The sequence below is a fragment of the Lepidochelys olivacea genome, assembly GCF_965140295.1.
Source record: "Lepidochelys olivacea isolate rLepOli2 genome assembly, chromosome: 1".
In the NCBI taxonomy this organism is placed as follows: domain Eukaryota; kingdom Metazoa; phylum Chordata; order Testudines; family Cheloniidae; genus Lepidochelys; species Lepidochelys olivacea.
Window position 1 is genome coordinate 39777872 of NC_140411.1, and position 125631 is coordinate 39903502.

General features: G+C 43.0%; 1 protein-coding gene across 5 annotated transcripts; it reads left to right on the top strand.

The window, feature by feature from the left end:
• Window positions 1–49081: 49081 nt before the first annotated feature.
• ZC3H12C (zinc finger CCCH-type containing 12C) lies at window positions 49082–118894 on the top strand. 5 transcript variants are annotated; one of them, XM_084621752.1, is made up of 7 exons: window positions 49082–49398; window positions 49984–50115; window positions 75323–76086; window positions 91225–91364; window positions 94520–94754; window positions 97598–97704; window positions 100420–102294. In XM_084621752.1, the coding sequence occupies exons 3-7, from the start codon at window positions 75395–75397 to the stop codon at window positions 101817–101819; spliced, it is 2574 nt and encodes an 857-aa protein (XP_084477878.1). In that variant the 5' UTR covers window positions 49082–49398; window positions 49984–50115; window positions 75323–75394; the 3' UTR covers window positions 101820–102294. The 5 variants fall into 5 exon arrangements, with proteins under 5 accessions (XP_084477878.1, XP_084477879.1, XP_084477880.1 ...); XM_084621753.1 differs by having other exon boundaries at window positions 49082–49310; XM_084621754.1 differs by lacking the exons at window positions 49082–49398; window positions 49984–50115 and adding exons at window positions 68310–68388; window positions 118095–118894 and having other exon boundaries at window positions 100420–101665.
• The last annotated feature ends 6737 nt before the right edge of the window (window positions 118895–125631 follow it).

Consider the following 125631-nt stretch of genomic DNA (forward strand, 5'->3'; position numbering starts at 1 on the left):
GCCCACACTTTCCTTGGCTTTCTTCTTGTTCCAACATACCTGAAGAAACCCTTCTTGTTACTCTTGACATCTCTCGCTAGCTGCAGCTCCAGGTGTGATTTGGCCCTCCTGATTTCATTGCTACATGCCCGAGCAACATTTTTATACTCTTCCCTGGTCATATGTCCAACCTTCCACTTCTTGTAAGCTTCTTTTTTATGTTTAAGATCCACTAGGATTTCACCGTTAAGCCAAGCTGGTCGCCTGCCATATTTACTATTCTTTCGACACATCGGGATGGTTTGTCCCTGTAACCTCAACAGGGATTCCTTGAAATACAGCCACCTCTCCTGGACTCCTTTCCCCTTCATGTTAGTCCCCTAGGGGATCCTACCCATCTGTTCCCTGATGGAGTCGAAGTCTGCTTTCCTGAAGTCCAGGGTCCATATCCTGCTGCTTACCTTTCTTCCCTGTGTCAGGATCCTGAACTCAACCAACTCACGGTCACTGCCTCCCAGATTCCCATCCACTTTTGCTTCCCCTACTAATTCTTCCCGGTTTGTGAGCAGCAGGTCAAGAAAAGCTCTCCCCCTAGTTGGCTCCTCTAGCACTTGCACCAGGAAATTGTCCCCTACGCTCTCCAAAAACTTCCTGGATTGTCTATGCACAGCTGTATTGCTCTCCCAGCAGATATCAGGAAGATTAAAGTCACCCATGAGAACCAGGGCGTGCGATCTAGTAGCTTCTGCGAGCTGCCGGAAGAAAGCCTCATCTACCTCATCCCCCTGGTCCGGTGGTCTATAGCAGACTCCCATCACTACATCGCTCTTGTTGCTCACACTTCTAAACTTAATCCAGAAGCTGCACTTGACGGCGGAAGGAAAAGATGTGACGGAGGGTGGGGTCTTTGCAGCGCAACGGGAGAGGGCTGATAACAGAAACAGGTTTCCCCAGGGTGGAAAGGGTGGGTAACAGGGCAGCATTGGGGAGAAAAGGAGGGACAGAGGTCAGGACCAGGCGGACGCCCAGGTCCTCTAGCGGCTCCAGGGGGACAAACACCCCCCCCCACCGCCAGGCCCCTCTCCACTGCCTCCTGGGTGGCAGCCTCCGATGCTAAAAAGAAGACAACCTTCCCATACATTTTGGAGGCCTCCACGATGGCTGAGGGCCCCACCACCCTCACAAACACCCGCATGTAGGTCTCCACGTGGTGCGAGGCAGGCACCAGGAGGCATCGGACACAGTGCTTCCTTGTCATGGTGGGGAAGGGGCCCCGGCCGCTGTTGATGGTGGCGGAGGCGGTGAGAGGGAGAAATGACAAGGCGGCAGGTGGGGGGCTGCCGCCGCCTGGGCATACGTCCTGGGGGGTGAGGGAGGGACACCCACACAGCTGATGAAGGGGGCAGTGGGGAGGGACTCCGTGGTCAGTGGCGGGGCCGCAGCAGTGAGGGTGGCCCCTGCCACAGAGGGCCTGGTGATTTTAGTGGGGCCCTTCCCCTTCTTCTTGCCCTAGCCTTTCCCGCCACCTGGGGGGGCTCCCCTAGAGACTGGGGAGGCGGTGGGCATGGCAGCGGCGGAGGTCACCCCGGTGCCCTCCATTGCCGATGCCCCAGCGGGGGTGGTGGCAGGTGGTTAACAGGAGTTGGGGTCAGGTAAAAAGGGACAGGCTGTGGGATGGGAAGTTCGGGGGGGGAGCACATGAACCACCGTACGCTTGTCATAGAATCATAGAATCATAGAATATCAGGGTTGGAAGGGACCCCAGAAGGTCATCTAGTCCAACCCCCTGCTCGCAGGACCAATTCCCAGTTAAATCATCCCAGCCAGGGCTTTGTCAAGCCTGACCTTAAAAACCTCTAAGGAAGGAGATTCTACCACCTCCCTAGGTAACGCATTCCAGTGTTTCACCACCCTCTTAGTGAAAAAGCTTTTCCTAATATCCAATCTAAACCTCCCCCACTGCAACTTGAGACCATTACTCCTCGTTCTGTCATCTGCTACCATTGAGAACAGTCTAGAGCCATCCTCTTTGGAACCCCCATTCAGGTAGTTGAAAGCAGCTATCAAATCCCCCCTCATTCTTCTCTTCTGCAGGCTAAACAATCCCAGCTCCCTCAGCCTCTCCTCATAACTCATGTGTTCCAGTCCCCTAATCATTTTTGTTGCCCTTCGCTGGACTCTCTCCAATTTATCCACATCCTTCTTGAAATGTGGGGCCCAAAACTGGACACAGTACTCCAGATGAGGCCTCACCAATGTCGAATAGAGGGGAACGATCACGTCCCTCGATCTGCTCGCTATGCCCCTACTTATACATCCCAAAATGCCATTGGCCTTCTTGGCAACAAGGGCACACTGCTGACTCATATCCAGCTTCTCGTCCACTGTCACTCCTAGGTCCTTTTCCGCAGAACTGCTGCCTAGCCATTCGGTCCCTAGTCTGTAGCTGTGCATTGGGTTCTTCCGTCCTAAGTGCAGGACCCTGCACTTATCCTTATTGAACCTCATCAGATTTCTTTTGGCCCAATCCTCCAATTTGTCTAGGTCCTTCTGTATCCTATCCCTCCCCTCCAGCGTATCTACCACTCCTCCCAGTTTAGTATCATCCGCAAATTTGCTGAGAGTGCAATCCACACCATCCTCCAGATCATTTATGAAGATATTGAACAAAACCGGCCCCAGGACCGACCCCTGGGGCACTCCACTTGACACCGGCTGCCAACTAGACATGGAGCCATTGATCACTACCCGTTGAGCCCGACAATCTAGCCAGCTTTCTACCCACCTTATAGTGCATTCATCCAGCCCATACTTCCTTAACTTGCTGACAAGAATACTGTGGGAGACGGTGTCAAAAGCTTTGCTAAAGTCAAGAAACAATACATCCACTGCTTTCCCTTCATCCACAGAACCAGTAATCTCATCATAAAAGGCGATTAGATTAGTCAGGCATGACCTTCCCTTGGTGAATGCATGCTGGCTGTTCCTGATCACTTTCCTCTCATGCAAGTGCTTCAGGATTGATTCTTTGAGGACCTGCTCCATGATTTTTCCAGGGACTGAGGTGAGGCTGACTGGCCTGTAGTTCCCAGGATCCTCCTTCTTCTCTTTTTTAAAGATTGGCACTACATTAGCCTTTTTCCAGTCATCCGGGACTTCCCCAGTTCGCCACGCGTTTTCAAAGATAATGGCCAATGGCTCTGCAATCACAGCCGCCAATTCCTTCAGCACTCTCGGATGCAACTCGTCCGGCCCCATGGACTTGTGCATGTCCAGCTTTTCTAAATAGTCCCTAACCACCTCTATCTCCACAGAGGGCTGGCCATCTCTTCCCCATTTTGTGATGCCCAGCGCAGCAGTCTGGGAGCTGACCTTGTTAGTGAAAACAGAGGCAAAAAAAGCATTGAGTACATTAGCTTTTTCCACATCCTCTGTCACTAGGTTGCCTCCCTCATTCAGTAAGGGGCCCACACATTCCTTGGCTTTCTTCTTGTTGCCAACATACCTGAAGAAACCCTTCTTGTTACTCTTGACATCTCTGGCTAGCTGCAGCTCCAGGTGCGATTTGGCCCTCCTGATATCATTCCTACATGCCCGAGCAATATTTTTATACTCTTCCCTGGTCATATGTCCAACCTTCCACTTCTTGTAAGCTTCTTTTTTATGTTTAAAATCCGCTAGGATTTCACCATTAAGCCAAGCTGGTCGCCTGCCATATTTACTATTCTTTCGACTCATCGGGATGGTTTGTCCCTGTAACCTCAACAGGGATTCCTTGAAATACAGCCAGCTCTCCTGGACTCCTTTCCCCTTCAAGTTAGTCCCCCAGGGGATCCTGGCCATCCGTTCCCTGAGGGAGTTGAAGAGAGTCCAGAGAGCCCTGTTTGGTTGTCTGGTGCTTCTGGCCCACACGGTGGAATCAGGGTGAGCAGCTAAGTCCAGAGGCAGATGTTAAACAGCCAGCAATGACGGTGGAGGAGGCAGTTGTGAAGATGGTAGCGTGGGGGTTGGGAGGACACAGATCGATCGGGGGGCAGCTCCGTGCCACACCCCCTTGTCCCTACAAAGAGTCACGACACAGTCAAGGCCTCCCCCCACACGAGAGCACAGTTCGAAAGTTACTCAGTCTTGGGCCCCCTCCATGGCGATTTGTAAGTTCCCCGGGTGGTGTTCCTCTGGTAGATGGCTGTTTCTCTGTCTGTTCCGGGTTTTCTTTTTTGCATTCCAGAAATGCCGGAGCAAGTGATAAGAGTCCTCTCGACTGGAGACGGGTCCGCAGACAAACAGCAAGCGGCTGGGTGTGGGGGCTGGGTCCTTCCACTCCCCCTCTCTGGGGAAGCGGGCCGGCAGGCCCCCCCTCTCTCGGGGGGGGGGTTTCAGCTGGAGCGGCAGCAACGTCCGAGGGCAGGCGGGGGGGGCTAACAGCCGGCCGGCAGCTGGCCAGCACTCTAGCAACATCGGAGAAAGAAAAAAAACAACAAAAGAAAAATAAAGGGGGGAGAGCATCTGGCCTGGTCATGGGGGAAGCTGAAAGCAGGGGTAAAAAGCAAGGAAAGCCCAGGCCAGAGGACAGCAGCAGGAGAGCAGGCTAAGTAGGTCCCTTTTCCCTGGGTAAGGTAACAGGGAAGGTTTTTTTTTTTTAAACAGAAAGAAAGTTTATTGGTAACGCTTGGTTACCAATAAACGCTAATTGGTAGCGTCCAGGCAGAAGGGGTGTCCTCAGAAGTCTCGGAGGGGAGGGTCTCCCGTGGAGGGGGGACCCCGCCCTCCAATGCCAGTCCGTCTTCCCCTCCCAACACCGGCGGATGGATCTTGCTCGCGGCCGTGGCGGGAGGCTCGATAGCAGTGCCTCCTTTCCTGGTCTTCCGGAGGGCTTCCGCGTCGGGTGGATGCAGCGGAGCTCGAGCCTTCCGCTTGCCTCGCTTCCCCTGGACTAGGGTCCAGCCCTCCATAGCAACATCTGGGGGCTGGTTAGCAGGGGTCGTGTCGGGGGGCGGAGGCGATGGTTTAGAGGTTCAGGGAGGTAGCGGTGGGGCAACATGAGGGGCGGGGGCTTCTCCTTGGGGAGGGCCCTCTCTTATACCCGATGATATCCTTGCCACACCCTCCTCCATGGGCTCTATTGGGTTGGTACTAGCAAGGGTGGAAACCCCTTGCTCGCCCGGGCATTGTAGGGAAGGTATCTCTTGGGCCCGGACGGGAGCAGCGATGGGTCGAGTAGGAGGATGGTTGGTTTCAGGTACTGGGCAGCCAGGGGCATCGGCATCGATGGGGCCGATGTCCTGCCGGGTCTCGGGGGTTTCGGGTGCCCCTCCCCCCCAGGCCAAAGGGCAGTCTCTGCGGACATGCCCCGCTGAACGGCAGAGGTAGCACCGGGCCTCTCCGGTAGAATAAAAGACCCGATAGCGGGCTCCCTCGTAGGGGACTAGAAAGGACCCCTCGAGCGCCTCTCCGTCACGCGCCCCTGCCGGTGGTAGAAGCTACACTTGCCGGCGGAACGAAAAAATGTGATGGAGGGTGGGGTCCTTGCAGCCCAACGGGAGAGGGCTGATGACAGAAACAAGTTTCCCCAGGGTGGAAAGAGCGGGTAACAGGGCAGCATTGGGTAAGAAGGGAGGAACGGAGGTAAGGACAAGGCGAACGCCCAGGTCTTCTAACGGTTCTAGGGACAAACACCCCCCTCACCGTCAGGCCCCTCTCCACCGCCTCCTGGGCGGCATCCTCCGAGGCTAAGAAGAAAACGACCTTCCCATACATCTTGGAGGCCGCCACAATAGCCGTGGGTCCTACCACCTTCACCAACGCCTGCACGTATGTCTCCACGTGGGGCGAGGCAGGCACCAGGAGGCAACGGACGCCGTGCTTCCTGGTCAAGGCGGGGAAAGGGCCTCGGCCGCTAGTGATGGTGGCGGAGGCGGGGGGGGGCGAGATGACGAGGCGGCAGGCATGGGGGAGCCCGCTGCTGCCCGGGCATATGTTCTGGGGGCCGGGGGAGGGACAATCGCAGAGCTGGTGGAAGGAAACGCTGGGAGGGGCGCCACGGTTGATGACGAGGCCGCAGTGGTGGGGGCAGCCCCTGCCATGGAGGGCTCAGTGGTTTTAGCAGGGCCCTTTCCTTTCCACCCGCCCTGGCCCTTCCGGCGAACTGGGGGGGGGTTCCTAGAATCTGGGGGGGTGGTGGGTGCAGCAGCAGCAGCAGCAGCAATCACCCTGGTGCCTCCTGCTACCGGTGCCCCAGCAGGGGGGGTGGCAAATATCTTAACAATAGTGGTGGGGGGGGACCTTGGGGGTCGGGCAGGGGTGGTGGTGGGGAAGGGACAACTAATTTTATTAAAGCAGTCTCGCCCCTCTCGTTCCCCGCCATTGTGAGCAGGGAGAGACAGGGAGACACCGGAAGGAGGAGGGGGGATGGGAAAAAACGGAATAGCCCCTCCTTCCACTGGCTGCGGACGGGAAGGGGAAAAATGCCGAGGGGGGTGGGACTGGGAAGAGGGGGGGAAACAAAATTGGGGTCCAGTAATAGGGGCAAATTGCGGGATAAGCAATCCGGGGGGGGTGCAGACCCACACACGTTTGTCCAAAGAGTCTCGGTTGGTCGGCTGTTAGGTCCGGTCCGGAAGGCAAAGTTCAAAGCGAACAGCTGGATCCGAAGGGAGATGGCAGGTTGCCAGCAGGGACAGATGGCGGGGGGGCCGTGACAGTTGTAATAACGATGGGGGGGTAGGGGCACCGATGGATCGGGGGTGGGGGTCTCCACGCCACAGCCCCTGTGCCGCCGCAAACGCAAGTAATCACAGTCAAACTCCCCCCCACAAGAGTATAATTCAGAAAGTTACTCAATCTTACGGCCCTTGTCACGATGATTTATATTATTTCTTCTGTCTGCTGAAATCTTCTTCTCCGGCTGTGTTGGCTGTGTTCCAAGGCCTCCGGCATGTTAAGAATGTTGTAAGGTCCGAGCTGCTGGCAAAACGGCTGGGTCTGGGGGTTTCCACTCCCCCCTCCGGACAGCAAAATCGGCAATCTTCCCCCCCCTCCTCCGGGGGCTCAGCTGAGGCAAATAGCTGTGCCTGAAAGCAGGCGTGGGGGGGATGGCTGGCGAAGGACGTAAACGGAAAAAAAACCACAAAAAATGAAAAGAAAACAAAAAAAGCGTCTGGCCCAGTCGTGGGGGGACTAAGGCAGGTGCAAAAAGTAAGAAAAATCCGGGCCACGGGGGCTTTAGGAAAGAATAGAAAGCAGATAGCTGAGGAGCAAGCAAAAGACGTTCCGTTTCCCAACAGGGAAGGTTCCAGAACAATCAGGAACCTTCTGGAGACAATTAAGACAGGCTGATTAGAACACCTGCAGCCAATCAAGAAGCTGCTAGAATCAATTAAGGAAGGCTAATCAGGGCACCTGGGTTTTAGAAAGGACATCACTTCAGTTTGTGGTCTGCGTGTGAGGAGCTGAGAGCAAGAGGCACTAGGAGCTGAGGGTGAGAACACGGACTGCTGGAGGACTGAGGTGTACAAGCATTATCAGACACCAGGAGGAAGGTCCCATGGTGAGGATAAAGAAGGTGTTGGGAGGAGGCCACGGGGAAGTAGCCCAGGGAGTTGTAGCTGTCACACAGCTGTTCCAGGAGGCACTCTAGACAGCTGCATTCCACAGGGCCCTGGGCTGGAAACTGGAGTAGAGGGTGGGCCCGGGTTCCCCCCAAATCCTCCCAACTCCTGGTCAGACACGGGAGGAGTCAACCTGGACTGTGAATTCAAAAAAACGGCCAAGCTGAGGGCTGCTGTGAAGCTCCAAGGCGAGCAAATCCACCAATAAGCGCAAGACCCACCAAGGTAGAGCAGGAACTATATCACACTTGTTTATACTGTTCTATATACTATACACTGAAATGTAAGTACAATATTAATATTCCAATTGATTTTATAATTATATGGTAAAAATGAGAACATAAGCAATTGTTCAGTAATAGTGTACTGTGATACTTTTGTGTATTTATGTCTGATTTTGTAAGCAAATAGTTTTTAAGTGAGGTGAAATTTGGGGATATGCAGGACAAATTAGTCTCCTGAAAGGAGTATAGTAGTGTGGAAAGGTTGAGAGCCACGGACCCAGATCTTAGATACAGCCATGAATAGCCATGACACATGCACAGGGTGGGGGACTGTGTTTGTGGCGAGAGAGAGAGAGAGAGAGAGAGAGAGAGAACTGGCTGCCAGAAGTCAGGTTACAGCAGCTGGGGGAACCCAGCTCCATCCTGAATTGCTGTCTGCTGCAGAGGACCCAAGACTGCATTTGGGCTTGTGGCAGGGCCTGCTTGCTCCTGCCTCTGCTCAAGTCCACAAACTACTTAGAGATCTTTTGGCTAATAAAACACCCAGTGCAGTTTATTTACAATGATAGTTTATACGCTGATACTTCATACAGGGCTGGATTTAGGGGCAGGCAACCCAGGCAATGGCCTGGGGTGCTGGGTTTGGGGTACCGTTTTTGTTGCTAGTGACAAAAGAGAAAAATTGAATGTTTGAAGTAAAATGTTTCAGGTATTCCGTAAGTGTATTCATTTTTCACTGACCTCCTAGAATGTTCTGGACCTTTGTAGAATCTCATGGAACCTTCCAGACTTTGAGAACTACATTTTCCTTGAACCTCCTAGAAAGTTGTCAGCTATACCCTTGCAGCCGGGTATCACCAGTTTGTCAGTGTGATATAAGAACAAAGTGAGAGCCCAGCTGCAATATTGTGAACCTCGTTTTATTGTGTAATTGTGAAAGTGTACTTGTGTTTTTAAGACTTGAAGAGTGCAAATAGTGACTAATAAAGGACATATTTAATCAGATGCCAGAGATATCTATCAAACAGGGAACAGCCTGGGCTTCCCAGCAAAGGGTACCACACTCTTTCTTCAAGCTCCAACTCCAGCAATGAGCTATGTCCTGTTAAAAGATTCTGGAGGGCCACCCTCTTTATTTTTACTTGGCTGTTGACTTTTGAAGGAGTGAGTGTTTAATTATTTTTGTGCAACTGATTGGTTACTCATTTATTTTATATCCTTTGTTCTTTTGTCTGTTCCCTTTCCTTTAATTTACCCCTATTTTTATTCCAGGGAAAGTGTTATTTATCCTTATCTGTTGGTCCAAGATTCCCTGTAACTACAATCTGTAAGATTTTAGAGGTCATAGCTGTTGTCTATTAGTGTCTCCATCTAATGACCAGGTGAATAAAATGAGTGAAAAGAACTCAGGGCTCATTGGTCCTAAGATGGGCTACTAAGCCCTGAGAAATGAGTGCTTCTACCACACTTGAGGACCATGCACAGGGAGGTGGCTATACAAATCTTCTCAGGCATAGACCTCAAAGTGCTTTACAAGGGCGGTAAGTACCAGTAGTCCCAGTCTACCACTGGTGAAACTAAGGCACAGAGAGATGAAGTAACTTCCAAGACTGTCCAGAATGCCAGTTGTAGAGCTAGTAATAAGCCATCGGTCTCCTGAGTCCTAGCCCAGTGCCTTATTCAGTAGCCAAATGTCTCCCTAAGAAAAAAAGTTTCCCTAAGCAAGGAAGCTTAACTAGATAAATACAAGAAATGTAATTCTGTGAACGTCACCAACAATTTCAATTGCATCCAGAAGTGAAGAAGCAGCCAGTGCCTAAATAGACCTCAGCATAGGTGTTATATTCAAGCCAGGCAGCACCACACAGGAAGTGGAGAGCTGTTTTCCATTAGCTGGAGCTTCTAGATGGCTTTCAAGGATAATCTTAAATTGAGAACATTAGCCTGTGGATGATGCCTTAGAGAGGAATTGCTGCAGCCAGTTACAGAGGAAAGGTACCCTACACATGGATACTATCCAGGGTGCTAGGAATTCTGTTGTTGGACTCCAGCCTGCATAATACAGCATAGACTCTTCCCCCTTCATGGGGTTCCAGAGCTCAGGCTTCAGCCTGAGTCTGAATGTCTACACAGCAATTTTACAGCCCCTCAACCTGAGCCCGGCAAGGCCAAGTCAGCTGATCTAGCCCCGCTGTGGGTGTTTACTTGCTGTGTAGATGTACTCTCAAGTATTTAAAAGCAGAAATAATCTATTTTCCTTTCCCATCTGTCAGAGAAATGGCTTGATTCAGGTATAGGGTTTTTAATTTAGGGGTGTGTGTGAACTCCAGTGAAGGTTCTGTCTCCCACATGTGAGCCTCCTCAGTTGTTTGACCCCTACATTGTTCCAGTGGAATGTAGCTGCCGTGATAGGTCATGGTCACCAAGGGAAACATGGTATCTCAAGTAATTAAGGCCAATCCCATTAATTGGTCGTCGCCCCCGTCCTGTCCCCCCGGGGTGCCACCTGGAACTGGGGTACCACTGAGCCCCCCTGATCCACCAGCCTGAGCTCCCTTTACACTGTACTGCTGTGACAAGCTGCCCAGCCCACATACAGGTAGGGACCCTCCCAACAGCAGTTATATCTAGACTCTGTGATCAGCTCTGCATGGGAAGACTCCAGCTCATGAACTTCTCAACTACTCAGGCACGTACCCTGCTCTGGAGAGTAAACACAAAATTATACCATCTTGCACTGCACAGGGAACTGTACAGTGTAAGCTCATGAAATTTACCCCCTCCCTTAATGTGGAGAGGAATATACGACAGCTTTCTGCCCCAAGTTATGACTCCCACACACTGGTTTTAAACAAAGCAAAACCAAGTTTATTAACTTCAGAAGATAGATTTTACGTGATTATAAGGGATAGCAAACAGATCAAAGCAGATTACCTAGCAAATAAACCAAAGTGCAATCTAAGCTTAACATACTAAAGAGATTAGATATTAATAGCAGATCCTCATCCTAAGTGATGATTCAAGCCGGCTGCAGATTATTAAGGGGCAAGATGCACTGACTTACAGCTTAAAAATCCCAGGTGTTGCATTCGCAGGCTAAAAATCCCTTTAGCCTGTGTCCAGCACTTCCCCCAGTTCAGTCTTTGTTCCTCAGGTGTTTCCAGGAATCTTCTTGGGTGGGGGAGTCAGTGAAGAAGCATGATGATGTAACTCCCCTGCCTTATATAGCTTTTGCATATGGTGGAAACCCTTTGTTTCAAAGCTTAGTTCCCACACCAGCCAGTGGAAAAACACTGACATCCCAAGATGGAGTCCAGCATCAGGTGACCTGGTCACATGTCCCTGTAGTGTCACAGCTGCCATTACTTGGAGGCTGTCTGTAGTGTCCTCAGAAAGGCACCTGAGGTGGGAAATAAGCTTCTTCTAAGTCCTATTGTTCTCCCTAATGGTTCATTAACTTGAATGGGCCCTTCCCAGCCAGCCATCTAGACTGAGAGGCTTCTGTCTAGTGGGTGTTCCCCATGTGTAAACACATTTGTAATACAGATACATAGTCAATATTTCTAACTTCAAATACAAAAATGATACATGCATACAAATAGGATAATCATATTCAGTAAATCATAACCTTTTCAATGATATCTCACGTGACCTATCTTGCATAAAATACATCATAAGAACCGGGTCAAGCCAAGGGTCCATCTAGCCCAGCATCCTGTCTTCCGACAGTTGTTACTGCCAGGTGCCCCAAAGGGAATGAACAGAACAGGTAATCATCAAGTGATCCAGTCCCTGTCGCTCAGTCCCAGCTTCCGGCAAACAGAGGCTAGGAACACCATCCCAGCCCATCCTGGCTAATAGCCATTGATGTATCTGTCCTCCATTAATTGATCTAGTTCTTTTTTGATAATTATGCCATAATCATATCATAATAATATCTCCATGAAGAATATGGGGTGCAGTGTCACATCCATAAAGGGCTTTGACTATCAAGATAGAGTCCTTGAACTGGCCACTGTATTCAATGAGAAGCCATACAGAGAGCAGAACAATGTACTGAAGCAGACAAGGGGGTGGTACTTTGTACAAGCTAGCATTTTTAGCTGATTGAGACAATTAATTGTGTCAATCAATCCTGCAGACCTCAAATGCATGGATCACCATGGCCAGGTTTGTGTATGAAGGATAGGGTTCACCTTTCTGTCCAGTCACGTATGGAGGCATGTAGTTTTTGGCAACTATGACTATTTGGGCATTCAGTACCTTCCAGGTGACCAAAAGAATCTCAAGGCTGCAGACCAAGAACAACGTTTTGGACTGCAGGGTACCATTTATAATTCTTCTTCCTCCCACTCAGTCCAGTAAACAAAGGGGGGGAAACATTAGTTGTGATATGGCTGGCCTATTTATCTTTACCTCTTTAGGTCCTTTTGGTTTTGCCTGAACTGTTCATGCAATAACTTTCCAATTGGAAGAGAGATGTTGATCAGTACATTTTTAGATATCTGTGACACTTAAATGGCCTCCCCATTAGCATAGTATCTGAGCACCCTAGTGTTTTCTTAATGTATTTAGCCTCACAACAACCTTGTAAGGAACATTCTATTATACCCATTTTACAGATGGGTAACTGAGGCACAGAAACTAAGGCCCAGATCCAGGAGTTTTAGTGGGAACTGAGCAACTAACTCCCTTAGCCACTTTTGAAAATGCCACCCCACATCCTTAGCTGGTGTAACTTGGCAAAGTTCTATTGACTTCAGAGTGACACCAAGTTACATCCAATAAAGATCTGACCCTAAGTCTTTAGTCAAAAAGCAACATGTGCAAGAGTTCCTTCAATAGTCACTGGCTGACAGTTATCGTAACTATTTTCTGCAATGAGCACAGGTGCTGTAATAACAAACATGACCTTAGTTGGTTTGCCAGTTACTGTAAACACAATAGGAGAAGTATGAAATGCCTTTGGTTTTAGATTGCTGCAAAACCCATTAGCAGTTGCATTTGAAGAGAACAGGGATCCTCCTATAACCACTAGCACATAACCTCTGTGATGAATCATATTTCCTTTTAAATGTTAGACCCTATTTTTGAAAGCTTTCCTTAAACAGAAGAATACATCAGCATTTAACAAAGCCCTTGCACAATTTCACTGAGGAGAAAATAATCTCTCTGATCAGAAAACATTTTGATAATCTATTCAACAAGCAAAAGGGGAAAAACTGGCAGGATACAAATGCATTTAAATGTGAGTGTGTGTGTATGCACACACCCCTCCAATGCTTCTGATGAATCAAGAGCAATATATAGCATGTCATGCTGTCTTAGTCATTTATCAGAGTGGTAGCCACGTTAGTCTGTATCAACAAAAACAACAAGGAGTCTTTATGGCACCTTAGAGACTAACAAAAGTATTTGGGCATAAGCTTTCATGGAGAACCCACTTCATCAGATGCATGGAGTGGAAAAAATACAGGAGCAGGTATAAATACATGAAAGGATGGGGGTTGCCTTACCAAGTGTGAGGTCAGTCTAACAAGATAAATCAATTAACAGCAGGATACCAAGGGAGGAAAAATAACTTTTGAAGTGGTAATGAGAGTGGCCCATTACAGACAGTTGACAAGAAGGTGTGAGTAACGGTAGGGAGAAATTAGTACTGGGCAAATTAGCTTTAGGTTTTTTAATGACCCAACCACTCCCAGTCTTTATTCAGGCCTAATCTGATGGTATCTAGTTTGCAAATTAATTCCAGTTCTGCAGCTTCATGTTGGAGTCTATTTTTGAAGTTTTTTTGTTGAAGAATTGCCACTTTTAGGTCTGTTACTGAATGACCAGAGAGATTGAAGTGTTCTCCGTCTGGTTTTTGAATGTTATGATTCCTGATGTCAGATTTGTGTCCATTTATTCTTTTGTGTGGAGACTGTCCAGTTTGGCCAATGTACATGGCAGAGAGGCATTGCTGGCACATGATGGCATATATCACATTGGTAGATGTGCAGGTGAAAGAGCCCCTGATGGTGTGGCTGATGTGGTTAGGTCCTATGATGGTGTCCCTTGAATAGATATGTGGACAGAGTTGGCACCGTGGTTTGTTGCAGGGTTTGGTTCCTGGGTTGGTGTTTTTGTTGTGTGGTGTGTAGTTGCTGGTGAGTATTTGCTTCAGGTTGCGGGGCTGTCTATAAGCAAGGACTGACCTGTTTCCCAAGGTCTGTGAGAGTGAGGGATCGTCCTTCAGGATAGATTGTAGATCCTTGATGATGTTCAGGATAGGTTTTAGTTGTGGGCTGTAGGTGATGGCTAGTGGTGTTCTGTTACTTTCTTTGTTGGGTCTGTCTTGTAGTGGGTATGTACATTGCCATGTACTTTGCCAAACTGGACCGTCTCTATGCAAAAGAATGAATGGATACAAATCTGACATCAGGAATCATAACATTAAAAAACCAGTAGAAGAACACTTCAATCTCTCTAGTCACTCAATAACAGACCTAAAATTGGCAATTCTTCAACAAAAAAAACTTCAAAGATAGACTCCAACGTGAAGCTGCAGAACTGGAATTAATTTGCAAACTGGATACCATCAGATTAGCCCTTAATCTTAACTTGAATGACTGACCTAATGTCTAGGGTCAACAAGATGGCCCTCCTGAGCTGGGCTGCCAGCTCAACAGCCAAAGTCAATGGGGTCGCCATCCCAGTCGGGGCTGTGTGGCCTAAAGGCCAGAGTCCGTAAAGCTGCCCTCTTGGTCAGGGCTGCGGGGATCTAATGGTCAAGGTCCATATAGCTGCACCCTCTGTCAAAGTTAGATGGCCTACTGGCCAGAGTCAATAGGGTTGGAGGGGTGGGCCGCCGCCTCGTGGTGGGTGGCAGCCCTGCTAGGGGGACCCCGGCCCTCCCTACTCCACTGGGTCCCAACCCACGGCCCTGGCAATGGCAGGGTTGCCCACCACAGCTCTGCAGAGATCCTGTTGAAACTGATCTCTGGTTCTACAATCGATTCCCCATTAAGTTACCCTGGGTCACTTCCTTTCCATTCCTCCACAGCTTGCCATCTAGGGGTTCCCACAGTCTCTCCTTCATCTGTGGCATCAGGAACCTGGGGGTCATGTGTCGTCACTGGCTGGCTGGCCTCCACATCCTGAAGTGCTGATGGTCCTTCCGCAGGAGCCTGCGGTGCACCTCTGTTCCTTCCAGTAGTCAGCCCAGCCTTTTATATCCTGGTTCCAGCTGGAGCATGCCCACCAAAGCCTAGGATGCATGGCCTCCTCGGCCCACAGGATAGGATTAACCCCAGCTGAACCAGTGCAGGGCTGGGTACACTCCGTCACAGTACAGTAATAAAAATGTGCTAATAGGGTGACATTTCCCACTGCGTGGAGGGCTAATATAATGCCACTGCACCTCCTAAATCCAACTTGTGCAGAGAGCCTCCAAACAGAACTCAAGGATGTCATTCACCCATACTGAAGTGTCAAAAACAAAATCTGTAGTTCAGTTTTGGACACCTGGAGCCAGACTAGGGCTTTATGCCATGCTCCATATTGTTCTTTACACCAACCCTCTCTTTGTCCAGCCCACATGAGGGCTCTGCACAACAGCAAACCCTGCTCACAGACCCAGTCCATGAAGTGGGGCCAACGTACCAGAGAACAATGGAGCAAAAAAATGCATCCCTTTGCATCCTAATGAGGCACTTTCTCCCACAGTGCTCCTCCTGGGCCTAGGTGCAAAATGCACATTATCCCCCAGAATTCCTTCAGTGCCCCTGGGAGCACTGGTGTAGCAGCGCAAACACTTTGAAAGGGTGTTTCATTCCCCGAGTGACAGGCCGGGACTCAACTTGTTTACAGTTCCAAAAAGGTATACAACAGACCTGCTTTTTTCATGGCATTTGACAATCTAAACAACCATTCCTCCACTCAGGTCATCCCATGGCCCAATCCACTAATTCACCTAGTCCAAACAGGAGAAACTGTCCAAGGAAACAAAGCAGACATAAGAAACCAGATTCCAGATATCTAATATCTATACACTGTACAGGAATATTTCCTAGGCACAGACCAGAAGGAGACAATACAAACTAAAATTGAAGCTGATTATCTGCCATCAACAATCAATCCACAAGCTCATGAGTGCTGAAGCACCTGCAAAAGGGAAGTGGCAACTGCATTCATTTTCTAAAACAACAAAGCCAAAGAGGTGCCTCAGGGAAGACAACTTCATTCAACTGTATTCATCTGACAGTAGAAACCAGAGCCAAAGATAACAGGTTTTATGCTCATTTATGGACCACCAAGGGTAAAAGAGTCATAAAGGAGCTCACTGATACCATGTCAGCAGTGGTGGCAAAATACCCCAGCCTTGTTGATATGCATGTTGTAATCTTCCAGGATGACAAGACCGCAATGCACAAACTGGAAAACTCATCTCCTCATTTGCTTCCCTAGGACTTTCATAAGTCATCCCTGGTTCAACCCATACAGACAGTCACCCCGATTGTCGGCCGAGATATCAGTATCGAGGACATCACAAACCAGACACTGTCTTAATAAGGCAGTGGTCGGAGACCTTCGAACTCCCATGCAACAAGAAAGGCCCATGATTCTGATTTGATCATGAAGACTGATGGACTCCAACAAATGCCAAAGCATGTTGAAGGAAAACAAAACCACCCACAGGATGAGGAATCAAAGACTTGATGAATCACCATTGTGCACTAGCCTCAACCATTGTCACATTGGCCCCCAGCGGACCCCTTCCTCCCTGTCACCCACACAGATCTCCTTGGTTTTCTGACACTCTGTACCAGAGGAAGAGAGGAGGCAGAAATCTGAGCACTGACGGAGGAAAACAAAGGCTGATACAAAGAGAATTAAACATAACTAATTCCTCCACGCCTATGCTGTATTACTGATCAAGGGAACCTTCCTTTCAGCCTCCACTGAAGTTGCCAAATCCCACCCAAAAGAGCTACCCAGGGTAGTAAACTGCTTCATCAGTGCTGAGTGCCTACAACCTTCATCAGAACCAAGCAGTGCAGAGAATTATCATCCTACTTCGCTGAAAAGTTCAAACATTAAGGAAGCCTTCTCAAACAACACAGATCCACCCTCACCCGCCATCCAATAGCCTTCCTGCATTCACTCATCTAGGAGTTTGGACATGCTAAAGCAGAGGTTCTCAAACTGGGGCATGGGGGGAAGGTTGCAAAATGTATTCTCGGAGGATGTGAGCAGAGTGGCTATATATGTAGGCAGAGTGGCTGTATATGTAATTGTGTGGCAGGAGGGGGGAAAAGGGACTACAGGCACTAAGAAGGGGGGCATAAAGTTTGAGAGCCACTGCCCTAAAGGAGTCCTGACACAAGACTTGTGAATCTCACCCATGCCATTTCTGGCTCATGAAAGAGGGTCATGAACAATTGGTGCCACCTCTGACTGAAACAGCCAACCTGTCATTGAGAGAAGAAATCTTCCCTTCCTCCTTCAAACACACAATAGTCCCATCAACACTAGCTAACTACCACCAAGTGTCAAACCTCCCATTCCTGAGCAATATCAAAGAGAAACTAGCCAAATGCCAACTTCTATCTCATCTAATTGAAACCAATATCCTAGACCTTGCACAGTGTGATACACTGAACTGCAAATGCATTAGTGGAACTGAAGGATGACCTCCTGCTATCAATGGATAGAAGACAGACATCCAATTCTCATCCTCCTGCCCTTGTATTCAGCATTCAACACTGTTGACCATAAGGTAGAGCTGTCTTGCCTGAGAGAGAGAGAGAGCAGGGGTCCAGGGTAATGCACTGAAATGGTCCGAGTCCTTCCTGGAGGGATGCAGCAAATCAGTAGTGATGGGAAACTGCACCTCTGCCCCTAGACCAGAGGTGGGCAAACTACGGCCCGTGGGCCACATCCAGCCTGTGGGACCATTCTGCCCGGCCCCTGAGCTCCTGGCCCGGAAGGCTAGCCCCCTGCCCCTCCCCTGCTGTCCCCTCTCCCCCGCAGCACACCGGCACAATGCTCTGGGCAGCGGGGCTGCGAGCTCCTGGGGCGGCGCAGCTGCAGAGCCCGGCCTGACCCGGTGCTGCACGGTGCGTGGCTGCCTCTCCTGGTGCAGCTGCGCCGTCAGCCACCGGTGCTCCAGGCAGCACGGTAAGGGGGCAGGGAGGGGGTTGGATAGAGGGCAGGGCAGGGGCTGGGGGTGTGGATACGGGTCGGGGCGGTCAGAGAGCAGGGAGCAGGGGGTTTGAATGGGGGCAGGGGTTCCGGGGGCGGTCAGGGAGAAGGGGTGGTTGGATGGGGTAGGGGTCCCATGAGGGCAGTCAGGAAGGAGAGGGGGGGTTGGATGGGGTGGCAGGGCAGTTAGGGGTGGGGGGTCGGGGGTGGTCGGGGACAGAGAGCGGGGAGGTGGATGAGGCAGGGGTCCCGGGGGGGGCCGTAATGAAAAGGGGGGTGGATGAGGCAGGGGTCCCGGGGGGGCCGTCAGGGGGCGAGAAGCGGGGGGAGGGGGGTCAGATGAGGGCGGGGGCTGGGCCATGCCTGGCTGTTTGGGGCGGCACAGCCTCCCCTAACCGGCCCTCCATACAATTTCTGAAACACAGTGCTGCCCTCAGGCCAAAAAGTTTGCCTGCCCCTGCCCTAGACCTTCACTTGAGGGAGTCCAACAAGGATAATTTCTCTCTTCTAGTCCTTTTCAAAATCTACTTGCAACTGCTAGGTAAACTGGTGAGATGACATGGACTCAAGAGCAGGCAATATACAGATGACACACAGCTCAACTTGCCTGGGATTGGTGAGTATCCGAGTGTGTGTTTGCTGGGAGGGCGGTGTGAAAGCCTGAGCGAGTGCCTGATTGGCTGGTAGCCTGCAGGGGGCGGGCATTGGGGCTGTCTGTTTGTTTGTTTCAGGGAAGCCTGGCTGTTTAAAAATAGCCAGAGCTTCGTGAACCACCTGAGCGGCGGCGAACCAGCAGAGCAGCACACAGCAGGAGTTTGCCTGGGAGTTCACCTGGGGTGAGCCCAGTGAGGCGTACATCTTGCCAACTTCTCTGAGGAAGCTCATAGTAGGAAGGTGATATGGAAGGGGGGGTTCAGCTGTTGTGACCTGCACTGGATGTGCCATGTTTGTCTTTCTTCCACAGGACAGAAGCAACTTTGTCTGTACAAAGTGCAAGCTGGTCTCCATATTGGAAGAGAAGATTGAAGGTCTGGAGCAACAGATAACAACCCTGCGTTGCATACGAGAATCTGAGGATTTTCTGGACAAAAGTCAGGATATGCTTCTATGAGCACAAAGCTCTAAAGATTTAGAGCAGGTTGGACAGCGGAGCCAAGAGGCCAGTGAAGAAGCTTGGCAACATGTGACCTCCAGAAGAAGAAAGGGGAATGTCCGGGTTCCAGCAATGCAGACACAGGTAACTAACCGCTTTCATGTTCTCTCCACAGGTATCATTGCGGAGAGTGGACCAGATGATACGTCCAGGGGGAGAAAGCAGAAGGAGACTCCGCTGGTTGGAAGGCATGAGATGCACTGTCCTGAGATTGGGGGTTCCACGACCACCCCTCCCAAGAGAAGGAGGCGGGTGGTGGTGGTCGGGGACTCTCTCCTCCGGGGGACTGAGTCATCTATCTGCTGCCCTGACCGGGAAAACTGAGAAGTCTGCTGCTTGCCAGGGGCTAAGATTCGCGATGTGACGGAGAGACTGCCGAGACTCATCAAGCCCTCGGATCGCTACCCCTTCCTGCTTCTCCACGTGGGCACCAATGATACTGCCAAGAATGACCTTGAGCAGATCACTGCAGACTACGTGGCTCTGGGAAGAAGGATAAAGGAGTTTGAGGTGCAAGTGGTGTTCTCGTCCATCCTCCCCGTGGAAGGAAAAGGCCTGGGTAGGGGCCGTCGAATCGTGGAAGTCAACGAATGGCTACACAGGTGGTGTCGGAGAGAAGGCTTTGGATTCTTTGACCATGGAATGGTGTTCCATGAAGGAGGAGTGCTAGGCAGAGACGGGCTCCACCTTACAAAGAGAGGGAAGAGCATCTTTGCGAGCAGGCTGGCTAACCTAGTGAGGAGGGCTTTAAACTAGGTTCACCGGGGGAAGGAGACAAAAGCCCTGAGGTAAGTGGGAAAGCGGGATACCGGGAGGAAGCACAAGCAGGAACATCTGTGAGGGGAGGGCTCCTGCCTCATACTGAGAATGAGGGACAATCAGCAGGTTATCTCAAGTGCTTATATACGAATGCACAAAGCCTTGGAAACAAGCAGGGAGAACTGGAGGTCCTGGTGATGTCAAGGAATTATGACGTGATTGGAATAACAGAGACTTGGTGGGATAACTCACATGACTGGAGTACTGTCGTGAATGGTTATAAACTGTTCAGGAAGGACAGGCAGGGCAGAAAAGGTGGGGGAGTAGCAGTGTATGTAAGGGAGCAGTATGACTGCTCAGAGCTCCGGTACGAAACTGCAGAAAAACCTGAGTGTCTCTGGATTAAGTTTAGAAGTGTGAGCAACAAGAGTGATGTAGTGGTGGGAGTCTGCTATAGACCACCAGACCAGGGGGATGAGGTGGATGAGGCTTTCTTCCGGCAACTCGCAGAAGCTACTAGATCACACACCCTGGTTCTCATGGGTGACTTTAATCTTCCTGATATCTGCTGGGAGAGCAATACAGCGGTGCATAGACAATCCAGGAAGTTTTTGGAAAGCGTAGGGGACAATTTCCTGGTGCAAGTGCTAGAGGAGCCAACTGGGGGGGAGCTTTTCTTGACCTGCTGCTCACAAACCGGGAAGAATTAGTGAGGGAAGCAAAAGTGGATGGGAATCTGGGAGGCAGTGACCATGAGTTGGTTGAGTTCAGGATCCTGACACAGGGAAGAAAGGTAAGCAGCAGGATACGGACCCTGGACTTCAGGAAAGCAGACTTCGACTCCATCAGGGAACAGATGGGTAGGATCCCCTGGGGGACTAACATGAAGGGGAAAGAAGTCCAGGAGAGCTGGCTGTATTTCAAGGAAACCCTGTTGAGGTTACAGGGACAAACCATCCCGATGAGTCGAAAGAATAGTAAATATGGCAGGCGACCAGCTTGGCTTAACGGTGAAATCCTAGCAGATCTTAAACATAAAAAAGAAGCTTACAAGAAGTGGAAGGTTGGACATATGACCAGGGAAGAGTATAAAAATATTTGCTCGGGCATATAGGAATGAAATCAGGAGGGCCAAATCGCACCTGGAGCTGCAGCTAGCAAGAGATGTCAAGAGTAACAAGAAGGGTTTCTTCAGGTATGTTGGCAACAAGAAGAAAGCCAAGGAAAGTGTGGGCCCCTTAATGAATGAGGGAGGCAACCTAGTGACAAAGGATGTGGAAAAAGCTAATGTACTCAATGCTTTTTTTGCCTCTGTCTTCACGAAAAAGGTCAGCTCCCAGACTGCTGCACTGGGCATCACAGCATGGGGAGTAGATGGCCAGCCCTCTGTGGAGAAAGAGGTGATTAGGGACTATTTAGAAAAGCTGGATGTGCACAAGTCCACAGGGCCGGACGAGTTGCATCCGAGAGTGCTCAAGGAATTGGCGGCTGTGATTGCAGAGCCATTGGCCATTATCTTTGAAAACTCATGGCGAACGGGGGAAGTCCCGGATGACTGGAAAAAGGCTAATGTAGTGCCAATCTTTAAAAAAGGGAAGAAGGAGGATCCTGGGAACTACAGGCCAGTCAGCCTCACCTCAGTCCCTGGAAAAATCATGGAGCAGGTCCTCAAAGAATCAATCCTGAAGCACGTACATGAGAGGAAAGTGATCAGGAACAGTCAGCATGGATTCACCAAGGGAAGGTCATGCCTGACTAATCTAATCACCTTCTATGATGAGATTACTGGTTCTGTGGATGAAGGGAAAGCAGTGGATGTATTGTTTCTTGACTTTAGCAAAGCTTTTGACACCGTCTCCCACAGTATTCTTGTCAGCAAGTTAAAGAAGTATGGGCTGGATGAATGCACTATAAGGTGGGTAGAAAGTTGGCTAGATTGTCGGGCTCAACGGGTAGTGATCAATGGCTCCATGTCTAGTTGGCAGCCGGTGTCAAGTGGAGTGCCCCAGGAGTCGGTCCTGGGGCCGGTTTTGTTCAATATCTTCATAAATGATCTGGAGGATGGTGTGGATTGCACTCTCAGCAAATTTGCGGATGATACTAAACTGGGAGGAGTGGTAGATACGCTGGAGGGCAGGGATAGGATACAGAGGGACCTAGACAAATTGGAGGATTGTGCCAAAAGAAATCTGATGAGGTTCAATAAGGATAAGTGCAGTGTCCTGCACTTAGGACGGAAGAACCCAATGCACCGCTACAGACTAGGGACCGAATGGCTAGGCAGCAGTTCTGCGGAAAAGGACCTAGGGGTGACAGTGGACGAGAAGCTGGATATGAGTCAGCAGTGTGCCCTTGTTGCCAAGAAGGCCAATGGCATTTTGGGATGTATAAGTAGGGGCATAGCGAGCAGATCGAGGGATGTGACCGTCCCCCTCTATTCGGCATTGGTGAGGCCTTATCTGGAGTACTGTGTCCAGTTTTGGGCCCCACACTACAAGAAGGATGTGGATAAATTGGAGAGAGTCCAGCGAAGGGCAACAAAAATGATTAGGGGTCTGGAACACATGACTTATGAGGAGAGGCTGAGGGAACTGGGATTGTTTAGTCTGCAGAAGAGAAGAAGAGAATGAGGGGGGATTTGATAGCTGCTTTCAACTACCTGAGAGGTGGTTCCAGAGAGGATGGTTCTAGACTATTCTCAGTGGTGGAAGAGGACAGGACAAGGAGTAATGGTCTCAAGTTGCAGTGGGGGAGGTTTAGGTTGGATATTAGGAAAAACTTTTTCACTAGGAGGGTGGTGAAACACTAGAATGCGTTACCTAGGGAGGTGGTAGAATCTCCTTCCTTTGAAGTTTTTAAGGTCAGGCTTGACAAAGCCCTGGCTGGGATGATTTAATTGGGGATTGGTCCTGCTTTGAGCAGGGGGTTGGACTAGATGACCTCCTGAGGTCCCTTCCAACCCTGATATTCTATGATTCTATGATTCAACTTATCCTTCACCATGTGACCACACCAGTACCACCAAGATGGACCAATGCTTGGAGGGACCCAGGGCTGAACATGAAGCCTGAGCTCCAGCCCCATCTGGGACAATGGAGCTTGGGCTGCAGCCTCCTCTCGCCCCACCTGGGGTGGCAGGGCTTGGCCTGTGGCCCTCTTCCCCCCCACCCAGAGCGGCAGGGCTCGGGCTCTGACCCCCGACCCCAGGGTAGTAACTTTATTGTAAGAAGGGGGGTTGCGGTGCAAAGAAGTTTGAGAACCCCTGGACTAGATGATCGCAATGGTCCTTGCTGGGCTTGAAATCTATGAATTTCACTTCTGACACAATGGAATTCCACCTCCCTCTCCTTCGCAGTCTCTTCATCTGAGCTTCACTCCATCACTACCTTTCCTCCCCAACCTATCCTCCTCATCCCCTTTCCCTTCCTAAGTAAACCCACCCCACTAAAAAAAGGAACATGATGTTTGCCACCATCACATTGTTAACTTTGCTTTTGTGTTATACCTCTTCTGCTACCCTGTGCAATATTGTCTCATTGTTTCCTAGTACTCCCCCATCTGTCTTTATCCATCTGTTGTTGCTTGTCTTATTCTTAGACTGAAAACTCTTTGGGACAGGGACTGCCTTTTTGTTCTGTGTTTGTACAACAGCTAGCACAATGGGATCTTGGTCCCAGTCCATGACTGGGACTCCTACACACTATTATAATATAAACAAATAACAATAACGCTTATCTGTGCAAAAGACAGCTTTCTTGGAGGCCAGCCCAAGACTGTGGAATCAAGCGGAGTGCCCCCAGGGCCGGTCTTGTTAAATATTTTCATTAATGATCTGGAAGATGGAATGATTGCACCCTCAGAAAGTTTGCAGATGACACTAAACTGGAAGAAGTGGTAGATACGCTGGAGGCTAGGGATAGACAGAGAGACCTAGACAAATTAGAGGATTGAGCCAAAAGAAATCTGATGAGGTTCAACAAGGACAAGTGCAGTTAGGACAGAAGAATCCCATGCACCGTTACAGACTAGGGACCGAATGGCTTGGCAGCAGTTCTGCAGAAAAGGACCTAGGGGTTACAGTGGATGAGAAGCTGGATATGAGTCAACAGTGTGCCCTTGTTGTCAAGAAGGCTAACGGCATTTTGGGCTGTATAAGTAGGAGTATTGCCAGCAAATCGAGGGACGTGATCATTCCCCTCTATTCAGCATTGGTGAGGCCTCATCTGGAGTACTGTGTCCAGTTTTGGGTCCCACACTACAAGAAGGATGTGGAAAAATTGGAAAGAGTCCAGCGGAGGGCAACAAAAATGATTAGGGAACTGGAACACATGACTTATGAGGAGAGGCTGAGGGAACTGGGATTGTTTAGTCTGCAGAAGAGAAGAATGAGGGGGGGATTTGATAGCTGCTTTCAACTACCTGAAAGGGGGTTCCAAAGAGGATGGATCTAGACTGTTCTCAGTGGTAGCAGATGACCGAACAAGGAGTAATGGTCTCAAGTTGCAGTGGGGGAGGTTTAGGTTGGATATTAGGAAAAACTTTTTCACTAGAAGGGTGGTGAAACACTGGAATGGTTTACCTAGGGAGGTGGTGGAATCTCCTTCCTTAGATATTTTCAAGGTCAGGCTTGACAAAGCCCTGGCTGGGATGATTTAGTTGGGGATTGGTCCTGCTTTGAGCTGGGGGTTGGACTAGATGACCTCCTGAGGTCCCTTCGAACCCTGATATTCTATGATTGTAACTCGTATAGTAGCAAAGTACTCACGACCTGCCACTCTAAGTGCAAGGCCTTGTGTAAAAATATATAGGAAAGTGGGTTTATTATTTTCAAAATTCTAAAACAAAAAACACTCCACTGCACGCACTTCACCCCTAGGGAAAGGATGAGAGAACAAACATCCATGAGAGATGTTAGTCAGGTTTCTTAATGCATAACTAGAAGTCATTCACATACTACAGCAGTGAGCACAGGACAAGAACTTCTATAGCAAGGGTCAGCAACCTGCGGCACGCATGTCAAAGGGAGCATATGAGCCGATTTTTACGGGCACGCTGCTGCCAGCCGGGATCCCAGCCATCGCCCCCACTCAGCCCACTGCCGGCCTGGGTGAACGGAACCCTGGGCCAGCAGCGGGCTGAGCGGGGCTGGCAGCCGGAACCCCAGACTGGCGGTGGGCTGAGCCACTCAGCCCACTGCCAGTCTGGGGTTCTGTCCACTGGTCTAGTGGATTAAATTTCTCCCTGTAGGAATGTGCACCAGGACTGGCAGCCGCGAAGAGTACGCCGTAAGTAGCACATTCCTATGGAGAGAAATTTAAAACACTACACTGGGGTAGGGAAGGCTGTGCCTCCCCAAACAGCCAGCCCACTTCCCGCCCCCGACTGCCCCCCTCATAACTCCTGACCCATCCAACGCCCCCCCTTCTCCTGCTCCTTGTCCTCTGACCACTCCCTCCTGGGACCCCCTGCCCTGACTGCCCTCCTCAGAACCCTCCACCCATCCAACCCCCTCTGCTCCTTGTCTCCTGACTGCCCCCTCCCGGGATCTCCCACCCCTATCCAAGCCCCCCTGCTCCCTGTCCCCTGACTGCCTCGACCCCATCCACACTCCCGACAGGTCTCCCGGGACTCCCACGCCTATCCAACCACCCCTGTTCCCTGTCCCCTTACCATGCCGCTCAGCGCACCAGGACTGGCCGCCATCAGTAGTACACCGTAAGTAGCACATTCCTGTGGGGAGCAATTTAATACCCTCCACTGGCCCTGTTCAGCCTGCTTCTGGTCTGGAGTTCTCAAAATATGTTCTCTCACCCCGTATCAAAATTTACACTAGAATTCGCTTAAAACTTGAAAACTTAAACTTTGTTTGTATATTACAGTAATCATTAAAAATGTATAATATTAATAAATACATCGATTTGATGAAACAAAGTAGTTGTACTTATGTGCCTGTGCTTAATTTGTGTTTTCCATGATTTACCTTCTAAAAAAATCTTGCATGCTCACACCCCCAGAAAGGGCATCTTGCACCCCCAGGGGGTGCGTGCACCCCAGGTGAAGAACCACTGCACTAAACTGATAAGATCTGCATTTTAATTGAATTTTAAATGAAGCTTCTTAAACATTTTTAAAACCTTGTTCACTTTACGTACAACAATAGTTTAGTTACATAATACAGACTTATAGAGAGAGACCTTCTAAACACTACAATGTATTAAAACGTATGACTGGCAGACAAAACCTTAAATTAGAGTGACTAAATGAAGCCTCGGCACACCACTTCTGCAAGGCTGCCGACCCCTGTTCTACAGACTAGAATATGGAACGTGAGTGTAGGCATAGCCGTTGGGACAGTCCACTGGGAAGGGAGGAGAAAGAGCAGAACTCCCGTGCTGGTACAGGGGCACAGGGCCTCCTGAGGAGCCCAGGGGTTAGTGGCGAGTGAAGGCAGATCCAGAGCTCATTCCACTGGGCGGGAAGAGAAGAGGCAGGGGGCAAACCCTCGACCCAAAAGAACAATATGGAAAAAACTTCACAAGCAGAACTTTATATCATTTACTAACCTTCCTGTGAGTTCCATTATATAAAGGGGACAATCCAGCCCTGTGTTGTTATTATTTCTCATTCCCCCAGAATTCATTTGGCACATCACAAAAAGATGATATGACATGGTCCCTGCCTCAGAGAGCTTAAATCTAGATTCAGACAGGAAGGTTATAAACACCAAAAACTGGGGGAGGGGAGGGGGGGGGGACAAGGGTTACAACAATAAGGTTGCTTAGTAAGGCATGCTGTTCAAAATTTGTCTTCCCCTCCACCCCAAGGGCATTACTAAGTATAATGTGTCATTAATAATTTACTTCCTTTTCTGGAATGTAGTGGGGGTTGTGGGTGGTACCCAGTAATACCTACATTTTACGATCTGTAGATTTATTTCATGGGTGGTTAGTGAGCAACTCATTGAGCCACATAGTCCTTTGAAGTAGTGGATATGCTTGCTAGTTAGACAGTGTTTTAGAGCCCATCTAAGGTGTGTTGATCTTAGGGCAGCAGTATAGTGGCAGTGGAGGACTCAGCACCGCCCAGGATAAAACTTTTAACAAGAGTTCATTTTAATTGGAACAGTTGCCACAGGGAGTGATGCAGGTTGGCCTCCCACACAGTGTTAATATTTATATATAAATGTAAATTACTACTGCCTTTCATCTGAAAACTGAAACCACACCCAATGCCTTTGTTGATTTAAAATCCACATGAAGGGAGCTCTTCCTCTTGTGCTTTACAGATGTTTCCAGAAATGCACTGAGCTCAGTGGATTTTTATAAATCATTTTATATTGGTTTTATTTGCACAGGTGCAGCAATTGCCATTTATTTCAATTATTTTGACTGTGTATAAAGCAAATTTAAAGTTAAGTACAGGGAAACGCTGCTGATTTCCATTCTCTTTAAATAATTAGTCCCACACTCTTTTTTTTGGCAGGGGGAAGGGAGTGGAGGGGACGCTTAGTACTGTATAAGCAGGCACCTGAGTCAAGCATATTCAGGCAGGCATATGGCTCACCTCTGCCGAGGTTGTTGTCCTTTCTTAGATGGTGCTATAGTTGTGCAGCAATGTGCATTCACTCCTGCATAGTAATAAATCAAATAATGCAACAATGATTTATTCACAACTCAAGTCAGAAATCATTATGCCTCTCATATACAAATGTGTTAATTGCCTGGCATAAATGAAAATGAAATGGCCTAGCATAAATTAAATGAAAGCAATGGGATTTTCAAAAAAAATTATTTGGCCTTCCTCAAGAGAAAAATGAAAACATCTATGTGAAGGCCTCTCCACCCCCGCTGGTCCTTGCATTCCCTGGAACACAAACACTGAGGCTGGAACTAGCAGCAGGAATAGACTCTAGCCTACAGCATGCTCCCCTTGAGCTCCATGAATGAAATGCTTTCCGCAGGTCCAGAAACATGGGCTGGTACTCTACTAGATGCCTGGATCTCGCAAGCTGCTGAGCACTCCAGTGATATGCTGCATGCCTTTGACTCCCATTGATGATGAGCACTCAGCATCTCATTATTTAGCCCTATAGGCACAATACTACCTTAAAAGGGAACAGTTGTTTTGATTAGCGTTATAAGTTGTTTCTGTATAGAAAACACTTGTCCAATACATATGAACCGAGAAAAAGGAAATGCGGAAAAAGTGGTAAGACTGGGAAAAGTCCGAGATGGTGGAGCTAGAGAGGGAGGAGTCAAAGATGATGCTCAGGCTATGGGCCTGGTAGTATCGTCAGTGCATTATAAAGATATTTACCTCCTTCGAAAAGTACTTTGGTATTGTTATTAGTTGTTATTTATGTAGTGTATAAGAATAGGATAGTATCATTTTAAATAGCGTATGAGCCCTCTATTAGAGCTCACTGTGTTCTATGTTTTAGAAGCTGCTAGAAACCATTCAGAACAGAAGTATATAAGTTATTAGGCCTTGCAAGTTGGAGTATTTTCAGTTGTTTAATAACCATGGTTATCTAGGACCCAACTGCATCTCTGTGGTTTCCTCATATTGTTTTGCTCTTTACAGAGCAAAAGACAATTTATAAACACACAAAAAGGCACCTCTGCTACTCTGGCCCTCTTTGACATTATCTAAAGAAACAATACAACAAAGGCAGAACAAGTAGCAAGACCCCAGGAAAAACTCCAGCAACACTATCCCCAACACAACCCAATAGGCAGGACTTTCTTCACCAACTTCCATCCCATTAGCCATGTATGCAAAAAGACAGTCCTTGCAGCATGCCCTGAAGATCAAAGATCATTGACTATTTTGGACCAAAGGCAAAAGTTTGTTTCATAGTCAAGGGACATTGAGAACATGCTACTGCCAGCTCTGTATGTCTTAAAATCAATGGTTGTCCAGCTTGTGCACCTCTGACTACAGCTGTGGCAGTCGTGTGGCTCGAGGAGAGAAGCTGTCTTTCAAACAGGCAAGTGCCAAGCCATTTAGGGCTTTATTTCAAAACCAGCACTTGAAATATCACCCAGAAACACACAGGCACCTAGTATATTATGCTCATCATACATATTTTCCAATCACTTTTACATTAAGGGCATATTAAGTAGCAGTAGTAATATTTGTAAATTACGATACGAAAGATTTGTAAATAAATGATAGATAGTGTGAACACATGTGTAGTGAGGAGGGGTGGCCTCCCTCAGAGATAGACCAGGAGGGACCACAACCAACCCCTTTCGTTGTAAAGCCAGGAAAGCCCCGTCCACTCCTCGCCTTGCCAGAAGCTGAGGGGCAAGACAGGAAGCAGAAGTATAAAAGGTGAGCCCTGCAGCTCAGTCAGGCTGGGGGCTGGCAAGGGAGGCAGATGCTTCTTCCCCGCTGATGGAGTGGGATGCCGAGGAGGATTGCTGCTGCGCTGAGGACTTGCCTGAGCTTCCAGAGTGCCCTGCCACTTCCTACACTGAGGAACTGCTCGGACTCTCCTCCCTCTTCCCAGGGAGTGACTGCGTCCCACACACTCTGTAGTCTCCAAACACTCCTCCTGCTTGCCAGGGAGTGTCTGCCCTTTCCCAGAAGCCCATACTGCTTCCAATTTCCTGTCTTAATAAGTCCAGCCCAGCTCATTCTTCCACAGCTGGACTCCCATACTCACTCAGGGGATTACTTCCCACCTGATTCCCCTCAGCTGTGGCCCATTGGATTAACTAGTCTCTTTCTTTGCCTTCATTAACCCTTTCATGGCAAGTGCGGGGTGAACACCCCATCACAACAGGTATCTTGCAACATCAATCATTACCGTAAGAGTTCCAACCTTAAAGGCTCCAGTGCACATCTTGTGTCAAATCCACTTTGGATCTGGGTCAGATCTAATGACAGTAGGGACATGGTTAGATCCATGTCTCCAATCTGCACTGCCCCCTGAAGCTTATAGAGGAGAAGGGCTCACATTTGAGGTTCTGATTCAGACTCATCTTTACTAGGGGCAAAGTTAGCAGGAAAGTGAAAAGCTACATCATCCGTTTCAGACGGTTGCTGGGGGGTGGGCCCACAGCTGCAACAGGGAAAATCTGAACACGATAATTCTAGATGAGCAAATAGTTGTGACAATCCAAGAGACACACACAAAAAAAAAACCCAAGAAGAAAACTAAAGTTAACTCATGATGTTTATTTTCAGTCTGATATACATAAGAAAAGCCCAGGCACATGCCATTGTCCTGTGTTACACACACATCTCAGAATCATTGCTAGTAGCCCCCTGTCATGCTGTCTGGAGTGGTTCATGATGGTGAGTGCCAACCTCAATGGTAGACTGTCAAAATGCAAGTCGGACACCCCAAACTTCTTGTATGCTCTGTAATGATATGTGAACTCCTGAAACACTACAAGTATTACCATGCAGTCACAGGCAGTCCCATTGGGGCATTCCAGTCTACCTTGACACCCAGGCAAGTTGGACTTAGTGATAGGTGGTTGCTATCCACCAAAGATCACAAAAGAGTCAGGTTACTTCCAGTGCTAAGAGACCGTTCACTTACCCCAGGTCAATCTGTACCTCAGCTCTCACACCAAAGATGCTTGTAGCCAATCCCATAGTACGCTAAGGATTTCTTAACTTGCAAAAAGAAACAAGAGAGTTATTTACAGGTTAAAGAAGGCAAATTTATAAACACAAATGAGTTACAGTCTATGGTTCCAAAAGAGTTGTGGCAATATTTTAGCGCTGAATGTCTTTTAGGGCTAAGCCAGGTTGACCCTTGGGATCTCTACTTCTATTTGGTAGTTAGAGCCTTGTGGGAGCCCAAACAGCAAAAGAGGTGAAAAATTTTCTTGCCCACTATCGTTATTTCCTTCTTCCAGAATTCAAGCTGATGGGACGAGGCCTTTTGTACGTAGCCTCCTCATGGATATGCAGGGGCAATTAGCAAGGTCTTTGTATTGTGATGTCCCACAATGGCCCATTTAGTTTTGACAGTCCTTCCTGAGGGGCAAGAGGTAATACTTTTCATGGGGATTTACCATTTTGCACAAGGTAAAATTTGTTCTTATTGGTGAGTTACATAATCCCGAACAAACATATTTTACACTTATAAAGCATATAGGCATGGGAACTAGAGGTGCAGGAGCACCCCTGGACTCCCAGCTGCCAGCCCCAAGTGCCTGGGGCTTTGCTCCTGGCCTCAGCTCAGGGGGCTGGGGGTGGACAGGGGTAAGGGGGCTGGCTTTCAGCACCCTATTTAAAATGTTCCAGCACCACTGATAAAGCAAAAAAATTAATATTACCTTATAGCATGGGATACACACTTTATAGGTAGCATTAATACTTGTAGCAACTTACAATAATTTCATAAAGTTTAAACCCATGTTTTAAGTCAAATACTCATCATAACCATATTAACATACAGGTGAGTTGGACTGAATGAAATGGTCAGTGCTTGGCTGAGGCCTAAAGAGTTGGCAAAAGCTGGCACCTGGTCTGGCAGCATCACTGCCTCATGTCCCAAGAAAACCAAGAAACTATTAGGAAAAAAAATACAGTACACTCCATTTGATATTTCTCATTGAGATCCAGAAGTATCAGTCTCCCAAGGTCTGAGATGAGGTTGGCCATGTTGTATGTTCTTTGGCTGTGTCTTGGACCCCAGGCAAGTTAGATGTCCACCAACAATACCATGCCTAGCCTCTTTCTGAGGATCTTCTTGAAGCCATGAAATACATACAAGTTACTGAAGATCACATAGGTAATCTTTCAGAGTAACAGCCATGTTAGTCTGTATTCGCAAAAAGAAAAGGAGTACTTGTGGCACCTTAGAGACTAACCAATTTATTTGAGCATAAGCTTTCGTGAGCTGTAGCTCACAAGTACTCCTTTTCTTTTATAGGTAATCTTGGTACCTTCTTGGACAATGTGGAGATCACCTGGAGTGGTAAGTGTAACATTATATCACAGGCTACCACTGAAACAATTGGCTTCAAACAGTCATGCAAGAAACCTTGGCTTTCTGAGGAGGACTTTGATATATAGCAATAATATAATATAATAATATAATATAAAGAAGTATGCAAGTAGGGAGATGTCCAAGAATGTAAATAGGTGAAAGGTATTTTCCGGATCATGGCAAAATGTGACTGTGAGATCTACATCAACTCCCTAGTTGATGAAGCAGAGGACAGCCTAAAGCATAACAATCTGAATCCTGCTCTCACAGACCTGGCAGGCAGCCATAAACAGCCTACTAGCATTCCCATCATGAGACCAGAGGGCTCTCCCTGCTCATCAATAGACATGGTCCCAGATAGATGGAAAATACATTATGAAAGCATGCAGATGACTGTCCAGAGCTATATGACCTGGCAAACTGTACAGCTACAGACCCAGAGAGACACACTGATACTGCATCACTCAAGGAAGTATGAAAAGCCATCAAAAAGTTACCGAATGGACTTGTTGCTGGACCTGATGGTATTCCACCTGAGCTGCTCAAAGGTGCCTTGAAATCAGTGAGCACTGGCCTGCATGGACTGTTTTTAAAAGTGTGGATATCAGGCAGGGTACCAGCAGAATGGAAAGATGGCATCATAGTGTACCTGTACAAGGGTAAAGGATCTCACAAAAAGTGTGACAGCTATAGACTGATCTCATTGCTATCAGTCCCTGGAAAGGTCTTCACTCATATTCAGTTTGATAGGATGCAATTTTGCCTTAATAGACCTCATCATCCACAGCAATCAGGTTTCACTCCCTGGCGGTCAACAACAGACACCATACTTAGCCTCTGGCTTGTGGCTGAGCTGCACTGAGAATTTAACTGCCTACTTCATGTGACATATATCGACATCAAAGCGGCTTTGGATTCCTTTGACAGGTCAGTGCTTTTGTTTGCAATGAAAAGAGTTGTCATTCCAGATGTTCTGCTAAATCTGGTGTGCCATCTTCACACTGGTACTGTTGTGAGAGTGCATATTGGTTCATGGCTTTTGCCACATTTCTACACAAACTCAGATATGCAGCAGGAATATATTCTCCTCCTGGCACTATTCTGATGGGCTATTAGATGGATATTAGAACTTACAATGCCAGACATCAGAATCAAGGTTGGTCAAGAATGGTTCACCAACCAAGACCAACCATATACCGACAATGCTGCTTTGCTTGTGGAGAAACCAGAGAATTTCTGCCCTGCCCCTCAAGGTTTCCGAGAGACCATCCACACTATGGAGTTGAATATCTCATGGCAGAAGACCAAGATCTAGAACCTTGGAGCTGGGCCACCTGAACCCCCGGTACAGATTGGGTTGAGCATCATGAAGAGCGCTGAAGCCTTCATCTACCTAGGCTGCAAGCAGAGTTCAAACTGTCACAGAAAACGGGATATCCTCCAATGAATAGGTCTTGCCACCTCCTGCACGAAGTCCATGTCTCACCTATGGATACAAAAATGTCTCTGTTCTGAAACAAAATTCAGGATCTATCAAACCTGTGTACTGCCTGTATTCCTATACCGGTCAGAAACCTGGGGCCTCTTTCAGGCAGACTTGGAGCAGCTGGAGGAAATTCCATATGCACTGTCAGCGCCAAATCCTGAGCATAAAGTGGTTTGACTTTGTGCAAAATGTCACAATCTTGCAAAGATCTGGACTTTCTCCAATTGCTCACTACATTCAAAAGCAGCATTGCATGTTCTTTGGCTATGTCACCAGGAGGGACAAAGACACCCTAGCACATCATGCTCTCTTCATCAACGTGTGAAGGATTCATGCCCTGATCCTATTTGGCACTGCCCATGGGGCCACCCTAAAGATTTGTGGATTTGCAGAATTGAGCCAGATCTAGGAACTTCACTGTACAGTGCTTGATACTATGCTGTCAAGTGTGGTCACTCTGGCTATGTGCATTTGATAATGATGAACCCACCTCTGTTTTAACCCTTGCTCTGTTATTTCTGCAAAGCTGTTCTGAGTTTTCTATAGACTGACACATTAAAATAATTAATTGGAAGCTTCAGATAAATTATCCTCCACCACAAGATGTATGATAGTAATAGAGAATAGGTTTTTTAAAAAGAAACCATTATAAATCATTTAAATTGTTCATGAAAATAGACCTGAAAAGAGTAATATTTCTGAACAGTGAACCTCAATGAAGCATATTTTTAGAACATCTTGCATGATAGATATATGCAAAAGTCTTATTCATTTCCAGGATTACCTCCCACACATCAGCTTGAAAATTTACTCCAAAACACCAAGAATACAGGCAATACCTTCTTAAACCAGTAATTAAGGTAATACAAACTCTTGGGAACACTTTTTGGCACCTTATTTTTCTGTGTATGTTTTAAGCATTGCAGCCACTTTGGTTTGCACCAAAAAGGAGCGCCTTTGTTGAGTTGCTTCTTGCAAATTTTGATACATTCCTACCGTTCACAGTGGTTCTTTAATGTCCAACTTAAAAAGTTTGGAGTGAGGCTACTAATCTGACACAGCTGCATGTACACTTCTCTTTTAAGTGATGAAATAGTGATATAGGTCCTCACCCTTGGTTAAGTCCCTTTTCCATGGCCCTAAAAGGCCAGCTTGGGATTCCCCTTTTGTAGGTTTTATGCCATCCACTCTTCCTCCACCTCTCGCCCTCACACACACAGGAGACATGCCAAGGCAGGCTAAGGAGAGGGTGGGAGCATGAAGGGGCTATTCCTGACTGACAGAATGAGCAGCATTCCAGACTGGCCCATGGGTTGGATGAGACAGAAAGGTGGCTGCATAAAGCCACTTTTGCCTATTGACCCATGTACAGCTAAGGATCAGACCCCATCACCTGTTTTATTGGTTCAATATATTAGAAAGGAAAGGAAATAAATTCAGGGTGTGCAGCGCTACAGTGGACTTGGAAGCTCGGTCACAGCTCTCACAGTATGGTTAGTCCAAGCATTATATTTTTAAAAAACAGTGTTTATTTGCCTTCAGACTTTTAAGCCTTTCAAGCTTTTCTCACAACCATTAGCGCCAGAAAATTTACAAAGCTTACAGTTTATCATAATCACATGACTCCAAGACCTGGAGTTTTAAGCAAAAGCACCAAATATTGTGACAGTTGACACATTAATCACAGTCAGAGCCAATAAAATAAATGATAGAGTCTTGAGATTAGTAGCTTTGGGCCAAATTGTGTAGTCCTAGACGAAACAGAATTCCCATTGAAGTCAATAGACATTTTACTCGTTTAAGGGTTGCAGTAACTGTTCCATTGTGTTTACCAGAGAGACATGAAGGAGTAGAATTATGTAAAAGAGAAACCTCCCTGGAAACAAGCTGAAAATGAATAGTTTTGCTGCACTAGGATCATGCTGTACAGAAATGAATGAAGAAATAAAATATGACACTTTCACCTTACAAAAACACAAACTATTTGAGACCCAGAGACAATTTTGCTCCAAAAGTTATAAAAGAAAGTATAGCCAGAGGAAAGCCTAGAACAGGAATTAGGGGAACCATATTGTCCATAGAAGATAAGGAAAGTACTGTAGTGCTGTGCCAATTGTTGGCTGCTGTCAAATGTACCAATAGTCAAATTAATGTGTCTTTCACAAGAGCTCCTTTAAAATCAATTTATTTTTAAAAAGTTACTGAGTTTCAATTTTTTTATTATTCGTTAGAAGAATTCAAGTACTATCCAGAGGCATCAATTAGGCTTGGGGATCCATTATGCTAAGCACTAGATGAACAGGGTTTCTCCCCATTCCAGCAATGCACAGGGGACAAATCTGTTCATATCTGACCAGATGAGAATTTCCCTAATGTGGGCAAGCTCTCAGTTGGCATAAAGCCAACATAGCGAGCTCCTACATTGCCCCTGCCTCCAGGCCCCAGCATAGAGTATGTTGCTGGAGCAGTGCTGACCTCCAGCTATTCTCAGCTAATACACAGTCCATTTGAGACTACCACCAGATGATATAGGTTAGAACAGCCCCCAGGCTGCTCTAATTTGTGTTGGGGCCAAACTGAGCAGAGAACAGGTTGTTATAACTGGCTCTCTAGTGGCTCCCAACCCTGCTGCACCAATAGATCTTGGCCATAGCAGAGAATTTGTCACATAGTGAGAGTCTGTGCCCTGAAGAGTTTTCAGTTTAAGTGAAGCCATAATGCAAATATGTAGGAGTAGCAAACAATGGAGAGGATGGAGGATGGAAAACTAATGTAACAGTAATAGGAAAAGAGTTACATAGGCAAACCAAGTGCAGAATTTGAGGGGTGTTTGGGTTTTTATAACTATAAGCAAACAGAAAATCTTAACAATGAAAGATTCATTAAAGCAGTTACAGCTGCCAATTTACCATAGCCATTATGATAGAAGTGGATTTGGAGAAGGGTTATGAAGGAGGACATGGTGGTCACTTTGTTAATTGGTTTGAGAAGGGTGGCTGGGCATAAGGGTGGCATGGAAGAAAGTGCCTGAGGGAAATAGACAAACACAAATTTTTGTTTTCTGTTTGGGAAGTTTGGATTGGTTTGTTTTGCAGGGATAAGAGGATTGCATGCCTGAGCATTTACTACCAAGAAATTTGATTGAAGAACTATTTGTCTTCATTAGGCACCCACACCAGGCCCAAGTTGCTGTGCTTCAGAAGGAAACATCACTTAAAATTACATAAGCGCAGTCATCATTCATTGTGTGACATTAAAGAGTAATCCAGTTAATTCTGTTCTGCTTTAGAATCCCATTTTATCATATCAAGTTTTACAAAAATATTTACAGCTAGTATTACAAGTAGTTTCCTGACCTTCTCTTCCATGGGAATAGAGTGTGTTAGCCCACGAGCACCCTTAAATCAAAGTAATAATATCCTTATCAACTCTGAAAATGGTTAGGCCAGCAAGAGAATGGGTGATGAGTGACCACAGAACTATTACACAGAAAAGAAGTGCAGAGATGCTGAAGGGAGTGGGAAGCTCATATAAATGATCTTTCTGGCCTCAGACTATACTTCTTCATGTCCACCTCTCTTCCCCCTGGAGGCTACTGATGCCCTTGGGTTACAACCCAGAAGAGCAACCAAGTGGGAAAGATGAGGGCCTGGGAAGGGAGACAAAACTCATGGGTGGGCAAGTTCTGGGAACTGTGCCACTCCTACCACCACCACCCTGGGAATAGGATGATTTTTCAGCTGTTTAGGAACCACCAACCATATCTTCAGGCTTTAAGAAACATGGCACCTTCACTAGCTCTAGCTGCCACTGAGCTGAGGGAATCCTGCCACCAAACACTAAACCACTGTAGGGGTTACTGCCTTTCCTAACACCACCACTCCTCAAAGCCCCTACTGCCATATTAGCAATTTGTGGTGAAGGAGCAGGGAATTCTTGAATTCTGGCTCTTGGAATTTTGTTTCCCTTCCACAATCCTATGAATTCTATCCCTACAACAAGGCCAGCATCAGGATTTGGCCAAAGAGAAGCCAAGTGATCTTTTATCTATCTACTATCCTATGCTTGTGTAGCCCTTGGTCCAATGTACTTCAGCAGCAGCAGGAACTACAATTATGGACTACAACATGCTATATGTCAGGGGAACTTCCTGATTCCTTCCCAGAAGTATCTCCTTCCCTGCCCCCACACACCTGGAAGTTTTAGCACTGACTGAAGTTGGAAGCATGAGGCAAGCAGAGAGGAGGCAGCTGGACTGTAATCCTGTTTTCTGCTTCCTTGCAGAATAAAACTTTGTTCCTGGTGGTTTGTCTGAGTGGGTCTGGTCTGACGTGGATACACACTGGCACACAACACAGAGCACATTGAGGTACCTCAGACCTGCTCCCCACAGCTGTGTAAAAGCCACGAGACAGGCTCACCCAAGCTTGGACAATCTCATAGTGGGTTGCTGAACAGAAGGAGGGGTACATTGTTTTTAGCTTTGGTGCCATAACTCAGATGGGGAAGTTTAATTTGTTTGCACACAGTAGGGAGGCTGCCACACAAGAGAACCAAGAAGCATGGATTCAGTTTGGAGCCTTGGGTTTGGCTGGCCTGCCCCCAGTTTGTGGTCAGTGAAAGTAGAGATGTGGAATACAAGCTGCTGCATGTCAGAATTTCCTGGTTCCTGCTGGGAAGTATCCCCTGCCCTCCCAGCAGGAGACTGCTCGACTGTAATCTGTTCTACGTTTCCTTACAGACTAAAACTTTGTTAGCCTGAAAAATGGATTTGGGGCGCTGCTCTACCTGCCTATTGCCACATGAGTCTGGTCTCCTCAAGGTAAAAGTTCGGGGTGCTAAGGAAAACACGAAATGACACGGATAGAACCTTCCAATAAAGTAATTGACACATGCAGTATTCTTTCCAAAACCAAGTATTTTCTTTATTAAAGTAACTAATAATCCCTATTACAATATGATCTAAAAATCCTAAACAAGGCACAAAATCCCTGAGATACAAATCCCTTATTGCAAGTTAAAGAGCACTTAAACTACAATAGCGTATAGTTTAAATGATTCTAAGCAAAGCAATTTGTTGCAAGCGGCCAGTTTCCAACAAATTGCTGATGGCAGATCTTAAATTGCTTTAAAGTAAAATATAATTAACACACACTCTTCAAGCATACACATACTAATCCTATATACTGTACTATCCTATATCTATACTAAATTATAATTAAAAGACTATTAAGCTTACTCTATAAGTCCGTTGCTGCTTTCTTTCAAAAATCACTGCTGCTGCTGTTCAGTTCCTGGTCAGTCAGCTCTGCTCAAGCTTTCTTTTTTCTTTCTGCAGCAGTTTTTCTTTGGCTTCTCTTGCTGGCTTCAACAGCTCTTCCTGCACACCTCTCTCCTTCTCAGACACAGCCTCTGGACTCAGACATTGTTCCTGGCAGCTGGTAGAATTTAGTAGAATCCTAAATCCTTACTGAGCATGCTCAGGGTCCACAGCATCCATCTCAGAGTGGAGTGACTTCTGCTTATTTGAGAATAGAGATCAGAAATACAAAGTAGAGACTGGAGAATTTTCTCTAGTAATAGTTCCTGATGGTTTGTCTGAGTGGGTCCGGTCTGGGGTGAACATACACTGACACACAATGCAGAGCACATTGAGGACCCTCAGGCCTAGTTTCCCAAAGTTGTATAAAAGCCACAAGGCAGACTTCCCCTATCTTGAATAACCTCATACTGGAACAGTGAGCAGAATGGGGGTTACAAAGATAGTTAAGACTCAGGCAGGCTGCAAAACACTGCAAAAGGATCTCTCAAAACTGGGTGACTGGGCAACACAATGGAAGATGAAATTTAACATTGATGCACATTGGAAAGCATAATCCCAACTATACATATAAAATGATGGGGTCTAAATTAGCTGTTACCACTCAAGGAAGAGATCTTGGAGTCATTGTGGATAGTTATCTGAAAATATCCACTCAATGTGCAGCGGCAGTCAAAAAAGCGAACAGAATGCTCGGAATAATTAAGAAAGGGATAGATAATAGGACAGAAAATATCATGTTGCCTCTATATAAATCCATGGTATGCCCACATCTTGAATACTGTGTGTAGATGTGGTCGCCCCATCTCAAAAAAGATATATTGGAACTGGAAAAGGTTCAGAAAAGGGCAACAAAAATGATTAGGGGTATGAAACAGCTTCTGTATAAGAAGAGATTAATAAGACTCGGATTTTTCAGGTTGGAAAAGAGATGGCTAAGGAGAGATATGATTGAGGTCTATAAAATCATGACTGGTGTAGAGAAAGTAGATAAGGAAGTGTTGTTTACTACTTCTCACAACACAAGAACTAGGGGTCACCAAATGAAATTAATAGGCAACAGGTTTAAAACAAATAAAAGGAAGTATTTCTTCACACAATGCACAGTCAACCTGTGGAACTCCTTGCCAGAGGATGTTGTGAAGGCCAAGAGCATAACAGGGTTCAAAAAAGAACTAGATACATTCATGGAGGATAGGTCCATCAATGGCTATTAGCCAGGATGGGCAGGAATGGTGTCCCTAGCCTCTGTTTGTCAGAAGCTGGGAATGAGCGACAGGTAATCACTTGATGATTACCTGTTCTGTTCATTCCCTCTGGGACACCTGGCACTGGCCACTGTCGGAAGACAGGATACTGGGCTAGATGAACCCTTGATCTGACCCAGTGGGGCCATTCTTATGTTCTTATGTACTTATTTTAAAAAAAACAACAGGTTCATTCTATTTATATGTATTGGTGGAAGAAAACTCACTAACTGTTCAAATGTGAATTAAGTCTCACAAAATGGTGCTCAAGAATTCAGTAGTGTTCCTTCCACCAGACAAAGAATAGCAGATTACATATGTCCCATAGCTTGTAATAAGCTACTTTTATTATATTTTAGACCATCATCATTTATTATTTGTATTACAGTAGCATCAAGGATCAGGGCCCACATTGTGCTACTCACTGTGTAGAGAAATAACAGCAAGACCTTAGATTATTAAAACTAAATTTAAAAATATTATTTTCAACTACTTTCCCCCTCTACCCCATAGTACAGTCAGTCTGGAAAATGAGACTAAACCAATCAGTTTTATTTCCTTGCTCTTATCTATTATTGTTGGAGATTCCACACTGTAGGGAAATGATCTTTTTTCTGCAAAACTATTTCATGGAATGCTTAGGATGGAGCAATTCAACACACTTCAGTCAAATATCCAGGAAAACATTGGTCTTGTAGTGTTTGAGAGGCTATTGTAGGGATCTCTTCAAAAAGAAGAAATGGTCTAACAGTCACTACAGATAAAATCCATTGAGGCTACAGGTTTACCACAGAAAAGTTCAGCTGAAGCTGAAGTCTCTTGATACTTTAAGTAGTTTCAAAATTAATTCTATTCTATTTTTCTCTCCAGTTCTTAAAATTAACAGTCATCTTCTCCAGCACTGCTGTTGCTTTTAACTGACGCATCCATTTTTCAATCTCTGGAATAGACTTCCAAAATAAAGCAATAGCATTTATAGCATTGTCAGAGAATATTTAATTTTTTTTAAATCCTGCTTTCACTGAAACTCTTTTAAAAACTGATACTTATATTTGATTTTGTACACCATTTCCAATCTTATTAAAACATCACCACCACCACCATCTGAGGCTTAGGAAACAGCAGTCTTTGATCATAGAAGTCTGAGTCTCCTCTAATATAGGTGGCCAGATGAATAAGCTGGAGAGTAAACTACCCTCTTCCACCTTGAGATGGACCCTCCAAGCCTGGGCTGATGCACATTGGTGGTGAAGTGTATTGAGAAGTTTGCAATGAGAAACTATATGCTGGACTTGCTCAGTAGATAAATACAGGTCTCCAGTTTACACTGCCATCAGCCACTAAATTCACTAAAAAACCAAGCAATTGGTGGATCGCTGGCAACAAGTCTGACAAGTGAAGAAAGCGGTAATGACAGGCACAGATCATGGCTCTTAATGCTCTTTTAAAAAAAGCAAAATAAGCAGAACCTTTAAATATTCTGTAGTTCAAGAACAGAAGTGAGCAGAGAAGAAACTAGCTCAAATACAATTAGGATGCACAGTCAGGCCCCATATAAACAAGTGTCCCATCTGACATTGCCACCCCCTTTATGTCACCTACTAATACTGCTGTCACATCCATTTTGCCACCACAGCCAATACAATGTCTTGTCTTATCAACAGTACAATGTAAATGTACACTAAAATACGGTCATCAGTGCAACTGAATATCACTGTTGAAGACCCTTTACCTGTACAACCACCACTGTGAAGACTCGAACTAAGATCAGAACTTGTATTACAATTGTCACCTATTGGTCCTCCCCACATTAGTTTCTGGGCTTGTGAAGTAACCTCTCTTCCTTTGCCTCTCTCTATATTCTTGCTACCACTCATACCCCATATTGCTAGCTACTTATAATGCTATATGTACATCTGAAGCTAAAGCTAGAGAGAAAGGATGGTCTTCTGGCTGAGGCTGTGACAGGGGGCTCTGTTGTCAGGCTGGGCAGCCCCTGCTGGCCCACTGTGGGGTTGGCACACCCTAGCACTCAGTTGTCAGGATTCCCTGTTTGATGAGATAACTGCAGTATGATGGGCTCCGGACCCCGGCGGGGATGAGCAAATAAACATTCAGTAGCCCCTGAGTCTCCAGGCTGGGGCCAACAACAAGAGTTGAAGTTCTGGCCCTCTGGGTAGGATGGTAACCCTGCGGCAGGGGTGGGCAAACAAATAGTCTATGGTCACCCAAGCCCCCTGGCTGGGGCAGACAGTAGTAATTGGGGTTCTAGCCCATGGGCAGCAAGTATAATAGGCCAGGGGAGGCTCTTCCTCCCCTGGCACTGCTGCAGCCACCAGACCCCAGGTTACAGGGTTTGGGGGGGGGGAATGTTTGTTTTATTATGACCCATGCAGGTTCCAAGGCATCTGAGGAAACGGTATGTGCTATTCAGCTTCCTGAGTTCATCACTATTCTCGCTGGACTCCAGAGAGATTACTGATTAACCCAGGAAGCTGAGTAGCAAATACTGCCTCTTCAGAAACCCTGGAACCTGAATAGGGCATATGAAAAGCTTCTTCGGACAAGAGTGAGAGGTTTTTCCCTGCAGCAGCTTGGCTCAGTAGCACAGCTGGCTCAGGGCTCCTCCGGCCAGGTGGGGGAAGGCTTGGGGCTTCAGTTGGCCCAGGCTTCCTCCAGCTAAGGGGGGGCACTCGGGACTCCTCCAGGTGTGGGGGTCATGCTTGGGGCTCTAGCTGCAGAGGTGGGGCATGGATGGAAGGGGCAGAGCTGGGAACTAGCCTCCTCTAATGAAGGCTCCACCCACCGCCATGTTCTGGCTGTCTGGGTGAGATGGCTCAGCAATCAGTCTATAGCCCCATGGTGGGGCAGGGCAAACAATTAGTCTATAGCACCTAAGCCTCTTGGTTGGGGCAGAGAGTAGGAATTGGGGAATCAGCCTCTGGAGCAGGGCAGAACAGCAATCAGTCTATAGCCCATGGGTGGGGCAGAACAAACACACAGTCTATGGTCCCTGAGCCCCTGGGCGGACTGATAGCAAACAGCAGCCACATCTAGTGGTTTGTGGTAGGGAAACCCAGCCCCCCCTAAAGGTTTTTAAGCATCAGCTTCTACTACATCCCCTGCATCACTTCCTGCCACAAGTTGCATCCTGGGAATCTCTTTGGCGGGCAGCAGCTTGGCATCCCCATTGTTACAAGTACCAGTGGCCTGGTTCTTGGACTGGTGTTCCAGGATCTATCACCTGGGGAGTAAATAAATGCACCTGCTTCCCTGCAGGTATGTAACAGATTTAAAGAAAGACAACAAACAGGGAATTTATTAGGGAAAGCTAACAATGTCTGGGAAAGAGGAAGAATAAAACATAAACCATGAAAAAGCAATGTGGTTGCCCCAAAAGATGGGCATGAAGCCCACCCCCCTCCCCATCCCCCAACCCTTGGCAATGGACTATAACTAAAAGATAAAACAAAGAAAAAAAACCCAGTAACTGTACCATCTCTAGGAGTCTAGAAATCAGCAGCTGATGTTGAGTATCTGTCATTGAAGCTAGGGATCATAGGATCCTGGACCTACAACTCTCTGACCATACTGGCGTGACCAGAGACAGGAGGAGCTCAGGACCTTTTATGGCCAAACCAGGAACACAGCAGTCCTGGAATTGGGAACAGGTAGGTTGGCTCAGGTGTTTGATGCCTTTGTAGAGCGATAATGTGGATCAGGAACCGTAGAAGGACTCCTCCGAAGCCCGCGCAAACACGACAGGTACCTGGCTGCCTCTCGAACAGACAGCCCGGCTGACACAGCACACTGTCCTTAAATAGCCTGCATGATGCGAAAGTTCCAGGCTGAGTTGTTTTGAATCGGTCTCTCAGTGATAGTTGCTTTATGCATTTTATTACTAAATATTAAACATTATAATATAACCACTAAAGTGTATTGAACACAAACATAACACTTAGAAACCATGTTACACCATCAGTCTCCGCAGTCGGTGAGGTGCCCATAGCATAGTCCGGGTCTATGGGCTCTTGCACTTGGAGCATCACTGGCCCCTCTGGAGAAGCCTGCAGTTCGCATCCTTCCTCCTCCACAGCCAGCTCTGATTGACCTGGGTTGCCTCCTTTTATCTCTCTCTTACACCTGGAGCATGCACAGCAGGGAAAGGGGGCGTGGCCTCCTGGGCCCATTGGGATTGGTCCGTTTCCGTTGGCCCAATGCGGAGTTGGTACACCCTGTCACAGAGTCACCAGACTAGGATCAGGAGACCAGGGTTAAATTCCTGACTATCACAGACTTCCTGTGAGACCTTAGGTAAATCACTTAATCTCTGTTCCTGAGCTCCTCATGTATAAAATGAGGATGATAACACTTCCTTTCTCTCACCCTTTGTCTGCCCTATCCATCTAGACTGTAAGCTCTTCAGGATAGAGACTGTCTCTTAATGTGTGTATTTATTATTCCTAAAACATTGGAGCCTCAGTCCTGGTTGGGCCCTCTAGGCACTATTGCAATATAAGACAGTGAAATAACAGAACTGTGCTTCAGAGTTGCTATATTTTTTTCAGAACAACTCAAAATCCGCATGTTAAGTATTCATGCTCTAATGGCCAAACACCATTCTGTACATTCTGTCTTGTTCGTAATACTATCTCTGCCTATGCCACTACTTCCTCTGTAGTGCTTTTTGGTTCTAGATAAATTATTAATAAAAATATGATAGATATCAATTTCCATAAGTGGAGAAACTATTTAGAAACAAAATTGACTGAGGAAGCTCATATTGAAAATGGAAAAACCGAAAAACAGAAATGTCCTGTAGAACACCCATAAAAGTCCAATCTTGATGGAAATATATTGCTTGTGGATTGGCAACAATTCAAGAGGAAGGCCTACCAATGCTGTTTTTTTACCAGAGTGGTCCTCCTTTGTATTCATTCACTAAGGCTCTGCTCCTGCAGCGATTTCCATGCCGGCAGTCCCCTGCATCTGCACAGAGATCGTTGTTGGACTGGAACCTAACATGAGCCAAGTTCTTCTCACTGTGGACAAAAGAATAATTAAATTCATCCTGGGAAATAAGAACAGAGGCTCAAATAAGACTGTATATGTGTTCATTTTATTAATCAGGCAGCAAGTAATTCAAGGACAGGAAGTATTTACAACCCTTTAAGAACCATTGGCTCAATCTGGCTACTGCTGCCAGTTCTGCAGCATTTATATGGACTTCTCTATAAAGGCTAGGATTTTCAGAAGAGCCTAAGAAAGGTAGGTCTCCAAATCCCTTTGGATCTGGGTACCTAACTCCTTTAGGTACCTTTAAAAATCCCAGACTGGTTTTAGTTTGGCTTCTCCTGCTGGTGACTCCAAACCCTGAGGAAAGCTCTCATTTCTTCTCCCTCTTTCACATAGCAATGGCTCCTAGTAGAGACAGCTAAGCTAGTTCTCCTGCGTTCCATCTGCTTTTACAGGCTTCTAATTCCTTATTTACAATGAATTAGCTAAGAAGCAACTGGAAAAAAGGAGACCCAAGATCATGTGACCCATCAGCTCTCCAGGGGCCAGCAGTGGTTACAAAGGCAACAGACTGCAAACCTCTGAAATACAGATTCCATCATAATTCACTCCCTCCCCACCCCAAGTATGTTATCCATCATATGTGTATGGCTGTGATAATGAAGACTGTAGCATTTGTGGAACATGTCATAAGAGAGAAAATTTATTTTACCATAGATATTAACTGGAGATAGACTGTGATCCTTCCCAAGTCTTACTATGTAACATAGTCTGTCACACTTTGGTGGCAAGACAAAAAAGATGTGGGCATTTTCTCAGGACAATAGAGGACTCACATTCCTACAAAGGCATTTGGTAGGATAGGTCCAATTGTGGACAAAGTTTACAAGGTTAGCTTTGTCTCTGCTAGAAGTCTGACTATCTCTTCATAGTTTTTAATATTGGAATATTTGTCAGTGACAACCACATAAACATGTTAAAGACTACGAGTGACAGTAATTTATACCATATTTTGCACATGCTCAGTCTAATGGTGAGTTGTGATCTAAATATTAAAGATTCATTCATACAATCTGACAGCCTTCCTGGCATTAAGACACATCTATCGACATTCCGGAGCAGACACAGTAGGATGGTGAAAAAGGAACAGACTACTTTGTTGCCACAAACGCAAAAAGGAGGTAGGAGGAACAGTTGTCTAGTAATGAGAGCATGGGACTAGAGTCAGGATTTCTGGGCTTTGTTTCCAGTTCTGTCACTGACTCACTTTGTGATATTTGGCAAAATGCTTAAGGTCTCAGAGCCTCATTTCCCCATCTATACAAATAGACACAGTGCTACTTACCTCCCTCACAGGAGTGTTGTGAAGCTTAATTAACACATGCAAACATGTGAAGATCCTCAAATTAAAATATTATTACCAGTCATAACATTTGGAAGGCATTAGGGCAGCAGTTCTCAACCTTTTTCTTTCTGAGCTCCCTCAGCACCATCACCACATGCTATAAAAATTCCACGGCCCACTTGTGCCACAACTGTTTTTCTGCATATCCAGGAGATTACAAGTCAGGGCTGGCGTTAGGGTGCAGCAAGCAGGGCAACTGCCTGGGGCCCCACGCCACAGGGCTTCGGCTTGAGCACTGGGCGGCGGGGCTCGGGCTTCAGCATTCTGCCCCGGGACCCAACAAGTCTAATGGCAGCCCTGCTCTCTGGTTTATTTTGCCAGACCCCCGGAAACCTGCTCGTGGCCTCCCAAGGGCCCTAGACCTCTGGTTGAGAACTGGTACACTAGAAAATACCAGGAGAAACTTACTGATGGCAACTCATTTTGTAGGATCGAAGTTGATGCAAAGTACTGATCTAATCACTTGTGGCTGAAAAGACTAACCATCTAGTCCAAACTAGCTAAGGATACCACATATTAACTGGGAATAACTTCCACTTTGTTTTCAAGAATTTTCAGCACATTGCCTCATCCAACAGCAGGAGAGGTTTCTAAGAAGTTTAACATGTTAGCATTTTATTCACTACATGTCAGCTGTCCGTATGGCTTTGGTGCTACTTAGCCCCACTTTCACTCTAGAATATGAATTTTTGAAAATATTAGTGATATTGTTGTCCCTTGAGCTAGTTCCTTTCCATAGCCAATTGGTCAGCAACAAATTTCTGAATGAAACTATATTGATATTTCTGTGTAAAAGTCATCTCAGAAGGCAGATATCATACTGGAACTGTTGGCTCTAAGTACCGTGGACAGATGCACCATATTGCATCAATGTGCAGCAATGGCACCATAATCAAAAACAAATGGAACCCCCAGAAGAGTGTTGCTACTTCTGGTCAGAATGTGGATCAATCCATCCCAATGATAAAATATCCCATTATTTCTTTAATTCTTGTTAGCCGAGAGCTAACACTTGATCAAAGTTTATATTCCTGAGTGTTATTCAGTGTTGGAAGTCAGCTGCAACAACAAGAGACTAAATGAAAGTGAATCTTATGTTCCATCTATCAGGTGAAAAGCTATGTTGTTGCAAGGTCTAGTTTAATGGTTCTCAAACTTTTTTTTTTGCGGACCACTTGAAAATTGCTGTGGGTCTTGGCAGACCACTTAATGATTTTTCCAAATGTTGTTTGTACTGGTAGCTAACTATTGTAAAGCGCTTTGGGTAAAAGCGCTATATATAAAAAAACCTTAATAACAATTAACGTGTTTTTGTTCTACAAATAAAAGCACACAACTCATATTTTAATATCAGTAGTCTCACTTTTCTAATGCAATGGATGTGCCCTCTCTCCCTGCTTGCAGCAGCCCCCAAGCCCCCAATGGATGTGCCCTATCTCCCCGCGACAGCAGCCACAGAGCTGAGGCTGGAAAGGAGGGCTGTCTCTCCCCGCCAGCTGCAGCACTGGAGCTGGGGAAAGTCGCCTCTTTCTCTGGCTGCCGCAGCCCTGCACATCCCAAATTCTCCTCACCCCCTCTTCTCACCCCACTGCCCCCTCCCACTTACCCCTTATTCCCTCCAAGGCCACCACCTCAACTTACATGTGCGTCTTCTCCAGGGTCAAGGCACCTAATTAGTGGAGCCACGCCTGCACAGCTCCACTAATTAGATGGATGGCCCTTCATTCTTTCGTGTGCGGCCACTCAGGTGCACACCTTAGAGGGAACTATCCGCGGAACACCTGAATGGAGCTCATGGACCACTGGTGGTCCACGGACCACAGTTTGAGAACCTCTGGTCTAGTCAAGATGTTAAGACCCCACACAGTTAAAAAAATGGTTCAGTCTTGCAATATAGATCCTGACAAACCATTTTGACTGTATTCTTGAATTGTGGTATGCTCTTCTTTAGCCTTGGTATGCTAGGGATTTACACACACCCCACTTTTGCTACCACTAATTCAGTTATACTGGCATTAGTAACATTGGGAGCGCTACAGTAGATTTCTCACTGTTTTTGGCAACTGTTTTCAACGCTGTGTTAATTAGATTTGCTCAGAATTGGCAGTTGAACCTGCGTTGGCAGCAGCTGGATTTTTTGTTAAAATGTCCCAGTATAGACAAGTCTGATTTAAAAGTTCTGCTTCATCTGTGCTGCAAATCTGAAGTGTCTGGGTACTGTGTTGTAATCAACACATTAACTTTTCATGGTGTAAACTTTCTGGCTCTTTCCTGTACACCCGGGGCTACACCCCTGGCATATTACCAACACCAGTGTCGTTATTTAGACATCAAACAAGTGTTTGCAGTTCTGTTTTTTTGCTGCTAGAGTTAAACTGGGCAAATGTGGTTCCCTCACCCCCATGCCTACCCCAAGCTCAGACCTCTCTCCGTTAGCAGGTATTTAAAAAAACAAACAAAACAAAAAACAAAAAAAACCGTAGACTGCTACTAGTTAACTTGTATAGATTAGATTTCAGCAGAAAACCCGTTCTCTCTCTCATCAGGCGAGAGAGCTCCAGGGCAAGGGAGGGGAGCAGCACCTCCCTAGGAAGACCCCTGAGGGCTCCTCCTGTCGCTCCCCTTGGGTTTCCAATTTCATTTTTTAGTGATCTCCAGCAGCAGGTGCTGGTTTCTAACCCAGCCTCCCTCCAGCAGGAGGAGGCGGCGGCGGCGGCGGCTTGCTTGGTGCTGCCGGAGGAGAGGAGCGCTGAGCACAGGCTTCCCCTTTCAGCGCGTCTGTCTCCCAAGCAGCTCCTGCCGTGAACAGGGATGGAGGAAGCGAAATGCAGCAGCCCCGGAGCTGCTAGGGGGGAAGCAGGCGTCTCGCCCCAGGGTTAAGTGAAGTCGGCTCCCCCAGCCAGCACCGCAGGGAGCCGAGCCAAGGGGCCCCGAGGCGGCGGCTCGGGACATGCTGCTGCAAGGAGCCTGCGAGTAGGTTGAGGAGCAACCGATTCGTTCCGCTGGGCAGCGGTGGGACGGAGCGGGAGGGATCCCGATCGCCCCCGGGGCAGAGACCCGGGTAAGGGAGCAGGCGGCGAGCGGAGCTGGGGGCGCAGGGAGCGCGTAGCCCGGGCAGGGACCCGAGGGGGATCAGGGAGCTGGCGGGAGGGGGGGCGTAGCCAGGTCAGGGCGCCGGGGGTGGCAGGGCAAGGCGAACTCGGGGGGCGTCGCCGGGGCAGAAGAGGGGCGGGGGGTGGAAGGAACTGGGGGGCGGGGGCGTAGCCGGGGCAGGGCGCTGGGGTGGGAGCAGGAGTTGGGGTTGTCGCCAGGGCAGGGAAGTGGGGGGCGTAGGCGGGGCTGGGAGGGTGTAGCCAGGACGGGAAGCCGGGAGGGTAGCCAGGGCAGGAGGAGCTGTGGGGGTAGCTAGGCCGGGGCGGTCGGGGAGCATACGGGGGGGATGTGGCCAGGACCGGCGGCAGGGAGCTGGGCCGTGGTAACTGTGGCGCAGCGTGGGCGCCTCCCCGGCGTGTCCTGTGGCCATGGCGGCGGCCGGCGAGTTTCCGCTCCGCGCTGCGGGGTCTGGAGACAGGGGTAGCGGGCCCGGGCCGAGCCGGCGTGTGACTAAAGTCGGCACCGGGGCTGCTGCTGCCCGCTTTGTTTCCAGGCCTTGGCTGCCGGGGGCTCCGCGAGGTCGCGTTGGTGAGATCACCGGGCTAGCGGCGCGCCGAGCGGCCGACTTGGACGCCGGGCGGCTGCCGCTGTGAGGCGCGGCGGACGCTCAGTGGTTTCATGCGAGGTAAGAGTCCCGGTACCTGCCGAGCAGCCCGGTCCCTCCTCCATCCCGTCTCACCGGGCAGCCCCTCCAGCCTCCCATCTCTTCTCCCTCCCCACCCACCAAGCAGCCCTGTCCCCTCTCCCCACATCCCGCCAAGCGCCCTGCTCCAGTTGCCCCCTGTCCCCCACACACCCTCTTGCCTCAGTCCACCAAACGCCGCTTTCAGTCCAGGCAGCCGCTCCAAAGACAAGGCGGGGGAGGTCATATCTTGTATTGGACCAGCTTCTGTTGGTGAGGGAGACGCGCTTTCGGGTTACACAGCGCTCTTCGGAAGCTGGCCCAGTAAAAGAGATGACCTCGCTTGCCATGTCTCTCTAATATCCTGGGACCCGCAGGGCTACAACAACGCTCCCAAACCAAGCCTCCTCAAAGTCTTCTCCAGAGACACCCCAAATCCAGCCTTGTCCTCCCCTCCCCCCCCAAAATAACACATTTTAGCTTTAATCCTAGTTATCTGGAAGTCTCTGTTCTTGTCCATATTTATGAAGATAGCATGTGTAATCCAAGGGCTGGTGAGAGCTGGGCCGTGTTCTTTAGGAAAGGGTTGTAGTTTAGGATTGGAAAAACTCGGATACCATAAAACTTGCACTGTTTCAGGGACACAGACCTATGGCTTGGGGAACAGGCCATCTGTGATGAGACAACTGTTCCCCTATTGTGTTGACTTCTGAAAGACTTCCTCCATTTTCCTGTCCATTTTCCTTTTCCTTGCTTGTGATCTAACACCTCTTGTGACATGGGAAGAAGCCTTGTCACTCACTTGCATGCATAATGGTGTTTGATCAGTTCCTTTCAGGTAGTCAGTTTCAACGGCTTCATTTTCTTAGGTGTACCATAGTGGAAATATTTGTTTAGAGTCAAGAGCAGTTGACTTTGTGTAGCTAATAATTAATCATTACTATTCGGCTAATTCTTTAAACCTGTTTCTGTAACTCTGTGTTCAGAGTTAATAGAAACAGTTATATTAAGGGGCATGTTTAACTTAATATATAGCCAATTTAAGGAGGAGTTTTAAAGTAGTTTCATGTGCAACACTTGTCTTACTGTTCCTCCTTTGTTGGTTATTATGGTATTAACTGTACTTCTCGGTATTTAACAGACAAAATATTCATTCCTACACTGCTAGGTGAAAGTGCCACAAATAGTGAAAACAGGAAAGTCACTATACAAAAAATGCGATTACGTACACTAAACAAATATAATTTTTTGGGGCCAGTCATAGGTGGTGTTTATAATGCTAGTAGGAAATTTTTCAGACCCAAGTGTGGGTTTTCTTAGAAAATTGTACCTTTAAATTAAAAAGTTTTCATCCTCTTCTGTTGTCTTAATTTAGACTTAATTTTGCAAACACCCCTGAGAAATTTTATGCATATGCAACAATGTTTGTAGGATTTAGGTTCTAGATTGTGAACTCTTTGGGATAGGGGCCTGTTTTATGCTGTGTTTGTACAGCACCTTGCACAATGGAGCCCAAATCCTATTTGGGGCGTTTGAGCACTTCTATACAAATAATTTTGCTACAGTCCAAGAATATTTTGTTCAAGATCACTCTTGATTGTTAGTTTTAGGGGGGGGGGGGGGAAATCCACAGCTCTGAGTAGTGGCTCACATTTAGTGACCAGCGAAGGTCATTAATGTCAACTTTGACCATATATACTGAAGATGAGTGTTTAGAAGTTTAACATAGCCTTCTGATATAGAAAGAAACTAAGCCATTCATGTACCTTCAGGGTTTTCAAGGTAACAGATTGCTCCCTTTCCAGTATATCTGTTAAACACTTACTGGCAGGGATTGTCTATATCAATGGTTCTCAACCAGGGTCCATTCAGTTTACTGGAACATTAGTTAATACTTACTGTATTTAGTATATCTAGCTGCAATGCAAGAGCACATTTCTCTAGATGTACTTGGTGAAGTCCTTTGTTGAAGTGCATAGTAGTGAATGGATATTGAAAGCAATGCTATTTTATTACCAGCTTGCTATGTCAACTTTCAGTAACTTTACAGCTGCTTTAGTAATGTAGGATAGCACTTCTTAAATTAGGCTTAAAGGACATGGGTCACATGGAAGTTTCATAATTTGGCATGCATTGTCCCAGTATGCTCTCGGTCTCCTGTATTCAGTGCTTGTGAGTTTAGAAAAATACCACACATCTTGATTTAAAAAAAAAATAAATTCTGGTGGAATTTTCCTAGGGTGTAAAAGTCGGAGAATCAGATGGTAATTTAAAAAAAAAATGATTGAGCATAGGTATTATCCAGGACTTTGCTCATCTGTCTGTGGAGACTGTGGTGTTTATGCATAGACGGAGTCTCAGAATGTTGGGCTGAGTATTAATCTGTTGGAATGATTTAATTACTAACTTTACTGGATGGATCTGTGCTTTAAAAATATCAAGTAATGATATTCCAGAGACTTGTCTTGCTGCTCAAGGAGAACTAGATTTTTGATACTGGTTAACCTTTCAAGGGTTAGAGTTCAGTTTGGTTCTGATGAGCACACAAACATTTTCGTGTTTTCAGAATGTCACTTTCTCAGTTACATAAACTTGAGTTGGAAATCTCATGAGACTCATCTTTCTTGTGTGAGATTTCTGGTAGTCCCTGCTTCCAGCTGAAAATATCCCCAACAGTGAAATGAAGACAAAGGCAATGAAAGTGAATTAAAAAATAAAAAAATCAGACTACAAGTTTGGTTTGGGTAAGATCTTGTTTTAGCCAACATAGCTTGCCTGTAAACAGCCCAGAAATTCCTAGATTTAGGCCAAAAGGGATTTGGGTTCTAGTTTAACTTCCTGCATAACATAGACCATAGAACTTCACCCAGTAATTCTTCCATCAGGCCAATAACTTCTTGTTTGAGCTAGAATTTCATCTTTTTAGAAACATATCCAATCTTTATTTGAAGACTTCTAGTGATAGTTATTCCAATGGTCCAGCCATTGGATCTCATTAGGCCTTTGTCTTCTAGATTATAGCGTTCCTATTATGCATATCTCTTTAAGTATATCTTAGCCATGAAAAAATTCTTTGATACGTACTAGTGGCAATGAGAGAGGGATAACGGTTACTCAGAAAAATGCTAGTAAATTTAGGATATTTAATGCTGTGATTTGCAACATTTAACTTTTTCTCCCCTTTTTGAAACTATTATGCTGTCTCTCTCACTTTTCAGTGTCACATTTGGGACATGGCTAGGATGAGTTATTGGATGGATATCGTTAAAGAAAATGAATAGTCTAGAGACTTTCCTAGACTTATTTATTTCCAGAGTGCCTATTGCCAGGGCAGCTAGCTAAGTGTTTCCAACTGTTAAGACAACTGCAAAATAAAGACTACCTGGAGGTCCTGAAAGCTACATTCAGGTTACTAGGGAAAAGGCTGAAGTACAGGGTCTCTGTGATAGCAGTCTCTGAATTGCTTCTGGTTTCACGTGCAAGTTAATAAAGACTCCGGCAATTGCATGATAGGATACAACAAATATGTCAACCATTGACTGCCCGGACGTAGGAAGGAGCTTCCCTTATAGTCAGGTTGTTCCATCACGAGAATGTTTGCCCCTTTCTTTGAAGCATCTGGTACTGACTGGCCGCTGCTGGAGATACATTACTGGACTAGAACTATTACTCCTCTGTTCTGGTACTGTAGTTCTTTTGTTAATCAAATTGTGATCAAAATAAACAGTCCTTGCATTGGGCCCTAAACATTAATACATCCAGATGCTGGTGGGCTTACCAAAGGATCAAATTTTAAAAGTGTGGGTCCTTTAACTGAGAGCTGTGCCACGAGTTTTAAAATATTTGATTCCTGTGCCATCTGGTCATAGTAGTCAGTGTACACAGAGCCAGTTGCAGGTTTGGGGCCTTAGATAAAGCAAATGCCTCATAGGTTATCTTAAATACTCTTTCGTGGGATAGTGTTGAAGGCACTCTGAGATAACTTGCTCTTCGGTGTTGAATATTCACTTGCTATATCTTAATACTTGTATTGTGGTAGCACTTAAAGACCCCAGTCAGGATCAGGGTTTGTATACACATTATACAAACACATAAAACATAGTCCCTATCCCAGACAGTTTACAGTCCAGATAGACAAGACAGGAACATAAGCAAACTGTCAAAAGATATTTCTTGTTACCTGACCAGGTGCCCAGCGCTATACTCTTGGATCCCACTGAAACTTGAAGATCTTGCAAGTGAACAGTCACTAGTACTCATTGGTAACTAAAGTTGTTGAGGGACACCTTGCCATTGTCTATCATTAGGAGAAAGTAGACAATTATACAAACACTCAGTTCTGTACCCGTATATAAGGTTCAAGATACAATAAGGGATTTGAGTGTCATATGTAAAAGAATAATGGAAGATTTTTAGCCTTTGAAATTTTTATTGACTAGTCATGCTTAAGATGCTTCCTGTCTACAATCATTCTAAGTATTTCATATTTAAAAAATAGCTTTTACTATAGGTCTGGAGCGAGAAACCCAGGATTTACACCAGCCATTTTGACTGTATTATATGGTTTCAAAGAATTGGCATTTGTTTTCTGAGTTTTTAAGTTGCATATTAAAAGTAGCATCTGAACAGAATACTGTGGGAGACACAAGCAAAAAGTGAGGCAGTCTTTCAGACCTCCTCGCCCCAATCCTCACTTTCATTAACTAAGTATAATTGATTCTTAAAGAGAAGTCCACCCTGTCTAGAGTAACAAAAACGCAAAATAAAAAAAACATTTTAAACAAGCACTTCCTTTGCATAGTAGTCTACATTGGGCCATTGGCTCTTTCACAAGGGTGCCAAAACCAAACAAAAACACTTGAAAATTCTCAGTATTGGGGTGTGGAGGGAAGCATCCTCCCCAAATGCCACTCTTGGGTACCAAATAAATACCAGTTCCCAAGCCCTGTATACCTTCTTGGCCGATGCTGCCTCTTCTATTTGCTCCCAAGTTCTTCACTCTCTCCAGGATCACCTCACAAACAGTATCAGATTCTATGCTTTCCCTTCTCTGGCCAGGTATCTATGTTGATCTTTCCACAGTCCTTACCTAGCACACCTACTCTTTCCAGAACTCCCACCTTGTGAAATAAGATAGCTACTTATATATGCTGCTTCATTCTTCCTGGAATTCTTTGCTGTAGAGGCTTAGCGCTCACGTGCCCTGGAAAATACAGCTCCCAGAATGCCTGTGTTTTGGGCTGACATAAGTGACAACAATTTTTAACATAAGAATGGTCATACTGGGTTCATACCAAAGGTTCATCTAGCCCAGTATCCTGTCTTCCAACAGTGGCCAATGCCAGGTGCTTCAGAGGGAATGAACAGAACAGATAATCATCAAGCGATACATCCCCTGTTGCCCATTCCCAGCTTTTAGATCTGGACCCATCTTAAAGGGCTAACATATCCTGATACGACTTCTGGAAGGTATTGCAAACTTAATAGAATATGTTCCTTCTCCAAACTGTTGTTTTTTTCTTGAGGGAGGATAGAAAGGAAATTAAATCAATTGTAAACAGCACATGTGATGGGTTCAAAAGCTAATAGAGTTGGGGCAGGTGTTATAGAGGTAGGTTTGGTTTGTTTGTTTGTTCTGTGGACAGTATTTTGTGGGGTATGAGCTAGAAGAAAGTCATACCCAAGGAGAGGGTGAGGAAACAGTTTGATGGATCTTGTCAATCCTCATATTGAAAAATACAGCAATGTCTTGTGCTTTGAAGGGAAGGGTTTAGGAGGGAATTGAAAGTCACAAATAAGTGCTGGGGATTGTACAAGTTAGTGAAGTTGGAGACATAGTGCTGCCTGACAAAGGAATACGGAATAGGTTATTGTAAATATGTGAAAAGAATTCCACATGGAAGCTCTGCAGATGTCCTAGGTAGACAGAGATCAGAGGCTGGCTAAACTCCATTAGCCTTTTCGACATGTTAGCCAAGGCCAAAATTGTTTGTCAGTATGTTGGTTTTGAAATACCTGTTCTCCTACGCCATCCTCCCAGATCACTTTAGTTCACATATGAACTGTGATGGATGCACAAGGGTTGGAAGCTAAAGCACCAGCAAGAGGTTGCACGCAATCTCATTGATCATGAGATGATAATATTTTGAAACTTTGATTTGGTGAAAAGTTTTATTTTATGGTAGCATCACCCAAATCCCAAACCGATGAAACTTTGCAGTGGCAAACCTATGTCTGGGTCTGACAAAAAATAGTGTAGTCTCTGGTTGTATGCTGGCCAGTTCCTCTTGATGACGTAGAGGGAATGTTGACCTTTCACCTCAACCCATGAACCTCAAGGCTAACAAAATCTAGCAGAGAAGAATTGGATTCATTTTTGGTTGAGATGCTAGCTTCCACCATAGGAGTTGTCATATTCCTTTTGTTGCACTACTTCTGCTAGCATAGACAGCTGGTATCAACTCATCCATTCTTTCACTCTGCCAGGGAACTAGTCTGTTGCTTTAGGACTAGCAGGTCTATCAGTTCCTTAACTGTCTGTAAATATCACTCTTGAGCCATCAAGTTGCCCAGCCTATCAAATGCCAAGCATAGGTGCGTGGCTGCATCTCCAAGGAAAAGAGATCCCTGAAAACCACTTTAAGTATTTTCTCAGAGATCCCCAACTTGTCTAGGATGGCAGATCTGATCATCCTCATAGTTTGTGGTAGCATCCTCTCCCAGGGCCGGATATGCCATCTCTCCTTCTCCCCTCAAAAAGGAATTGATTGAATACCTAAGATGATGATGACTCCTGCACTGCAATAGCCACCTTCTGTAAATGACCAAGCACACCTCTGGAAATAGTTCCATTTCTGACTAGGAAACGGTTGAGATTTACGAACACCCAGGGCACTGCACCTGGTTTTGCAAGTCTGTATAGGAGCTGCTCCTGGAATTGCTGCTGTCATTCTTGTTGGGCTTTTGCCAACTGGGCTTTTGCCATTGTTACTGAACTGTAAGTTGGACTTCTTACTGTTTCTGGAACTGCCATTGCTGTTCCTGGTGAACTGCAGTCTGGGCTTTTTGAAGATGCTTCTGGGCTAAAGCCTATGCTTGTTGCTCAGAGACTGAAATCTGAGCTTTCTGCTTCAGCTGCTGTTCCACCAGCCACTTGTCCTTTTTTTTTCCTCTTTATACATTTTATTGTGGAGGCTGTGGGAAAAATTCCACAACTTCTGGTACTAGATGTAAGCTGGTGGATTCCTTACCCTGCTCCAACAAAATGCTGTACACACCTTGTACAAAGTCAAGAGTTACCTGGTAGTTGGGATTTGGCTTTGTAACCAAAAGCAATTCAAATTAAACAACCTAAACCTTCTCCTCAAATTTGGCTGCTGTAGCTTCCTTCCTTAGGGCTGGCCCCTGCTTTTCTTTTGAAAGGGAAAGTCCTATGTCCCTTACTCAGGGTGCAGTTTGACAAACCACACCTGCTCAGTGAATTAAGGAATTAACTACCACCCTTCTACAAGACCTACCCCAAAATAGTTACACCCTTGCTTTTGTAAGTTCATAAATACATAGTTCCAGACTACAGGCCTCAAGGGTATGCAGTCTTTTAGGGTCAGTTTTCCTAAAAGTGATTATTTCTCCTAGGCAATGGCTTTAGCTGGGCTTGGGCAGTGGCTGGACGATCTCATTAAATTCCAGATACCAACATGGTACAGATTGGGCACATTGTGTTTCTCTGGTCTGTAGAGCAAGAAGAAACCTTGTATAAAACTACTTGTAGCACCAGTGGCTAACTTCATATATTTATCCTTCTTCCTGTTCACTTAGCACTTGCACAGGCTGTTAAATTGTTTACTTGCGTATAGGTGCACTCAGCAAGGTGCAAACATTTTTCATTTCTCTGGGATTGTAAAAGAAAACAGTTTTCATTCTGATCTTTAAACCAAAAAGTTTCCACTGAACACTGTAAGTAAGGATTGATACATCAACTAAAATGAGAGCAGTTATGTGGAAAGTAATCTTGCATTTAATGATAGATATTAAAATTTTATGTTGCTAAGAGAGTTAATACATCTGAATGTTAATAACTTTGCAGTTTCTGAACTGAACATGTCACATGCATTTGTCATTGTCAGAAGATTTAACTGCATGACAAGTTTGAACTTTTAAAAGTAAGACATTTGAGTTTAGAGCAAAAGAGTGTGAAATATTATTCTTAAGGAGAAGCATACTCTGTTCACAGCCCTGGAACTCAATCTGCTTGTGTCCCCCTTTTTTTTTTTTTTTTTTTAAATAAAAATTCTCATTAGGTTTAGACTGACTAATCATAAGAAAATTCAACCCAAAAAGAATCTGAGAATTTTAAAGTTGGAAAAAGAGCAATCAGGTGGTGGTGGCAGAGTTATGATGTACTAGATTATTTTCAAAAATAAAGACTTTTTTATTCCTTAGTTTATCTTAAGTTTATCCTAGAAATATTCAGAATGTCAAGTCTGATCCTGAGTTACTTCCGAGAAGTCTTTTTGTATTCTATGGCTACAGTAAATCCAAACAAAATCTGAGGCTAAATAATGGCTAGATACATTGTCAAATGTATTTTTAAAGGCTCAATATACTCATTTCTTTGTTTAGATTTAGAACGAAGTGGTGGGGGGGCAGGGAGGGAGGTGAAGAGAAACCCACTTAATACCAGATCTAGGTGCCTGCCATACTTTTAAAGTTACATTAACAAGTCCCAGCACCTTCCCAAAAATAATGAACCAGAGAAAACAATCAAATTCAGACATCCTGACAGTACCTTACCATACCCCCAAATTTCCAACTTTATTGGGCTTCTCTCTCTCTCTCTCTCTCTCTCTCCTCAAAAGTCTGGGTAAAGAGATGGACTTTGCTGCACACTCTGGCTATTTCACTCCAAGAAAGGGAGTAAATTCCAAAGTTGGAAGCCCCTCATGGAGGATCCATTGCTGGAAGCTGTATCTGAGGAAACTCCAGCCCAAGCTGACAACTGCAACAGTATAGCTTGGGTAGAAAGGTGGTGTCTCAAAGAGGAAGGACCAAAGCCATTTAGGACGTTAAAAGGCCAAACCAATACATTAATCTCCAACCAGAAACCCTGGAGCACTGCTGTCATGTACTTCTGACAAGACACATCACCTAGTAAGCAGGTGGCCACATTAGAACTGAAAGACTCTGGAACTTTCCACACACTGCAGCAGCATCCACATGGAAGTTGTTGCATGGCATACTGGTGTGCTGTAGAATTACATCCTGGCATGTTGTGCAGTAGCGTGCTGTGTAGACAAGCCCTAATATTTTCTGTCACATTCATTTCTGGCTTTTTTTTTTAAGGGATAGTTTTCCAACACAGATGAGCTCGGTAGCCCTAATATAGTATAATGGATGTTATGTAGGGTATCGAGCTCTTTTAAATTGTTTAAATAATGAGAATGCTCTCTCACATAACCATGTTGGTTTTTCTTCTGACAGAACAGTTTGAATAAAAGCATTCTGTTAAGCATGACAGTTATACTCTATACAGTTGTAGATATTGGCTGGTTGCCCAATATTGTCACAAGGAAAGTTAATTAGACACTTCAGTTTTTCATGTGCAGAAAGTATACAAACTGTCCATGTGATTCATTCTGAACAAAGGAAAAGATCAGCATCTAACATTCATCAATGAAAATATGTTTGTTTGTTTTTTTTAGAAAGTGTGGTGTTTTGAAGTGTAAATAGACACTCTTAAGCAGTAAGAAAATTGAAAGACAAGACTGCTGATTTTCTTTAACCAAATATATTCAGGCAGTGCTCTGATGCACACCTTTCTGTGTGGTGATCTAGAAATACATAGAGAAGTTTTCTCTACTGATATCTGTGAGAATAGTCACTCAATAGCTATCTGGATTAGTGGATTTTTGTTTTTGTTTGTTTGTTTTTTGTGTTTTTAAATTTTGTGTTGGAAAATAACTAGTTAAAATATGGGACTCTGAATAAATATTTATTCTTATGAAGTGTAACAATGGGATGTTGTGTGCCACTCAGTTTATTTTTGTCCTTCAAGGGGACATATTAGTTTGAAATTTGGTCAATTAAAAACAGTGAGTTAAAAGTTGTTCTACTTTGCTCTGAGTCCCACTAACAACTTTTGAGTTTCACTGTAACATTTGCCTGTTTTTAAAAAAACAAAAAAAACAAAAAACACCTCTCCCTTGCCATTTTGTGAAAGACTCATACGAGCAGGGGACTGCCTGATCAGGCCCTGCTCCTACAATTGGATACTCACAGGTGGACTTCTGTGCCCACATGAAGCCCTACTGAAGTCAAGAGAGCTCTCTGTGGGCACAGGGATCTACCTATGCAGGTTCAATTACAGGCTTAAGACCTAAATAACTAACCAGTAGAAATGGTGAAACCAACTATACACTAAGTGTACAAAGTAAACTAAAAGGGAGAACTTTTTCCTCTAATCTCTTCCCGTTGTAGTAATTTTAGACATTATTCCTATAAATAGGAGGTAAGCATTTTCAGACTGCGGTTTTTAAAAGTTGATTGTGTCCCTTTAAATAAATACAGTGGTTGTGAAGGATTATTTTTCTAACCATTAAAACAAGGTACTTTGGTTCAGTTGAAATGAAATCCCCTGTCTGAAAGGTTATGTTCCGTTTCACTTCAATATGACTACTGTTACTTAGTGGTTTCATTGCAACATTCTGGGTGAAATTCTGGCCCCATTGTGGTCATTGGGAGTTTTGACATTAGGTATGTCTGAGCTGGAGCTGAAAGTGTAATTTCCAACTTGGGTAGACACTCACATGATAGCTTTAATTGAGCTATCTAAAAATAGCAGTGGTGGGACAGGCTAGCTGCCTTGAGTACAATCCCATCTGAGACTCTAGGTACGTACTCGGACGTTTAGCTTGTCCAGTTGCCTGTGCTGCTATGGCTGTTTTCAGTAGATTAGTTTGATCAGACCTAGCATGTATCTGTCTACCACAGCTGGAAATTAAATCTCCAGCTGCAGTGTAGAGGTACCCATAGATTTCAGTGGAGCTGGTTTGCACCATTTAATTCTCTTATTCTGAATCTTTTTCATGCAGTCAGATATTGCTTAGGGCATGAACAAGCCTCTGCCATTCCTTCCTATCCCGGGCCACTCTTTGCATGTCCTCTATGTTGTTAAGTCCCATGATTTTTCCTTCTGTGAATGGTGTTGGACAGAGGAATTTTTTCAGTCAGATCCTTGTACATATTCCTTTAGTTGTTGTGACCCAGCTGGGAAGGGGGATTACAGGAATGCCCTGATTCTGGTATGCACATTGTGGTTCAACAATTAATATCATGGGAGGTCTTAAATGAAAGCCAGGGTCATAATGGTCATTAATATCATTGTGAAGTATATGTACAAATACTATGTAAGGAGGTGTGTGTGTTAAAGTTTATATCAAAGTAGAGTTGACAAACATCTAGGATGAGTGCAGATGAAGGATTATAAAATTTTCAGAAAGGAACTAAGAGATCCTTATTTTGGATAAACTTCAAAGGTTTGCTGTACTGTGTTTAGGGAACAAAGATGACATCCCCATCATCCTTCACCTAGGCAATAAGCAGGCAATGCATTTACATTCATCTCACACAGCGTTGGTTCAAACATTGTAAAGGACATTTTGGGGTGAGATAAATTTCTTAATTGAACTGGCTAACCTCCATCTAAAGTTTAGTCTCTAGAAAGTGTTATATTTGTATATGTAACTTTTTTGTTTCCATTATCATCACCCACTATCTTTTGAGTCTTTGATGATAACCTTGTTGTTTTCACTATAAATAGATCTTAGTGCTGGGTATTAAGCCAGGTGCTGATCCTGAGTTGAATCATATAAGCTGGTGTGTACACTGATCTCTTGGGGACAGCATGCCTCACATTTCTGTGAATGTTCAGTGGATAAGGGGCTAGACACTAAAGGGGAACTCTTCAAAGGGACTTAGGGACGGGTGCATTTATTGTTAACCTACAAAGCAAAGTAAGAGCTGACAGCCCTGAGGAGAGTGCTTGGCTGACTAACAGGCTGGTGGTGTGGGAGTTGACACCCAGTTAAGCAGAAGCAAATCTCCCTCTCACAGCTGCCCAACGGAATGTCTGCCATGGCAAAACTGACTTCATTCTTTATACATGTCCCAGGTATTTGCTTTTTGAAGGCATTCAGACATACTTAAGTATACCTTTGGATTTTCAGCTTTCAAATTCATATATTAAGATGGAAATAAAATGCGAGTTAATAATGTGTAGTTTCGTCTTCAAACTGGTCATTTTAAATTTTTTTATAAATCTTTTTTAAACTGGTGAATGCAGCTGCCACCTTGCCAATTCATGACATCATTTCTTTCTGGATATCTCCATTGGCTTGTACATTACTGCCAAGGTATGTGAATGGACTCACTCCTTGTAATGTTTGAGTTTGGGAGCTATTGGGATTCTCATTAGAATTGTTTTTTCATAACTGATTATTAAACCTGTCTTTTTGCTACGCTGGACAGTCTTTTGGTCTTTGTTTTCTCATTAGTTTAGCTGTCATTTAGAAATCAGCAAAATCTATATCTTCCAGTGTACAAGTGAAGTTTGTGTTGTATTGTTCTACACTTTTTCACGTAGTGAAATCAATGACATTGCCAAACAGGAGCGGTGAGAGAATGCATCCTTGTTTGACACGAATGTCTCTAATAAATGATTCACTCAAGTGTGTATAACTGAGCAAGCTGCACCTTGATATAAAGCCTTGATGATGATGATTTTTGTTGGCAAAACTTCATGATGTTCCAGAGTGAATTGTAATGTAGGCTGTCAAATGCTTTCTTAACATTTTCTTACGGCATGGTGCTTACTGATGGATGACTAGGCAGGTATTTTAGGCCCTGATACTGCTGGCAGCTCTGTGTGGCCAGGCCATTTACTTTGATGGGTCCGCACATGGGCATAGCATTGCTCCTACAATGAGCAGCTTGCATCAACAACAGTGCAACAGTTTGGGTGTCTTAGTCTATGTCTGCACTGCAATTAAAAACCCAGGCTGCAGTGTAGACTTCCATGCTCAGGCTGCAGCCTGAGCTCTGGGACCCTCCCACCTCAGTGGGTCCTAGAGCCTGAGCACAAGTCCAAGCCCAGCAGTCTACGCTACAGTTAAATAATCCCTTAGCCCAGGCCCCATGAGCATGAGTCAGCTAGCACAGGCCAGCAATGGGTGTCTTAATTGCTGATATACCCATAGATCACAAAGATTTTGTGTGCTTTAACAGGTCTTTCTTGGAACCCAATGGTCTCTAACTATTTGAGGACTCTTTCATACAGAGGGCCTACGGTGATACATATCCCTATCTTACCAAGTTACATGGATGTATAGAAATGGATGAATCTCCTCTCCAAAGCCAAGATATTATTTGCCACTTTATTTTAATTCAAGCTGTGGTTATTTTAGATTGTTAAAGTCCTTTAATATTTTTACCACAAGTAAGAGAAGTGGCTCTGAATTTAGAAATAAGCAACTGAGACTATTTAGATGAAATTTTAAAGACTGAATGGCAAAGAGGGTAAATTGAGTGCTCCCTTTGCCTGTGAATCTTGCTGCCTTATTGAGGCATTTTGCATTAGCCTTTGTAAGAATCGGAATATTAGAACCAGTGGTTCTGGTATTTCAGTTCTTAAGAATTGTTCTTTCTTAGAAAATAGCTTGGAAATTACAATTTCACTTCCTCCTTGCCTAGGGAAAACTGTTGCTCATCTTTGTCATAAGAGTGTATAGTTATCTTGATTGGCAGGGACCTTTCTGCTATTTAGTTCATCCCACAGCATACCGGTAGTTGTAGGATTCATTTTGTAGTGCAGATCTGCATGTGGATTTAGTCTAGACAGAAGATTGCTCAGTTTTGAAGGTGATGCTCTAAGGTGCTGTATTTTGAATGTTTTGCACCTGTTGAGATATTGGTTAGTGATCAACAAACACTGACCAGATGGCCAACTCCTAATTTTAAGAATAAAAGGTTCTTTTCTGGAGCTGCCAAGTGCAACATTAAATATATGGATATTTTTGTAATGCAACAATAGTCAGATATTCTGAATTCTGAATGCTAAAATCAAAATCTTTCTATTTGTCTCTGTTTATGTATATAATGATGTGTGCTTAACTTGTCTTCTAAAATGTATTCTTGCGGAAACAAAATTGTATTTTTGTGGATTATAGTGGCCTTGGTACAAGGTTATATAACAAAGGAAACAACATGTTGTTGGGATAAATCACATTGTTTCTAGTACTTTGCTGCAGCAATACTTTTAGCAGGTTGAAATTACTGGAGGACTGTGACTTCTGTACATTTTGAATTAATATAATTTTCTTTTAAGTAAGCTTTTGTTTTCAGCATGTTTTGAAATAACAAGAGGTTGCTAGAACTAGAGGTCTGTGATGGACATTTTTTATAGTAGTGATACCCTGATGTCACCTTACCTCCATTTGGCCGCTCTATTTAAGTTTTGCAGCTGCTCCAGCTCTAGCTCTATGGGTCTTTCGCCTCTTCCCGTGCAGTTCCTGCTCCTTCCCCTGGCTGTGTTTCCTCCAGGACTCTAGTATTCTCCCCCCTGTCTTTTTGTGTGCTACTCTGAAATCTCTTTTCATCCTGATGTCCTCCAAAGTTAGTGAGGGCTAGTTGTCTGTAAACATCTTATGTTGTTTGCATGGTAGTCTATTTAATGTTTTAATAAAATAGTGCTAGGAACTTCATGATGAGCTTTGATACAGTTTCTGATCTCTCTAAAGAGCAAGAAAATAGAATCATTAGCCTCTCCAGATGGGTAAGAGGCTACAAGTCGGAGAAACCGCTATGCATGCTGCATTTCAATGACCAGCTATAATCTTAATTTTCTGTATTGTATTTTAAATATAGCAGTGGGAAATGGCTAGACTGGTCAGTTTGCTGGATCTGAAGGTTTTAGCTGCAGAAGAAGAGCTTTCTTTGTTCATCTGCTGTGTGTACTTCCTAGTAATGCCATTATAGCCTGTCACAGATGTGACAGAGATCCTCATTGTTTCCTCTTAAGGTTTCTTTGTTGCCCTCGTTGTTCTCAGTAGGAAATCTAGTGTACTGGTTAAAACCTTAATATGAATGTTCTTCTGTTAGCATGAGCATGATTTGATAAAATGGTTCTGACACCTCTTAAATCTTGAGCATTTCCAGTTTATTTTAACGAAGTTTTGAGAAAATTATTCGGACAAGAAAAATATTGAGACTGATTTGAACAACTGACTAATGTTTTTACATAATGTAAAATTGCATTTAATTGCATTTAATTTTAATGTAATTATATTTTGTTAAAGTAGTTTACACTGGCTTACTTAAAATATAACCTACTGACCTATTTGATATCTTAAACACCTAATTTGATCTTGGTCTTTTGTCAAAGTTGCGCTACACGATTTTCCAAAGTAATGCCCGCATGGAGATGAACCAAAGGTAACTTAAAGTAGCTTCCTTTATTTCAAAAAGGCATGGGATCTGGAAAGTTTTTTACACAAGAAAATAGTGAAGGGGTGACTTATACCAAATGGTAACCTAATATTTAAAATAACATTAAAGTTAGGTCATCCACCTGCACTAATGTGCATTTTTGTTATAGAACAATAAATATGCTACTTGTATTATACTACCAAAGTTCTCCTCAGTTCATCGTGCCTGTACTTTGACTGCATCATATGTCCCTTTTGCCAAAATAAGCATTTCTGTCACCAGGTACAAAGTGTCTGTCTCGCTCTGACAGTGCTTGAACTAAAGGCTAGCAAAGTTATGCTGCTTGCATGTAAGGTCAGTGCCTATGACTAGGTAAACCAGACTGGCTTCTTATTTTTCTTACAGATGTTTTAATATGCTTAACATTATCCAATACCAGCAACTGAGATAGTCTAAATACCACAGCAGGGACTGATTAGCTTTTTCAGATCACTGCCTTTATTTGCTGTTTGCAAAGAAGCTTAATCCAGTGCTGGAGACCAGGCTTCCTGCTGTGCACTTGGGTAGCTTTCTCTCATTCTTTGTGTTCACAGTGGCAGAAATTAGTGAGAAGACTTCTCCTGCCTCAGAATTTAAAACTTCAAAATAGTAATGATAGTAGCTGTTCTTGTGGGTGTTTAATGGACAGTGTAAAGAGATTGTATTTGGTTGGATTTTTGGTTTGCAGTTTTCTAAATTCATCTGCTGCTATCCCCAGAAGGGTTAGGTGCAGAAATGTATGCAGTGTTAGATTTTGCACTTGATAGTATTTGCTTTATATCGGTAAATCTGGACATCTGATAAACTTTTGTCGTACGGCATGATGACGTGTGGATTCATTTATTTTCCTGAAACATTTTAAAATTCAAATGCCTGAAATTAACCATCCTAATAATAAACTATTTGTATTTTGGGTGCCCTCTGAACCACAGCAAATGGTCTCAAATAGATTTCCTCAGCCTGTGAGAATAGACAAACAGATACTTCAGCTTGATTTTCAGTATTGCTTATCTGCTCATTGAATGGAACTGAAAGTCATTTAATATACTTGTACCTCAGCCTTGATTCATCTGAACTGAGCTTTCCTGTGTAAAGTTACTAAAAACAAAGGCCATGATTTGAAAGTCTGAGTTTTGGTCTGCTTTCTTACCAAACACCAAAACTAGACATTGGGCTATCTGTAGGATCCAATTATTTGAGGGCGGGGAGAAGGGGACAAGTGGGTATTCTGGGGCCCATGCCCCCTGGATGTGGCTTTCTTTAATAAAAAAAAAAAAAAAAAAAGTGACCAGTTGCTAGTTAGAGCCATAGAAAATCTTAGATTTTAGGAGTTTAAAAAAGTATAATTGGGCCACAGTATCAGTATTTACAGTGATTTATAATTTATATGAGGGAAGAAGACTTTCCAGTCTTCTACTGTTCCATTGCTTAACATTGGATAGCTTTGTACATATTTTGGCCTTTCTGACAATAACTCGAGGCCCCTTGAAGGTCAATTGGTGGGGGAAATGTACCCTTTGCCTCCCTGGTAGCTACATGACAATGGCCATGTGCTAAATGTAGTAAATTGAAGATCTTTTATTAATAGAAATTTGTTTTGGACATTTTCTTTTAGCTTAGAAACATTCTGCCTCCACAAGGAAGAAATATTTTAAAACATGCTTACCTAGTGACTTAACTTCCAAAACATTTATTTAGATCATCTATACACACTGCAGGAAACCAGGGAGATTTCTGCTTCAAGTGTAAATCTGTAGAATAAGATTTTCTAATTACAAAAGCATGAACATTGATGACTGCAACAAGTAAATTTATTATTGCAGTGGTGCTATCACCGTTCCTTTTCCTTTGTGTACGTTCTAATGCCATTAGTTAGAAAAATCCCATATTTGATGCTTGAAATTGATATTTTTGCAGTTTAATAATTTATCAAAACATTTTCCATTGAAACTGAAATACTCTAAACATTGTATTTGGTTTTAGTTGTGCATAAATGCAAGTTCATCAGGCTTTTTGGTACATAAATAAAAGTAAAGTTTCAGGAAATTCAGAGTGCTTTTGAATGTATTTATGTATAATATTGGCTCCTTAACAGACCTCCTGTTGCACTGCATCGATAATGATTTATTTTATTAACAGAAAAAAGAGAATACACACAATCACTGCTGTGATATTTCTATATTTTTAATTTTCCTAGCAAAAGCTACAAGGTTTTTGTAATAGACTTGGCTATATCCTTTAGGTTTTGTTTTTTATAGAAACTTACAACTTTTACTACTTAAAAATAATTCCTTTCTTTGTTTCATGTATTAGAAACAATGAGGAAAAGCTGAAGTCTGCCCAAGCCAGGTGTTTCTTGTTGGCAGCCTGCTCCCTAATGACTCTGGCGCTCATACAGCAGCTGCCTGCTAGTCTCCTTTGTATGGCCTATTGTTGCTGCACACCCCTCGTTAATACACATGCTGCCTGGGGCAGACCCTGAGAATGACATCAACTTGCTTATCTTAGAAACCTACAAACCTGATGCAGGGTGGGGAGGTTGCCTTGCATCTGCCTGGCCAACTAATTGTGAATTCTCTGGCCTATGATTGGCTGTTGTTCCACTCAGTAATAGGTTAAGCAAAGACATTGCCATTCCATCTGTTCAACCATTCATTGTTCTGCTTGCTTGCCTGGAAGTCTGCAGCTGAAATCGTGTTAAGGAGTTGCTTCTGGAACTGCTACAAGAAACCAATGTCTCTGTGTTTTCCAGCTAACGTAAGTATTTGGACTACTCTCTGCAGGGATTGAAAAGTTTCACCATTCTAACACTTCAGTACATCTTCTGCGTTCTGAACAAAATAAATAGCCATACACTTCACAAAAACTCCAAATTTTGGGGGTGTCTTAAAAAGAGAGAGAATTTTCACCTGAAAAATAATTACGTGAAGGGGTGATCTTTAACTTGATACATTCTGGAAGGAACTTGTTAGGGGCATCAATAATGTGTATTGGTGGGGGTTGGAAATGACAGTCAGAACTCTTCAGGAGAATTAGATTTTCTGCACCCTTTGGGTGACTTTGACTTGAGTTTCAATGTTTTATCCCTTGTAAATATGCAATAATTGATAGTTTTTTCCTTTGGAAAAAAAGTGTTTTATAGATTTGCCCATTTGAAACATTTGCTAAGATTAGGAGGAACATCACGTGGGGACAATGTGTGAACTTAAAGGGATGGATTTAGGGCAGGATATAACATTAGTTCTTTGGGGCTACTCTCAGGTGATAACATGATCCATTCAAAGCCTCTGTGCTTTCAAAATCATTTCTACATTTATAAAATTAGCCAACACATTATTGTGCAGTTTTTAATCTATTTTGTTTTATATTTTGGGTTCAGATATTAGGTTGAAGAACACATACAATGTACACTCCATGAACCAGTGTTCCAAGGATCCTCTAAAGAAAAAACACTACAAAGACATTCATATACCAGTTGGGAGGGAAAGAGGGCACATAAAAGGGTTAAAAAGAGGTTTGCATTTCTACCACATGCCCTATTGTGTGAACATATGCATAAGTCTATTGAAAGTTTTCAGAAGATGGGCAGGCCACCAGTTGCTGGTCTCCTGCAGTTCCAGTAGACATCTGTTGCCCCAGAGCATTAACCAATCTGTTCAATGGGACATCCTTCCTTTGTTAGACAGAGTGATGCAGACAACAGTACTCCTTGAAATACAATGGTAATTAAACATACAGAAACTACTGCAGGAGGTATTTATTACATATTCATTATTTTATTTTCATTGTTGCAATATCTTTGCCATTTGGGAAGCTAGGACATTTGTTTCTATATTGGTATTCTGAAATTCTGTATGACAAACAGTTGTGTTTTTTTTTAATAAGCTGTGGTCTAAATATTTACTACTTGCTGCTTAGAAGATCTAGGAATATTTTAAGTATTGTGTAAAAAACCAAACTTTTTCACTGTTGTAGGATTTGTCTTTAAAAACTTGGAAGCTCTTTTAAGAACACATGCCATTGCTATTATAAAAATTTGTCATAACACACTGTTTCACTTATTGCTTTTTGTGCCATGTAAAGTTTGCATTAAACTATTTTGAATTTCAGCTGTAATTGTACAACTTTCATAATATTAAAAGTTTAGATCTATTTGCACCTGACCTCTTGAACAGTAGAAATGTCTAGTTCAAAATTAATGTTGGTAGTTAGTGGGAAATGGTTTTGCTACTGAATTTGAAGAACAGTAGATGGAAAAAGGTTGCAATTCTGTAACATAATGGCTTTGTATTCCTCCACAGTGTTAAATGTAAACCCCTGACTTAACAAGTGTGTTTGATAAATGGGCGTAGTATTTGATGATGATAGTAATCCTATAATAATGGAGCCTGTTTAAAATATGAAGCCACATTTGGTTTTATAGCTTTGGGGGAGGAGGGTTATGGTTTGCAGGTTTTTTGGTGTAAAGAGTATAAGTACATATGTATTCATAAGTTAAGAACCCTTCCTTTTCAGTGTAATGATTGGATTGTTGTTTATCACACAGAATAGCCAATGGAGATTACCTATTTTTATATTTAAAATTTTTATAAATTCAAAAACTATTGTTTAGTAGTTTTATTGAAAGCATAAGAACTAAGTACAATAATTTAGTTAATAGGTTTATTTCTTTGGTCACTCATTTTGTGGTGTTACACTTTTTATTTTTATTTTATATATAAATATAATTGTATCAACACATATATGGCACTCAAAATAGTTCATAGCAAGTAATTTCATCTAGATTACATGGTATCTATAAAGTTTTCTTATAAACCATGGTCTCAGTATAAGAGTTTTATTGTAAATGACAGACAGAGAGCTTTTACGTTTTTATGTTACTCCTTGAACAAATTCATTCTCTTTATTTCTTGTGGGCTTCATTATGCTGTCAACAGGTGCATTAACATTTGACTGAAAGAACCAAAAATAATTTAGGTTAGTTTGCTCAGGTAGAGTGACTGGCATTTCTCCCTTCACTATCTAGCTCAAAGTAAAATAATAAACTCTATTAGGATTTAATTATGATATCTAATTTTCATTGTTATAATCAATGAATATTGCCTAGGACTTTGTGTTGGGAGCTCCCAAGCCTAACATTCTAAGGAGGTGCTGCAGCAGATTATTTGCTGCCTATCACAGATGCTGTAGAATTTGTCTGAACATACATAAAACTTGCATGCAGGTCTGACAGCAGGAATGGTATGCTGCTTATGCAAAACTTAAAGGTCATATTTCAGAATCCTTATGCTTTGTGGTTGTAGTGGAGTCAGATATTAAAATACTAGTTAAAAATAACAATAGTATGCTTAAGTCAATTAAATACTATTTTGTGGGTTTTGAAAGCTGCAACTGCTGTAGTATCTCTTTGCAGAAGAGAAGGTTACTCACCCAGTGCAATAACTGAGGTTCTTTGAGATATGTCTTTTTGAAAGAATATTATGTTTATAGTTAAGATAAAACTTTAACGAGAAACAATTAGAATATGACATCAGGAAATAACAATACATTAATCTTAACTAATCTAAATGCATGTCCAGATAGTGTCCAAAAGAAAAGTAATACTTTTAGTTCAGTGCTAAAATGGTATTTCACAGTACATGGATTTGGGCAGTGACCCATTATCTTGGCGTATTCTATTAGGGCAATACATGAGCTGACCCAACTTTTCACTCCAGCTTAAAAATGTTGCCCATTAAATATACTTCCTCTAGTCAGAGCAGATTGTGGGGTTTATGGAACAATGATGTCGGAGCGTCCAGATTGGTTTGGCAGCTGCATTGTTCTCAGAGGGTAAACCAGACGCACTTAAGTCCCGGTCTTTTTCATAGGCTTTTGTTCATACCAAATTATTCTTTCACTGTGCTAGCATTCATGATGGCATGTTAAAGGAGTGCATCCTAGCAACTAAAGACTGGTTGCTAGGCAGCCTAGCTTCCAATAGGTTTTTCTTGTTTAAGACACTTTTTGGTGGCAGTTCTATGAAGGCCACAGTGTGGGTTTTTAACTGTATCCTTTTATTGAGATACTGTTGTGATTTGTTACTGGCACTAGGCTATCCAGTGTATTACAGTAGTTAATAAATCACCAAGTGTAAAGGTTCACTTCCTAAATTCCCTTTGTATTTAATCTGCAGTATTGCTTGAACTCCTAAAGATCCCTATAAAGAAAATGAACATTGACTGATATACTTCAAGAGACAGCATCACAATCGCTCTGCCTTTTAACTAAATCAGGTCTATACAGAAAAATATTTTCTACTTCTATCAGTCTAAACTAGATTAAACTGCTGGAAAAAAATTCTCTTTGGTTACAAACCAAAAATGGTAAGTTATCAAGTAGGACAACTTAGTTAATACAGCTATTTACTGAAAATCTCTACTGCTGTGGAGATGTCCTAACAATGCATTTAAAAACTTTTTTTATTAAATCATGGATGGCATTTTCATTTCTCTCACATTTGTCTTGAGAGAAGTCTTCATGAGTTGTCATATCTATATTCTGCATACTTTTTTTTTCCCCCAGCAAAGGAAATAAAACTCCGCAAATGACTCAGTACTCTTAAATATATACTACTAACACGGCTACCAGTCTGAAATATATACTATTTATTTATCGGGGCGGGAGGTTTATTTATTCAAATGGAAGAAATTTTGTATCTTGGGTAAGTTTAAACTATGGATAATTGTTAATAGAATGGAGACAATGGAGTTGTGTTTAATACAATGATTTTTCTCAGTGTGATTTCAATAATCGGGTTTGTGGCCATGCTATATATGACATTCAAGCACTGCCTTCTGTATATGTGTCTTGCTTAATTTTTGTCCTGCGTGAACTAGAAAAGCTGTTGTTTTTCTGTTTCATCCTTATATTTTATTTTTTAATAACGGAAACAGTTCTGCTTTATGCCAGAATTCTCTTTCAAGAGAACAAAAAGTAAAGGAAGTAATAAGTTCCTTTTAAACAGATTATGGAGATAATTTTTCAAATATCTATTTCCTCATAAAAAGTTATGTTAAACTACAATAATGTGAACTCCTCTAGTAAACTTGGGTGGGTGGGGTTTTTATGAGGCACAGAAAACCACAATCTGCTTTATTCCATATCTCCTATATACCATCCATCTCTGCATTTAGGCCCTGATCCAGCAAAGTACTTATGCACATGCCTAAGCTTAAGCATGTGACTAGCCACATTATTGAAATTAATATTTAAGTACTTTTCTGGATCGCTCTCATTTACTTCAATAGACTTGGAATCAGCCCATAGTTCCAAGTCTTGTTCTTCTGACTAAAAAAAAGCTACTTTGAGAATATTCAAAGTGTTTCTTGATTGGCCTGGACTTTATAAAGGAATTTAGGAATGTGTAGGGATGTTTACCTGACTGAATGAATACTCTGTTTCAGGATTCATTGGACTATATTTATTCTATGATTAACCCATTTTCTGTAAGGTGGCTTCTTAAGCATATTTGCCTAATTAGTGAAATATAAAGAGGAACAAAGGGGATCCAAGGAACTATAGACCAGTCAGCCTAATTTTGATATCTGTAAAGTTAAAAATTATTAAACAATCAATTTATAAGCACCTAGAGGATATTAAGTTTTTAAGTAATAGCCAATATGGATTTGTCAAGAACAAATCATGCCAAACCAACCTAACTTCCTTGTTTGACAGGGTTACTGGCCAAGTGCATAGAAAACAAGCTATAAACAACATATATCTTGATTTTTTTTTAAAGTAAGCCTTTTAACACAGTTCCACATGACAGTCTCATAAGCAAACTAGGGAAAGTGGTCTAGATAAAATTAAGAATACAGTAGTGTTTGTAAGACTGTACTTAAAGAGTAATTATCAATTGTTTGCTGTCAAACCGAGGCGGGGGAGGAGTATATCTAGTGGGATTCCACAGAGTTCTATCTTGGGTCTGATACAATTCAATATTTTCATCAATGACTTGATGTTGGAGTTGAGAGTATAATTATTAAATTTGCAAATAACACCAAGATGGGAGCTGTTGCTAGCATGTTGGAGGACAGGATTAGAATTCAAAATGACCTTGACAAATTGTAGAATTTGTCTGAAATCAGCATGTTGAAATTCAGTAAAGACAAATGCAAAGTGCTACACTTAGGAAGGAAAAATCAAATTCACAACTATAAAATGGGAAATAACTCAATACTGTAATACTTCAGAAGATGATCTGGGGGTTTTACTGGATCACAATGACTATGAGCCAACAATGTGAAGCAGTTGCGAAAAAGGGAAATGTCATTCTGGTGTGTATTAAAAGGAGTGCCGTACATAAGACACCAGTGGTGGTATCGCACTCTACTTAGCATGGTGAGGTCTCAGTTGGAGTTCTGTGTCCAGGTCTGGGCACCACACTTGAAGAAGGATGTGGATACATTGCAGTGAGTCCAGAGGAGAGCAACAAAAATTATAAAAGGCTTAAACAACTGGGTATGTTTCGTCTAGAGAAAAGACGACTGAGAGGGGACCTGATAAGTCATCAAAGATGTTAAGGGGTGTTATAAAGAGGCTGGTGGTCAGTTATTCTCCATGTCTACTGAAGGTAGGAGAAGAAGTAATGGGCTTAAGCTGAGGCAAAGGAGATTTATGTTTGATATTAAGGAAACCTTTCTAACTATAAGGGTAGCTAAATTCTAGACTAGGCTTCCAAGGGAGATGGTGGAATCCCTGTTATTGGAGGCTTTTAAGAACAGGTTAGACAAACACCTGTCAAGGATGGTGTAGACATACTTGGTCCTGCCCTGATGAGGGAAGCTATACTAGATGACCTCCTGAGGTCCCTTCCGACCCTACCTTTATATGATTCGGTGATGATATAGTAATATGCTAGTTCCCTTGTATTAAATGGAATGTCTAAGCCACTTAGTATAAAAACTTTTCCATAGCAGTACTCGTATGTTTTATAGCTGCATTTCTGATTTATTACACTGTTTAGTAATATTATCTTTGAGAGTACGTCCACAATGAAAAATAAAAAACCCACAGCAGCAAGTCTCAGAGCCCAAGTCAACTGCCTCGGGCTCACAACAGAGATGTTTACACTGCTATTTTTAGTCCCATAGGGCCAGTGTAAGTCAGCTGACCAAAGGTCTGAGACTCTCAGCCACGTTTTGGGGTGGGAGGGTGGGTTGGTTAGTTGGTTTTTCTTTTGCAGTGTAGACATACCCAGTGACAGAATATCACAGTTACTTTAAATCTGAACAAAAGACTCCTGTTCAAGTTAACATTTTCTAGTGTCTGACCTATACAGCTACTTTATTTTCAAAAACTTTTAAGGAAAACCAGTTTATATAAAAACTAATTTTTGAATGTATTCATCAGTTTAGATGTAAATGCTTTTTGAAAATTGTTGAATAATAATAATAACAACAATACTCTGTTAATCAACCAGGATTGATTTTATTGGAAAGTTCTCTCTGTTTGAAGAAGTGTGTTTACATGCAGCAAGTTTCATACTAGTTTGTTTACAAATGCAATCAAACTTTAAGTGAAGAGGGAATTTCCTCGAATGTGAAAGTATTTTTAAGTTGGTAAAGAAACGGAGTCCCAGAGGAAACAACAAGAAAACCCAAAATAAAATAAGTGCTAACTAGTTACAACCATTTTATTTCTTCTGTAGGAATACGGGACACTTTATATTCAGGAATACAGGAAAAACAGCAAAGTGGAGTCGAGTACATGCAGCAGCTTCATGGGCGTGAAGGATCATCTGGGGCATGACCTAGGCCATCTTTATGTGGAGCGAACTGACACACAAATAAATGCAGTTGGATCTTGGTCAATGGTGGAGAAACCAACAATGGATAAAGTTAACTCTAGGAAGGAAGATGCAGATAAGGAGGCATCTGAGGAGACGGGAAGCTCCAGCTGTGATTCAGAAGAAAGCACAAATTCTGATAATGAGTCAGAGAGACTGAATAACATTACAGCAGAATCACATCTACTACCTAAGACTCACCGACAACTGTGCAGGTCTCCCTGCTTACAGCCCCACGTACAAAAACGTTATGAAATCTTACAAGATCTTAAAATAGAGGAGGCTCAGATAGTATCTAAGGAAGTAAAGAAGCCCCCTGATGTGGTAAAGGAATATCAAACCAAACTGGAGTTTGCACTTAAGTTAGGTTACTCTGAAGAACAAGTTCAGCTTGTGCTAAATAAGCTTGGCACTGATGCTTTAATCAACGATATTTTGGGAGAACTTGTCAAACTTGGAAATAAAACTGAGACTGACCAGCCTGTAAATAATGTCAACACAAACATAATGCGTGAAGCATCTTCTATAGAGTCTCAGAGGTCTGAGTCTCCACTTCAGGAGGATGTGACTGAAGATGGAGATAACCTGAGGCCAATAGTTATTGATGGCAGCAATGTGGCAATGAGGTATGTGGCAATGAGGCATTGATTTACTGATACATTACATTACCTATTATATGGAAATTGCATTATCTTGCCCAGTTAGAACACTGATGTGCTGTATGATTACACATCTATAACAGTACATTGGTTCTCATTTGCATAATCACAGTGTGTTTATTTTTCATCAATACAATATGCAAACCCCTGTATTCAAAGGGCCATTAGCCAGTCAGAGTGCAGAGATTTGCATTATCAGTAATTGCAACCATATATTAATTATGCAGATCTCTCTACTTTGGCTATTATTAAATTCTGTCCATTTTGATCAATATTAATTGTAGATCTGGAAAAATGAACAATGAGGGTGGGCATTTGATAAATGACATGAAATTACTATCATCTCTTGAAATCAGAGAAACCTGTGTGGAACTTTAGAGGGACCTAACAAAGCTAGGTTTACGGGCAGCAACATAATACAAGAACAAGGAAACATCCAGTGAAAGACAATAAATTCAAACCTGATAAAAGAAAATTCTTTCTTTACCCAATGCCACTAGGTATCACTGAAACCAACTGTTTAGCAGGCACCATTTCTATAAATAATTGCACCATCCAAAGTTACCTATGATAAGGTAAAATAACTGCGGTATAACCCCTCGTGCTTCAAGTCATAAATCAAACACTAATGGATTGGCTTAGTAAAAAAAAATTATCCTATTGAGTAGGCTTATTCCACAATGAGGCATCTTTCCTCTGAAATAGCTAGTACTGGCCACAGTCAGAAATAGGATACTGGGCTAGAAGTTACAGCAATTACTGAGACTGCAGTCTTCTGAATTTTAGTGACGTGCTCACAGAATAACATGTCTGCACACCTCACACACTCATCTTCACCTGTAACTGTAGATAATGAAATACTCTTAGTTGTGCATAGGAGGGAGCTGGCCTTCCTCACTGGTCAAGAAGGAGTGGAGGAGGGAAGTATTGAAGATAATGGGATGAGAAACGTCAGAAATCAAGGTGGCCATACTTTCTGTGGGCGTATGGATGAGGAATTATTTGGTAGTTAATTGGAGCACAGGGATTTATACTAGCCAATCCTACCATAGTATTCAGAAGGAAAAGCCATTTCAGCATAGTAATAATTTGAGGATACTTCTTGTTTGCTTCATAGTAAAACTTGGTATAAGAAACTTCAGGGCTTGGGGCATCTGAGTTTATTTAGTTCATGATCGTAATGATCTGGTAAACAGAGTATTGTCAAATGTAATTTAAGTATAGATAACTCTAGCAACTGGATAATTTCAGTAGATTTAAGTAAAAGCAATTAACCCATAAATGCAGGTTGCTACCTTCTTTCCAAACTCTGAATGCTAGTATTTCCTATCCGCTCACCTTTTAATTTCTTTGGCCAACTTGCACATCTGTTCAGTTTTCTCCTAATTCTTTCCATGTGATATGCTGTGTCTTGTTTTTTAGCTGTCTCTTACGATATAAAAGAGCTGGATTGTAAATACTGAATATGTTCAAGTTAACATAACAAGTAAACAGTATTCTAACACTCTAATTAAAAGCGATCCAGAGACTTCTGAAATACATCCACATTTTGATTAAAACTTAATTTTACATGGTTACAGAACTGCTTTTATAAAATGTTTAGAAGTGTCCTTTTTAGCAAAAACAGAGTGCCATCATAGTTTTGCTCATTGTTGGTTTATTCCTTCTTAGTGCTTTAACTGTTAGAGCCAAATCCTCCGCTGCTCTGTGACCGCTTTGTGCTAATCTGGTGATGCAAAGATGCCATAAAGATGGTTGAACCAATGTTAAGGGTTACCTCTGTGTACAGGAATTCTCAGATGGTATAGAGCCCTTCTCCAGCACTTGGGGCTTGACTGGGAAAAAGAGGGCATTGGTCAAGGGATCCCTGTGCTCTGAGTATCCTGAGCAGTAATTCCTGATGGCCCCTAGGTGCCAGAAGCAGCATCTCTAATCTGGATCTGGTTACTGACCCAGCATTAAAGCTGTATGAGGGGAGCAATACTCGCACACTTTTTATAAACCTCGCTTCCCTACACGTTACACCAGGCGCTCCTTGGAAGCAACTGAGAACCAGGCCATCCATTTTTAATAGACACTCAACTCTTTATATAAATTCAGACATGCAGACCTTCCTATGTTCAGTTGTTGCCTTAACCACCTCTGTGAAATGAGACAAATTTGAGTGTGTGCTGTGCTTCATAGAACCCAATTTTATTAAAACAAGTATTTTCGGCAGCAAGATGATGCACCGAAAAGTCGGAAGCTCGCAGTATCTTTTGTGGGTTTTCATAGCATGTAAAAGACAGTCATGATCATTATAGGGCTAGATTCTGTTTTTTACAGCCAGAAGTATGTTGAACAAGGTGCAGAGAGGCTGGGCTGTTTTGTAGTGTAGAATTTTGGATGACTTTGCCACAATTCCTCTGTCTAGATCAGTGGTCCCTAAACTGTAGGGGGATGGGGAGGGACTGCCACCCAGCCCCGCTCTGTCTGCTGCCCGGCCCCTCGCCCAGCCGCTGGCTCCAGGCCTTGCTCTGACACCAGGCCAGCTCTGCCTTCATTCCCTCTCTGCCCCCATCCCCAGTTCTGCCACCAGCTTTGCCTTCAGCTCAAGATCCTCTGCTGAGCTACCTGTGCAGTAATGGAGTGGGGGTGTGGACAGATTCCATTACTGGTAAGGGGGGGCACAACTAGAAAAGTTTGAGCACCAGTCATCTAGATGCTTCAGTGATGTGATGTGCATGAATGAGTGGTGAGTATCTGCATATGCTTAACTGGCTGTTCAACTGTCATTGCAATACATGCTTTCCCCACTTGTCATTACACCTTGTTGATTGATGCTAAGGAGCCATGATACTTCTTGCCTATTTTTGAATAGCTAGCAGGAAACAATGACTGTATTCCTGAAAAATATTGTGCATAATTCCTGATTGGGAATGAAAGATCTGGGGAGGCATCCTCTTTCTCATCTTGCATAACCCCCCGCACACACATACACTTCTCCAGGAATGGTCTGGTCTGTAGTTTTATTTCTGTGCTCTTGTGTCCACAGGCAAGAGGTAGTCACTCGATATGATAGCATTCAGCTGCTACGATGGTGGAACAGAATAGAACCTAAGTAGAAAGTACTAATTGAGCTGAGAGATCTAATAGGTGTATTAGGGAAAATACACTGTGGGTAGGTTCTGGACTAACAAATCACTAGAGACATGGGGAGACCTTGATGGTTTAAATAATGTTGCTGCCTTCAGTACATCTAAGTGATATTTTGGCATGGCTTCTCCGGTAGTTTGTCCTTTAAACTGAAGGCAGTGGATGAGTTGGTCCTCTTATATTACAGGTCCTCTTGTATTATCTTCAGATATTGGCCGAAGTAGTGAATTGGTTTATTAAAACTTTTCCTTTGGCAGAGAGGCTGGTGTCTGGTGATTTGGTGGTTTATAGTTTAGTACTACCTAATGAATGCTCATAGAAGATTTACTGGGCCACCTCCAGTTTTTTTTAATTCTCTCAGCTTTCATATTGCCATTGATTTTAGTTACTTGGGTGTAACTGCTTATGGTTAACTTCTCTCTTACACCAACACATGGGAAACTGTCATTGGAATATTCTTGCAGGTTCGATTTTTCTTTTTGTGTAAATTGTAAAACTTGTAAAAAGCAAGTCCGGCAGCTACCAAGAATGGATATTTTAAATTCCTTTGAGATTGTTGCTGCCTTCTCGGTCTGCTGTACATCTATACAAACTAACTGTAAGTGCCAAAATCCTCAAATGGAAGAAGATTGTGTCGTAAATAAAAGGTTTCTATGGCACTTGTGGTTCAAGCCTGCTGTATCTAAGCCATGATACACATGGTCCTTTCAAAGTGCTATATAAAACTGATATTGCATACTGTGAGGTGGTGTTTACATGTAGATGATAATATTACTATTTGTAATATTTTGTATTACACACATCAGTACACTTTGCCCACAGAATAAAACAGACTTTCTCCATTACTGAATAATGCTACTAAAACCTGTGTCAATATTCTCTTACAATATGAATTGCAAATTGGTTGATCGTCACTCTCCCCATGGTGCCTACATCATTTAATCAATCTCTGTTCTATATCCTTCCTTGCAGAGATACTCCAATTTGAATTTTTAAATGGGCATTCCATACTTCTCACAATATCAAAAAGTCTAAATAATCCTAAATTGCCTTTTTTTAATAAATGCACTGACAGATAATTGAGGCTAACGTTTGACCTATCTCTTGAAAACAAAATGTGTTTAATCTAATGATAGTTGTTTATACTCTAAATATTTATTTCTAAAAATTATACTACTGCAATATTGCCAACTGCAAAAGTTTAAAAAATTGAGTCTGGCCCTAACTCACGAGATTTATTTTTTAATTAAATAATGGGATTTTTTTCTGTTTTCTGGCAACTTTCTAACTCTCTGCTCAGTCCCAATATGCATGTGAAAATGGGTGTTGTCAATTTATAAGAATTATAAATCAGCCCCACGACAACTCCGCCTACCCAACCACACAACAATTCTGCACCTCCCAACCCCATATCTGCCCCTTGCCCAATGTGCATCTTTGTTCTTCTTGCTGTTCCAGAGGTTCTTCATCCTTTCCTCCCAAGCCTCATGGAGAGGCAGCTCTAGGGGATCCTCTTCTCCACCTTAACAGGACTGTGTTGCAGGATTAGAGGGGAGGAGAGAGCAGCTGGCCCATTTTTCATAGAAGTTGGAGGAGGCAGCAGAAATTGGTCTTTTTCTGCTCTCTCTTCCCTCTCCTCCATTCAGATACTTCTCTCAGCTCCTAAAGACCAGGGAGAGAGCTCTGCCTGTGTTCTGCAGTATATCACCAAGAAATAATGAAGAATTCTTGTTTCATAGGACCTGTACACTGCATGTAGTGCTTCTGCAGAGCCCAAAGAAGCAGCACAATTCATAGAATCATAGAATATCAGGTTTGGAAGGGACCTCAGGAGGTCATCTAGTCCAACCCCCTGCTCAAAGCAGGACCAATCCCCAACTAAATCATCCCAGCCAGGGCTTTGTAAAGTCTGACCTTAAAAACTTTAAAGGAAGGAGATTTCACCACCTCCCTAGGTAATGCATTTCAGTGCTTCACCACCCTCCTAGTGAAAAAGTTTTTCCTAATATCCAGCCTAACCCTCCCCCACTGCAACTTGAGACCATTACTCCTTGTTCGGTCATCTGCTACTACTGAGAACAGTCTAGAGCCATCCTCTTTGGAACCCCCTTTCAGGTAGTTGAAAGCAGCTATCAAATCCCCCCTCATTCTTCTCTTCTGCAGGCTAAACAATCCCAGTTCCCTCAGCCTCTCCTCATAAGTCATGTGTTCCAGTCCCCTAGTCATTTTTGTTGCCCTCCGCTGGACTCTTTCCAATTTTTCCACATCCTTCTTGTAGTGTGGGGCCCAAAACTGGACACAGTACTCCAGATGAGGCCTCACCAATGTCGAATAGAGGGGGACGATCACGTCCCTCGATCTGCTGGCAATGCCCCCACTTTTACAGCCCAAAATGCCATTGGCCTTGGCAACAAGGGCACACTGTTGACTCATATCCAGCTTCTCGTCCACTGTAACCCCTAGGTCCTTTTCTGCAGAACTGCTGCCGAGCCATTCGGTCCCCAGTCTGTAGCGGTGCATGGAATTCTTCGTCCTAAGTGCAAGACTCTGCACTTGTCCTTATTGAACCTCATCAGATTTCTTTTGGCCCAATCCTCTAATTTGTCTAGGGCCCTCTGTATCCTATCCCTACCCTCCAGCATACCTACCACTCCTCCCAGTTCAGTGTCATCGGCAAACTTGCTGAGAGTGCAGTCCACACCATCCTACAGATCATTAATGAAGATATTGAACAAAACCGGCTGCAGGACCGACCCTTGGGGCACTCGGTTTGATACCAGCTGCCAACTAGACATGGAGCCATTGATCATTCCCATTGAGCCCGACAATCTAGCCAGCTTTCTAGCCACCTTCTAGTCCATTCATCCAGCCCATACTTCAACTTGCTGGCAAGAATACTGTGGGAGACCGTGTCAAAAGCTTTGCTAAAGTCAAGGAATAACACATCCAATGCTTTCCCCTCATCCACAGAACCAGTTATCTCGTCATAGAAGGCAATTAGATTACTCAGGCATGATTGCCTTTGGTGAATCCATGCTGAATGTTCTGATCACTTTCCTGTCCTCTAAGTGCTTCAGAATTGATTCCTTGAGGACCTGCTCCATGATTTTTCCGGGGACTGAGGTGAGGCTGACTGGCCTGTAGTTCCCCGGATCCTCCTCCTTCCCTTCTTTAAAGATGGGCACTACATTAGCCTTTTTCCAGTCATCCGGGACCTCCCCAGATCGCCATAAGTTTTCAAAGATAATGGCTAATGGCTCTGCAATCACATCCACCAACTTCTTTAGCACTCTCGGATGCAGCGCATCCGGCCCCATGGACTTGTGCTCATCCAGCTTTTCTAAATAGTCCCGAACCACTTCTTTTTTCACAGAGGGCTGGTGACCTCCTCCCCACGCTGTGCTGCCCAGTGTAGTAGTCTGAGAGCTGACCTTGTTCATGAAGACAGAGGCAAAAAAAGCATTGAGTACATTAGCTTTTTCCACATCCTGTCACTAGGTTGCCTCCCTCATTCAGTAAGGGGCCCACACTTTCCTTGACTTTCTTCTTGTTTCTAACATACCTGAAGAAACCCTTCTCTGTTACTCTTAACATCCCTCGCTAGCTGAAACTCCAGGTGTGATTTGGCCTTCCTGATTTTACTCCTGCATGCCCGAGCAATATTTTTATACTCTTCCTTGATCATTTGTCCAATCTTCCACTTCTTGTAAGCTTCTGTTTTGTGTTTAAGATCAGCAAGGATTTCACTGTTAAGCCAAGCTGGTCGCCTGCCATATTTACTATTCTTTCTACACATCGGGATGGTTTGTTCCTGTAACCTCAATAAGGATTCTTTAAAATACAGCCAGCTCTCCTGGACTCCTTTCCCCGTCATGTTATTCTCCCAGGGGATCTTGCCCATCAGTTCCCTGAGGGAGTCAGTCTGCTTTTCTGAAGTCCAGGGTCTGTATTCTGCTGCTCTCCTTTCTTCCTTGTGTCAGGATCCTGAACTCTACCATCTCATGGTTACTGCCTCCCAGGTTCCCATCCACTTTTGCTTCCCTCACTAATTCTTCCCAGTTTGTGAGCAGCAGGTCAAGAAGAGCTCTGCCCCTAGTTGGTTCCTCCAGCACTTGCACCAGGAAATTGTCCCCAACCCTTTCCAAAAACTTCCTGGATTGTCTGTGCACCGCTGTATTGCTCTCCCAGCAGATATCAGGGTGATTGAAGTCTCCCATGAGAACCAGGGCCTGCGATCTAGTAACTTCTGTGAGTTGCCGGAAGAAAGCCTCGTCCACCTCATCCCCCTGGTTTGGTGGTCTATAGCAGACTCCCACCACGACATCACCCTTGTTGCTCACACTTCTAAACTTAATCCAGAGACTCTCAGGGTTTTCTGCAGTTTCATACTGGAGCTCAGAGCAGTCATACTGCTCTCTTACATACAAAGCAACTCCCCCACCTTTTCTGCCTTGCCTGTCCTTCCTGAACAACTTATAGTCATCCATGACAGTACTCCAGTCATATGAGTTATCCTGCCAAGTCTCTGTTATTCCAATCACATCATAATTCGTTGACTGGGTCAGGATTTCCAGTTCTCCCTGCTTGTTTCCCAGGCTTCTTGCATTTGTGCATAGGCACTTAAGATAACTCGCTGATAGTCCTACTTTCTCAGTATGAGACAGGAGCCCTCCCCTCTTGCACTGTCCTGCTCATGCTTCCTCCCGGTATCCCACTTCCCCACTTACGTCAGGGCTTTGGTCCCCTTCCCCTGGTGAACCTAGTTTAAAGCCCTCCTCACTAGGTTAACCAGCCTGCTTGCGAAGATGCTCTTCCCTCTCTTTGTTAGGTGGAGCCTGTCTCTGTCTAGCACTCCTCTTTCTTGGAACACCATCCCATGGTCAAAGAATCCAAAGCCTTCTCTCCAACACTACCTGCATAGCCATTTATTTGACGGTCTCTACCCAGGCCTTTTCCTTCCACAGGGAGGATGGACGAGAACACCACTTGCGCCTCAAACTCCTTTATCCTTCTTCCCAGAGCCACGTAGTCTGCAGTGATCCGGGTCATTCTTGGCAGTATCATTGGTGCCCACGTGGAGAAGCAGGAAGGGGTAGCAATCCGAGGGCTTGATGAGTCTTGGCAGTCTCTCCGTTACATCGTGAATCCTAGCTCCTGGCAAGCAGCAGACTTCTTGGTTTTCCCAGTCGGGGCAGCAGATAGATGAGGAGGGAGTCCTCCGACCACCACCACCACCCGCCTTCTTCTCTTGGGAGTGGTGGTCGTGGAACCCCCATCCCTAGGACAGGGCATCTCATGCCTTCTAATTGGCGGAGTCTCCTTCTGCTCCCTTCCCTCAAATGGATCATCTAGTCCACTCTCCGCATTAGTATCTGGGGTGAGAACATGAAAAAGGTTGCTTACCTGTATCTGCATTGCTGGTACATGGACGCTCTCCTTTCTTCTTCTGGAGGTCACATGCTGCCAAATTTCTTCACCGTCCTCCTGTCCCTGCTATGCAGCTTGCTCTGAATCTTCAGAATATGTCCGTAGAAGCATATCCTGACATCTGTCCAGGAAATCTGGAGTTTCTCTTATGCAATGCAGGGTTGTTACTTTTCTCCAGACCTTGAACCTTCTCTTCCAATATGGAGACCAGCTTGCACTTTGTACAGACAAAGTCACTTCTGTACTGTGGAAGAAAGACAAACATGGCACATCCTGTGCAGGTAACAACAGCTGAATGCTCACCATCCATATTACCTTCCTTCTAAGAGCTTCCTCATGTGTTGTAGTAACTACTCAGAGAAGCCTGCAAGATGAAAGCCTCAGTGGGCTCTCCCCAGGCGAACTCCCAGGCAAACTCTCTCTGTTAGCCTCTCCACTGTTTGTTCGTTGCTCAGGTGGTTTGCAGCTGACTGGCTTTTTATAACAGTCAGGCCCACTCAAGGCTCACCTGGAACAAAGCACTCCCAATTCACACTTTTCAAACAGTCAAGCACCTGGTCAAACTGACCAAGTGTCCCCGCAACAGACACTCAGATACTCACCAACACAGCCCCCCTAACGCAGCACTTTGCGGACCTCCTCTTGGACAGATCCCAGGCAAACTCCTGCTGTTAGCTGCTCCGCTGTTCGCTGGAGACAAGACAAGTAAGTACTTAGCCACAGGGAGTTACTTTTAAAAAATGAGATAATTCATCTACATGTTGCTAGTTCTACACTTTTTTTTGTCCCATTTTATACTCTGAAATTGCTTAAGTGGATGTTTTTGCTTGTTTCTTTAATAATAGAATTTCAGATTTTACAAAGATGTTTTTCTGTTAAGCAATTCCACACTTAAAATGCTCATCTGTGCTGAAAAAGATAACTTTGGGGACTTCATAGATTAAGAAAGCTGAAATGCTTTGACAAACTCTACTCTTCCATCAGAGTTTGCAGTTTGATGTTAATGGGACGTAAGTAATTCATGAGCTAGTGAAAATACCACTGTAGGTGCCTCAGTCTGGGTTTAGGATCCTAACTTTAGGCGCCTGCTTTTGACAAATTTGGCATGTATATAACCAAGTTATTAACTTGGTTAAGATATTAAAAGTCTACATAGCTTTTCAATGTTAATTCTGAAACTATTTTGTTTTTGAAAATAAAAATTTTGTCACTCAGAATTTTTTAATAAATATACACTTAGGCTTTGATGTAGCAAATGCTTATATGCACATTCTTAACAATGCAGTGGAGCTGATAATGTGAGTAATGTCATGCACCTGCTTAAGTGTTTGCAACATCAGGTTCTTAACGTTCAATATTATGTGTTTTTTCTATAACAGTTTTGTAAAATTAAAATAAATACACCAGTAGTGGCAATTATTAATTTCAATCTAATAAGCTAAATTATAAATGCTATTTTTAAAGTTGCAGTAGCACACCTTTTCAAATAATTTTTTACAGAGCCTCAATCTGATTTAATCAAGGACTTAATCCAGTGCCTTAAATCAATTATTTACAGTGCTACACTCAGCTCTATTCTAAAGTAACTTGATGGGTCTTATTTTTAAGCATTTATTGCATAAATAGAAGGACAAACAAAAAAACATCATTTATCTTTGTTTTTTAAATGTAAGTTAATGGGAGGGCAGGAATGGAGGGTAGATGAGAGGTATTTTTTACAATTTTATTTTTAAAGTACATTTCAGTGAGCTATTAGACACTATATTTTCTTCCTTCAGTTCCGAGCTTTGGCTTTTTAAAATATTCTCACTCGCATTACCTTCTCTATATCCTAAAGCAAAACAAGTTAGATCAACAAAAAGAACCACATTTGACAGATGCTAGACTCTCAAGTAACATGGTTGAACAGAGCAAAAAGTAATATATAACAGCATAACATTTTCTTTGTTTCCATATAACTGTGGTGATCTGCCATTAACCAAAAAGTTTTGGCTTCGCTCATTTGAGCTAGATGTAATTTCCATCTAACAATCCAAGTGCGTATTTCTATCAAACATCAGCAAAGTTCCTCAAGCTCTGTGGCTTGGCTGTCCTTGCTGAATTTGTGCTAAGGTAGCTGCATAGTCATGATATTTATCTTTCAATGACAGTTATCCATCGGCCTAATGTGGCAGTTCCTATGTACCCAGCTGTTTTTCACTATCTTGAGGCCACTTCCAGGAATATGCAGTACTATTCTCCCAGAAAGAACTGTTCACATGGATAGGATCTCACTAATAGCAGGTTATGTGTGAACCTTCTCTTTAAATCCTTTTAGAACTCTCCAAGTTGTAGATGGATGGTTCTTGCTTCAAGAGATGTCCCAGCATACTCTATGGTGGTGACAGAACCCTCACTGGAGTATAGAGATAGCTTATGTAAGTGGCATTTTAAAATATGTCACAGTTTGCAAAGTTTGATTTATTTTTTTTAAAGAAAGATTCCAAAGGGTGTTTAAAAATAAAATACGAACTGACATATATTTTAAAATTGTATGTGCCTGTTATCACATGCTCCAGTGGGCTCTATGACAGACATGTGGGTGCACCTAGCATAACATATTCTAGAACATCTCTGAAACTTTTCTGATCCTAAAAAGAGTAATGTTCTCTAAGCCTCCTTCATGTGTGGTACTACTGTGGGTCCCCTTGCTATTTGGGATATTTAGCCTGTAATCATGCTTTTATTTATTTTTATTTTTTTAATGTAAGTATTTGTAGGACACTAGCCTAACATGCTGTTCCCAGAGAGCTAGAAAAATGCTTATACACACAGAAGGAATCAAACAAGGGAGAGCCAAATCCAGGAATGTTCTTGGGGAAATTTTTTCCTTTCCAAATGGGAAGAAAGCAAAATTAGTAAGTGGTTGGTGTTTTGTTTTGTTTTTTTCCCCCCTCCTCCATATTTTTAAGACCTGTATTATACCAGAGTGGGTGTTTCTTTTATGGAAAAGTTTTTGATGCACCAAAACATACACAGCAAACTCCTTTGTTTTAAGTAAAAATGGATTTTTATACTTCGTAAAAATATAAATGTGCATCAAAAATTAAAATGTAGCAGAAAGTGACCTGAAGTAAAAAAAATTTAAAGAAAAACAATTGAATTTAAACTTCCTGTGAACTTACCAAAAACATTTATTTACATACTACCATATCTTTCTTACAGAAATACCTGTTTTCAGATGTCGAATGTGCAATGTGGTGTGCTAACTGGTTTCAGCTTTACAAACAATAGTGAGATTTGTGTGTGTGTATTTAAGATGTTAAAATGGTAGAGCAGTTCTTTTCCACAATGATTTTGAAAAATACTATATAGAATCTGTTTTCTTCCCCCATACAAGCTTCACTAAAATATATGGATATGTGGCAAAATCAGAACTGTGCATTGTGTGAAAAATGTATGTTCTTTTATCAATTAGACCGTTAAACTCATTCTCACAAGTTACCATAGTGGATAAAAAAAAATTAGCAGGATTAAAAAAATCTGATACAGGAAAAACAAGTTTACACAGAGTAGTTATAGTAAATAAAGTTTTTGAAGGGATAGAAACCCTCCTGCTTCAGCTGGTAGTAGCTACTGTCAGAAATGGGGTACTCAAATAGAAGGTCACTGGTCTTATCTAGCACAGCAATTTCTGTATTGTATATACAATATATATGCTACTTTTTCTTACACAATGTACAAGGAAAAAAATTAGTGAGTCAATATGGAGAAGGAAAGAGTTTCCAGATAGTATTTTGTTCTCTTTACATTTTGTGGTTTGTGTTTTGATTTTTTTAAATCATCTCTGAATAAAATGTTTGTGTGTGACAAATTTCTGTTAGGTAAGAACCTTTTTACAATAGAAGTGTTTGTCGGCCATCAACTAGAACGCCCAGTGCAATTATAAAATATATGTGTATTTCTTCTATAACTTCCAAACTATGGGACCTTCATGGCTACCTGAATATTGCAGCGTGGCACCATTGAATTATACATGTATTATACCATGGCATTATACATGATCATCTTTTTAGAAGTATACCACAATGATTTTTGACAATTTGAAGGTTTAGTGTTGTAGTTAAAATATGTAGCCACTATTTAAATTTTAGCCTGAGGGCTAAGAAAGTTATGAAGATTGTGAAAATGTTCTCATCACATACAGTTAAAGAGCTTGTGAGAGTGCTAGCCTAGAGGCAACACTTTCAGAGAGCTTTTGCTCAGAAAAAAATCACTATCTTACTGCTTTTCTATTTTTTAAAATTAAAATGCCACCTACTGCTTGAATGAGTATATGCAATTGGAAAAAGACACTGGAGGGATAAATGAATAAGAGAGTCATTCATACCCACAGTGTAAAGGACAAATAGACAGTTTTCCTCAAATCCTCAAATACACTAAGTACACTGATCCACAACAGAAATTCTATGGCATGTTATTCAGGAAGTCAAAGGTAGTCATAATGGATGGTCTCTGGCCTTAAAATTTATGGGAGAAATCCTGGCCTCATTGAAATCAATAGCAAAACTCCCATTGCCTTCAATGAGGCCAGTATTTCATCCTGTGAATCTGAGAAATGAAACCATTTCTGACGTGAAACGTAAAAGCTCTTTAACACAGCATGACAATATTACACAACTGCTTACTGTAGGAAGTGAAAAATACCTTAACCCAGTTGAAAAAAAGAACTCATTTGGAGTTATTACCAGGAATTTGAGCTGGTTGCTGGAACATACACACAACTCTTTTTGAAAAGTGCTGTAGGATCTTTAATGACTATACATCATGATGATGCCTAGCTCTTATATCATGCTTTACTAAAGATGTCAGTATCATTATCCCCATTTTACAGAGGGGGAAACTGAGGCACAGAAACGGGGGAAGTGACTTGCCTAAAGTTACCCAGCAAACCTGGGTCCTATTCCTGGGTCTGCCACTTAAATCCTGATTCCCAGTCCAGTGTTCTGTGTCCTAGGCCATGGAATCTCATTTGTCTCCCATCCAAGTATGGACTAGGCCCACCTATCCTGAACAGGTGAAATCTGACTGCATCTCAGTAGAAGGTGGAATGACTGGACATACTGTTGGCTTTTTGTTTTGTGTGTGTCTTTAAATCCATGGTACCTTCACCTTTATGCATATTAATCTTACTATTTCTGAGGAGTTGTAAAGAACTTTAACAAGCCACATTATTCTCTTGCGGCCAATTAGAATCAAGAATAAGTGTAATCTACAGTATTTCTTTTTTAAAAAGCTGGTATACTGACATATTGTGCATGTCACAATGGCAGTATGCGCATTGTTTCAGAGACTGCAGTACCCAAAGCTATAAGGGACGTCAAGTTACATAATCAGACTTAAATCCAGAGTTCAACGAGTACTAATGAAGCTCTAAAAATAGGGAAGAGGTATTTAGAGGATCCGCCCCTCTGACTTTGTAATGGGGATACATGAGACTCAACAAGAGCATTATTATTACACTCAAATACACAAAAATGACTCTAATACATTGGTTTAGTGTGTGATCCTGCCTGTCTCTAAGGACTGGCCCTGGCAATAATAAATCAAATAGGGCTTTTTTTCTTTTGGTGTCGAAGGTCCCAGATCAGGTCTCTGCTGATATCTCTTGTATTTGTCTGATTGTGGCCATAATTCTTTACATTGACACCCACACACACTAGCATGGATTACACCCTGTCCCTGTGTTGCCAAAGTGTTGGACATATTCCTGGTGGTTTCATCACTTGACGTAATCTTTAATTAAAGATTAATCTTTAATTCCTGGAGACTCCAGGGCAATCCTAGAGGGTTGGCAACTCTAATGTAGGGACATGGTTTGATGTGGCCCAATACTTCATCTTGGGAATCTTGAGACGCTCGCTCTTCAGCTCACTCTACAACAACCAGTGGCAGAGCCTGTGTAACTAGGGAGACCAAAAGCCATGTCATCGCTCCAAACAGACTTTTTCAACCTGTACTCCCTTTTCCCTTGTTCCTGCCACTGTTCTGCCACCTCCTCCCTCCCTGCATTATTTCCCAAACTTCCTCAAAATGACTCTGTATAGGTAAACAGTACAATATTTTAGGGGACTGGAAATGTACTTTAAAACAGTACAAATGAAGAAGAAACTTGTGTAAAACAGAAAAAATCTTTTTAAACTTTGTGTCCTGTCTTTCCATATACATTTGAAATAAAGAATTCTGTCTCTCCCTTTAAATAGATGTGTGCATTGTAAATACCATATATGGCTTGCATAACAAACATTCATTTGGCTTGACAGCAGCTCTTTACTTCTGTCTTCCTCTACCTCCTCCCACCCCCGCCACTTTGAAGGGGGAAGAGACAGTGTTGGGGAGGGAATTCAGATTGACCCCCAATTTGCCAATAGAAATCCTGGATTAAGTTAATAACATTACTGAGACTAATCAGCTGTGTTTGCTGTGCTCTGCTTTATCCATGATCACATGGAAAGTAATGGTTGTAAAACAGGAAATTAAGTGTTTCTGTGATGTCTGTTTCAGCCATGGGAACAAAGAAGTATTTTCTTGTAGAGGAATAAAATTGGCAGTAGACTGGTTTTTGGAAAGACGCCACAAAGATGTTACAGTGTTTGTGCCAGCATGGAGAAAAGAACAGTCAAGACCTGATGCTCTTATCACAGGTAAACTCTGTTCTGACATCATTGTCTTAAGTTTTCATTTGTATAAAGTAAGAGAGAGCTAATTGTGAGCATTAGCTGAACAAACCATTTGAAATTAATTTTTTTATGCAGTAAAACATTTTTGGTCTAAGACCTTTTTAGTGAACTCCAGGTGGGGAAGAAAAAGGCAAGGGAATGCATAGCCAGTACACAGTAAGATCCCATTGTTTAGTGTGCTTGCCAGATGAGCTTTCCCTGAAAGTTTCTAGTTAAATCTCTAAGGTTATGGGTTTTTTTATCTATCTGCTGTATATCATTAAAAATGAAAATTTTTGAAAGAATTGTAGTGAGTATGTAGATTATTGTAGCTGTTCAGAAACAAACTCCTTTTAATGATCGGGAAGAATGCCTTTGTTTTTTTTTTTGTCGTTTTTTTTTGTTGTAAGGTAGTTTCAGTAATACATACTGATGAGCAACAGTAATACCAATGAGCTGCATTTGAAAGGAGAAAGGCATACCCCCTTGCTCTGTTATTTTTCATATACTAGATTACTAAATTCAGTCTTAGAAAGTCTTGAGTGAAAACCATGTCAGCCAGTGCACTGAAGTCCACCCAATAATGTCTTCTAGAGAAGATGGACTTCTAAGTGGCCACTTTGAGTGGAGTTCAAATTAAAGAAATCTGTTTACAAGAACAAGGGGCTCTTACAGAAGCTACTTCCTTTTGTGACCAGAAAGAAGTCTATCCCATCTCTTTTTGGGTAACAAATGGAACCCCTCTTGGAAGTGTAATTCAGGAAAAGCTGAATGACTGCATTGAGAAACTGGTGTTTTGTTTTGCCTTATTGGTGCTCCAAAACATAGAAAAAGAAAACAATTTGATCTGAATGTGCTTGTTCTTCCCAGGTAAAAATGAAGGACTTGCACTAGGGCAGGATCCTTTCTCTTTATCACATTTTGGATTATGTCAGAAGAGAGGGAGGGAAACTTCTTGATTCAATGTGAAAGCTAGAATTTTTCTTTCAAGTTAAGCTAAATAGAGTTCTCAGGGCCACTCGTCCAAGGCAAAAGATAATGAAACAAACTCTTCAATAAAGGCTGCCATTTGTCCTTGCCTTCTGGTTGAAGAAATGGCTTCTAAAAATGCCACCTAAAATGAAAGAAAGTTCAAATGAATAGTCAGCGTAGTTTCTAAAGAAAAGTAGCAGAGTATTTTGAGCACCAGACTTCACTGCCAAACTGGAGTGATCTTTGCAGAATTTGAGCTTTTATTTGCTCAACTACTTTTAGAACTTTTAGAATTATTAAGGACGAGCTACCACCTGGGAACATTTGTTGTAGCCCATCATACCATTACATGGAAGATCTGTCTCTTTGAAGTACTAAGTGACTTTTATGATAGGCTGCATTGAAGATAATAAGAAAATAAGGTATTTGTAACTCAGAGGAAATATTCCTATCAGCATGTCATAAAGGGCAGGCTCAGTTGTGCTGGTCAGTAGTTACTTGTGTTGGAGATCTGGGAAGGACATCAGTGATACAGCTTTTGACCTTCAGACTTAATTCATCCCAAGCTATGGCTGTAGTAGATGATGGTGGAGTGGGCCCTGCAATAGAGGGTTTTGAGGAAGAGGCCAAGTCAGTAGGTTCTTTTCTTTTACCTTGTCCAGTTGTGTCTGTCAGCACCTTGGCAATGGGAGGAAAAGTAAGAAGTGGAGAAAGCACTGAAGTCTATTGCTAGCATATGCTTGCATCTTCTGTAGAACAGAGGCACTTCACAGTTGTCTTTTGCAACAAGTCTCTGAATAATTAATTAATTTAAATTAATTAAATCTCCATAATCATAGAGTCCAAAGCCAGAAGGAACCATTGTGAGCATCTAGCCTGACCTCTTGTATAACATAGGCCGTAGAATTTCCTCCAGATAATTCCTAGAACATATATTTTAGAAAAACCTCTAATCTTAAATGAAAAATGGTCAGTGATAGAAAATCCACTACTATCCTTTGTAAATTTTTCTAATGATTAATTATTCTTGCCATTAAAAATGTACACCTTATTTCCAGTGTGAATTTGTCTAGCTTCAACTTCCATCCAGTAGATCATGTTATACCTTACTCTACTAGATTGAAGAGCCCATAAATTATTTTTTTGTAGTGTAGGTACTTGTAGACTGTAATCAAGTCACCCCTTAACAACCTACTATTTTGTTAGACTCAAAGAGCTCAATATATTTAGTTTATCACTATAAGCCAGGGGTGGGTAAACTATGGGCCATGTCTGACCTGTCAGATGTTTTAATCTGGCCCTCGAACTCCTGTTGGGGAGCAGGAGCGGGGTCTGGGGCTTGCCCTGCTCCGGCACTCCAGCTGGGGAGAAGGGTTGGGAACTTGCTCCGTTCTGCGCATGCCGTGGCTCCACACCGTTCCCAGAAACAGCAGCATGTCCCCACTCCCACTTTTAAGCGTAGGGGCAGCCAGGGGGATCTGCATGCCCTAAGTGCTTCCCTGCAGCTCCCATTGGCCGGGAACCGCAGCCAATGGGAGCTTCAGGGGTGACACCTGCGGATGGGGCAGCACGCAGAGCTGCCTGGACACGCCTCTGCTTCGGAGCTGGAGGTAGAGCATGCCGCTGCTTCAGGTAAACGCTGCCCGGAGCCTTAATCTCAGTGAGTATCAAGTGAGGATGAAGAGATCTAGCTTTACTTAAGAATGCAGTCATTGGACCACATTGATTACAGTCAGGATACAATAGGACATGGTCATGCAGCACCAGGCAGAGTGGGGAGCTCCGTTGCATCCTGGGAGCTCTCCTCATGACATCAGAGCAGTTTGGGATATTTACTGTTCTAACAACCAAACTTGGGAAATAGTGTATCTGTTAACTGCTGCAGAGCTAGCAAAGGGTGTGCAAAACACAGTCTTCTCTGTTGATCTGATAAAAATGGTGTGGAATGATTTTAGTTTTTCAAACGTATTGTTGGTTGATTGCTGAACGTTAGTTTAAAATCATATACATCAGATGCTTTCTACTGGATTATAACTATTTTAAGGTTAGGCATATTTTGGCCCTAAACACTTTGACCTTCTGCCTCAACCCTAAGATCTGCAAAGATCGAACAAATTCCTGATTTCACTTCAGACATTAAATCTTTGACTCTTTCTTAATACTTCTAGATCAAGAAATCCTGCGCAAGTTAGAAAAAGAGAAAATTCTGGTGTTTACGCCATCCCGTCGTGTGCAGGGGAGAAGGGTGGTATGCTATGATGACAGATTCATAGTGAAGCTGGCCTTTGAGTCAGATGGTATCATTGTGTCTAATGATAACTACAGGGATCTAGCTAATGAAAAGCCAGAATGGAAGAAGTTCATAGATGAGCGATTGTTGATGTATTCATTTGTCAATGACAAGTAAGTAATCTTGATTTTATACCACTTGTTAGAAAACTAATGGCAAAAAGGGCACTTCGAGGGCTTCCATTAACATGTTAGATTCTATCAAAATTATTAGCTACACATGAGAAAATAAAAGTATGTTATAGTTCCAGGCTCTGCTCCTAATCTTCTGAACCTTCAAACCCTTCTTTTTGCCAATGTGCTCCATAATGGTGGTAATCACTATCAATATGTTTTATTTAAACTCTCCCACCTGTCCTGGAAAGAACCCAAAGATTGAAAAAGGATTAGACTACTTACTGGACCCATGTAATTCCCAGGATGCTCAATTACTTTGTATATTGAGTGTACACCATAGTATAAAATACCTAGGTGGTAGTTTTTGCTTTGGCTGTTCTGTGAACAACAAAGAATCTTTAGTCATTTCTAAGACCGGCAAGCCTGACTTCATAACTGGGCAAACTAGTTGAAACCATAGTTAAGAACAGAATTGTCAGACACATAGATGAACATAATTTGTTGGGAAAGAGTCAACATGGTTTTTGTAAAAAGAAACCGTGCCTCCCCAATTTACTAGAATTCTTTGAGGGGGTCAATAAGCATGTGAATATGGTGTACTTAAATTTTCAGAAAGCCTTTGACAAGGTCCCTCACCAAAGGCTCTTAAGTAAAGTAAGCTGTCATGGGATAAAATCTCATGGATTGGTGACTGGCTAAAAGATAGGAAACAAAGGGTAGGAATAGATGGTCAGGTTTCAGAATGGGGAGAGGTAAACAGTGTTGTCCCCCAGGTGCCTATACTGGGACCAGTCCTATTCAGCATATTCATAAATGATCTGGAAAAGGGGGTAAACAGTGAGGTGGCAAAATTTGCAGATTATACAAATTCTTAAGGTTCAAAAAAGAACTAGATAAGTTAATGGAGGATAGGTCCATCAATTGTTAGCTAGGAAGGGCAGGGATGGTGTCCCTAGCCTCTGTTTGCCAGAAGCTGGGAATGGGCAACAGGGGATGTATCACTTGATGATTACCTGTTCTGTTCATTCCCTCTGGGGCACCTGGCATCGGCCGCTATCCGAAGACAGGATACTGGGCTAGATAGACTTTTGATATGACCCAGTATGACCGTTCTTATGCACTCAAGATAGTTATGCCCAAAGCAGACTGCAAAGAGTTACAAAAGGATCTCACAAAACTGGGTGACTGGGCAACAAAATGGCAGATGAAATTCAATGTTGATAAATGCAAAGTAATGTACATTGGAAAACAATCCCAACTATACATATAAAATGGTGTGGTCTAAATTAGCTGTTACCACTGAAGAAAGAGATCTTGCAGACATTGTGGATAGTTCTCTGAAAACATCTACTTAATGTGCAGTGGCAGTCAAAAAAGCTAACAATGTTGGGGATCATTAAAAAAGGGATACATAATAAGACAAAAAATATCCTATTGCTTCTATATAAATCTATGGTACACCCACATCTTGAATACTGTGTGCAGATGTGGTCGTTCCATCTCAAAAAAGATATATTGGAATTGGAAAAGGTTCAGAAAAGGACAACAAAAATTATTAGAGGTATGGAACAGCTTTCATATGAGGAGAGATTAAGAAGATTGGGACTTTTCATCTTGGAAAAGAGATGACTAAGGGGGATTATGATTGAAGTCTATAAAATCATGACTGGTGTGGAGAAAGTAAATAAGGAACTGTTTTTTACTCCCTCTTAACATAAGAACTAGGGGCCACCAAACAAAATTAATACGCAGCAGGTTTAAAACAAACAAAAGGAAGTATTTCTTTACACAATGCACAGTCAACCTGTGGAACTCCTTGCCAGAGGATGTTGTGAAGGCCAAGACTATAACAGGGTTCAAAAAAGAACTAGATGAATTCATGGAGGATAGATCCATGAGTGGCTATTACCCAGGATGGGCAGGGATGGTATCCCTGGTCTCTGTTTGGCAGAAGCTGGGAATGGGCAACAGGGGATGGATCACTTGATTACCTGTTCTGTTCATTCCCTCTGGGGCATCTGGCATTGGCCACTGTCAGAATGCAGGATACTGGGCTAGATGGACCTTTGGTCTGACCCAGTATGGCCTTTCTTAGGTTTAAGACAAAAATTTTAACCCTTTAATTTTTAAATTAGGGCATTTCAACACATGAAGGTTAATCCTGAACAGGGTAGGGTGTGAATTTAAAATAGTTAACTGATTAACTCCATGAGTGGAGACTCTTTTTCCAGAATAAAGGTGCCACTTTGAGGTAATCAGGACAATCTGTTCTGGAATAACTCTCCTTAGCCACCTAAATAGAAGTGGCATAAATTTAAAATATGCATATCACCTACAGCTCCTGTTGACCCCAGTGGAAGTGTAGGGGTTGCTCAGCACCTCGAACAATCAGGCCAGTTCTGTTATGTGCTTAAATATTGATGTAGGCACTCAGTTTTAAAATTTTTAGCCTGTAGTTCTGTCTATAGGGCAGTGCTGTGATATGCTGCATAGTCCTGCAGATTTTAAAACAACTTGCAGGACAGCCAGGAAGTATATTGTGGGATTTTTTTTTCCCTGACAAGCAGATGTTGTAGTGCAGAAGCAGTCTTTCGAAACTACACTTTGGAGCTAAATCATTTGTTGAATAGTCCTGATTTGACAACTTCCTCTTGGTTGCAAAATGTGGGTTTTCTTTGTTAAACTTTTTCCTGGAAAATGTTTACTACTTTAGAATAAAGCTGACATAATGTATGACAGATAAATTGTAACAGGTAGTCCACAGCTATAATTAGTTGCAACAGGAACATGAAAATGAAATGTGGTGGTCAGTTCTTTTATGCTTTTGTTGTATGTTATAGGTTCATGCCTCCTGATGATCCTCTTGGCCGTCATGGCCCAAGCCTTGACAATTTTCTAAGGAAGAAACCTATTGTACCGGAACATAAGAAGCAACCATGTCCATATGGTAACTTGATTTAAATGCATGATTTATTGTATCATGTGACAAATTGCCAGCACTACTATGATGGGTCTCACGCTTTCTCTTCTGGAGGGTGGGGGGGTTTAGGTCACCGTTTCTTGCCCCTGAACTGGGGTATTAACTGCCCCACTAGTGTCCTAGAGTAGGGGAGTGGAGAGGGAGGGACCTGGGCCTGCCCTCTACTCCGGGTCCCAGCCCAGGGGCCCTAGGGATAGTGGTAAACCACTAGAACTAGCGGTTCCTTCCCCTGGGCTACTTCCCTCTCCTGCCCTTCAGCTTGTGGGGCTTCCTGTCCTCCCTCTGCACAAACCAGTTGTCCCTTTACCTAGGGTCTTGGTGGTCTTAGCCCATCGCAGCACTTCTCCAAACTCTCCTCTGCTTCCCTCCAAACTGCTTTGCTCCAACACCAATCCACTCTGCTTGAACTCCTCCTCTTGTCTGATTGAAGCAGGGAGGTTTTTATCATGTGACTGGCTTCAGGTGCTTTAATTAATTTATAGCAAACTTTCTTCCCTCTACAGGGAATAAGTCTCCCTTCTAACACTCTCCTGCGGCCCTCTGGCCATGCTGTATCACATAGGTTAGGTATAAAGGGCAAACTGCTTTTTTTCTTTATAGCTGTGCCAATAAAAGTAAGACTTTTTTACAGAGCTGTCTTATATTGACAATGACTGAAATCCTGACTCTGTTGAAGTCAATGAGAGTTTTAGCATGGATTTCAGTGGAGCCAAGATTTCTGCTGACATCTTATTCTTTTATCAGTTGGAAAAGATCCGATGAAGTGAGCTGTAGTTCACGAAAGCTTATGTTATAATACATTTGTTAGTCTCTAAGGTGCCACAAGTATTCCTTTTCTTTTTGCGGATACAAACTAACATGGGTGCTACTCTGAAACTTGGAAAAGAACGTGTTAGTGTTTGTATCTACCACTTAAACTAAAGAAATAACCTCATTCGCCATCAATAAGTACCAGGCTGTTAGTTACTGAGGCCAGCCACTACAAGGAGATATGTTCACATTGACTAAGCCAGTATATTACGTACTCTTCCTGCAAGACAAGGTAGACATGGTCATCTAAGGTGCAGAAGAGATTTTAATCTGATTTGGGGAACCATAATGTCAATGTGTATGGCCACAGTGCATTATAAAGTGATACCCCAGATGGAACTTGAACTTCCTTGGCCTTCAGACACTCAGGACAAGTTAGTATAATGTGGAAATATGTAATACATTAGCTTTTTGGCTGTGATTATGACCCCACTGTTGCGGATCCACAGGATTGGTGCTATGCCCCCAACTTTACAATAGTCTTTGGAGGAACCCCTTTGATGGGCCCGACCCCCCCAGGGGTCTCACTCTTCTTTCAAGGTAGGCCATACAGCCTCACCGCCTCCTTAGGCTGAAACTCTGGACTTCAGCACTCCTCCTTCACACCATGTGCTTTGCTCAGTGTGCCCAACTGAGACAGACTGCTGTCAGAAACTTGTATGCTCTTCGGGGATTAAAACACCTCAACAAGCATTTACAGGACACTCAAGCAGTGTTTTCAAAACAGTAAGATTTACTAGTCAACTGGAACACAGCACAGAAAATCCTTAGGGCAGCCCAGAGCCCCAGCCAAGCTGTAGTGAACTCTGTTTTCAGGCTGTGTGTGTCTGTCCAACCTCCTCAATTAGTTCCCAAGTGAGAGCTCCCAAACTTCTTCCAGAGCTCATGCTTATCTTCCACCTCACTTCTTCCTGTCCTTTGTTCTTGAACTGGGGTCTCTACTCACCTTTGCTGCTGAGAGTGTTACATCATCTCTCTAGACCCCTTGTTGATCTAGGTTGGTTTCAGCAAGTTCTTTAATGACTCTCTTCATTCCACCCAGACAGGGAGGTGACACACAAGAGATACCAATGTCTCTTAGCCTTCCCTGAGAGCAAACTTAGTGTCGTTGTGTGTGTCGTCCCCCATTCTCCTCCCCCTCCCCACCCACTGGGTAGCCATGCAACATTATAGGGGAAACTGAGGCACAACTGGGGCTGGGGAATTAAAAAAAAATCCCACTTCAAGAACATCTTCCTACGTGCTAAAAAATGACTCCTTCAGCTCAAATATTAGCAGCTTATGCTTCTGGTGCCAGGGGTTACTGGTTTGATCACACTGACAACCATGAGGTCTATATGCATGAAGACTGATTATTACACATGCATAATGTTTAGTTCAGCTCATTGGTGATACTTCATGGAAGACTTTTCCTTTAAATTAAATGAAATGAATTTAAAATGTAAAGGTTGTGCATATTACTTAGAAATAGGCAGAAAATTACATTTTGGAGGGATAAGAAAGGTGGAGTTCAAAACCATAGATCTCAGATGAAAGCAAGATTGGACTCCACATAATCCTCAGTTTAGGAGAGCAGAGGATTAGAAAGTGGGTGTGTAGGAGGGATGTTTCAGGACAGAACTGAGATACATTGGCAGTCTGCACTGTCTCAAGCTAGTGCTATATAGGTCCTTTACCTTCTTGAACATTACCACAATCTTTTCAACAGAGCAAGAAAGTCGGTTTCAAAGCCTCACTTCGGAAACACACACACACACAGACAGTTTAAAAATCATTTCAGTTAACTCACAAATTTTAAAAAAATGAGAGCTTCCAATTCAAATGGCTAAATAATTTTTTCTTTTTTACCTCAAATTGTATGACTTCTAATAGGAAAGAAATGTACCTATGGACACAAATGCAAATACTACCACCCAGAAAGAGGAAATCAACCTCAGCGGTCTGTAGCTGATGAACTTCGAGCCATGTCTAGAAGCACAGCTGCCAAAGCTGCAAGTGAAGGAGGAGGACTGGTAAAAAGCAACAGTGTTCCTTGTAGCACTAAGATTGATGGCACTTCTGATCTCAAACGTGCTGCTCCAAAGAGGCAATCAGATCCTAGTATAAGGACTCAAGTCTACCAAGACTTGGAGGAAAAGCTTCCCACCAAAAATAAATTGGAAACCAGGTCTGTTCCTTCTTTAGTTAGTATACCGAATTCTTCAGTTGTAAAACCCCAAAGTACTGCACCTTTAAGCAACGGCCTTCCATCCGGGGTTCATTTCCCGCCTCAGGATCAAAGACCACAGGGACAATATCCTCCAATTATGATGGCAACCAAAAATCATGGGACGCCAATGCCTTATGACCAGTACCCAAAATGTGAGTCTCCTGTGGACGTAGGCTACTACTCTATGCTGAACGCTTATTCAAATCTAAGTATCTCTGGTCCACGCAGTCCTGAAAGGCGTTTCTCCTTAGACACAGATTATAGGATTAGTTCTGTAGCTTCTGATTGTAGCAGTGAAGGTAGTATGAGCTGTGGTAGTAGCGATTCCTATGTGGGTTACAATGATCGGTCTTACATGAGTTCACCTGACCCACAATTAGAAGAGAACTTAAAGTGCCAACACATGCACCCACATAGCCGCCTTAATTCACAGCCCTTCCTGCAGAGTTACCATGATCCTTTAACAAGAGTGCAAAGTTACAGTCATGAAGAACCAAAGCATCATCACAAACCTCCTACTCCATACATGTCTGTACATCTACAGCATCCTACAGTTGGTGCTCGTTCTAGTTGCCCTAATGATTACTCTGCTCTTCAAAGTTTGCAACATTCAAAGACCATGCATCTGGGGAGGGCACTTGTATCCACAAGAATAGATAGCGTTTCAGACTCACGTTTATATGATAATTCTCCATTAAGACAAAGAAAGCCTTATTCCAGCCAAGATGGGCTTGGAAGTTGGGATAGGCAGAGTTATGGGATTGATGCATACGGCTATCGTCAGACTTACTCCTTGCCTAGTAACCCCACTCAGCCATGTTACGAGCAGTTTGCCTTCCAAAGTTTACCTGAGCAGCAAGACCAGACTTGGTGCATACCTTACTGTGGAATCCCTCAAGACCCTCCAAGGTATCAGGACACACGGGAGAAGGTTTATATAAACTTATGCAACATCTTCCCTCCTGATCTTGTGAGAATTGTTATGAAAAGGAATCCTCACATGACAGATGCTCAGCAACTTGCTGCAGCCATTTTAGTGGAAAAATCCCAGCTAGGTTATTGAAAGATGATGATGCATCTTTGTGGTGTCTAGTAGTTTTCAGTTCAGCTCTAATGCTGAGGGAGGTTTGCTACAATAGCATATGTGATCTCCTTCTCAGCAAGGAGGTTATATAGTAATCCATTTATGTGAAAATACAGTATCATGGAATCTGTATGTTTAGCCCCATGCATTGGAAGTAACAGGTTTGTTTTACATTCTAACTTGAAATTTTTAAATGGTTTTAAGCTATGTTCATGACTGAAATCTTTCCAGTCTAAGTTTAATATATGTGTGTGTATGTTCTCTGTGGTCTCCGGTAATAATCTTTGGTGCATCGGGGTTTATATGCAGCACTTTCTATCTTTTTGTTACATGTTTTGTTAACTTACTGGATGTATGTCCTTCAGCTGCAAGGCATTAAAAGAATCTGCAGAAAGTTGAAAGAATTTTAATAGACCTGGCAAACCGTTTTCAAGCCAAGCTTAATTTGAACTTTTAACAGCAATTAATTTATTATTTATTTATTTTTGTGGGCTTCTTTGTGCTATAATCATTTATTTATAGAAAACAAAGATTTACTATGGCACTGACTTTATTTTTTAAATAAAATATTAAGTTACCAGTTAAAGTTGAAATGGGTAACGATATATTAGTAATTTACAGTATGGCACTTTTCATTGCTCTTTTAAGAATAGTTTTTAATGATTTGATTCAGTTGGTTTAGTAAGAGCAGATGCAATCAAAAGTAAAGGAACTCATTTCCATTACTTTTTGGATAAGGCAAAGCCTGGTGGTCTGATTTGCAAAGATGCTGAGCATATGCAACTCCCTTTGAACCCAGTAAAAGCTGCAGCTGCTCAGAACTGCCTAAAATCAGGCCATGAATGTTTCAGTTCAGATACGTTCTTATCCAGCTCTTGTGTGCTTCTGGTCAGTAGAAATGGAACTGAAAGTTTAGGATTCCATGAAATTGTTTTATATGCATCTCTCTTTTTTTATTATTTGTATTTGTGCACAGGTATACTGGATAAAATATGCTTTTTCATAAAATATTTACCTGTTTTTTAAATGAATCTAAGTATTCTCAATGCAAGTTTTGTATTTAAGATACTGTTCAATTTTCTTGCTATTTATCAAGGCTGGCCTGAGAAGGTTGTGTGTGTTGAGGATATGCAACATTTATTAACTGCACTATGGTAATGGTATTGTAGCTGAAAATGATAACTTAAACCTTTTTGTAAGATACTGTATATGTTCCAGAAGTTAGTTTTTTGGCCTGTTGTATTATGGAGGCCTAATTCTTGCCACAAATAGTATAGCTGTAGAAACAGATTAAAATAGTCTGTTCTAGTATTAGTAAGGGATATTTCTGGTTTTAAGTCATGGGTTTTACTATTGCTTCAAACTTTTTTTATACAAGGTTTGCAATCATTGACAGAGGGCTGTATTTACATGATGTAGGCAGTTGCGTATAGTTTTAGGGTTCCATAGAGAGTAACATTGTTCAATGTTAGTTCACTGATTTACAATATAATTGAGGATCATTTTGATACACTTGCTGCAATTTAAAGTAAGGCCCCCGAAGAACCAGAAAGTACCTATACTGTTGATACAAATTGTATCTTTTTAACTGAGAACTATTTTGATTTGTAGATCTAGTTAAAACACAAATGTGTAACTATAATTAGAATTTTGGGCAACATTTTATCCCTTATTTAAAACAATAGATTTCAATCTAGAATAGAGTTAGACAAATAAAAATACAGTAATTTATTTAGAGAAGTGTCTCAATTTTATATTTTTATAATTTTATTTTTAAAAAAGCTATTGGCATTTTCTTTCTTCTAAAACATACCTAGTGTGAACTTACTGAAATAAAGGTAAAATGCTGCCTGAAAATAATGTCCAAGCACCTTTTGAATAGGAAAACATTTTCACTACTTGTGTGACACTGTGTGTTGCAAGAAGTAGGATTAGGGTATACAGTAAATGCTTCTAAAAAGCATTGAGCTTATAGACGTATTCAATAATCTGAACCATGTTCAGCAAACTTAATTCAGGAAGTGTTCTTCTCTACAGCTTTTACTGTTGATTTTTTGAGGTGGGATCTGCATTCATGTGTCCCTTGTAACTCAATGCAGGTGGTGCTGTACATAAGCTATCCTGAGTTGTTTAGGAGGAGAACCTGTTCACCTGTGACAGTATTTTTCCCCTTGGTTTTGTTGGTCACTATCTGTAGAACATGTTTTAATGTAGAGGCTAGTAAAGAGCTGACACTGAGGTTATAAACAGTGAGTCTTAGTTGTACACTAAGATTTTTTTTAAATCAAATTACACTTTTAAGTAGTACACCATAGTGTAGGTGCATCCGTTTTAATAATGATTATACTAGTGTTTTGTCTTCAATGCATTTCTACGTTTATATTTGTATGTATGAATTAACTTCTACCAAAAGCTGAATTCCTTTAAGCATTTGAAGAGATGTGTCTGTAATAGATACATTTCATTTTTTTATTTTTTCAGTCAGAATGTCTCCTAATATATGTAGCAATTTGACGTATAATATTAAATCATTGGTCTTGGCCACATTATTAAAATGGTGAGAGGAGTAACATGGCACTGTATGCTGCAGTGCACAGATAAGAGCTATCAGCACTGGATGCTTCCTTGTATATTTAATACAGTATTGAATCATTTTAAAGCAAGTTGATTGCTAGAAGCATTCTTACACCAGGTCAAATTGTGCTTTGTCCTAAAGCACTAAAATTGCTTTACAAAATGTAAGAACAGGAGTTATTTGGCAGCTTTTAATATTGTGCAGTGATATGCTAGTTAAATTCAAGCTTTGTTATACTGTGCGAAGGAAATTTACTGCTGACAAAATATTGCCCATTGGTATTTCTCTCCTTGTGAGTAATAAAAGCAAATGAGCAATACCTTCCATGAGCTCGTCATCCTGGAAGAGTTCACTCTAGATATTTAGAGAGATGACACACCAGTATGTATAGGACAGTGATAATACTGGTGAAACTTTACGTTTGATTTATGTTAAATGCATTGATGCAAATAGTGTAACTGTAAAATAAGGTGTGATTTATATATATTTAAGAAGTCAAACTGGGCTATTGACTACTTGCCTTTGCTCTGTTTGAGTAAGATGGCTTTCATTTATGAATAAAGTATTCCAAGCAAAACCTTACACCACCATTGAAGAGAGGGGAACGTTTTACTTTGTCTGCAGCATTTTTAGGAGAATTATTTTGATACATTTACCATAAATTATGTATTTTAAAAATACAACACTCTGCTTTTATAGATGTACCATATTTTATATGGTACACATATTTCCATACTACATCCACTCACAACTTTTATTTATCTAGCTAGATTGTCAATATTAGCTTTTTACACACATCTCAAAGATACCTTTTTTAATGAGTTAAATGTGCCTGGGCAATTCTTTTCCCCCTAGTGTTTTAACTTAAGTGAAATAACACCAAGACTGAGTTTGGCCCATATTTTATATCAAAGCCAGTCTTAACCACTGTTCCCACTGTGTAGGGTTTTAAAAAAATTCTTCCTTTTATCTTTAAATCTGTTACCACCAACTACTATTCTTCTGAGGTAAGATCTTGTCTTTGCAGGTAACTTCTTTTGTCCAGTATGTCTAAATTAAAAAAACCAAACTAAACCCTAGCAATTCTGATGGCAGAGCTGAAAGTTTCACATTCAGCCAGATAAAATATTGTTCAGGTTTAGGGTGACTGCAGGCAGCGATCACACTTGAAGGTCAGGAAGGTAAATTGTTGCTGTGTTTTTGGCCCTTCTTGGAAGGTGTAAGTGGATATACAAAGAGAAGAGGGGAATTTGGCCTTAGGGGTAGGAGGAGAATATCATCTAAAAATAAAGATGTGGATGAAAACCAGCGTATCTTATTTCATCAAACCTAAAACCCTGCAGCCTTTACCTTAGGCAAGTGACAGACTTACGGAGAAGCATTCTTGGCTGGGATGGTGGATGTGAAGATTTTCAAATCTAGGCACCACTATCGCCACAGTAAACAATTACTAGAACATTTGTCAGGTGAAGACTTGAGCAAGATGTTTTTGGTGTATTAGGACTGACATACTGACCCACAGCTGCAATAATATCAGAATGTTTAAAAAAATACCCAATTGACTTAACATCGCTATCAGACAGGTATAATACTGTGCAGTTAAGAGACCATTTTTAAGAATAAAACATAGTTTAGATGTTGTTTTTTTTTATTTACAATGTAAGTAAGTTATTATTGTTAATTTATTACTTGCATTATTAAGATGAGGTGGAATACCGTATTACTAGAAGAAAAATATCAAAACAAAGCAAATTATTGATTAAAGCAAGGATGTCCTTAATGGCCATGTTTTGTTTTAAAGAGTTAGGGTTTTTTAAATGTTGGATCTCACATTTTATGTATTTTGTAAATTAGAAAAAATGGAAGCCATAGTATAGTTTAAGAATTTTATTTGAATTATATAAAATACATGTAGACATTGTTTAGCTTGAATATGTAAATAATTCTATAGTAATCCATTTTAAATAACTGTTCTAACTAAAACTTTTCTAGACAACTACGCTTATATCTAGACGTTACGTTCATGTCTGTGGGAAAAGTTTCACTTATGCTCATCCTAAGACTTAATCAGCAACTGGTGTTCTGATGATATAATCGTGTATATCTCTGGGCAGTCTGTGCACATGTGAAACTTACTCCTGTATGTACTTTTTTGCAGTGCATTACAAACCTTTATTTTTTGTATATAAAATACACAGTAGCAGGGTATAAAGGTTGCTACCAAATTATAGTGAATTCAGTTAGTAACTGTAGAATGCTCTGCATAGTTTTGCTGTCTCTGAATTTCAATTCTTAGTGTTCACAGGATTTTTTAATTGTATTCTACTGTATCTATGTGTTAATGATCTAAGTTAAAATTGTTATGCCCTCTTTAAAGTGTGAAAAGCTTGGCCTTTGTTCCCAAGAGATTTTTTTTCATTCCTCATTTAGCCTTTGTAATAATTTGAGACCCCAATCCTGCAAAAATGTATGCATATGTCTAACCTTAAGCACATGGGTAATCTCATTCACTTCAATGGGACTACTCCCAGGTTTACAGCTAGGCATGGGCATAAGTGTTTGTAAGATTGGGACCTAAGTATATTTTAGACTGGAACCTGGTGAACATTTTAACGTGTAGGATCAAATTCTCTGCCTTTATAAATGGGTGAAACGGTACTAACACCAGCAGAGAATTTGTCCAGCACTGCGCATGTTCTAATGATTAAAATGCAGACAGATATTTCCAGCTAACAATTTGTCCAGATTCTTCTTCACACCACATAATCTATTTTCAACCACACAATCTATTTTTTCATTTTGTAAAGCAACTTTTTTCTCAGACGAAGTATAATTTCACATTTTTTAAAAAATTGAGTGGGATTTTTAATGAGACTGATATTTTTTTAAAAAAAAATTTCACCAACAAAATACAAAAATGCAGACCTAGCGGCATGAGTCATGGTCTGTTTTGTGTGCACACACACACACACACCCTTGTATTGATGTCCCCTCTGGCAGAAAAAGAGTGCCAGAGAACAGTTTGGACCAGCTGATACACTTTACTCTCTCCCTTCGCTGGCTGTTGTGTACTACTTCTGTGATGTGACTGTTCACATCTGTTAGCAGTATTTTAGACCTTAAGAAAAACCATTGCAAAGCATGTACATGAATTCTTATATTAGAGAAAAAATAAAGATACCTTTTTTCTCACGATTGGATTGGTTTTGTTTCATAGAAGACAACCTTGCTAGAGCAACACAAAGCTAGGAATGAAATTTGTAAGGGTCTTTCATAACCACACAATAAAAACTTCTTCCTTGAGCTTGGTACAGCTAATAAAATTCAGTACAGCTAAACAAAGCATTTTAGATGCATAATAGGTTCGTGGACTGTCAAATCATTCTTAGAGGTCATTTCTGTTTCATTGATTTAACTCTTATCCCCATGGCATATAGTTTTAATTTCCCTAATACAGAAAATCCATGCAGTTAAATAGGATTGTCAGTAATTTAGCAGCAGAATTTGTATTAGAGACTCTGTATTAACAGACAGACTTGACTTCTTTCAAATACTGCCATTAATCTGTTTTTTCTTTTAATTGCATAATCCTGGTAGTTTGTACCAAAAAGGATTGTGTGGTAACAAATAACTCTAAGTCAAGGACAGCACAAACTACCAGTCTTTGGAAAGAGCTCTCAAAAACCTGGATCCCTGGAGCTGGCTCAACAGCTACTGACCAGACAAGGGTGGGTGACAAGAATGACAATGTAAATAGCACTCCACTGCGGAAACTATCCTATACTGCTATCAGTGGGTTTTGAGTGCTGATAAATTCCAGGCCTAAGACTAAAGTTTTGCACAGCTGTGAGCCCCTGCTGTGATATTACATACATGTCATTTCATTGGCTGTTCAGTGACATTGCATCATTACAGGGCTTCTAAAGAGGCAGTGGATTGAAAATACAAGTTTCCCACTAACAAGGAAGTCTGACAAGACTACAGCAATGCGTCTCTGAGAATGCTGCTCACAAAGCTCATTTCTCATATGCTTTGTCCAATGTCTATCCCTTTCCTAGCAGGGGAAGAGCAAGTGGTATGAAACTTGCTTCCATAAAACGCTACTAACTTGAGCACAAAGCACTTATCAAACTCATGCTCAAATGTGATGCTTTTGGCACAGTACTATAAAATAGTCTGCTTTCATTATCTTTTACTGATAGGCTGTTTCACTGCCCAATTGCTCCAGAAAATTTTTCTCTCTAATCTAAGCTCTTCTTTGCTTCAACCCATTGCTACTTAACTTGCCATCTTCTGACAATGACTGATCATTACTTTCATTATAGTGTTGTCATGCATAATTATGTCTCCTTGCATTTTTTCTAGATTACCTTCCTCTCATCATGTGTACTAACCTCCAGTTCTTCTATCATTTTTGTGTGTTAACCCGTTCTGTTTGTGCCAGGCCCATGCTATGGAGTAGGGCTAGTAAATATTACATCCTCAGAACTGGTCTAAAAGAAAAAGTTGCAAATTTAAAGAAATGTCAGACCTTAACTTTACTTGTTATCCAGCTGCACTATGATAGTCTTTTACATGATCATCTGTAAATATTTTTTGTGGCCACAGATACATGTGTAACATAAATGCAGTACTGTGTATAACTCTGTATGCCACAATCAATAAGTCATTTATATATTTTTTTTAAAAAAAGTTAGTGGATGAGAAAAGGGCCTTCCAGGATTGTAAAAAGTGTAGTGAAGTCCCGTCAGCTTCAGTGGGAGCAGGATTTGGCCCTTTCTGTAGATACAAAGTGCAATTTCCAAGAGCATATAAATGACTTTGACTTTCACTTACAGTTGTGGTCCCAGACGTGTAAGATTTTTCTTCATGAGAGATTTAACTGTGTTGACTATGAACTTTCTCCTTAAGATGCTCCGTGTTCACACATCAGTACCCCTCAGGTGTGCCAGAGTCATACTGAAAGCGAGGCAGCCACAATATCGTGAGGTGTAGGGCAGACCCCAGGTTTGCTTGTCTTGCATGTTGCTAAAGTGTTTTGGGAAATCCCACTCTATAACTACCAAATCAAAGCCATCTTTCCTTAAAACAGGCACCTCCTACTGAGAGCCAATTCTCTCTGTGGGCAGGTTTTCTAAAACTTTTGTCATTTTTTTTTTGTTGCTATCCTCTGAACTCTTTCCAGTTTGTCCACCAGTGCTGATTAGAATAGGACCGTTACCTCCTGTGTCTTACATATGACACTTACATTCACTTAATACAGCCCAGAGTGATATTTACCTTTTTCGCGATCTCATCCCATTGCTGACTTGTATTCAGTGTGTGATCTGTTCTCATCCCCAGGCCTTCCTCTGCAGTGTATTACTGCCTAGCCAGTTATTTCCCCATTTTGTATTTGTGCATTTCATTTTTCCTTCCTACGTGTAATACTTTGCACTTGTTTTTACTGAATTTCCTCTTCATCTTGGCTTCTACCCAATTCTCCAATTTGTCAAGGACGTATTGAATTCTAATCCTGTCTTCCTAGACCTGGCTCGGTGTTATCCACAGACTATATAAGCATGCTCTCTACTCCATTATTCAAGTAATTAATTAAAATACTGAATAGTACCAGAGTCAGGACAGACCGCAGGCGGACCCCGCACCAGATACATACTGCTGGTTTGACAGTGAAACATTGGTAACTGCTCTTTGAGTATGTTTTTTCAAACAGTTTTGCATACACCTTATAACTTCATGTAGACCATATTTCCCTACTTTGCTTATGAGACTGTAATGTGTGATTGTATCAAAAGCATCATTAAATTACTGCAATGTTGTCTAGTTCCTGGAGTAACTAGTATCCTCCTGATTCTTTCACCTACTCTTAATTAAAATGGGCACCATGTTTTCCATTTTCCAATCACCGGATAACTAAAAAATTATTTGTGGATAGTACTTTCAAAGGCAAGAAATGATATTCCTCAGAACATATGCAATTAAAAGAGCAAGTGTGTTACATTTAATGTATGAATTACTGCCATCATATAACTACAACACTGAGAAAAACTATTTAAAAATAACTAACTTTTTATAGCATCTACTGTATTTAGCCATATATAGATGGGTTTAAGTCTAAATAAGTTCTAAGGGTTGAAGGACCTTTCACTAAGTGTTGCTCAAACAAAGGAGAGAAAAATGCAACCCAGATGCAAAAATGTACATCATAATATATAGGTAGAAAGTACTTTAGCTCTGTGCAAGTGGAAGAAATAGAGCCAAAATCTCCTCTTAATTACGTGGGTGCAAGCAGTAGGTTGCACTGATGTGGTTAAGAGCTAAATTTAACCACTCATCTACACATATAGGATATTAAACGAATACTATACTTGGGTTGAGCCCAGAGGCCAAGATTCTCTCCTTTACACCACCCTTTAACCAGCACACTGAAAAGTTTCCTAAATAGGGACCCCATCATCTGGTAACCCTGGCTGTGGCAGAACTGACTTTCCAGAGCTCTCTTTGCGTTTTCCTTCCTGCTGAACTACCCGTCTCCTTTTACGGATTTATTTTCTATGCACGAGATCTCTCCATTCTCCTACATGCTACACTACCCTTGCCTCTTCCACTCGACCCAGCATTGCATGTGATCCATATTCTGCTGATCAATACCTGGACTGATGTCCCTGTGGCTTAGGATACCCTTGGCCAATCCTGGAACGCTCTATGAATTGGACTATAATTAATTCCACTATCGACTGTAGTTGTGCTAGTAAAGTTGGGATTTAGGGCATTCCAGCCCATAAGTAATTAGGCAATACTTAGAGTTAGTATTTAAGACTGAAATAGCTACAGGAACTTACTGTTGTTTATCACATACATTTGTACTTTAGCACATTCTATAGATCTTTATAGCCTAGCATATCAGTCTGTTATGGCACTTTCATTAGCACGGACACAGATATTTCAAAAACGTTGAAAAAATTACCGCAGATGCCCTGTATCTAACACATCACAAACATCAACTAGTGACTTGTAACATTTCATAAACCCATTTATAGCTGTTTCGTGCAAGTGATCTGTCAGTAACTAGAACAGGGCAGCATTTATTTGCTGACTTCAAAGGGGACAGGTCTGTTACATTGGACCATTTCAGAAACACTATAAATAAGTCCAAGGAATGTTGCTTAACTTAAGCCATAGAATAAAGCTGTGTGTTTTTTTAATTGGTAACTTTAATACATCTGAGATGTCGTTGCATATTAGATTGGCTCCAAGCGGGTCTCTTTGACTTTTTTGATTCCTATCTTTGAGCTACCACTACCTTCAGACATTGGTTGAATATGATTTGGCTTCTAAGGACTGTCTGCAATCTTCTAGGCTCTTTGAGGTCACCCACATATGGCTCTGAACTGTCCATCTTGTTTGACTAACGAAAGTGGAGCACCTGGAGTGCCATGGACAATCAGTTATTCCCTCCCCATAAGTGATTTTAGAGCTACAGCTGGTGGCCAGACATTTGTTGTTCTCCCTTTCTTAAATTGGCCCACTGCATTTGGTTTTGTTTGAAAAAAAGGTCAGTAACATCATCCCTGTTTCACAGATAGAGAAACTGAGGCACAGAGTGGTGAAGGGACTTGCCAAAGATCCCACCAGCAGGCTAGTGGCAGAGCCAGGAATGCAACCCATTCCTTGTCAGTGTTCTATCCACTAGGCAACACTGCCAGCAGTACCCAAGGCAAAATGAACCCTTTACCCCACTGCGATCACATCCTTCATCACTGTGACACACTGCTAATAGGATAAGAAATTGAGCTACTATAATCAGCTCAAGAGTAATAGTTTGGACGTACCTGGATAGTAAAACACTGATGGACAAGCTGAGATTTATGATTTTAAGTCCCTGCAGACTGGCCAACGGCTTTGATCTATCACAGCTGAAGGGAACATTAACCACGGTAGAGTAGTCTTGGTTCATTGCATTTTGATTATGAAAGTAATTGGGCCCTTCTAGTTAATATGATCATTCTCAATTTGCATGTTTTTTCAGATTTCAAAAGAGAGCCTATTTAAAGATCTAGCATGTTGGTGTGGGAACGCAACTTTGGGAAGGCTCATTGCAGAGTAATTGTCAAGCTGTTAGAGCAGCAAGAGTTCTTGAAATTAGGGGAAAGAGCACCAGCTAAGTGGATGAATCATAGTGTTACATGGGGGGAAAGCATCTTTATATTTTATGAGTTGTGCTACGTGTACTGATGGAAAGGGGGGTGAGGGGAAAGTTGCAGAGTCTCTGCAAAAGAAATCCAAACCACTTTTGAAGATGGCAGAATAGAAACTAAAATGTTCAGTATTGTTAATACACCGGATGATACTTTTATAAAAATGAAACAGACAAAATACCTAGTTTTAACTTATCCAGGTGTTGCAACAAAGTGATGTGGACTACAACCTGCTGCATGGTGGGAGAACTTGGGTTCCTCTTGGGAAGTACCCTCTACCCTTTTAGCACTGACTGAAGCTGGGAGCGTGAGGCAAGCAGAGAGGAGGCAGCTGGACTGAAATCCTGTTCTGGGTTTCCTTACAGAATAAAACGTTCCTGGTGGTTTGTCTGAGTGGGCCTGGTCTGAGGTGAACACTCACTGGCATGCAACGCAGAGCACATTGAAGAGCCTCAGGCCCAGCCCCCCAAAGTTGTGTAAAAGTCACAAGGCAGACGTACCCTCCCGTGAACAGCCTCATATCAGGATAGGGAACAGGGGTGGTGGGTTAAAACTAGACTGACCCTATTGCCTCCTGTGGATTCATGAAAGGCACCACCTTCACAGCCCTTGCAATCATCAATAAGGGAACAGCCATATGGCTTTCCCTCATGCTCTCCTGCCAGCATTCCTGCCTCTTAGTTGCAGGGGCCAGCCTCTTCTGGATGAGAAGGTAATTCAGTCACTGCTCATGGCCTTTCTGTTTGTGCTACCAATTGGGATGTGGCCATCTTCCCACTAGGAACTGGACTGACACCATCACCTCATTTTGGATCACTCAACAAACTGCCAACAGCTGACCACAACCTTCAGGCACTGCCAATCAGGACTGAATTTGAATGGCTCCATATCCCATGTTCAATCACCTGAGCCACTTGGTCCTCAAATACAGGCGTCTTGCTGTTCCCCCCCTATGGCAGTAGGTCACTTGAAACTCCAGCATGGCCCCGGGTGAGGTGTACTTCATTCCTCATCCTCACCCTACGTGCGCTTGTTTTTGCTTTCTTGACCCTCAGTAAGGAAACAGTGTCATTGGACAGTATGAGTCTTTTGTTTATATCTATCCTTTGTAATTTGACCTAAATTTCCACTTCTTGGATGACTTGTTTTTGAGGTTCAGATTATTGAAGTTCTCCGGGTGAAGCCAGGGTGGTCTCTTGCCATACTTGCTAGCTATCCTGTGCAGTGGAATAGTTTGCTCTTGTACCTTTAATTAAGTCTTTCTAAAAAAACTGCCAACTCTCTTGAACTGTTTTTCCCCTTAGACTTGCTTCCCAGGAGATCTTACCTACCCACGCCCTGAGTTTGCTGAAGTCTGCCTTCTTGAAATCCATTATCTTTATTGTGCAGTTTTCCCTCCTGCCGTTCCTTAGAATCCTGAATGCTGTTTCATGATCACTTTCACCCAAGCTGCCTTCCACTTTCAAATTCTCAACTATTTCCTCCCTATTTGTCAAAATCAAATCTAGCTGTGGATCCCAGGTGGCGTTAAGGATAAAACCTGGAGCATGTCTCTACAATAGACTTGGGGCTCGAGTCCCTCCCTGCCTAGGTGTCTGAAACTGAGTTTTAACTGGACGGAAATGGCGGGGGACATAACCAGAAGGAGGATCTGCTGCCAGCAGTTATATAAGTTTGCAATGTGAGTGAGGGTCCTGTTCTGCAGCAACTTTTGGATGAACCAATAGCTGTGGTCACAATAAGTGCCTCTTTACATTGTACCGTTACCATACTGTAATTGAAAAGCTGCCCAGCTAACATGGAGGCCCTTTACATAGGAAAATGGGTTCTGTTAGCTGCTGCATTTAATACTGTGATTTAATTAACTCTCAATTGTTAACAGAGACATACACAGTACATGTCAAAGCTGCTACTGATGTACTTTTGTTGCATTTTTAGATTTTGCCAAACAAAAAAAAGTCAACCCGTTAGTGTGTCATATGGTACAAGGAAATTGGCTTCTTGCTGTGTTCTCAACCTGTATCAGGCTTTTAATCAAAGCTGACTCATTCTCTCTTCCCCTTACTCTTTGACATTTAAAAACTAATTTACTTGAGCACCACCACCCTGCGAATGGCTCGCATGTGTTTTCTTAGCAATCCCGAGGAGAGGGGCTGGAACACTTGGAGGCTTTCTTTCAGCAATTGACCAGCACTCATAAATTGTGGAATGAAGCAGTACAAGACAGTGACAGTATTTCAGTCACTTAATCAGAGAAATTGAAAAATGTGTAGGGTTATGCTATTCTCTTTCACATTTAAAGGAAAGTACAGGGTTGGCTGAGCTCTGAAATTATTGAACTAGCCACATGAAAGCCGCTGGGCTGCCTTGGCCCTAGCTTTTTCTATTACTACCTGTAGAGTCTTGGCTAGCCACAAATTGCCATTGTTTGTATCCAGATTAGATTGTGGTGATTCTGAGCAAAGACGCCAACTTTCCTTTTTCCCCGATGGTTGTTCCACCCCTGCTCTGCCCTCACTCTACCTCTTCCCTCCCCATACCCCCCCTCCCGTGCCTCACTCCTGCCCGCCCCCCGCCCTCCTACCGCTAGCTCTTCTCCACTCCCCCTTCTCTGAGCACCTCATGCCAGCCCCAGGGCCCCACCAAACAGCTCATCGGTGGCCAGCCCAAACTGTGGCTGGTGAGTGCTTAAGGCCCAGAGCACCCAGGGAGTTGGCACCTATGATTCTGATTGTGGTCACAGTGATATCTATGGTGTGGGGCAGGGGGCCTGATCCAGCATCCATTGAAGTCAGTGGAAAGCCTCCCATTAATTTCAGTGGACCTTAGAATGGACTCTCACTTTTAGAACCCAGTTAAAGGGAAGACAATGGAAGGTCAATACTGATAGGGTGAAAGTGACTAGATGAACACTCTATACAAAGATAGTGGCTTTGTACCTTAAGGACCAAACCTTGCTGATTTAGGAGTTGGCAGACTTATGCTTGAGCACCCTGTGGGCTCTGCTTCATTGTGGTAGAGCATTTCCCTGTCTTCTTGCACTATGAAATTCCCTTGCAGTGAGGTTTGAACAGGTCCTTCCAAAGCATTTAATTACTAATTTGCTATAAGAGTGCATAGTTTTAAAAAAAAATCCAAGGATGAAATCCTGTCAATGGCAAAACTCCTATTGATTTCAGTGGGATCAGGATTTCATCCACCTCATCCTGGAAAGGATCTAAAATACTTGTGCTTCAGGGCTTAAGGCAAACTCTAACTCTTGAAAGCTAGGAAGAAATTACCGAGGAGCAGGTTATTCCATCACCACTGCAGGGTTTCCCAAACGTGCTGGAGCATCTGTTACTAAGCTGCTGTCAGCGACCGGGTACTGGACTAGATGAGCCAGTCTGGCAATCCCTGTGTTTCTGAAGCTAAAACCCAATTATTGGAAGCCACATCAGCAATAACAAAAGGGCACAAAGTCTTAGTTGTTTACTACTACTTTCAAATCAAATCACTCAGGACGCTTTTATAAGGTGAGCTTTTGAAATGTGTTGCACTGTATCTTCCTTGCAGCCAAACAGAGGAGTTAATAAATACTGACAACAGGCAGCATACTTCAGCTAAAACAGCCCAACAGCAGATAATACATTTAACTGCACTTTGCAGTTGCATTCAGCAAACCCTATTTGCATAAAAGCCTTCTGTTTGGGTTTTTTTACTCTCAGTGTTTTTTCAAACAGTAAACAGCTTGTTGGGAACGGCTGCTTCCATCTATGAATCTAGCACACGAGCACTTCTAGCAAAGTTTGGAATGTGGGCGGAAGTAAAATGGATACAGAGCAGAATGGAAAATGTCTCTGGACGGTCTGAAGAGAGGACCGACTGACCGGCCATCTCCTGTGAGGCATGGAAAGAAAAAAAAAAAAAAAAAACCAGTTACCTGCCTTTTCAGAACTGTTGTTCTTCAAGACATGTGGCTCGTGTCCATTCCATTCTGGGTGTGTGTGCCCATGTGCATAGTCGGAGATTTCTGCCTTACGGTATCCGTAGGGTCAAATATGGTGCCCTCTGGAGTGCCACGCCCATAAGCTGGCACATTAGGACCACCCACTCTACACCCTCTCAGTTCCTTCTTGCCAGCAACTCCGACAGAGGGGCAGGAGGGCAGGTCATGGAACAGACATGAGCAACGCATCTCACAGAACAACAATTATGAAAGGTAGGTAACCGTTTTTTCCTCTTTGAGCGCTTGCTCATGTCGATTCCTTTCTGGGTGACTCACGAGCAGTATCTATGGAGGTGGGCTTGGAGTTTATGGTCTCAGCTTGCAGCACTGCTATACCGAAGCCAGCATTGGCCTGGGCTTGCTGGGGAAGCGCATAATGGGACGTGAACATGTGGATGGACGACCAGCTAGCAGCCCTACAGATGTCCTGGATAGGCATTTGAGCCAGGAAAGCTACCGAAGAGGCTTGTGCCCTTGTCAAATGAGTGGTCATGATTAAGGCTGCAAGTCTTTCCGTGACTTCTGCAGTGGCCAGTGCTGGCCCAGGGGCTGCCTGAGCCAGGCCAGCAGCAGCAGTTTGGTTGTGTGAGAGGGGGCTCAGGGTTAGGGGTAAGGGGTTGGAGGGTGTGGGAGGCATTTACCTCGGGGTGGGGGGGACTCCCTAGCTCCCACTGGCATGGCCCTGCAGCTGCTAGGCTGAGGGGCCAGGGGACTCTGCATGCTGCCCGTGACCACAGGCCCTGTCCCAACAGATCCCATTAGCTGCAGTTCCTGGCCACTGGGAGCCGTGCAGCCGGCACTGGTGGCCAGAGCTGCGCATGGAGCCCCCAGGCCCCTCCACCACCTAAGAGTTGCAGGGACACGCAGACCCAGTTAGGGAGCCCCTGCCAACCCCATGCCCCGACACAGTAGGGGTCCCAGGTTACATGCCATGGCCCCCCCTCGCCCCCCCTCCAGCACCAGCACAGTCCCAGGCTACCTCCCCCAGCACCCGCAGCACCCCTGGACTGAACCTCCCAGAGCACCCACGGTACCCTGCCCTAGTTTTAGTCAGGGGGTATATAGTACAAGTCATGGACGGGTCCTGAGCCTTTAATTTTTGTTTACTGCTCATGACCTGCCCATGACTTTTACTAAAAATACCTGTGACTAAAACATAGCCTTAGTCATGATCGCCAGAGGGGCCACCTTTGCCTGATTGTATCAGCAGCGAATGCAGGCAGTGATCCAGGAAGAACTGCAGGGTGTAGCCCAAAGATGGTATGTCAAGCACCCAGTGGTCTGAGATCCGCCGCGACCAGGCCAACAGGAAAGGGTGCAGGCAGTTGAGAAGAGCAAGAGGGTGGATCCTGGGAAGTGACTGGGGCACTGTCCTCGGGCACACCCTCAACATGCCTGCTTCTGAGGCTTCCAAAGGGCCAGGCTGGGCAGACCAATGGGAAGATGAAGGGCGTCGCCATTTAAACCCCTTGTCTCTGTCCTTTTTCCTGTAGGTGCTTGGCCGGTGAGTTCCTCGGGAGCTAGACTGGGGAGGCAGAGGATGAAATGACTTCCTAGCCTGCTGAGGATCATGAAGTCTCAAGAAGCAGTGTGGGGCACAGGAGTCTTTAAGTCCATGGAGCCTTGCATCAGAGAGCTCAGAGAAGAGCCCTGCTCCCTCAAATGGGAGGTTTTGATGCATGGCCAGAAAGGGTTAAACATCCTGCAAAATAAATAACCCTCAAAAGACATGTGGAGGGATAATGTTTGTGTATTTACATATGTATGAGTAGGGTCCACAATGTAATCGACAGTCCCTGTCTATGCTGCATTCTAATAGTTCAGAGATCAAAAGAACATCCTAGCATTTAAATGAATTGTAAACACGGGATATCTCTGTTTTCATCTCTCTTTGAAATATACTGTGAATGGTGGAGGAAAAAGCAAATTGCCATATGTTAATTCTATAGCTTAGTACTGGTGATGGACCTCCTTCAAAGTCATCCTAATTACCTTTTGTTCCCAGAGGACCTCCCAACTTGTCAAAGAGGACATGAAATTGTATAAAAGATCCTCGAGTCCTGATTCTGTCATCTCAGATCTGCTTAAGCTTCATCAGGGGAAGTTTGAGTCACAAGACTGAGGTCCCACTTATGCTGATATGCCCTGAGTATGATATTTGGACATTGGACTATAACCTGTGAACCGAATTCTAAAGGAACTCTTTGCAACTATAAAGCTTACCATCTCTGCTATGAATCTCTAAACCTCAATTAATTGAACTCATTTCTGTATGATATTGATCTTTTAACCATTCTCTCGCTCTTGTTTTTTAATAAATTTTAGTTTAGTTAATAAGAATTGGCTGTAGCATGTATTTGGGTAAGATCCGGAATATTCAGTAACAGGGAGGTAATGTGTCCGATCCTTTAGGACTGGTAGAAACTTTTCTTTTATATCATGAAATAAGATATTCAGGCATCTTCATCATATTTGACTTAGATACCTGGATGGAGGCCTGAGGCAGGATCACTTTAAGGGAACTGTGTTGTCTGGACTTCTGAGTAACCAGTGTGGTAATAAAGAAGCTGTTCTATGCTGTCTTGGTAAATCTAAGTATTGGAATATCCACCAGCTTTATGGGGATTGTCTGCCCCATTTTTTGCAGTTCACCCTAATTAAGTCACAGAGGTCCTGAATAGTGGTCTGTATCTCCTGTGACCACATGGAGGACTGTAACCAGGAGCTGCGCCTCATCACTACTGCAGAAGTTACCACACTGGCCACCGAGTCCCAGGCCATCTGCAGGGCACCTTTCACTACCACTCTGCCTTCCTCAACTAAAGCGGCAAGCTCAATCCTGTGGGAGATCCTCCTTGAACTTGCTGATGGGAGTCCCACAGGTTAAAATTGTACCTGCCTAATAGGGCCGGGTGGTTAGACACCCGAAATTGTAGGCTGGTTGCTGCATAACTTTTCCTGCCAAACAAGTCCAGTGTCTTGGCATCTGAGTTTTTCAGCGTGCCAGTCATCTACCTGTTCCTCTCATTGACAGTGGACATGACCAAATCCCTCGCTGGAGGGTGCATATACAAATATTCAAATCCTTTTTCAGGGACATAGTACTTCTTTTCCGCCTTCTTAGAAGTAGGCGGAATGGAAGAGGGGGGTTGCCATAGCGATGTTGCAATTTTAAGGACCCCTGGGTGGACAGGCAGTGTGACCTGGGCTGGGCTGGTGGAGGATATAACATTAAAGAGGTCATTGGAGTCCTCCGCCAACTTGTCAATCTCCAAGTTCAAACTGGTAGCCACCCTTTTAAGGAGGGCCTGGTGCTCCTTGAAGTCATAGAATATCAGAGTTGGAAGGGACTTCAGGAGGGCATCTAAGTCTAACCCCCTGCTCAAAGCAGGACCAATCCCCAATTTTTGCCCCAGATCCCTGAATGGCCCCCTTGAGGATTGAACTCACAACCCTGGGTTTAGCAGGCCAATGCTCAAACCACTGAGCTATCCCTCCCCCTTTGGGAGGGACCCACAACTGCTTCATCTGGAGACAGTGACAACTGCACCGCACGGGGAAGGGGTGGCTTCCTCTGCCCTCTCAGGGGACGGCTCGTTAGGTGTCAGATTCGGCACCGTGTTCTGACTCCAGTGCTGGCGGCGCCGGAGATGGTTTGTCTGAAGCAGTCAGGGAGGAATGGTGCGCATATAGTACAGGCATAATGGGGATGCCCCACAGAGTCCAGTACAGCCATTGAGTGGGCCACTGTCCCAACTGCCATGCCATTGCTGCAGGTGCCGCACTGGTGTCATGGGTCGGCGGTGATTCACTCTTCCTTGGTGAAGGGCTGAACTCCTGCTCTGACTCATACCATGATCCTCTGGTGCCTAGGGCAGTAGTGACTAGTTACTGTGTGTGGTAGAAGGAAACCATTCATCTGGAAAGTGGGAAATCCTGCCTTCCAAACTCAGGTGTGGGCAGAGGCATATTTACTCATTGTCATAATGAGCTCTTAGAGTTTATAAGAATAACTCTAGGTTTTCTGCTAACTCCTCAGTTCTGGTCTCTTTCCTCTTGAACCTCTGTGAGGAAGTCAGATGAAAGGAGCATCTCTGATAGTGGGTTTGTGGTCCCTTAGAGCGCTAAGTGGTGAGGGGAGGGACTGTTTAGGTTTTGCAGCATTTTCAGCGACTCTCTTATCCAATTTTTCACCAAAGAGGAGAGATCCGGTGAACTAGGAGGAGAATGATTTGTTTGTAGTAAGAACATAAAAATGGCCATACTGGTTCAGACCAAAGGTCCATCTAGCCCAGTATCCTGTCTTCCGACAGCGGCCAGTACCAGGTGCCCCGGAGGGAATGAACAGAACAGGTAATCATCAAGTGATCCATCCCCTGTCGCCCATTGCCAGCCTCTGGAAACAGAGGCTGGGGACCCCATCCCTGCCCATCCTGGTTAATAGCCATTGATGGACCTATCCTCCATGAATTTATCTAGTTCTTTTTTGAGTATCTAAGTATCTACCTTCCAGGGATGCTGCCATTTGTATCCCCTGGCTGCTTAGCTGGACGCCACAGCCCTGGTGGAAAAACCTCACAGCATCCTTTGAATCTTCTGCCACAAATGCTGTTGCTAGGAAGATTTTCTTAAGTACAGACACAAGTCAGGTTGGACTCCTCCTCAAAGGATGGGTCGCAGGGGAATCACTGCCTTGGGAAAGGATTTGGAAGGGAGGTATTTGCTCTGAGCTTTGTCCACGGAGGATCCGCTCCAGTTGGATCTGGATTGTGGATACAATCCTTTTACACATGGCTACAAAATGTCTCAGGGTAAAATGCCTGTGTTGCATTTTGTCTGTGTCCTGCCCTGAATCAGAGACTGATTGCTCTCCTTCCATGGTGGAGAAGGAGGTGTCTGAGTCAGAGGACACCTGACACTGAGTCAGAGTCTGAGTTGGGTTTTTTGTAATTTTGTTTTTTCCCCTTTGTGATTGGTAGGGTTTCTGTTTTGATTGTGCACTTTGAAGAAACAACTGCCCAGCTATAGCCTGAGAAGGATCTTTTGCAGCTTGTTTTTCACAGGACCTTGAGCCTTCTAGAAATGTCTCCCTCGGAGTCCTCTCCTGTAGGCTCCCACTCCCCCCAGGTTGGAGGAGAGGGACTCCGCCAGAATTTCCTGCCTCAACCTTGGAGGAAGAGGGACTGATTGGGAGCCCTGCTTCTCTCCCCCGGGCACTTGGGACCCATTTCAGGACTTTAGGTGGGACCAGGAGCCCTGCTAGGGCCTTATCTTTGGTGTCCTAAATTGCCCTAGGACTTACTCCCTGGGCTGGCTGAATGAAGTCCTCCTCGTCCTTCTCGATGTCTCCTGGTTGAATTTTTCTGTGGTGGAGTCATGGCTTCTTGTAGGGCTGGAAGTCTGACTCAAAGCTCCATGCCCTAGCAGTGCGAGGGTCAGCTGACTGAGAACAGACAGGGCATAGTTTGTCCTCTGTAGAGCCTGTTAACATTGCCTTGCAGACGGAGCATCTTTTAGGCTTAGCCCGGTGCTTGCACACCTGCTCTGTCATCCCTAAATGGAACAGAGGAGCCCATTGCGGAGGTGTTGCAGCAGTGACTCCAGGTGCCTTCAGCTGTCCACTGCTAAATACCTGCTCCACGAGGAGACGAGAACAAAGAAAGCTGATCGCTACTACCCTGCCTTCCTCTCCCCCCGCCCCCAAAGAAAGGGGGGCAAAGGAAAGGTCAGGAGCAAAGAGAACCACCACCGACTGCTGCTGGAGACACAGAAGATCAGGCAGCAGGCTGGAGAAGGGGGCATGGCTAGCATAGGCTGTACTACAGCTTTGAACTGCCTTCGGAAACTGCAGGCAGGAGGGGACTAGCCACACACAGCAGAATTGTGAGAGTCGCTGGGCTGCAGAAAGCATAGGCTTGATAGGATGTCACGTCTTTTGAGACAGGTTGATGTTATCGTCTATTCCTAGATAGATATTTGTGCATTATCCTCTTGCCCCCACTTGCTCCACCCAGCCACATTTCCTGTGCAGACAGGCAGGAAAGTACATGCATGCAAACACACACTTCCAGGGCCCACAGGAAAGTAAAAGTGAATTAAACTAAACCTCATTAAGGTCACTTTAATTTTGAACAACAGCATCTACTCAGGGATTTAATGCAGTTTCGCTAATTCACTTCAAATTCACACCTTTAGTTAATTTGGATTCATTTTTCTAGATGTTCCTGTGTAGACAAGCTCTTGATAGTACCAACTTCTAAACTGAAGAATATTAAGGTATCATATAATTTAGAAGAATTCTGCAGTTATAGCTGATTACTGTACCAACATAGAAAAACATGGATTAAGAACACAGGGAAGTTGGAAGTACTGTGGCATACTACAAATGAAGAGCAAAGGACTGAAGACATTAATCTTAGGCAGATATTTGAATGTGAAACTCTAACTTGTCACTTTTGATTAAGGTTTCCACAAGAATCTCAAAAGGCAACTTGCTTTCTTAGGTCTCAGTTGTTCCCCATTTCAAACCCAGACTTACTTCCATCCCACACAAATCTGGATTCTTTGCTAGTGAAATAAATTTTTGCAGTGCTTTGCAACTAAAACAATTTTGCTAACTGTTCAGAGATTATGTAAATAGCTGCAAAGAGGCAGCCGTGTGAAGTGCACAATAAGAAGTTTTATTGATTCTACAAAACCCAGGAATTATGCTACATATTTCTGAGCGTCATCTACTGGCACCTTATCTAGGAACTGTTAACATATATACAGCTACAGAGCACTCCTGTAACACTAGTTCCATGGTTGAGTGAAATAATCATTTTTCCCCATTCTCTCTCTCAACCCAACTATTGTGACTAACATCACAATCCTGCAAACGCCTGTGGACATGCTTGAGCATGTGAGTATTCTCACTGAGTTCAGTATGACTAACACGTGTGTTTGCAGGATCTGGGTCTAACGCCATATGGAGTATTAGTTCAGTGCTGACTCAGAATTAATCCATCCATTCTATCACCAGCTTTCTGTGTTTTCTTTATAGCCTACGTGTTTGACCAGTCCCAGCCCTGCATAACTAAGATCACAGCAGAAGGCATGCATTAGACAATCCCCATTCTGGCTTCGTATCATACATTATTATTCGTTGGTGTGAATTAAAAGTCTCATATGAACTGCCACAATTATATGTAAAAAAGAGTAACAGTAAAGGGATTCTTATTAATGTTAGAACATATTGTCATAAATATAAAGGGAAGGGTAAACACCTTTAAATCCCTCCTGGCCAGAGGAAAAACACTTTCACCTGTAAAGGGTTAAGAAGCTAGGATAACCTCGCTGGCACCTGACCAAAATGACCAATGAGGAGACAAGATACTTTCAAAGCTGGAGGGGGGGGAACAAGGGGTCCTGTATGTCTGTGTGATGCTTTTACTGGGACCAGAGCAGGAATGCAGGTCAGAACTCCTGTAAAGGGCTAGTAAGCAATCTAGTTAGATATGCGTTAGATTCTGTTTTGTTTAAATGGCTGATAAAATAAGTTGTGCTGAATGGAATGTATATTCCTGTTTTTGTGTCTTTTTGTAACTTAAGGTTTTGCCTAGAGGGATTCTCTATGTTTTGAATCTGATTACCCTGTGAGGTATTTACCATCCTGATTTTACAGAGGTGATTCTTTTACTTTTTCTTTAATTAAAATTCTTCTTTTAAGATCCTGATTGCTTTTTCATTGTTCTTAAGATCCAAGGGTTTGGGTCTGTGTTCACCTAGACAAATTGGTGAGGATTTTTATCAAGGCTTCCCCAGGAAAGGAAGTGTAGTGCTTGGAGGGATATTTGGTGGGGGGAGACGTTTCCAAGTGGGCATTTCCCCTGTTATTCTTTGTGTAACACTTTGGTGGTGGCAGCTTTTAGCCTAAGCTGGTAAGAATAAGCTTAGGGGGTCTTTCATGCAGGTCCCCACATCTGTACCCTAGAGTGCAGAGTGGGGAAGGAACCTTGACACATTTATTCAGACATCTGTACACAGCTCAGTTTTTACTGCGGTACATATTCACAGCCTATTTTAACTACATAGAAAAAATAACACCATTTTAACAACACAGAAAGATGTAGCAATGATTCCTTACACTGGAAATAGACATACTAATTTTTCTATATAAAATTATCAGTTCATAGGGTGCCATTTATATCATCAAGGCTTATTAAAAACTGTGTAGAAAATTAATATACCTTTAAAGGCATGCAGAATTATTTTATCTTACCCCAGCTGGATGTAGTGCAAGGCTTTATGCAGAAGAGATGTGGTCAGAATCTGAAAGACCCATGAATATCGCTGAAGGACAATTCCCTTGCCTATTGTGCAATGCTCCATTTCACCTACCAGTTGAAATAGTTTTGATTCCTGTGCCTTAGTGAGAACAGTATATTAAGTATATCTAAAGGCTAATTGTTTCCTGGCAAAAAACAACAAAGGGAAACTTTAAAAAAAAAACCACGTCAGAGAACCCAGCCATCAATGTTAAAAATTGTTCTAACAGCAACTGGGTCCTTCCAGAAAGGTCTTACTGGACCGGTTAGCACCTGATTAAAAGCATTGCAAATTGTCCAGATTTACAGAAGCACAAAGGCAGGCCCTTAGGAGACCCCAGGGTCTTCTGCTGGACCTTAATATGTTCCTATCGTAAGGGCTGCAAGAGATCATATTTTTGTAACCTGCACAAAGAGACAGAAAAACAAAGCAGATTTAACAATAATAAAATTAGCACAGAAACACACTAAGCTATAAGCATGATCATTATAGTTGCATGGCAGAGCCATATTTGTGAACGGTATATACATCATCCCCATTAGATATTTTAAAGTAATAACACCTTCCTGAATTATTTCTGGTTGAACTTCATTCTTAAAATGTAAGGAGAATGTGGCAACAGCAGAAAAGAGTGATTTATGAAATTAGTGATCCTTGGAACAAAAACTAACAACATTCAGGCCCAGTCTATGCTGAGTTTTGAACTCTGTTTGAAAATTAAGT

What these genes read in the sequence shown, in the direction of transcription:
- ZC3H12C (XM_084621750.1), top strand. Translation starts at nt 68,365, where the DNA reads ATGTCTCTGTGTTTTCCAGCTAAC. An exon ending in TATTCATTTGTCAATGACAA is followed by an intron (nt 94,755 to 97,597) that starts GTAAGTAATCTT and finishes TGTATGTTATAG; the next exon opens with GTTCATGCCTCCTGATGATC. An exon ending in GAAGCAACCATGTCCATATG is followed by an intron (nt 97,705 to 100,419) that starts GTAACTTGATTT and finishes GACTTCTAATAG; the next exon opens with GAAAGAAATGTACCTATGGA.